Here is a 144,179-nt window from a genome sequence, read left to right as displayed (position 1 = left end):
TAAACTGGGGGTGGTGGTCCACACTTGCAATCCCAGGACTCTGGAGGGGAAGCAGAGGCAGGAGGACTGCTCCAAGTTTGAGTCTAGCCTAGGTTACTGTGAGGTCTAACCTTTGCTGCCAGCTTGACACACGTGGAAAGAGGGAACCTCAACTGAGGAACTGCCCCCGTCAGATTGGCCTATGGGTATGTCTGTACAGCATTTTCCTGATTGCTGATGGATAGGGCAGGGTCTAGCCCACTGTGGGCAGTGCCACCCCTGGGCACATGGTCCAGGGTTGGAGAAGGAAGCTGGCTGAAAGAAGCAGGGAGCAAGCCAGTCAGTAATGCTTCTCCATCTTCTCTACTTCAGTTCCTGCCTTGAGTTCCTTCCATGACGGGCTGCAAAGTGTAAGGTGAAATAAATCCCATCCTCCTCAAGTTCCTTTTGGTCGTGGTGTTTATCACAGCAACAAGAAGCAGACTAAAATGGTTATAGAGTGAGCTCCAGGACAGCCCAGGCTACACAGAGTAAGACCTTGTCTCAGTCTTCCCCCTCACACACACAAAAGATAAAATAGGGGGTGATAATGTGTATCTTGGCATTCTTTTAAGACTTTTGTTTTGTTTTGTTTTGTTTTGTTTTGAGACAGGTTTTATATTGTAGCCGGGCTTAGCTCAAGCTAATACCATAGCCCAGTCAGGCCCCTAACTTGTGACAACCCTCTTGCCTCATTCCCCCAGGTCCTGCCTGAGATTATAGATGTGTACCGCCAATGACCGCGCGCACACACACACACACACACACACACACACACACACGCACACACACACACACGCGCACACACACACACACACTCACGTGGCAGAACAAACAGGGTAGAGGGCAGAAGACACCTTTTGGAAGTTGAGTCTCTGTTTCTCTCCTCCTACCAGGTGGAACCTAGGGACTGAACTCAGGTCTTCAGGCTTGATAGACACTCAGTTATCCGCCGAGTCCTCTGCCTGCTCCCCACATCTTGATGGAATGAGTAAAAAGCTGGCTAGGGGAAGGACATGATCAGTGGGTATTATTGTTGTCCTTGGGAACCCTTAGCCTTGAATCTATGGTTGAGCTCTGGGGTGTCTGTGAACCCCTTGAAGCTGGGTAAGGTTTTTGGAACTAATAAACATTGTCTGTTAGAAGGAACACAAAATAGAGAGCATGTGGTCTGCCTGCTCCTCAGAGAATCTGAGATCCTTAAAAGACTAAGAATCACTAGGTGGGGACTGGAGAGATGGCTCATCAATTAAGTGCACTGACTGCTCTTCCAGAGGACCTGAGTTCAATTCCCAGCAACCACATGGTGGCTCACAGCCACCTGTATTGAGATCTGGTGCCCTCTTCTGGCCTGCAGGCATACATGCAGGCAGAATACTGTACACACAATAAATAAATCTTAAAAAAAAAAAAAAAAAGAATCACTAGGCGGGAGCCAATTGTGGTGGCACATGCCTTTAATTCCAGCATTTGAGAGGTACAAGCAAGTAAATCTTTGTGAGTTCAAGACCAGCCTGGTCTACAGAGCAAGTTCCAGGCTAACCAGAGCAAATAGGGTGATTCTGTCCCCTCCCCACCAAAAAAAGGCCCTGGGTAGGATGATGGCTATACCTCCATTTCCAGTGTTTGAGATGCCTTGATCTGAAGAATGACTTCTCACAAAGGGGCCTCTGAACCTTGTGGCCCAAGACAGCTCAAGTGGAAAACAGGATCATCTGGTCTTCTCCTCTAGCTTTTGAATGGGCTGTCTAAGCTGGAGGAATCCATCCTGGCTGGAGTAGAGCCTGAACTCGAATCTCCCAGCTCAGGAGAAGGCTGTGCTATGTAGAGGGGACTGAGACAGGCTGGGGCCTCACCCCGATGTCCCCTACTTCCCCTACCAGCTGGTCTGGGACCCCAGAGGCAGAGAGCACTATCATGAGCTAAGGCCCATGGCAGGCAGCGGTAATTATGATTTTGTGGAAACACAGAAGGCTCTTACGCAAGTACCTGACACACTTCCTGGCTGTGGCATCTGGGACAGCCAGGTCCCCAGGGGCTGGAGGAGGGCCCCTGCCAGTCCCTGCTGCCACCAGCCTCTGGCACTCAGGATGCTGGCTCAGAACTGCCTTCCTACTGCCTGTGGCACCGTCCCTGACCCGGTGTGAGTGAGCTGTCTGTGGGCCCCGTTCGCCCCAGGCGTCTGACAGGAGCTCCTGTGTACAATCCCTCCCATCCTCCTTCCTGCTGCCCCCACACTCGCTGTAACCCCAGGAGACATGTTCTGTGTGAGGGGACATGGAGGTGGGGATGTTTCCTCCTCAAGGAAGCAACTCCCTCTCTCCCAACTCCTGCTGTTTCTTTTCTCCCGAGGCTGGGGATACAGACTGACGCAGTTGTGTGGGGTCATTGTCCCAGCAGCCCTCCCCTGGCCCTGTGCTAGGGTGCTACCCTGTTCACTGTGCCTCCAAGTGTCTCTCCGTTTCCCCCACCCACCCACAAAGCATCTGTTACCAAGGTAACAGCAATGTCATCAGTCTGGGGGTAGTGAGGGAGCAGAGTCCTGTGCAAGGGAAGAACGAGGGGTTAGAATTTGGGGTGACAAGCACTGTGAGCCCCCTAAATCTTTGAGGATAATCTGGTGCTGAAGCGGGCGTTGGCCCAGACTGGGTTGGGGGCCCTCACTTCAAGTGGACCAAGAGAAAGGAGGGTGATGTGTGGGAGCAGACAGGCTGTGCGTCAGGGGTGAGGGGGTCTCCAGCCAACTGTGGGGGAGAAGCGTGAGCATCATGAAGCTGAGATGTTGAGACAGAGGTGCGGCTTGTCTTCAGCTCCTCCCGCGGGCTGCCTCCGAAGGAAGGGTTCCAGGCATGGCTGGCAGTCTCAGCCCAGCTGAGGCGCCCCAGTGCTGAGGCCCTGGGACTCACCGCACAGTCAAGCAATGCTGGACATCTAAGCTAGGAGGTCCTGCCTACCAAATGGAGAGGCCGTGGGAGTGGGTGATGGATTATATCATAGAGCAAATGGTGCTGAGTGACTGGAGGCCACGGTGGGGTCTCTTTAGTGGAGTAATGTGGGCAGTCTTGTTACGACCTCGGACAAGATGAAGACCTGTTTGTCCTACCTCACTGATTGGTTGAAAATATACAGTGGGTCTGGGCTTCTCCCAAGACTGTATAAGCTGACACTCTCAGGGCTCCCTGCTCCCCATACCCCCTCCCCCAATCCCTCCCCTTCCCACATGCTGCCCCATCCGCCCATCCCCCCATCCTGAGGGAGCTCCCGGGTAAGCGGCAGCCCCATCCAGCCTCTAGGAAAATACGCAAATCTGGCTCCCTGTGTCCTCGTCATCGTCATCATCATCTACCTGGCCACAGCAGCCAGCCACTACACTCTATCCTGCATTACTCACTACTAGGGCTCACAGCCCAGGAGCAAAATGCCAATATTTTACCCCCATTTCGCAGCTGGAGAGGTTGATGCGTGGCGGGTTCCCCAGGGGCTGTCATCATTGGGTCTGGTGGTTCTTTATGAATTTTTGAATGAATGAGTGACTGAGGAAGTGAGTTAAGGGAGTGAGAGTAGATGAGTGAGCGAGTGAATGAGGGAGGGAGGGAGTGATTGAGGGAAGAAGTAAAAGAGTGAATGAGTGAGGGAGTGAATGAATGAGTGAGTGAATGAGTGAGGGAGTGAATGAGTGAGGGAGTGAATGAGTGAGGGAGGGGAGGAGGGAGGAAAGGAGGAAGTGTGAGTGAGCCAGTGAGTGCCTGGGAAGGGCTCTCCTCTCTCTAGCCCTTCAGGTTGGCACATTGCCTGCCTTCGAAGCCCCACTTGTAATTGCCTATCAGAGTCGGGCTTAGGGAAGTGACCAGGAGCAGGGACTGTAATTCAAATCTTGTTTCCTCCTAACTATATGACCTTGAGCTAGCTACTTACTTCCTAGAGCCTCAGTTTCCTCCTCTGTGGAATGGGGCTTTAACTGAATGAGGAAAAATAGCATCTGTCACATGAGACAGAATGTTTGAAAAGTGCTCTGAAGTCCTATGGAATGACCAAGGAGGACTTGCTTATTATCCAGATAGACCCTTGAAGGATGACTGTTAAAGAAACACACACACGAGCTGGAGAGATGGCTCAGCAGTTAAGAGCACTGGTTGCTCTTCCAGAGGACCTGGGTTCAAGTCCCAGCAGCCAATGGCAGCTCACAACTGTCTGTAACTCCAGTTCCAGGGGACCAGACACCCACGACAAAACACCGATGCACATAAAATAAAAATAAATAAATTAAAAAAAAAAATTCTTTGTCGGGCAGTGGTGGCGCACGCCTTTAATCCCAGCACTCGGGAGGCAGAGGCAGGCGGATCTCTGTGATCAGGTCACAGTTCGAGGGCCTGGGCTACCAAGTGAGTTCCTGGAAAGGCACAAAGCTACACAGAGAAACCCTGTCTTGAAAAAAAAAAGAAAGAAAGAAACACACACATTCTTTTTTCTTTTTTTTTTAAATATATTTTTTTAAAGATTTATTTTTTTTTTTATGTATATAGCATGTATGACTGCAGGCCAGAAGAGGGCACCACATCTCATTACAGATAGTTGTAAGCCACCATGTGGTTGCTGGGAATTGAACTCAGGACCTCCGGAAGAGCAGTCAGTGCTCTTAACCTCTGAGCCATCTCTCCAACCCACACACATTCTTGAAAGTAGGTCTTTTTATGTAGTAGAGGCTAGCCTTAAACTGAGAATCCTTCTGCTTCACCTCCTGAGTGTAAGCCTATATATGAACACACACACACACACACACACACACACACACACGTACACACGTACACACGTACACACATGTACACACACACACTTTTATGTGCATTGGTATACATCTGTGTGAGAGTGTCTGATCCTCTGGAACACTTATGGGCTAACACTTATGAACGGCCATGAACCCTCAAACCTATGTTTTTAAGTATTAATAATTCTATGATGGGGCTGGAGAGACAGCCCAGCAGTTAAGAGCACTGATTGCTCTTCCAGAGTACCTGGGTTCAATTCCCAGCACACACATGGAAGCTCACAACGCTCTGTAACTCTAGTTCCAGGGGATCCAACACCCTCACACAGAAACAAATGTAGGCAAACACCAATGCAAATAAATAAGTCATTTTTTAAAATTCTATGATGTACCAGGTTCTGAATACAGTGGATAAAAAGAGAACGCAAAGGTGCAAGGCAGAGATGGGAGATCTCTGTGAGTTCGAGGCCAACCTGGTTTACACAGTGAGTTCCAGGACAGCCAGGACTACACAGTGGTAGTCTATCCCAGAAAAATAAAAACAGCCAGGCAGTGGTGGCGTACGCCTTTAATCCCAGCACTTGGGAGGTAGAGCCAGGCAGATCTCTGTGAGTTCAAGGCCAGCCTGGTCTACAGAGCGAGATCCAGGACAGGCACTAAAAGTACACAGAGAAACCCTGCCTCAAAAAACCAAAAACCAAACCAAACCAAAACAAAAAGCCCACATGGAGGGTTCCCTAATGTTTTTGCTATGGTGCTCAGGAAGGCTAAGATACTCCCCCAAGGATCTGTGCTTGAACCATGGTGTGTCATAGAAAACACAATCTTAGCCCCAACCAACATGCCCCCTCATCCCTCCTTCCTCTCCCCCCCCCCCTTTTTTTAATGTGTGGTGTATGTGTGTATACATCTTCCTGTGTGCAGAAGTATGTGGGGGGGGGCATGTGCATGTGTGTGTGAGTGTGTGTGCAGTTGGAGTCCAGTGTCTCTTCAACTGCTTTCTACCTTATTTTTGGGGACAAGGCCTTTCCATGAACCTGGAGCTCACCCATTAGCTGAAGCAGCTGGCAAGTGAGCTTCTGGAATCTGCCCGTCTCTGCTCCTGTGGCCTAGGTTACAGGGCAACACCATGCCGGGCTTTTCTCTGGTCCTGAGGCTCCAACATCGGCTCTTCATGTCTGCATAGCGATCACTTTCCCTGCTGGGCCAACTCCCTGGCCCCAGAGTGCTCCTCTCTTGCTGGGCATGGTGGTATATACCTAGGATCCCAGAACTTGGAAGGCAGAGGCAGGAGGATCTGGAGTTTGAGGCTGCCCTACACTACATAGTCAGTTTGAAGTCAGCTGGGGACACATGAAACTCTATCTCAAAACACACAGCCTAGGGAGATGGCTCATTTGTCTCAAAGGCTGAGGGGCCTGAGTTCAATCCTTGGGAGTCACTTGGTGGAAAGTGAGAGAACCAACTTCTGAAAGTTGCCCTCTGCCCTTCACATCTGCACACAAGCATATATATGCACAGACACACAACTTTAAAACAACTGAAGGAGCAGGTGGTGGTGGCCCATACCTTTAATCCCAGCACTCGGGAGGCAGCGGTAGGCGGATCTCTGTGAGTTCGAGGCCAGCCTGGTCTACAGAGTGAGTTCCAGGAAAGGCGCAAAGCTACACAGAGAAACCCTGTCTCGAAAAACAAACAAAACAAAACAAAAAGAATGCAGGAAGTATGAAAATACGGGCTTTCACGGAGAAGCACGGCCCCCTCAGTGTGCTCTCTCTCCCTACCTTACATTTACTTATTTATATTTTTCGTGTTTGTGTTATCTGTGTGGGCCTGTGCACATCATGACCTGTTTGTGGAGGTCAGAGGACAACGTGTTGGAGTCTCTTCTCTCCTTCCATGATGCAGGTTCTGGGGAATGAACTCAGTTGTCCGGCTTGGCAGCAAGTACCTTTGGCCCTAACTCCTGAGGGAGTTAAGTTTAAGATAGGGTCTTGCTAAGTTACTCAAGCTGACCTTAAACTTGCCCAAGTAGACCTTGAATTTACATTCCTCCTCTGTTAGCCTCCTGAGTGGCTGGGATTACAGGTCTGTGTCACTGGACCTTCGGAAGCCGCTTTTTAACTTTTTTTGTGGGGGGTGGGGTGGGGGTGGGGGAGACAGGTTCTCACTATGTAGCCCTGAAACTTGCTGTGTAGACCAGGTTGGCCCCAAAGCTGCAGCAGGTCCTCCTGCCTCTGCCTCCTTAGAGCTGGAAAGTGTGTGAGCCATGATGCCTGGCTTACATGAGGGTTCTTGAAGGTGTCTTCTGTCATCCGGGGACTTAAATCTTGGAACCAGATGCAACCTTACAAAATTTCCTATAATCCTCATGGCCCCAAGGAGATGGGGGTGGCCTTGTTTGTTCCACTTCACCCATGAGGCCTCATGTCCTCCCTTCCTCGGGCCCCACAACTTCTCTGGGCTTGAGGATGGGTGCAGAGCCCCAGTGCTGTGCCCAGGCCAGGATGCATGATACAAGGCAGAGGGAGAAGCTGCAACCTGGCCAGCTCCATCTGCCTCAAGCTGAGTTTTTCCACATTCAATGAAGGCCAAAGATGGGAATAAGGCAGCCGTGATGGGGAAGGGGACCAGAGAGCTTGAGACCCTGGTGCTGAGGGGCTGAGGACAGGAAGACAGGATGGTGGCAGTTCTGGAGAGCCAGGCACAGCCCAAGCCTGTAATCCCAGGACTGGGGAGACAAGGAGAATTGTTGCAAGTCGGAAGCCCGCCTGGGCTGCCCAGGGAAACCCTGCCTATAAGCAAACAAGCAAACAGACAAACGTCCCTGGATCCCTGGACTGGGGCTCCCCCTCCCTGCCTGCTCCTGGTGCTCTCCTGGGAGGGTACCCACACCAGCTTCTGCCCTTTCTCTGCCCTCCATACCATAACAAGCCTCTCCATGGGTGCCATCTCCCTGCCTACCCAGGCAAGGACAAAGCCCTGTAGGGACACCTTCCCTTTCTGCCTGTCCCGTAATCCCGCTGGGTTTGCCCTTCGAGGCTCACGGTGTCTCTGGAGTCAGATTTGGGCTGACTTGGGTCTCAGTGGAGACTCCTTCAGGGACCCCTGGCAGAGAGTTCTACTCCCTCGTGACTGCGACCTCTTTCTTCAGCCTTTAGAAGACAGCTGGGCTGTACCAAGGGTCTAGGTACCCAGAGATGGAGATGCCAGCCCCCCGGAGGATGATCCTGTTTCCTCTTCCTGTGATAAGACTTGGTATCTGGGGTCATGTAGAGCAGGCTGTGATTGGAGTGGCGGGGGAGGTGGGCAGAGGCTAGGCTGTCTCTGTACAATGACAACAGGCTGAGTGTGAGAGAAGAGAGCACTTCCGCAGGCAGGCTGTTTGCCAAAAAATCCAGCAGCTCCATGCCCCAGGGCAGGGCAGGGCAGAGGCAAAGAGACCACCCCTGTGGAAGTCCCCTCCCTAGAGTGCCACCCCCTGGGTTGTGTTCTGTAAATTCTAATCCCCAGTCAGTTACCCTCAGTGAAAGGACAGGTGTCCTGCCAGCATCTGGCTTCAGTGTGTGTGTGTGTATGTGTGTGTGTGTGTGTGTGTGTGTGTGTGTGTGTGTGTGTTTCCCACATAGAGAGGATGGGCATTGAAGATCAAAGGTCCTTTGGGGTTCATGTGATTCTGTGTCTGCTTGTTCCGTCTCCTAGAGTGAAGAGGCACTTCCTGTAGGGTCATGGAAGTGCCCCAAGGCCGGGGATGTTCAGAACTCTGTAGGGCCTATGGATTTGGTGCTAAATAAATGTCCCTTACTCCTTGGACCTCTTGGGACCACTAGGGGAGTGGGAGATCATCTCCCCTTACAGTCAATGACGCCCTGGAGACACCAACTTGGGCTACCCCAGTGGGTCCTCCTCTCCAAGAGTCCCGAGTATGTAGCCAACAAGAGGCCATGCTCCACTCTCTTGCGAGGTTGCTGGTGTCTAAAGGCTAGAAGGAGGTACCGTGGGTCCAGCCTAACCCTGTGCTTGAGCTCTCTTTCAAAGATGTTTTGGTATAAAACCTGTGAGCCAGTCTTGGAGGTCTGTGTGGCTCCCCTCAGCCGCCTGCTCAGGTAAAGCTGGCTCTTCAAGGCCTTGTTTTCAAGCTGAGGGAACAGGCTTCCTTCTCTTGGGCTTTTTTTTTTTTTTTTTTTTTGGAAAGTGGTCCAATATTCTTAGAATTTATTAACTCTGGACTATCTCAAAATACCCTGAACTTTTCCCACTCTCCTGGGTCATTGCTGGACGTGGCTGGGCATTAAAAAAGTCTTAGGAGTTACAAAAGCAGGGAATAAAGAGCCGTTGTTGAGTGAGACAACCACAAATTGAGATTAACACTGGAGCTGGAGACCGGCGGAATGGAGGAACCTCTGGCCCTGGTGGCTCCTGGGATGCTGTGATACGAAGCTGCAGGTTCTTTGGGGAAGAAGGCAGAGGAAGACAGAGACCCTCGGAGGATGGGATGGACATGGAGGGAAGAGGTGGTACCCACTCCCTGTCGTGGAGCCCCTGCTCTATTTGAAGCAGGAAGAGCGTCCACAGTTCCTCACGCATGGGGGTTCCAGGGCAGGACACTCAGGGGGTCCGTCTTGTCCACAGTTCCTCATGCAGTCTCCCTGCCCAGTGCACAGTATGTGCTTATGTGCAGTCACCTGGCTCGCCGTGAAGAGACCCTCACCTTCCTGAACCAGGCTAAGCTGTACTGGGGGAGGGGAAGAGGACCTGAATTTGGGAAAGCGGCTCAGGATGTGCAGGAAGGGACCTGCCACTGTGCCTCTCAGCATGGAGCTCAGGATCACTTCATCAGAGTTGGGTGATGCCACTCAGTGCCCCCATCTGCTGTAGGTAGCACCCCCTCCCTAGAGCTGGCAGAGGCTGAGTATGACTGTTCCTCTGGGCAGGAAGCCAATGTCATCACTGTGATGTCATTGTGAAGAAGAACTCTCTGGAGTCCAGTATTTAATTTGACCCTCCCTGTACTCAGAACTGGGTGGGCGGGTGGGGACGGTTAAGGAAACAGGCCCAGGAACGTTGAGGGTTTTCTCAAGGACACAGAGTCAGTCCTGAGATTGGAAATCTGCTGACACAGGGTTATTCTCATGCAGGAGCTCTGCTCAACAGATGACCTAGTTAGTGGCCATTGTGTGTCACACCCATTGTTCTGTGACTGAGGGACTGGGTTGTAAGGAAGTAGGAAGTTAGCCCAGGCGGTGGTGGCGCACACCTTTAATCCCAGCACTCCGGAGGCAGAGCCAGGCGGATCTCTGTGAGTTCGAGGCCAGCCTGGGCTACCAAGTGAGTTCCAGGAAAGGCGCAAAGCTACACAGAGAAACCCTGTCTCAAAAAACCAAAAAAAAAAAAAAAAAAAAAAAAAAAAGAAGAAGAAGTAGGAAGTTCCGTCCTCAGGAGGCCTGCTCTCTATAAAGCTGGATGAATTGGATGCAGGGACAGGAGTGGGCCACGGTGCAAAGAAAGAGACAGGATAATAGTGTCAGAGGATGTCAACACCTCATTTGACAGGGGACAAGGACACTGGGGGGGTCCAGGTTACACCCCCAGTGTCACAGCTCATATCTAAACATGGACATGAAGACTCTTAGTGTCAATATTAGTGACAGGGCCAATGGGCGGTGGGGCGTGGGAATTTGGTCTAACAGACATGGGAAGTGTTCTCAGGCGCCCTGGCACCCGTCCCCCTCAGGCCACTCCCTCCTGCACCCGGAGAACATGGTGCGTGTGGTTCTCCCTGACAGAAGCTTGCCAGCATTGGCTGTGGGTGGAGGTGGTGCTGCTATGCGACCTTACCCTAGATGTCAGTCAAGAGGGCCCATCTTGTTTCCCGGCTTGCAAACCTTTGTGGACAGGGAGGGCTTGGCACACGCCTTTAATCCCAGCATTCACTCGGGAGGCAGAGGCAGGAGGATCTCTGTGAGTTCTAGGCCAGCCTGATCTACAGAGCGAGATCCAGGACAGGCACCAAAACTACACAGAGGAACCCTGTCTTGGGAAAAAAAAAAAAAAAAAAAAAAAGGCTGGGTGGTGTGGTGTGGAAAGCCTGTATTTCTTTTATTTTATTTATTTATATTTGGAGCTGACCAAACCACTGAGCTAAATCCCCAACCCCAAAAGCTTGTACTTCCAGCACTCTGGAGTCAGAGGCAGGGGGATAGCTGCCAGTTTGATGCCAGCTTGGACTACACAGTGAGTTTCATGTCAAACTGGGTTAAATAAGATCCTGTCTCAAAACAAGCAAACAGACAGACAGACAGACAAAAAGGCATGTGCCATCACTGCCTGGCTCAGTGACTCTGTCTTAAAAAAAAATTAAGCTGGGCAGTGGTGGCATACACCTTTAATCCCAGCACTCGGAGGCAGAGGCAGGAGGATCTCTGTGAGTTCGAGGCCAGCCTGGTCTACAGAGGGAGATCCAGGACAGGCACCAAAGCTACACAGAGAAACTGTCTCAAAAAAAAAAAAAAAAAAAAAAAAGAAAAGAAAAGAAACAAACTGTATATATATATAACACCAAGGTGGCATGAGACCTGGGGAATGGCACTGGAAGCTGACCTCTAACCTCTACATACACGCATACACACTCACACGTGCAGGAACACATACAAAAGACTTGGCTCTGAAAGCTGGGAATGGTGGTCCACATCTGTAACTGCTAGTGCTTGGAGGCTAAGGGAGGAAGATTGCATCAGTTTGGGGCCAGGCTAGTGTAGACTGAGATCCTGTCCCCAGATCCCCTCTCCCCAAGTCCTGGAAGCCAGAGGCAGTGGCTTACACCTGTAATCCCAGCGTGTGGGAGGCTGAGTTCAAGGCCTGCTTGGGTTACCTAGTGAGAAAGAGTCTTCTCCAAAAGCTAAGGGTGGGGCTGAAGGGATGGCTCAGTAGTTAGAGCACTTGCTGCTCTTGCAGAGGACCTGGGCTGGGTTCCCAGCACCCACATGGTGGCTCACAAACACCTGTAACTCTAGTTCCAGGGTATCTGATGCTCTCCTCTGACCGCTTCAGGAACCAGGTACTCACATGATACCCCATACATACATGCAGGCAAAATACTCATACACATAAAAGAATAATAAATCTATTAAAAAATAAACCACAATAAGAACAAGAAGCCACCATGGGCTGAGGATGTAGCTCAGTGAGTGCTTGGCTAGAGTTCAGGAGGCCCTGGTCTTGGTTTACTACACAGCGGGGGCTGGGGAGGAGGGAAGAGGTTAATTACAGGGTTTAGCCGGGCAGTGGTGGCGCACGCCTTTAATCCCAGCACTTTGGGAGGCAAAGGCAGGTGGATCTTTGTGAGTTCGAGGCCAGCCTGGTCTACAGAGTGAGTTCCAGGACAGCCACAACTGTTACATGGAGAAACCCTGTCTCCAAAGAAAAATAGGAAAAGAAAAAAGGAAAATTGCAGGGTTAAATGGCAGGTGACAATAAGGTTGGAGAAGAATTCCTCAAATGAGGTGGACCTGGAACTTACCTGCTTTTTCTCTGCCTTAAGTTCACCTTGAAAGGAAGGAGGAGAAAGGAGTTCCGTTTTGCCTCCAGACCGACATTTCAAGGCCAGAGGCCAGGGCCGTCCACTCGAGCGCCTGCGTGCTGCTGCTGCTTTATCGAGACATCTGGGGCACAGGCAACAGTGGGCCACTCTTTCTCCATGCACGCTGTCTCCCTGCCTTGCTGGCTGGGAAGGCTCTAGCCATGCCTCGGTGCAGGCACTGGCCTGCTGCTGCAGGACGCTTGGTCCCGGGGTTTGTCCTGTTTCTTAGTGCCCGTCCAGTAGAGGCCGCTAAGGAGAAGGTGGGCAGGCCCAGCAGGCACCTGTAAAACTTCATCACTCTCTTGGATCCCAAAGGAACTGACTAAACCTGGAGAGGTTTGGGAAACAGCCCCTGCCTGAGAGACAAATATCAGACAGACTCAGTCTTCTTAGAGGTGTCCCCCGTGGGGGAGCAGCCCCCACTTTTATGACCAGGGTACTCACGAGCAGGGAGAAGTGGGAAATATTTAGATCGAAAGAGATACCGAGACAATAAGGGCAAAGACAGAGACACAGGATAACCTCGGGAGGGCCTGGTTCAAAACCCACCAGCCCAGAACTTTATTCAAAAGGGCCTTTTTTTTTTTTTTTTTTTTTTTTTTTTTTTTTGAGACAGGGTTTCTCTGTGTAGTTTTGGTGCCTGTCCTGGATCTCGCTCTGGAAACCAGGCTGGCCTCGAACTCACGGAGATCCACCCCTTGCTAGATACAGCCAGGTGCAGACCCTTTCAAACACCTGGGACCCAGGCCCGTGGCCCAGCCATCCTCTTATGCAGTCCTGCTGGGTAAAGCCACTAGGAAACCTTGGTGGGCTCCAACAGTCCCCACTGCAAGAGCAGGACAAAGGCCCCATCTGACACTGAGGCCCTAAGGACTGGGTCTGCCAGAGGACTCTTCAGTCTTTATGATTCCTCCCACACCACCCTACCCTTCATCCATGGCTGCACTGTTCCTGCAGAGGATAGTCAGGATTCTATTTCCCAAGCTTTCCACCAGCTGAGCCTTCAGGTGGCCACTCCAGCCCTGTGCCCGGCCACTCCAGTCCTGTGCCCGGCCACTCCGGTCCTGTGCCCGGTCACTCCGGTCCTGTGCCCGGCCACCCCGGTCCTGTGCCCGGCCACCCCGGTCCTGTGCCCAGTCACCCAGTCCTGTACCCAGTCACCCAGTCCTGTGCCCGGCCACTCCAGTTCTGTGCCCGGTCACCCAATCCTGTGCCCGGTCACCCACTCTCTGCCTGCTCTCACTTCTCGGTTCCCTCCTTCACCCCTAGACCTGTAACAGGTCGACTTTTCCTGCTGAACTTTGACCTCATCAATGCCTTTCTTCCAAGCAAGGACCTAACCTGGCCCCTTGAGCCCTTAATGGACCCCACTGCCGCCTTGAAGAGCCCAGGCTCTCCCTGCTATTTGCCCCCCACCCCCTTTCTGTGGCTGTAAAGTCCACTGTAGGCTCTGCCTGCCTCTGGGCCCTCTTGCTCTGACTTACAAGCCCCTGGCCCTAGAGAGGTGAGGTGGGATGTACCTGGGTTAGCCCCTGGGGTGTAAGAATGGAGGCTGGCATAGGGGAGGCCTGAGGAGCCAGGGGTGCCTTGGGGACCTGGCTGACCACACTACTCCACAGAACCCCTGAGACTCAGCTCCCTTTCACTGGCTCTGTTCTTCAGAGATTCACTTGGAGCCTTGGGGTGTGTGGTCCAGTTGAACAGAGTCTTTGCTGTTTTCCAGACCCTCACCTAAAGCCTCCGGGCTTCCCATTTTCCAGAACAGGTTGTCTCTGCCCCCTGGTGGCCAAATACGGTACAGCGACAGACTGTACCAAATGGCAAGGGTCCCTGGCAGGATTCAGCATGCCTCTCAGGATCAGTTTCCTGCCCAAAGTCATCATTTATCCCTGGGCTCCTGGGTTACCTCAGTGGTCTTCATGCTTCGGAACCCGGACTCCAGGGACTCCGTTTCAGAGACAAAGCTGTGACTGCCTCAGCGCTGCTTTCCTTAGCTACCGTGGGATGCTGGCCAACTTTACAGGTGCGGCTGGCATCCGGCAGGGACCAGAACTATAAGCAACTGAGTGTCCTTCAGCTAACCTTTCCTGAGGACCAAGAGCTACTTAGCACTACTGTGCCCAGCCTTCTCCGCGTGTGTTTGGGGACAGGACCCAGCAATGCCAACTAACTCGCTCAAGGACATACAGCTAAAAGTGGTGGACCCTGGGTTTGGGTCTCCATCTCACTCCCACGTCTGGCCGTGTTAGGGATGTCTGGGCTAATGGGCTATCTCATGCCTCTGCAACCTCAGGCTCCTTCCCCCCAACCTTGCCCTGTCTGACCCTGCAGGCACTGATCTGTTGAAGGTCCTCACTTGTCAGGACCTTAGCCAGATTTGTGGGAGTGCTGATGGGACCCACCTTTTCGAAAGTGTTAGAGCCAGGAGCTGGGCACTGCCCACCGAGGTCTCCTTCCCCCTGCAGTGGCCATCCATCTAGGTATTTCATAAAATGTTTGAGCCTGAGGTACCTTACTGACCTCTTAAGAGTCATGCCCCTGTCTCCCTGACAGAGTCTCATGTAGCCTAGGCTGACCTCAGATTCACTATGTAGACATGGATGGCTTTGAACTCCCAGTCTTCCTATTTCCCTATCCCGAGTCTTTGGAGTATAGTATTAAAAGCTTTCTGCTTTGTCTTTCTAAAGGAAGAAACTCGGGCCCAAGGCCAGGAGCCAGTCCAAAGCCACAGAGCAAGGCTGGCAGGGATGAGCTGAAAACTTAGCGTGGGACTCTGTATTCCGTTCAAGAGCAAAGTGTATGCTCAGCACATTCTTGAGGCCCAGGGTTTGATCCTCAACACCACAACATAAAAGGATTCTATGACTTCTCCTTTTCTGAAGCCACACCACTGGTATCACTCAAGGATGGGTTTTTATTTTTCCTACATCCCAGGCCCAGTATTCATCAAGTACCGGAGAAACCACTCAGTAAGCTCCTTCCCTGTGATCTGGGAGGCAAGGTCTCTCTTAGGGATGACAACTGAGAAGTGGGCGGAGTCTTTCAGTTTTGAAGGGACGATGGGCTTTTTCTGGCCTACACCTGCCTGAGAATTGCTGGCTTTCTCTGCAGCCTTGGAGGCCCCCCAGCAAGAGAACGGGCTCCAAAGACTCCCAGCCCAGGTGAGCTTTTCATCTCTTTACAGGAGGCAGTCAGGTGAGGCTTCTAGAATCATCTTCTGGGCTGGAAAGAAGCAGATGACCTGCCCTTCCTGACACTAAGTTACCTCCCCTCACCCCCCGGTCCTCATCTCCTTGGTCCTCTGTCCTCCCCAAAGTTTCTTGGGTTCATTCCACTGTGACAGACGTCCCTACTCCCGTCTGCTTAGATGAGAACAGCACAATCTCACTGTGCCAGGGTTTCTGTTACCCGTCATCATTCAGAGGGAAGAGTCCCATCTCTTTAACCTGGGGGCTTGCCATCAAGTGTTCTGTTCTTTTTCTCATTTGTCCCTTCACTTCCCCTTTACTCCATGAGGTGGTCACTGTGACACCCCCTTCCTCCAGGGACAACCGTCCTCTGGCAAACACCTTCCCTGCCTCCTGGGCTGCCCATCCCCCAGGCTTCTATCAACAAGAGGTCTTTCTGGATGAACTCAGTGCTGTAGAACTGATTGGGAAACTGGCCGAGCGCCTGGCCCTCCTAGCCAACCAGAGCTACTGCCTTTTTGACCAGGGCCCTAGGGGCATCCTCGTTCTCAGCCAGCAGGTCAAAGGGCAGGTGGCAGCTACATGTTCCCAAGGAGGTCCTGATCAGACACGGCTTCCGCTCTCCCTCGGACTCCATTTGGCTCCAAAGACAGGTGTGGCTCCTTGCCTCTTCCCTCTTTCAGGTGTTCCCGATCCTCAAAGATGAATCTTACCTGTGGCTGTGGTAAAGGAAGGTGGCCCTTCGACAGGCCTGATTCCAGCGCACACTTGGCTGGACCCTGAGCTCAAGGCCAGCCTGGGTTGCACAGTGAGAGTGTTTTGAAAACGAAATAAATAGATTTTAGAAGGCGAGGCATCTGCCCAGAGAGAGTGACAGCCATGTAGGCCACCTTCTGCCTCTTGGATGACCCAGGGGAGGATGAGGCCGGGTCCCTCCAGCCGCTCTACAGTGCTCATCGCTAGCCCTTGCTGGCAGTGCGGCTGGAAGGCTCTCACCAACCTGACTGTGAAGAGCCCTCCTGCAAGGCCAGCACAGATGAGGGAGGTCAGGCTGATGTAGCTCTGCAAAAACATCTGGTTGCGGAGAGCACCAGGCTCTGTCCCAGGTAGCGTGAGTGTGGACGGTGGAGTGCTATTTTTAGTGTACAATTCAGACGACTAGTACTGGATTCTGACCTAAATCCAGGATTGCTGCCAGCCTGGCTCTGTGTGCCAGAAGCCATGTCCAGCTGACCCCCAGATACCAGGTAAAGAGCACTCCATGCTTTAATCCTAGAGAAGAAACCAAGTGTCTAGTTTCCTTTGCTTTCAGTACAGGTCTGCCGAAGGCTGGACACGGCTCCCTTGCTACTTCCTCCCTCTGGCCGGCCAAGCTGAACAGGCGAGAACCCCCTGAAAATCCAGACGGGGTTTGACATGAGCAGTGTCGGTTGCCCAACACTGTATTAACTAAACATTATACTGACTCCTTCCTTGTAAAAAGTTTTGAATTAAAAACTAACTTTTCACAGCACTCGGGAGGCAGAGGCAGGTGGATCTCTGTGAGTTCAAGGCCAGCCTGGCTACAGAGTGAGTTCCAGGACAGGCTCCAAAGCTACACAGAGAAACCCTCTCAGAAAAACAAAACAAAACAAAAACCCTAACTTTTTAGCTGGATGTGGTGGTGCTCTCCTTTAAATCCCAATTAATAGAGGTAAGAGAATCTCCGAATTCCAGGCCAGCCTGGTCTACATAGTGAGTTCCGGGACAGCTGGAGCTATGTAGCAAAAGCTGTCTCAAAAAACAAACCCATAAGATGAAACTTGAAAAGATTTTTTAAATGTCTGTGCTCCACATGCAGGCCTGTGCCAAAGGAGACCAGATGTCGGATGCCGTGGAATCAGTTGTTGACAATTGTGAGCCACCATGTGGGTGCTGGGAACTGAACCTGGGTCTTCTGAAAGAGCAGCAAGTGCTCGTAATCACCGAGCCATCTCTCCAGTCCAGCAAGGTAACTTTGAAAAGACATTTGTTGTTCAGTTATACTGGCTTTAGAATTTCTAAGTAGAAACACTCTTCAAACTCTGCAGGGAATGGGATGTGGCCCGGCACAAAATAAATCAATCTGGTTGGATTCCGACTCCTCCACCCAGTTGGTTTGGGCAAAAAACAAGTTCTACAGCCTCCAAAAGACTACTACTCAACATTCAGACCTCTTGGAGCGACTTAAAGCTGCCTCTTGAGATCTGAGGACTAACGTGGCCGTCCTCTGGCACTGAGACCGCGAGGCAGTGCCGGGGAGAAAGCCCAGGGCTTTGAACCCGCAACCACTGCACCTGCCTTTGATGAAACTGAAGGTGTTACATTCGGTAAGGGCTTAAGCAATCTTAGTTTCTGTTTGTTTGTTTGTTTGGTTTTGGTTTTGGTTTTTTGAGACAGGGTTTCTCTCTGTAGCTTTAGTGGCTGTCCTGGATCTCACTCTATAGACCAGACTGGCCTCGAACTCACAGAGATCCGCCTGCCTCTGCCTCCCGAGTGCTGGGATTAAAGGCATGCGCCACCACTGCCCCATCAAAAGGTTTTTCTTTTCTTTTTGGTTTTAATCCCGAGTACTGGGATTGAAGGCTTGTCCCACCACTGCCTGGCTTAAGCGATCTTTCTCCACATTAAGGCCATACATTTAGAATAGTTTCCGATGCGTCTTTCTCTCTGTGGTTCTGCAGACTGAATGCAGCTCTACTGAGATGCTCTACCACTGAGCTACACACTTGGCCTTATGCATTTTTTGCAATTAAAAAATTTAAATTACAGTAGGGCAGTGGTGTCACACGCTGTTGATCCCAGCACTCGGGAGGCAGAGGCAGGCGGATCTCTGTGAGTTCCAGGCCAGCCTGGACTACAGAGGGAGATCCAGGACAGGCTCCCAAACTACACAGAGAAACCCTGTCTCAAAAAACAAAAACAAACAAACAATTTAAATTACACTTAGTGGATTGGGTGCACACATGCAAGTGTGGAGGTCAGAGTTGGTCCTCTCCTTCCACCACGGAAGTCAGGTTGGCAGGGCTGGCCCCAGGCGCCTTTACCCTCAGAAATCCCAGTGGCCGTCCTCATCCTCCGAAACATTTCTTCAGGGCTCAAAACGGGTTTCATCATGACATTTTCTTGGCTCAATTCACTCGCTTGTTGAATCTTAAACCTGATGGGCTCTGGTGAGGGCAAGTGAGTGGGCAGACAAGTGGACTGACTGGGTTGACAGAGGGAAGGGAAGCTGGCCTGTCTAGAGAGCCAGGTGGCGTCTCCTTCAGAAAGGTAACAGCGAGGCCGCCACCTCTGCTCACATCCCTCAAAGGGTCTCTGAGGCCCACAGATGACTAATTCAGACATCATCTGCAATTTATACAGCAGGTGTGTATAGGTATCACCCACCACCTGTAATTCCACCAGTCAGCCCGACGAGTCACAAGGACTCCATTTGGACTCTCCTGGGATACATGACAAACCGCCTTTCAAAGTTTGTGTATGTGTGTTGGGGGGTGGCGAGGATGTCAAGTGGGATTTATGATTTCATAGGCTCCAAGGGTTTTTTCATAGTACTGTAGATAACATTGTTTTTTTAAAAAAAATGAGACAGAGTTTCTCTGTGTAGCCCTGGCTGGCCTCACACTGAGAGATCCACCTGCCTCTGCCTCTGCTGGAATTAAGGGTGTGCGTCACCATGCCCAGGGTTTTTTTTTTTTTTTTTAAGTGATGCTGTTTATTGAACCAAATGTATTGCATTTCATGTGTTCGGCAAGTGCTCTGCCTCCTTGGACTTTTTTTCTTTTGGTTTGAAACAGGGTGTCATGTAGCCCAGGTTCACCTCAAATTTGTCACATAGCCAAGGATGACCTGATCCTTCTGCCTCCACTTGAACTTGGTTGTTTTTTTTTCTTTTCTTTTCTTTTTTTTTTTTTTAAGATTTATTATGTATACAATGCTCTGCCTACATGCCCTAAGAGGGCACCAGATCTCATTATACGCTGCTGGGATTGAACTCAGGACCTCTGGAAGAACAGCCAGTGCTCTTAACCTCTAAGCCACCTCTCCAGCCTTTTTTAAATGTTAACTTTTGCCTTTTCTGTGTGAGTCCTTGCATGTATATACTTGTGCACCACGAACCTGCTGTCAGCAGCGGCCATGGGGGCTCTGGGCTGCTGGAGGCGGCGGTGGCTGAAGCTACAGGTGGCTGTGAGCCACTTGATGTGGGTGCCGGGAACCAAACTGGTAGCTTGAAAGAAGGTGGCACTATTGGGAGGTGTGGTCTTGCTGGAGGAAGTGTGTCACCGTGGGGGCGGGCTTTGAGGTCTCTTTTGCTCAAGCTTCCCTCAGTGTGAGTCAGTCAACTTCCTGTTGTCTGCAAGACGTGTAGGAATCTCAGCTCCAGCACCACGTCTGCCTACACCCCACCATGCTCATCATCATGATGATAATGAACGGAACCTCTGAAAATGTACGAAGAGCCACCAATTAAATGTTTCCTTTATAAGAGTTCCTGTGGGGGTTGGGGATTTAGTTCAGTGGTAGAGCACTTGCCTAGCAAGCGCAAGGCCCTGGGTTGATCCTCAGCTCTGGGGGTGGGGGTAGGGGTGGGTGGAGGAGTTTCTGTGGTCATGGTGTCTCTTCCCAGCAATAGTCAACCCTAAGACACAAACCCAGGTCCTCAGCAAGAGCAACAAGTGCTCTTAACCATGGAGTCAGCTCTCCAGCTCCCAGTCCCCTTGTTGTTTAAATCAGGGTCTCACTATACAGCTCAAGCTAGCCTTGGGGTTCAAACTGCCTCCACCTTTCAAGTGTTGGGGATTAGAGGAATGCATCACTGTACCAAGCAATGAAGAAATTTGACTCTTGCTCATTTCTACCAAAGGGACACAAGGACCTGCTATATTTACCTTAGTGTATCCCTTAGATCTTTTTTTAAAAAATAATTTGCATTGGTATTTTGTCTGCATGTATGTCTGTGTGAGGGTGTCAGATGTTGGAGCTACAGTTGTTAGCAGCCATGTGAGTGCAGGGAATTGAACCCTGGTCCTCTGGAAGAGCAGTCAGTGCTCCCCAACCCCAGACAGGGTTTCTCTGTGTAGTTTTGGTGCCTGTCCTGGATCTCACTCCGTAGACCAGGCTGGCCTTGAACTCAGAGATCCACCTGGCTCTGCCTCCCAAGTGCTGGGATTAAAGGTGTGCTCCACCACCGCCCAGTGGCTTCAGGTTTCAATTAGAGATTTAAGGCCCAGGCATGGTGGCACATATCTTTAATTTTGGAACTCAGAGGGCAGAGGTAGGCAAATCTTTTGGGTGAAGGCAGCCTGGCCTGCATATCAAGTTCCAGGCCAGCCAAAGCTACATAGCAAGACTGTGTCAAAAAGAGGGTGGGGTGGGCGGAAAGATGGTTCCGAGGTTAGGAGCACATTTGGCTCACAACAACCCAGAACAAGACATGCACACATGCCTGCAGAGGGCGTCACACCCCCGGAACTGGAGTTAACAGGCAGTTGTGAGCTGCCATGTAGGTGCTGTGAATGAGCCCTGGTCCTTTGCAAGGGTGGCCAGTGCTCTGAACTGCTGAGCCCGTGGGTGAACCTAGTTAAGGCAGCTCTTACACCACGCCCTTCATGTTTCTTAAAGTCTCACGGAATTGGGGTATTAAGCAATAGTTATTAGATATTAGGAGAGTACTGACTAAGGCTGTGAAGTGAATGAAGAGATTTAAATAAAGATGGTAAGGAGTATTTAAAAAGCAATGATGCCACCCCAAAAGTTTATTCATTCAGCCCCAAGAGCCTTTGCAGTCCTAGGGGCCACATTAGGAATCACAGCTCAGAGTCAGCTGTTCCCACAGGAAAATGAAAAGTCTTCACAGCTTATTTCCTTTAATTACATCATAAAACAAAATTAGAACATACAGGAAACAATAATAGTTACATAACAATTTACCTTATATATTTATATATATATATAAAAACATTTCTTTAGTCCAAAGATTTTAAAGCAAAAAGAATTGTCTACTGCCTCCTTGGATTTTATTTATTTGAAACAATCCTCCCCACCCCACATCCTTGGGTGTTGGAAGTATTGTACACAGTCACGTAGCTAATGGAACTGGTAAGTCCCCACTGGGGACTGTGCGGGGCCCAGGGAGTGGCTGAGTGTTGGCGCAGGCCTGGGGAGAAATGAGCAAGCCGCAGCTCCCACACAACAAAGTCCAGGTCAGGCTCAGCAGCTGGGGCATGGGGTGCACAACCATGTGACTGCCCCTCACGAGGCTCCCCCTCAGGGAGTCGGCGGGAGCAGGGGTGCGGGAGCGAAGACGGCAGAGTTCCTCAGACAGCACCAGGTGCCCATCGATCTCTGTCCCTGAGCAGTCTGACAGGAAGGGGCAGTCAGTCCTCACAGTGCTCTGAGCTCTGCACACGCCACCGACCACTCAGGGCTGTGCTCTCAGGGGCACTGGAAGGTGGGTAAGTTGGGCAGAACCACCAGGACATAGTAACTGGAACTAATGCCTGGGAGGAAAACGAAGGCGGCCAGAGTGGGTCAAACAGGAATGGGGGAGAAGGGCAGACACCCTCTGATGTAGTGATCACTGATCCTAGGGGTCAGTGCTGCAGCCACATCATGGGGAGGAGGAGCTGATGAAGCTTCTTGGACATGTGTCAACAGGATCTAGAAGTTAGTGCATTATGGGTGGGTGTGGGAAGGAGGGGCGTCAAAGGTATCAGGCTCCCCTTTTCCTGTGTGCGATAGAAAGTAACAGTCATCCAAAATGGAGAAATGATCCTTTTGTGTACAAGGTGACAAACCTTCTATGTAAACCAGAGAGCAAGCACAGGTCCACTTATCCAAGTCCTATTGCAGGAATGGGGGAGTCACGTGTCTCTCAGGAGAGCAATAAACCAACGGGTCAGACCACTCAGTCAATTTCAAGTAGATTTTCTAAGACCTTAGAAGTCCTCAGACACTGAAAATGAGTGGATGAATGTTTTCAGGGGCTGAGAAATGTTAGGCTGAGGGAGAAACACATACAAGCAGCAACTCAGAGCGGATCTGAGTTAACACAGGTAGTTAGTGGAGCAGAGAGACAATACTTCAAAGATCTTAGATCTCCCGGTTCTGGGGGTTTGGTGGGAGACACCCCTCTCCCACTACCTCCTCCTGGGGTGAAGACTGTTATTCACTGTCCCACACTCCTGTCCTGGCACCAAAGCCGCACCCAGAAGCAGCAGGAAAGCCCTTCTTGCCACCGAAGGGGCATGGAGTTGATGAGATGAAGACACACAGTGACTCACATGGGAAGCAGCAGTCCTGAGCTCAGGACAGACGCTCTTCCTGAGGCAAAGCATCCCAGTTCTAGAATGATCCTCTCCCCTGAGCCCTGCCTATCATTTCTGACTGCCAACTCAAAAGAGAAGATGCTGGAAAACACATACCAGAAAGAGGTCATCAGGTTTCTGCTTGCTCCTGGCTCTAGGCACCACTCTGGCTGAGATGCACCCACACTCAGGTGCAAACTCAACTCCACAAAGTCTTAAGACCAAACCCTCACAGGGCAGAGATCGAGGGTTTGCAGATGAATGTTCTACAGATCACATGTGGGGGGGGATGTTGGTCCCCCCCATGTGATCTGTAGAACAAAAGCATGAATGTTCTACAGATCACACGTGGGGGGGGGATGTTGGTCCCCCCCCATGTGATCTGTAGAACAAAAGCTTTTCCTCCTGAATATTACACGTAACTTTCTTCAACTTCCAAGATTCACTCAGACTAAAGTGAGAGGCTAATGAACTGACTTTCCTAAGAGCCTATGGGATCAAAGCCTCCAGAGATGTAGGAGTCAAAATGGACAACACAGGCAGACTTGGCTTGAACAGGAAGTTGCAGAAGCCTTTCATATATAAAAACTCACCTGCCTCCTGGGATAGTTTCCGGCAGGTTAAAAAAAAACAAAAACAAAACAAAAACAAAAACAAAAAAAAAAAAAAAAAAAGGAGGGTTAAGCAGCCAGTGCTTAAACAGTGTATATTCTCTGCTGGAGAATGAAGATGTGAAGTCGGAACATTTGGATATAGCATTTACAGCCAAATTTTATTCTCAAACCAGCAGGGCTAATCACACCCTATTGACACACGGCTTTCTGCATCTTCCAATGCAAATCTAAGATAAAAATAAAGGTGACGAAGTGAGATTCTTACTCCCCCTCATCCTTCTGATTTAGAATTTTTTGTCCTCAGGTCATTTAAGGGTTTCTGCTTCAAGACCTCGAACCAAACATCCTCTTAGCTCCTCCCATCCAAGGCTGGGTTCATCCCTGGCCTCTCAGCAGGACCCACAGGACAGAAACCCATCCAACAGGGCTCTTTCCTTGTCCACCCTCTCACTGACAACAACTAGATGAGCTGCCCGACTTGAAGAGAAATAAGTCTTATTTTTTTAAGCATTTTATTTATTGCTAGGTGGTGGGGGTGGTGGTGGCGCACACATTTAATCTCAGCACCCAGAAGGCAGAGGCAGGCAGATAAATCTCTGAGTTCAAGGCCAGCCTGGTATACAGAATGAGTTTCAGTACAGTCAGGGCTACACAGAGAAACCCTGTCTCAAAAAGCAAACAAAAAAGCATTTGATTTATTATTACAGCATGTGTGCATATGTGTGTGCACTCCATAGTATCTATCCCCAAGTCAGAGGACAACCTTCAGCAGCCAGTTCTGTCTTTTCACTGTCAGAACTCAGGTGCCAGGCATGTCCAGGACACACACTGACCTGCTGAGCCATCTCAACAAAGATCAATGAAGTCTCAACACTGTCACCTAAGGGGCTGGCCACACAGACAGACAGGAAGTCACTCTCCTCTTTCCAGGGACAACTCTCACCCTTCCTAACCATATCAGGTCAAGGCATGCTCCAAACACAGTTTACAAGATAACTAAAAAACCAACCAAACAACAACAACAACAAAACCCAAATGGAATTCAGTGCCTCACAGCTACAAACAGCCCAGCCTGGACTTCAGTGGCCCAAGCATTCATTCTCAATGAATGAATCACAACAAATGTTTTCAACAGCACAGAACACCCCAAACAGAACATGGGAAGTTATTCACCAAGTTTCCCTTGAAAATGATTAAAATACCGTTTTTGACTTACATCTGCTAAATTAACCTAGTAGACATAGAAATCTGACCAGAAACTACAAAAACTATCTGAGGGATACTTTTACATCCAGAAGAGGTGTAAAGGTCAGAGTAGGAAAAATAAAATGCATTTTTAAAACATTAAGCACACTGTGCTTACATATACCAAATACTAACAGAAGTTAGGTCCCTTTACTCTTTCAAAGCCATCAGTCTGACCTCAAATCTAACTCAAAGCCCAAAATCAAACATCAAGACCATCAAGTAAGAAATGACTTGGACCACTTCCGCTTGACAGGTCCTAGATTCAGTGCTGCCCTTGACAGCCTGCTTTGAACAGGGGAAGGGATCCCAGATGCTAGACTGGACACATCCTGTGATAGAGAGGAGTTCAGACAGAGGCCCAAGGCAGGTGCTGAAGGACTGGGAAGAGACCACCTTAGTAGGGCTGAGAGAGACGCAGCAGTGGTTGGTGGCGGGATACGACAGATGACGTGGGGACGCTGCTCACAAATAAAGATTATCTGTGTAGTCAAGAACTTCCTCCCGACAATTCCTTCTGGCCACTCTGAGGCTTTGGGCAACATCTTTGAGGGTGCCTTAGCATGTTGAAAAAGAATGTCACTATGCAGCTGAGGCTGACCTCAAACTCTGAGATCATGGGTGTCATCTTAATTAGGCCCATTTAATTCTAGATCTTTTTTTTTTCATCATAAAAGGCATATTCTGGGGTGGGTATAAAATTAGACAAATGGACCCACGGGCTTCTTCGTCCTTTCAGAGGCAGTCTCCAGCTATGCATCCCAACCTGGCCTGGCTCTCAGACACACACCATCACACCTGGCTCCCAGAGCTTTTATTTTCTTCCTAATTATGTTTTTATTGTGCGAGTGCAGGCACATGCGTGCCAGCTTGTGTGGAGGTCAAAGGACAACTTCCTGGAGTCACTCCCCTTCCACATCCTCTCAAGGCAAGGTCTCTCTGGTTTCTGCCCGTGCTATGTTCTCCAGGACGGCTGGCCCTCAAGCCTCTGTTACAGGAGTGCTGGAATCATGGATGCACATTACATCCAGCTCTTTTATGTGGGTTCTGAGGTCAAACTCCATTATCAGGATTGCATGGCAAGCACTTTGCCCTTCCGAGTCGTCTTGGCAACCCCCAACAGGCTTTTCCAAAGGGGAATTTCTCATATTAAGTTTTACAGCTCAGTGGTAGAGAACATACATGCAAGGGTCCTGGGTTCCATCCATGGCCCCGAAAAAAACCCCAAACCCAAGCAACCACACCAAAACCCTACTGAACTCTTAGAAGTATTCTGTACATGTAGACAGGAAGCATTTATATTCAGATGTCAGGGCTCTTTCCACCTGATTGAAACACAGAGTCTTAGTGTAATAAGCTGGTGTAGGATTCAAATCAACATTTAAAAAAACATTTCTTTTCCTCCAAGCATGATGGGCTTGATGTTATTTGAGAAAGGAACATGTCTCCTGCCTGGCCATATGCAGCCAGGGCAGCACAGCCATAGGCCTTCTCCTTTTGTTTATGTTCCTGGCCCAGAAAGGTTGGAATCTGCCTTAACAGCAAAGGTCACCAAGACAAATCCGATGAACCTGCATGTGGCTACACTCTGAGAAGAAAAACAGCATTTTCAAGACCTCTGACACACTGGTGAATAGCCGACTCGTTCAACGTGCTTGAAAGGCTTCGCCTCAGGCAATTCAAATGTACGTCTACTAAAGGTTAGTGTTCAGGGTTTACTGTCAACTCATTAGGCACTTAGGGGACAAAAACAAACAACACAGTTTAGGGCTGATAGCTTTGTTTGAGAGACTTAGGGATCTAAATCTAAGTACATTTGGAAGTGTGGATACATCTATGTGTGCACTGAGTCAAACTTTAAAAGTACAATGAGTCTGATATGGTGGCTCTCACCTATAATCTTAGCATTTGGGAGGCTGAGGCAGGAAGATAACCACAAATTCCAGGCCAGCCAGGGTTACAGAGTAAGACTTTGTCTTGGTGGTGGAGGTGTGCAAAATATTCCTGCCAGGTAAAGCAGTGTGAGCCACTGCAGTCCCATTCACTCAGGATGCTGGCTGAGGGGGAGGGGAATTGGAGCCCAGGAGCCAAGCCCAGTTAGTTGGCTTGGCAACACAACAAATGGTCTCAGAGGAAAGAAGAAATTTCTTGCAAGGTAATTTGAACATGAGGGGGAGAAGGAATAAAAAAACACAAGTAATTTTGCTTTCAAAAGAGCATAATAAAATAAGATTTTAAATACATTTAATATGATAAATAAATCTGGTAGTATAGAATTCTAGGACCTTTCCATCTGATTGTTTTCTACATTAATGGAGAAATAAATCAGACTTTATTCTTATATATTCTGGTAGAACCAGTACCTATAGCATTAACACAACCCTTTTAACATCTTGGGATCATATTGGCTTGCACATCCACATCCTAAAAAGCCTTTCCCCCAACACCCTATTAAACATCACACAAGGCCTCTAACACTGGAGTTTAGAAATATGCTTTAGAAACTCACTTAACTTCTCTCATTTTCTGTGAGTCTTTTTTTTTTTTGAAGAGGCTTCTTCTTGACTCTGAGCCATAGGTACTAGGTACTAAACCCCTTTCCTCAGCGTGGGGGGCCAGGTCCCAGGCTTGGTATGGACACTGAGCCCCTCACTCCCTCTCCAGGTTCTCTGGCGGCCCCAATGCCCCTGCCTGGCTGCCTTCATATCCCACTCAGAGGAAGTCTGCAGCGAGCAGGAGGGAGCAGGCTGCACGCTTGGGTCTTCTGAGGCGTCACCGTTCCATACAAGCCTGCTACCCCTGACCCAGGCAGCTGGCTGGTACAGAGCTCTTCCAGTATCCCTGGTGGGATTCAACAGGGGGAGGCTCCAGAAACCAACTGTAACCACCCAGCCCCCACACCGCTGCAAAGCAAGTGACTGAAGTGACTGCAGACAGGCAGAGAGAGACCTCACCATGTCCCTGTCAGCACAGGACAACATCGGCCACTTGTGCTTGAGCTCGGGGAGTGGGCACATCCGGGCTTGCTTTGGGGATTTGCCATCCACTTCACACTAATGGTCACTTCTCCTTTCTTACTAAGCTCACCAAGTTTGGAAGAGGGAAATGTGCGGGACACTGAGAACACCGTGCAAATGAGTGGACAGCAGAAGATACAACAGAAACCAAAAGGCCAGTTTCCTTTCATCCAAACAGTCAACTCTTTCTTTTCCTAACTTTCCTGCTCCCGTTAAGTTTTCCTTCCAGACTGGCAAAGACTCAGGCAGGGTCCCCTAATGGTAAAATTTAGATTAAAAAAATATTTATTGATGTTTCTTTTAAAAATGTTTGGTAACCCCAACTAATCATCCCAAATGCAAACTGTAAACACAACAGCAAAGGAGTAACAACTGAGTGAGCAGCAGACCGTGACCGGAGCAGACCGAGCCCGAGTGCGGCGGTGAGCAGAGCAGGGGGTGCACAGTGACAGGGACAGACCGAGCAGCTAAGGAAAAGGAATCATACTTGGACCCCAGCAATTTCAATACAGCTGCTAAGGAAACCTCTGGGCCAAATACTAAAACACCAGATGAGTGGACGAGCCTTCTTTGTGAGCATGCTCAGCATGTTGGCATGGAAACAGGAAGCGCAGAAGTTTCGTAAGCATCTCCCAATGGATGGCTACCATTTCTAGGATGCAAAGACATTTTCTTTCTGGTCCCTGGATTCATCATATATTGTTTTCCATGCTACCTTTCACCCTGGAAGATTGCAGTTACTGTTTCAAAATCCCCACAGAAACCTTTTAATAAAATAAAGAAACCACAGTAGCAGTAACACTGGGTTTTGCTGGAATGTCCCCTCCCTCTACCATGGCCTAAGATTTCTTCTGGGCACATCCAATAGGAATGGCTAAGTTTTACCAATCCACTTGGTACAGCCAGTACGAACTTCAGTGCCATGGTCACGGACTGCAGCGGACGGGGTGAGGGCATGTGCCTGTGTATGTGTGGCTCTGGGGATCTGGACGCTGCCCTTGCTTTTGTAACCCTTGCCCAGAATCCTGGGTTCGCTTCCACTGGAGAGACTCCATGGCAAGTCTAGAAGTGTCATTAAATACTCAGTCCACCGAGCTGACCACTCCATCGTCATAGGATGATGCAGCACCTGCAGAAGCGCTGTCTGCTGCCCCCTACTGACGGGGGCGGAGTGACAGGTGCGAAGTAGGCGTGGACTTTAATGTTGGGTAAATGGGTCTGAAACAAGACAGAAACATTAACAAGAGAGCGCTTAGACAGGAGCAATGTTGTTTCTCAGAGAAGCCAAGGGGCGGAAGGGCGGGAGCGCAGGGCTGGCTAAGCCCTACTCAGGATGTGAGGAGGCCTAGGTTCTACTCTGTTCTACGGAGGGGATGGGAATGGAAACAATTCTCATTTTTCATCTTGTCCCGAAGGGCTTCACAGTTACTCCCATAGCTGGAGGAAGCTAGACAAATTTAAAATGATTACTTTTCTAATTAAAACATGTTTCTTGGGGTTGGAGATTTAGCAAGGTCCTGGGTTCTATCCTCAGCTCCAAAAAAAAAAAAACATGTTTCTAGTCTTTCTATGTCTGAATACTTACTAGGTTTAAGGCAGTATGCTCCTTATAGAGAGGGAACAAAAGTGGGGAGCCACATCTTCCAGGACCTTACCATCTCTAGACACATCCTCAGCTCAGTAAACAGGAAAACTGCTACATAACTTGAACAAAACAGTCTCCTGAAGAATCAGAGAGGGCGAGTCTCCTGGTGGTCAGGTCCAGGCACCACACAGTATGCTATATCAGAGGCTCTAAGCCACGCTGGGGGTGCATACCTGTAACCTTAACACTTAAGAGGAGGAGGCAGGAAAATTATGAGTCCAAGGTCATCTTTTCTACTACACATTGAATTCGCAGCCATCTGGGCTCCATGACACTGTCTGAAAATACCAGGAAACACTGCTCTAGCTGGCCGGCAACTGTCTGCCTGTGGATGCAAGGTTTCCACTATTCCAGGAGCCCTTTTTCTCTGTTGAGAGAAGCTGTGGTCGCCACAGTGTTTTTCCTGAGGCAAGGGCGGAGACGTACCATCTCCCATATCTATCCCCCCTCTTGCTCCGTACCACCTCTCCCTCTACAGGCTAGGCAAACTCTCTACCCCTCAACTACATTCTCACAGGGTCTCACTAAACAGCCCGTGTGGAGGCTGAGCTCACTCTACAGCCCAGCCCAGCCCTGCACTTAGGATTCTCCTCTCAGCCCTCTGACCACCAGGATACACACCAGGCCCCGCCAGATATTTTCTTGGCCATTCCTCCCTTTCCTTTAGGATCAAATTCTAGCATGGGGTCTTTTTTAGTTGTTAGTTTTTTTCCTCCCTTGCTAAATAGCCAAGGAAACTAAAAGAAAGAAATCATGAGAGTCTCAATCTGGCAAAGAAGAGACAAGAACAGGAGAGATGAGGGCAGGGTGGGGCTGAGGAGTGGTGCGGCTTTACCCTGAGTCTCTTGATTCCAGCCCTCGTGATTTGCTGGCAGTCATAGAGTTCTATTCGCTCAAGGCTGTGACAGCTCTTCAAGTGTTCCAGGGACGCGTCGGTGATGAGCGGGCAGTTGTCCAGCTCAATCACCTCCAGCTGGTCATGGGCACAGGCCCCATTCCCTAGGTGACGAATCCCATCATCTGTGATCAGCTCACAGTGTGAAAGACTCTGCAACCGAGAGCAAAGATGGACAACAAGTATCGTCTGACGTTCCTCCTGCCACAGGCTTAAGTCAAAATCCAACACAGACCCTCTGGTTGGTCCTGGTGACTAGAGTGTCATCTGGAGCCATGCATGATGAAATAAGAATGCAGACCAAAGCTGATGGTCTCTGCTTTCAGCATGTACGACTGCCTTTTTCCTTTTCCCCGTCAGTATAATTCTAAATTTATTTTGTGAATTCATGGAATGACTGTGAACTACTTCACAAAGTAGGACGGCTTTAAAAATTACCCACCCCTACCAGGTATGGTGGTATACCCCCCTTTAATTCCAGCAGAGGCAGGAGGATCTCTGAGTTCAAGGCCAGCTTGGTCTACATAGGAAGTTCCAGGACAGCCAGGGCTACATAGTGAGACCATAGTGTCTCAAAAAAAAAAGTCCACTCCTCAAATTAACACTTCTCTTACCTGTAGGGCAAGACAGGCCTCAAGCTTTTCATACTCAATATTTTAGGAAATCGGAAGGAAATATGGACTATCTCATTCAGGGGAACAAATGAACAACTAGCTGACAATGACTTTTATAGCCATCAGGTGCTAGTATCATACATAATCTGACCAATTTTCCTTAAACTCTAGTTCTGGGAAACTCAGAACACCCAACCCAATTCTGGATAGCACTGGCTCAAATACATGAAGTGTTCTGTATTCTGTTTTGACCTTGTCCTGGAAAGCATTGGTTGATTCTGGGTTTTTGTTATGCAAATGCACATTACAATATAACCCAGGGTGGACTTAAACTCTAGGTTATCCTCCTGCCTCAGCCTCCTGAGTGCTGGGATTATGCGCACACAGCACCACACCTGGTTATCAATGTAACTGATTAGATATAATAACACATAAAACACTCTAAGGTGGGATTGGGGGATGGCTCTGTGGGTAGAAGAATTTGCCTCTAAGCCTGGTGACCCGACCTCGCTTACCAGAAGCCATGTAGAGTTGGCAGGAGGGAATTGACTCCAGAAAGTTTTTCTCTGACCTCCACACGTACATCATGGCATAGGTGCACACACACAATAAGATATTAAAGAGAGCCAGAATTCGGTTCCCAGCACCCACACGATGGCTTACAACCATCTGTAACCCTAGTTCCAGGAGATCCAACAGGAACAAATATAAGTGGTGTGTGCAGGCAAAACACCCAGACACATAAAGTAAATAAATCTAATTTTTAAATAAATAAATAAATTAAATAATTAATAACTAATTAAAAATACAAAACACTGAAAGTCAAACTCACCAATACTTGAAGCCGAGGACAGTGTATAGAAAGCTGGATTAATGTGCTATCTGTGATCTAAAAAAACAAGTAAGTTTGTTGTAGGTAAAATTCTATAACACACACACACATACCACACAACCCCCAAACTCCAAGGGCATTTGATGCTAGCTAGTATGGGGTAGTCTCTTTAGGGTCTACCTCAGACATTCCCCGCCCCCCCCTTATCAAAGGTGTGTGCCACCGCCTCCTGGCCTCAGATATCTCCTTTTTGCTTTTGAAAAAATGATTTCCCTAAGCTTTGCCTAAACTGCCAGATTCCAAGAACCTTTTCTGGGTTTTAAGCCTTCATTATTTAAAACTGTTACTTTTTTTAAAAATTGTGTTAAAATTTAATTAAATTAGCCATCTCTCCATTTTTACTAAATATTTTAAACTAAATAAAAACTTTAGAACATCGGTCCACAGCTCCTCTCCAACCTTTATTTCTCTTAGACACAGCTTTCGAGGCTCTGAGAACTGGCGAGTGTAGAGGGCAGGTTATTGTTCAGAGGGACTGGCATGGTGAAGACAGAGGGCACTCAGGCAGGCAGGGAGGCGAGGGATGGGGTTCATGTCCTAACAAACAGTGGCTGTCATGCACTGTCTGCTCAAACACCACTCCCGTGGGCCTGGAAGATACCCAGGGAGCGGAAAATCAGGGACATGGTCAAGTACTCCAGTGTCCTACCTAAGGGAGAGGTTCAGGCATTCTACAAGACCATACTGTTTCTATCACAATGCTCCGGTGAACAAAGCACATGCTTACCTGAACACATTCTTCTAGGTCCATCTTTTCAAGCTCATGGCAGTTCTATGAAGTACAATGCCATAAAATTCAGTACAAACTTTTAAAACATTGGCAAATTATAAAAGCCAAAAAAAAAACTAGGAGACTATCCTCAAACCCATGCTCCACCTGCCTCAGCTTTCCATGGGCTATGACTAATTATAAATGTATATCATCATCCCTGAATAAATAATAAATTTAAGAAGACTTTGACCACAGTAAAATGTCTCAATTATTTCACACTTAAATACTGAACATTTTTTAAGTTCAAAGGGATAATTTTACCAAAAATTAATACTAGGCTAACAACGAGATTTATTTTTTTCCAAGGCAAGGTTTCTCTGTGTAACAGCCCTGACTATTTTGGAACTCATTCTGTAGATCAGGCTGACCTCGAACTCAGAGATCCACCCATGCCTGCCTCTGCCTCCCGAGTGCTGGGATTAAAGGCGTGCACCACCACCACACCGGGCCAAAGAGATCTTTTTTAAATAAATAAAAAAAAATAGCTCAGCAAATTACATTCCCCTTATTCTTTAATATTGATCGAAGTCAATACAATTTAAAATGTAGTTATTGATTGAGCCACGCAGATCTGGGTTTAAGGCCAGCCTGATTTGCAGAGAGAGTTCCAGGACGGTCAGGGTGTTACACAGGGAAACCCTGTCTCAACAAAGAAACAAACAAACTAACACAACAACACAAAAGGAAATGCTGTAATTCTACAGTGTTTTATATAAACCACTATAAGTACAAATCCCCTGGAAGTACAGAAAAGTTTCTAGTGACTGGTATATTATTAACCAGGCTTGTATCTCCTTGAACGCTCTTCTTGCTCAATCACATACCAAGTCAGAGGTTGGTTGGTTTGCTTAGGTCTTTTTGAGACAGGGTTTCTCTGTGTAGTTTTGGTGCCTGTCCTGGAACTCCCTCTGTAGATCAGGCTGACCTCGAACTCACAGAGATCCGCCTGCCTCTGCCTCCTGAGTGCTGGGATTAAAGGCGTGCGCCACCACCGCCTGGCTGTGAATCAGAGTTTTATAAAGTACCAGAAGCCTCTGCTTAGTTTAATTCACCATCTTAATAAAACTGCAGAGAACTCAAAGTCTCCCCAAACAGAGCTCTCCAACACGTCTGCACTTCCAGAACCGGCTGCCTTTTCTGTGGGCATCAGGTCTATAGCTCTCACAAGAAGGCTCAGACAGCCACAGAGGAGGTCCCCCTGTCTCACACCTACTTCTGCTGCCATGCTAAGTTTCTCTTTTTGCTGCTTCCCTCTGAAATAACACTCTCCCCCAATCCTGAAAACCTATGGAAGCCAACTATAGAACCTGGAGAAACACTTACCCTGGCTAGAGTAGTGAAGCCCACATCTGTTAACTGGGAACATCTGGCCACTTCTAGTATTCTATTAAAAGAACAAAGTGAAAAGAAAGTTAGGTCTTTGTTCATGAAACCTGGTTTTACTAAAACAGCAAGAATTTAAGAAAGCAATCTTTTATTCTCTAACACTTATAATATAGAGTGACTTTAATAACTGAACAAGGTTGTATGCAGATCTTGCTGTTTGTTCTCATGTAGTTATCATAAAGAGGTCCTGTCAATACCACATGTCAGGGGGATGTAATCAAATACAGAGGAATATAACTGAAGCTTGTAGTTAATGACAAATTTCATTAAAAGCCTTCTTGATGACATATTGCTTACCCAAAGAGGGCAGCCTGCTCCTAGAAAACAAAGGAAATGGAGATAAATACTCTGTTTTAGTTCATCTGTCACTGAAGTAAACTATTTTCTGTCTTTCATGTAGGTCTCTGCAGATTTCAACAGCTTTAAAAACTCGATGAGAGGACAGGTCTAGCCCAGGTATGAAGCCCTGGGGCGTGCAGAAGAAAGCCAGGATGGCAGCCACTCTCCTATTCAGCACCTGCTAACCACTGACCTCATACTACCCACAGGACTGCGAGATCAAAAGTTGCTCTTTCCCGTGTAAAGTCTGGTAACATCTGTGCTATGTGATGGCACCAAAGACCATGTCTCCCTAAACACCCTCACAACCAAAGTCAAAAGGTAAAGTCAAAGCACAGTAAATCCTCATCAACTAAAAAGAAATGGGTGCTATAAGGAGAACACAGAGCGGAGCCTTGGTACTCTCACAATGTAACAGACACACAGGAGGGTGGAGCTGAGAGCCCTAGCTCTAAAGTAGAGACGTCTTAATCCCAATTGTTTTCTGGAGGTTTGGTTATTTCTCAGCCCCTGAGAAGAACTCTACTCTAGGCTGAAGGTACTATAAACCAGGAAGAAACCTCGATACTGTCAGCAACTATAGTTAGGCCATCACTAGGCAATCATCAAAAAAGTCTTTAGATTTGTTGCTTTATAATTGTTACTATGTGTAAGAAAGTGCCTTCGTGGGCTCTGGTAACAGAGGCCTGTCTTGGAATCCTTGCTCATGCACTTACTGGCTGTGGACTTTCACAGGTCACTTCACCCCCTGGACTCTGGCTTTCTCTTCTAGGATATGAAGATAGAAACGGTGCTTATGTTAAAAATCAGTATTTGTAAAGCACCTAAAACAGCACCTAACTATCACTGTAAGTCACCGGGGACATCCACACTCAATACAAAGCAGCATTGTGCTCGCTCTTCCAGAATACCACTATGGTTTGATACCATGTGCATCCTAACAGAAAACTCTGGGTAAACACCCAGACATTCCCATATTCAAGCAGAAGACCTACAGAGTAACATAGCTCTTCTAAAAGATGATAAACATGGTCAGGCATGGCGGCACTCGCCTTTGATCCCAGCACTCAGGAAGCAGAGGCAAGTGGATCTCTGAGTTTGAGGCCAGCTTGCTTTACATAGTGAGTCCTAGGATAGCCAGAGCTACATAATAGAGAGACCCTGCCTCAAAATAAATACATACATACATAAAAGAGGATACACACAAAAAGTTCTCCTGCAGAACTAAGTTTAGAACATTTTTCTTCCATGGATTACAACAAAATAAGTAGCCTCAGGATGGGCTTTTAAAAAGCGGAGAAAGGAATCTCTGAGCAAGTTCCAGGAAAGCTAAGGCTACACAGAGAAACCTATCTTGAAAAACCAAAAAAGCAGAGAAAGGAATTTAAAGAAAGTACTGATTTTTTCTATTATGACCAGTTAGACCAATTCCTTATTCACGACATTAACAAAGCCAGTAGGTAGTCAGCTGGAAGGGCAGTGTCAGTGCAGTGCCTTACAGTTGGAAAATTCCAAGGGAAAAACATGGATAAAGGCAGCTTCTTCATCCCGTGATTTTTTTTTTTTTTTTTTTTTTTTTTTTTTTTTAAAGCTAAATAGACCATGTTTACCTAAGCCGAGGGCAGTTCTGACCTAGCGCGTTCAGGATGGCATCTGTGATATTGGAGCACCCAGAAGCACAGAGGGATTGCAGCTTATGACACCCTCTGCATATGGTGATGAGACCTTCGTCTGTGATTTGCTAAGACAAACAGAAAAGTGAGAAAAATCAATATACATTATTTATATAAAAAAAAAAAATAAGGATACTTCTGTGGAAGCAGCAACCCTGAGGAGTCTAGGCGGCCTGGACATCTACCAGATACCCAAACCTAGGGGCAACAGTCGCTCCTAGTTCCTGCCGGCTCTGCAGCTGGGGTCACTCTGTCTCAAGAGAGGGGTTAGACTCTTTTCAACCTAAGGGTACTGGGAACAGCTTGGGGCATATCATGGTGAGGGCTTATTTAAAACGCTATAAAACCTGAGAACAGTTAAAAACATCAGTATTCTTTTTCTTTTATGAAACAGGGTTTCTCTGTGTAGCTCTGGCTGTCCTGGAACTCACTCTGTTGACTTTGTTGGCCTTGAACTCACAGAGATCCACCTGCCTCTGCCTCCCGAGTGCTGGGATTAAAGGTGTGCGCCACTGTGCCGTTAGAATAGCAGTCTTTGAAGAGTATAAACATATTTGCAAGCATAGCTGAAAATTATTAATGAAAAAGTAAATTGTAAGCTGGGCGGTGGTGGCGCACACCTTTAATCCCAGCACTCGGGAGGCAGAGGCAGGTGGATCTCTGTGAGTTTGAGGCCAGCCTGGGCTACAGAGCAAGATCCAGGACAGGCACCAAAACTACAGAGAAACCCCGTCTCGAAAAACAAACAAACAATTATTAAGTAAAATGTCGGAGTTGCGTGTATGAGCAAACACCGATAACCCTAACACTGGAAGGACCGAGGCAGGAGGATAAATTCAAGGCCATCCTGGGCTACATAATCAGACTATGTTCAAAATAAAAAAATACACAAAGGAAAGGGTATATAAACATTTGTGTGGGTCTCACTATGTAACTCAGCTTGCTTTGAGTTCATGGCAATTCTTCTGCTTCAGGCTATCAACTGCTGGGATCACAGGAGTGAGTCACTAAGCCTGATCTGTCTTTGAAACAGGGTTTCACTATGCAGCCTAGTCTGGTCTAGAGCTTGCTACATAACGTATGCCGGCCTTCTACTCATGAGTCTCTTGTCCCAATCTGCTCAGCGCTGGGGTTTCAGTCCAGGGATTATAGGTGTAAGCTACTGTTTTTGATAAAACTTTTGAAATGTTACTAGGAGGAATTACTAACACAGAAGCATTATGGGAAGGGATGCTTACTAAGCAAGTCTGCAGGTTCAAAGTCACCAGCTCAGGACAGTGTGCACCTATGTACTTGAGAGCTTCATCTTCCAGCTAAAAAGATTAAAACATAAGAGATAAATGACGTTGTTTTAAAGGAGAAAGAGACTATACACATTCATCAATACATTCTCAATATAGCTAACCAAGTTGCAAAGGAACAATGAACCACATACACATTTAAAAAAGACCCCAAAAACAAAAAACATGATCATGTCTCAATCCTAGTAGTAATAGTTACCAGGATTTTTTGAAGTCACTTCTTGTCATACCAAATTCTTATTAATATCAAATCCAGAAAAAGGTTAAGGTTCGAATTCTCTCTCTCTCTCTGGACTCCCTATGTAGACCAGGTTGGCCTTGACCTGTATTCCTGTGTCTGCCTCCCAGAGCTGGAATTACAAGCTTGAGTCATCATGTTTGAATATGTATTTTGTTTCTAACAAATTAAATATTCATGGCAAGTTGTGGAAAGATTACAAAGGCAAAATAATTTTCATACTTCTACAACCCATAGAGAGTTTTTATGTCTTTTTAGACAAGCTTTGGGGGAAGGAGCTGAGAATGAAGCCCAGTGTTTATCTGCCACTGAGGAGCAGTGCAAGCTTACAGAGCTGGGGACAGATGGGCGGAATTGATCACAGCGATGCATGCCAATCAATATTTTTCAGGATTCCACAAATCACCAGAAGCTCAAGCTGTTGTTTTAAAGCAATCATATATCCAAAGTTCTGCTTCAGACAAAAGAACTTTCCCATCATGGCAAAACAGTGAGGGCACTTGGAATGGAGTCCATGGTACTGCTTTAGCAGTCCCCAGAAAAATGTCAGGCACATGCAACTCCATTACTCTCCGATCAGTTCTTTCTAATGCTACCTCATCAGATTTGTTTATTTGTTTGTTTTGGTTTTTTTGGAAACAGACTCTTATGATGTAGCTTAGGCTGGCTTTGAACTCACAAGGATCCTCCTGTCTCAGCTTCCCAAATTCTAGGATTGCAGGGATGTACCTCCATGCCTGGGTTTGAGAATTCTTTAATGAAGTGGTATACTTGTGGCATTACTGCAGGAGGTAAAATGAGACCTTTAAAATGCAGTTTCTGTAGACTTGGCACATCCATGAACAATTCCTGCTGGTTATACGAGTATAAATTGCCAGGACTGCCTCTTTTGCCTATTCGTCTCAGAGTAACAAAGGAATAAAGAAACTTTCTTTCTAGTATAGACAAATGACACTACATGAGTGTCTCTCCACCTTGTCCCTTCTCCCCCATTTACACTTTGGTCAGATATTAATCTTCCCATGCTTCAATTCTAAGAGAAACACTAACTTTTGGTAAGCACATGTCTTCACAGTCAGCGGCATCTACAAGTCCCACTTTCTTTAGGACAGACATCTTGGGATCCCTCTAAAGAGCTCACAGCTCCTCACTCTCACGAGCACTCCACGGAGCATACCTGTGTGCAGCCTTTTAAGAACAAGGCCTTGAGACCCCCACAGCCTCTCACTAGTGCTTGAATGCCATCCTTGGTTACTTGGTCACACCAGGAGATGTTCAACTGCTCCAACAGTGGACACCCCTCACTTAGGATAAAACAAAACAGACAAGCATGTCACTACCTCCAGCAGTCCCAAAGCCACCGGTCTCTCTCTGTGATGTTCACGGGGTGGGACTGGGTCACTAGGCAGGGAATTTTAAATCCAGTTTACCAGCAAGCACAGAGCACATACTGTTTTTCAGATACAGGTTGGAAATGGAAATTAAATGGCTAGTATAACTTTACAGAGTAACCAATGACAGTTCAGATTCAAGCTCAGATTCTCCATTAAGGAATTTTACTAGTATCAAAGTTCTAGTGAATTTTTATTTAAAAAAAAAAATCACAAAGGCCCTATGTATTTTTTTATCTGGGACATTTCTAGAGTACTTATTCTGCAGGCCACAGTGAGGCGAGATCATGGTCACCCTTTATCTACATTAGCTTCTCCACTGACTCTGCCTGTTCTGATCAGTGTAGTCCCATGCAGAACACTGAAGGCTCTAAGCCTTCTTGTATCATTGCGAACACTGACTGAATGACTCTAAGTACCCTGCTTATTTATAGGAAAGCCCTTCAAGAAAGCCAGGAGATCTAGGTTTAAGCTCATCTTCAACATAAACAATCTGACTCCAGGCAAGTCACTTTAAGAAGTTTGTCTGAACCTCTCAGTGCAAAGGTTAGCCACATCCGGTCCCAGGTTTGCATGAACTGAGACACCCACTCCTATCACCAGCTAGTGTTGCAACACAATATATGCTTATAAGTCTTTTTCATCTCTAGGCTCCCTGGGACTGATGAGCACATCTTAGACACATTTCATGGCTGCTTCAGTAGTACCCGGAACCTTACAACCTTTTAGATTTTTTAAAAAATCTGTAAATGCTGCATAAAATAAATAAATGAGATCATATGTGTGAAAGTGTCTTATAAATGTTAAGTGTCACCGTACTTATGGCCTTACATGTCAAGCAGTTTTAGACACATTGTGTAGTCACAAGGGAGTTCCAAAAGGAGCCATGTTTTATCTCATTTACACTCTCTCATTCTTCCTCTCTCTGAGATAGGGTCTTGCTATGTAGCCCAGGCTGGCTTAATACTATGTAGCCCAGGCTGGGCTTGAACAGGCAGGAGTTCTCTTGCCTCAGCCTCCTTCACGCTGGGATTATAGGTAAGCAGCACCATAATATACAGAGTTTGGTTAACAGCTAATTTTTTTTTTTTTTTTTGGTTTTTCTACACAGGGTTTCTCTGTGTAGCCCTCAATGTTCTGGAATTCACTCTGTAGACCAGGCTGGCCTCAAACTCACAGATCTGCCTGCCTTTGCCTCCCAAGTGCTAGGATTAAAGGTGGGTAGCACCACTGCCCCTGCCCTAGCTTAATTCTTAATGTGTGTAAGCAGAACCAAACATATAGTACCCTAATTACTTAGGAAAGTCTAGAGTAGATTTCCAAAGGAAATAAGTATTTCACTCTTCTTCTTCTTCCTTTTTTTTTAGTTTTTTTGATACAGGGTTTCTCTGTGTAGCTTTGGAGCCTTTCCTGGATCTCACTCTGTAGCCCAGGCTGACCTCAAACTCCCCAGTGCTGGGATTAAGGCATGCGCCACCACCATGGGAACTGAAGGCAAGAGTTTCAGAAGTTCAAGGCCAGCCTGGAATATGTGACATGCTGTCTTAAATTTTTTTTTCTAAGTCAGGTCTGGTAGCACTCTGTAATCCCAGAGAGTTCAGAGGCTGAGGCAGAAGGATCATAAATTCAAAGCCTTCCTGAACTATAGAGTGAATTCAAGGTCAGTCTGGTCTATATAGTGAGACACCATCTGAAAATTAAAAGGCAAAATCAAACAAAAAAACCTCAAGAGACCTCTGGAGGCAGAGACAGGTTGATCTCTGAGTTCAAGGCCAGCGTGGTCTACATAGTGAGTTAGAGGGATACAAAATGAGACCCTGTCTTCAAACAAACAAACAGAAAACCACAACAAACAAAAATGAAAAAGGGAGGCTGGGCGTTGGCCTTGCTGACAGCACCTGCTTTGCACACGTAAAACCCCGGGTTCGACTGTAAGAAAACAAAAACCTTTCACAACACTGTCGTCCAGCGTCTGTCACTCAGCTGGAGAATGTCTCATTGTGAAGTCCAGACTGGCCTTGAACTAATGATCCTCTTGCCCTAGCCTTCCCAGTACTGGGTAGGATTCTTAGAAACTTAGAAACTGAGAATACTGAAATGATGAACACTTGTTACCACATGCCAGTCAGCTTTTAAAGCACTTTATACATGTCAGGTGGAAGTACATGAAGATCTCTTCTACCCCAAACTATTTAATACAGGCACAATCTTCTACAGTGCAGGCTGATAGTATCTCATGGAATTCTAGGAACAATGCTCCAAGATTACAAGGAGAAGCTCAATGGAGCCATGTTCAGCCAAAGCTGTCAGAGGACAACCTGGCTCCAGACTCCATTTTAACCACTAAGGTGTAACAACGCATGCCATTTTCTCTTCTTTTTATTTTTTATTATTTATTTATTGGTTTTTTTCAAAACAGAGTTTTTCTGTGTAGCTTTGGAGCCTGTCCTGGAACTCACACTGTAGCCCAGGCTGGCCTTGAACTCACAGAGATCTGCCTGCCTCTGCCTCCCAAGTGCTGGGATTAAAGGTGTGCACCACCACCACCTGACTTTTTTTCTTTTTAAAAAAGCAGTCCTCTATGAACATCTACTCACTAATGGATAAGGCACATTGCTCTGTTTCAAAATTCCTAGTTATCTCTGGACACTTCATATTAATGTCCCTGTGATTTGAATGTCAGCAGGAGCAAGAGAAAGGTCTTCTGGGAAGCACAGCACACACCCGTAAAACAATACTGTCCACTTCAACTGTATTATCAGTTATTTTTTCCAAGTATGTATTAACAGGCATACTATTATAGAAATTTACCTCAGAGCTTTGAGAGACATGTTTGTTATTGATGTACAGGAAGCCAAGTCAAGGTGCCTGAGTTTGGAGCAGAATTTGCTAAGGCTAGTACAGGTACTGCAAATAGAGAAAAAGAAAATAATGAATACACACCTAAGATAAGAACATATCTGGGCGGAGATGTCTCAGTGGGTAAAAGTGCTTGCCATGCAATCTGAACAGTTGGGTTCAGAAGACCCTCCCGGAAGTTGTCCTCTGACCTCACAATTGTGTCGCTGCACTCCCAGTCACATAATAATAAACAAAATTTCCAGAAACATCTGAAAGATAGCACCAAAGCTCTATTTCTGTTTTCACTCAATTTTCTATTCAAAAAACTTTCTGCAGTAATGAAAGAACCTGACTTTTTTTTTTGTTTTTGTTTGTTTGTTTGTTTTCAAGACAGGGTTTCTCTGTGTAGCTTTTGGAACCTGTCCTGGAACTCACTCTGTAGACCAGGCTGGCTTTGAACTCACAGACATCCACCTGCCTCTGCCTCGTGAATGCTGTGACTAAAGGCATGTGCCACCACTGCCTGGCCTCTGTCCAATGTTTTATGATTTGTGTGTATGTACAGTGCTGGGGGTCAACCCCTGGATCTTACACATGCTAAACAAGCCCTCCACTACTGGGTCATACCCAATACCCTATATGAATACATTTAATTTAAAGATTTTCACATATATATGATGTCTATGTGTATGTATACATGTATCAAAGCATACCTTACAGCCCTTATGGAGAGGTCAGGGGACAACTTTTAGGAGTTGTTTTTCTGCTTCCACCATGGTTTCTGGGGATCAAACTCCAATCATCAGGCTTGCGCAGCCATGATGAGCCCACAAATACTTAATATATAAGCTTGTAACTAGAGACATGAATCAGCAGTTAAAAGCATTGGTTGTGTGGCTGGAGAGATGGCTCGGTGGACAAGAGCAGTAGCTGCTCTTCTTCCAGAGGACCTGGGTTCAGATCCCTGCATCTAAATGGCAGCTCAATACTGTCTGTAACTCCAGTTCCAGGGGATCTGACACCCTCATACAGTCATATATGCAGGCAAAACACCAATGCACATGAAATAAAAATAAATGTATATATATGTAGTACTGGTTACTCTTCTAGAGGACCTGGGTTTAATGTGGCTCACAACCATCTGTAACCCCAGTTCCAGGGGATCTGATGCCCTCTTCTGGCCTCCACAGGCACCCGCTCCAATGTGGTGCACAGACACACACACAAGCTCATGACTTTGTCTTCATAAAACTGGTGTAGAACTGGGTCCAACGCTTGCCAGATCTCCTGCTGGATTAACATAGGCCTCATACAGCTGCAGCTTTAACTTTTCTGTGGAAACAGGCTTAGTCTGCCCAAGGCAGCTGCTGTTTCTCCCTGGACACACGGAGAATCCTTGTCCTGTGCCTGGGGCCTGCTGTATTTCTTGTAGAAAGGCATGTGGGTCTTAAGAGTATTTCACCGTGTTGGCAGGTGCACTATCAGCACAGAAAGAAAGGTGGGCCAGAAATGGAAACAGAGAAAACTTTTTTTGAGGCAAGGTCTTACACTGTAGTCCAGGTTGGCCTTCAACTAACATACTCCTCCTGTCTCAGCCCACCAAGTGCTGGCATTAGAGGCATGTGCCACATGCCCTCAGAGTACCCAGAAACTAAGTTCTCATCAGTCTCCAATATTCTATTATTATTATTTCCATCTCCCTTTTTGGCCTCAGGCTTTGTTATTTGTTTGCTTTGCATTTTTGAGACAGTGTTTCGAACTGGATGTGCAGAGCTCGAGTCTGCCTCCCTTGCAGGGACCACTGTCATGTTTAGAATGAGACATAACTGGGTAGCTAACTTCTCTGAGGGCTTCACTTAACAGTTTTATATATTGTGTGCCCATAAAAGTTTAAATTAGTTAGTTTTAAAAAAGAAAAGTCAGCCAGGCGTTGGTGGCACAAGCTTTTAATAGCAGCAATCGGGAGGCAGAGGCAGAGGCAGGCAAATCTCTGTGAGTTTAAGGCCAGCCTGGTCTACAGAATGAGTTCCAGGACTAGGACTACACAGAGAAACCAAAACAAAAAAAAAAAAAAAAAAAGAAAAAAGCCTGCTGAGGTTTGGTGGAACTGCATGGACTCTATAAACGAATTCCTCCATTTGAAGTTGTCTTTACTTGCTCTTAGCAAGGTTTGCAAGTTTTCGGTGTAGAGAGCTTGTACATCCTTCACTGCATTTATTTGTAGACACTCATTCCTTTTTAAGAGAAATCTTGGTGAATTTGCCTTTGTGTGTGTGCCCACGCACAGATGTGGTGGCCACAGGACTTTGGGTGCTGTTCTTCAGTCACCTTTCTTGACAAGATTTCTCAGTGGCCAAGAGCTCACCCAGGAGACTAGGCTGGCGGCCACTGAGTCCCAGGAATCTGTCTCTTCTTCCACAAGTGTGTGCCACCACTTCCAGCTTTATAAAGTGGGTTCTAGAGAACTGAACTCAGATATCAGTACTGTTCTGACTGATCCATCTCTCCAAGCTCCAAGCCTTGTTTGTTTTTGCTTAAGACAGCAGGGTCTCAAGTAGCACAGGCTGGCCTCAAACTCACTATGTCACCAAGGATAGTCTTAATTTGCTAATCTCATCTCCAACCTCCTAAATGTCAAGATTACAAGCATGTTTCATACTTCCTAACTTGAAACTTTTTTCTTAAATTTCATTTTTTCATTTTATCACTAATGTATAAAAACAGAATTTTTTGAATATTGTTCTTCTATCTAGAGAATTATTATTATTGTTGTTGTTGTTTGTTTTTTGAGACAGGGTTTCTTTGTATAGGTTTTGTTGCCCTGGAACTGACTCTGTAGACCAGGCTGGCCTCAAACTCATAGAGCTTCTCCTGCCTCTGTCTCCTGAGTGCTGGGACTAAATGCTGAAAATATTATTATTTGCATAATTATTGAGTGTGGGCACAGAGGTGCTTTGGTATGTCTGTGGATGTCACAGGCCAGCTTTGGGCCCCAGGGGTTGAACCCAGGTCCTTAGGTTTGCACAGCAGTGCTGTTGTACCCCAAGTCAAATCACTGGCAATAAGGAGCTTTTCAAACTTGTTCATGAATAGTAGCATTCTTTTGGTGGTTTATGATTTTTAAAATCATTCATTTATTTATTTAGTTTCTTCAAGACAGGTTTCTCTGTGTAGCCCTTGCTGTCTTGAAACTCACTATGTAGACCAGGCTGGCCTCAAATTTAGATATCTATCTGCTTTGACTTCCATGCTGGGGTTAAAGACGTGAATCGCCACGCCCACCCACCACAGTAACTTTAGCATCTCACATACCTGAGGCTAGCCTTGAACTCCTGATATTTTGGTTATAGGTATACACAACCACCTCTGAATTGCCTATGACTGTCTTGAAGTTTAAAAACCGTGTGTGTGTGTGTGTGTGTGTGTGTGTGTGTGTGTGTGTGTGTGTGGCATCGGATCTCCTGGAGTTGAATGTGGTGCTAGACGCAGCGCTGGAACAGCGGCACCCTCTCTTCCCTGCTGAGCCATCTCTCCTGGCCCTAGTTTATGACTTTGCATGAACAGATTTGTAGGATTATTACCCATAAATAAGGTTTTTTTACTTCACTGTTTCTATTTGCTCACTTATTTTCCATCTGCCCAGATGTGTTAAAAAACAAAACCCCTAGCCAGGCATGGTGGCACACGTTTTTAATTGCAGTACTCAGGAGGCAGAGGCAGGTGGATCTCTGAGTTTGAATCCAGCCTGGGCTACAGCAAGAGTTCCAGGACAGCCAGGGCTACACAGAGAAACCCTGTGTACACAAAACCAAAACAAAAAAAAAATACCCCCAAACTCCCTGCACTGGCCAGATGCTCCAGTGCAGTGTGGACTAGAAATAGAGTGGGTTGGGAGTTCCCCCAGTGACAAGGGTGCTTACTGAATGTACTTCAGAACCTGGGTTTAATACCTGTTGTATTCTACCTGTCCTACCCCAGCCCTCGAAGTGGGCTTTGACCTTAGAGGGGAAAAAGTCTTTCACCATTAAGTAAAATGTTACAGCAGGGTGTGGTGGCTCACAGTCACCATCTAGACTTTGGGAAGGCTATGCAGAAGGGTTCAGAAGTTTTTCCATGTCAACTTGTGCATCTCTTGTTGACTGGAAGATTCTCAAAGATGAAGGATTATGTTAACTTTTTTTTTTAAAAAAGGCACAGTCATTTTCTTTTAATGATATTATCTGTTTAGGTCTGTGTTTACAGTTTTAATCTATGTGGCTTTTGATAATTAGCCCTACAGTATCTACATACATTAACTGCAGTTTTAAGTTGTACTTTAAGTATCAAAGATGAGTTCAAAAATAAGCTTCCTATTCCTTCTTTCTTTTTTTTTTGCTTTCTGACAGGGTTTCTCTGTGTAACAGTCCTGGTTGGCTGTTCTGAAAGTTGCTTTGTAACCCAGGCTGGCCTCGAACTCAGAGATCCACCTGCCTCTACCTCCCAAGTGCTGGGATTAAAGGTGTGCGCCATCACCACCCAGCTGCTATTCCACTTCTACTTTCAATCATTTTTTCTTTTTAAAATTCTTCTTCTAGGACTAGAGATGTAGCTCAGTGGCAACACTGCAAGGCCCTGTGGTCATCCTAGCATCATAAGCCCAACAAAAACTTGTTCAAAAATCAAGAAAACTTAATTCAATGTGTTCCCTAGCCTACAGTCACAGCTAGAGTAGGACAGACTATGGACTATGAAATATCCTCCTAAAACTCAATACTTACGCATCTGTTGTCTTTGTACACCCATTTAGATTCAGTACTTCAATATTCCTACAATTTTGTGCAAAAGTCCTGTATGGGGAAAGAAAAGTTAAAGGTTATAAATAAGGTGGACAAAATTCTAGATATAAAAAGGCATTACCACTGGTACTTCTGGTTGTTGGCATCTATGATACCATAATATGCAAAATACATACTTGGTTTTTACTCCTAGTTACTAGGACAGAGATCCTCAGACCCTTGTAATTTCCTGAGTGACAGGTCAGAGGAGCAGCATTTGTTCTCATATTTGGTCTTTATGTCTTTACATAAAACCACTAAGCAATGGGACCAGAGCCTCTGGGTTGGTGTGAGGGGAGGGTGGCAGGCCCCAACTCCACAAGGACAGGCGCCCCTGTGCTCCAGTCCCTTATAAACCCTGCCCTGGACAGCACTTCCTCTAGCTACTCATTTATGCGCTCTATAACGGACTGTCACTAGTACCTAAGGCGCTTTCCTGAACTGCACTGTAGGACTCATTGTAGAAGAGTCACGGTAACACTGATGTGTGCAGATTTGTGGGGCTTGCAACTGGCATCTCAAGTAGAGGCTGACTCCTGGCACTGAGCTGGCAGCCTGCGCACAGCTGGTGTCAGCAGGGAATGGAAACAGCCAGCCAGGATCTGCAAAATCCAAGAACTGGCTGTTGGGTGGAGGAAAAAGAAACCAACTTAGGGATTTGGTGCGTGCGGTACGAATACGAGCTCGACAGGACGAGGCAGCCGGTGGGCGGAAAGAAATCGATTTCCCACCACACGGCTCTTTAAAGCTGTGAACAGTTTCTTCTTCCAGGGTTCTCAGCAGGGTCTTACTGCACAGCCCAGGCTGACCTTGAACTTGCAATCCTTCCGCCTTAACTTCTTAATTTCTGGGGCTAAATGTTGATCTTTGTGTTAATAAAAGCTAAATGATTTTATCTTTGAGTTAACAAAAGCCTAAAAAAAAAGCTTATTCAAGGTCCCCAAAGAACTATTTTAATGTGGAACACTTTTCTATTCTGCCGGCTATGTAGCCCAGACGGACTCAGACTTAGCCTCCTCCTCAAACACGCTAACCTGGGATTATCACAGTATGCCACAACAGCCCGGTCCCCACTTCCTATTAGATATTTTTGTTACAACCAATGTCTGTGCTTACATTTTTAACAGCTTAGGAATTTAAAATCTACTTGAGCCTTTTCTGAGTGATTGGTGCTGTCTGGATTTCAACCTAAGAGGTCAAAGTTACTTTTACACAGATTTATTTTCTCACCTTAATGCATTGTCTCCCACTCCAAGACACCCACGAAGACTTAACTTTCGTAAAAAGCCTCCACATCGTTTTGAAATATTTTCTACTACTCGGCCCTATAAAGAGACAGTTAAGCAAAAAGACGGCCTACGTTACTTCTTTTGACGAGAACACATCCTCGTTGTTTTGTTTTAAATCAATTTATAAACAAAGAGAAAGGCTTCTAAATAAAACCTCTTCCTGTGAAAATGTCAACTTATTCTGAGAAAGTCTTTCTGATTAATCTCTCTACACAGAACACAACTGCGGTCTGTCTTCTTTGGTCAAAGGTAGGACAGCCTGTATTTGAGGACCAGGGCTGTCTAGTTCTGGCAGAGTTTCTATGCACGTAGACGGGTCGCTTGGGTTAAAACCCAGATACGGATACGGAAGGACATAACCTTCCACGTTGACTTCTGTGTCCTTTAAAACACTTACTATAGTATTCTGCAGATAGCAGGAACTCCATGAGCAATTACCATCTCACCAAATGATTCTGTGGGTCATGTTTTTTAAGTATATATATGCATAAGATCAGAGAATTGTGAAGTAAATGCAGCATAACGGTATAACATTAGTGTTTTGGTTGGTTTGTTTGAATGTGTATGGATTCTAGTTGCACGTATGACTGTGCATCACATGTATGCAGTACCTGTGGAAGCCAGAAGAGGGAGCCTGATTCCCTGAACCTGGAGTTAAAGAGGGTTGTTTGTGAGCTGCCTTGTGGATGCTGGGACTCAAACCTACAAGAGCTGCCAGTGCTCTTCTTAACTGCTGAGCCATCTTTTCAGCCTGATTTTCGCTGATTCTGAGACACATCTCCTCTACTCAAGGCTAGTATGGGTACTATGTAGCTGAGGATGAACTTGAACTTTGTGTGGTGCGTGCATATGTGTGCAGGAGCACTTGCCTGTGCAGGTCGGGATGTCTTCTCTAATTGCTTCTTAGTTTTATTTTTTGAAATAAGCTTCCCCTGAACCTGGAGCTTCCACACAGGTAGAGTAGCCGGCCAGCCAGCTCCTCGGATGCATCTGTCTTTGCTTCCACCCCATCAGTCTGGTGTACCTCTACTCCTGACTTGTACACAGATGCTGGAGAGCTGAGCTCAGGTCCTCATATGCTTGGATGGCAAGGACTTTATCAACTGAGCCATCTCTCACCCTGACCTTGAACAACATCTTTCTGAGCTTTGGGGCTCTGTCTCTAAGTGCTGGGATTATAGCATGTGCATGCCTGGATGCTGTTACACTTTTTTATTTAGAGGTAACAAGCTATACTAAAAGTATACTAAAATGGGAAAAAAAAGACCCCCCACACACATGAAAATCATCCCTCATTAGTAAAAACAATTTAATAATTTTAGTTTTACCCACTTTTCATTTTCCATTAAAAAACTATCTCCATTTTTGTTCCTCCAATAACCAAACTACACATCAAGAACAAACACAACTATCATCCAAAACCTCCTGACCATTCAATAAATTAATGTAAAATAACCTGCTTTACATGAGCAAACACAAAACTACAAAACAAACCCTTCCGGTCTCCGTTCAGAAGGGATGTTATTAAAGAACTTAGCATTATTTCAGGGAAATAAGTCCGCTTATCCTCAAAAAACTGAAGGGAATTAGGGGTAAAAAAACAAGCCAGTGGCAGGGTGTGGCCTGTCACACATGAGGCCAGTGGCAAGGTGTGGCCTGTCACACATGAGGCCCTAGGTTCAAGTCCTCGTACTCTCTTCCCCAACCTGAAGAAACACTTTTTGTTGTTGTTTTGTTTTGAGACACAGTCTCACTGTGCAGCCAGGCTGGCCTCCAGCTCATATTGATCTGCCTGACTCTGCTGAAATTAAAGGCCTGTGTCATCACGTCCACCTAAGAAAATCTTCTTGAGAACACTGGGGGCTTCAACAAGTTTAGCTGTATCAAAAATAATTTCTTCAGTGGAAAAGTGAAGATTCCTATGTCTAGGATTAGAGTTGTAACCACTAATGAAAGAAATGGGGTCACACACCACGTAATTATACCTCAATATCCCTCTGGAAATCAAACAGGTCAATTCGCTGCCAGTTACTGCCGTCCAGAGCTAGGACATTCCAAGCCTATTTTGAATAAGAAGAGATAGAATGAGCAGCGGTTAAAATGAAAACAGAAACTAGCAATATTTAAATTCCTAATTCAACTAACAAGTAATTGAGAACGACCCGAACCTTCCTCAGCCCCTCCCAACAGAATCTGCAAGCACCCCACTGGCTGCGCAGCACTGGGGAGGCGGGCAGGGCGCCTGCTCCACGATCTTTCTCTCTAATTGTGTTTTCCTTAGTCAACGACTCACTTAGCTGTGCTTTACAATTAACCAGTATTCTGTCCAACTTGACTCTGTCCAACTAGACTCAGTGACAGCTTTATTTTATTGTTTGTCACGCTGGGATCAAATCCAGGGCCTTGTACATTAGACAAGCACTCTACCACTAAGCTGCAGTTTGAATTGTTGGTTCTCAGGAAGGTCTTATTGTGCAGGCCAGCTCGACCTCCAACCCTTAATCTCCTGCTTCAGCCTCCACAGCCCTAGGATGCCAGGCCCAGGACTTGGTGGTAATTTTAAAGCTGCCAACTTAACACTGTTTAGCTATCTAGTCAATAAACTGGAGGCAGCAAGAAAATTTGTTAGGACTGGGTGAAAAATGACTTCAGTAGGAGATAATTTGTTGTAGATCATTTGGTATTTTAAAGCCTTTAAAGGCTTCCCCTAATTAAATAATAAAAGCCATGTACTGTTCAGAACGATAAATGTACAAACTATTTGTGTGTGTTTGAGACAAAGTCTCACTATATAGCCCAGGGGTATCTTCAAACCCAAGACACTCAAGACAGGATTTTGCTGTGTAGCCCTGCCTGGCTGTCCTGGAACTCACCATGTAGACCAGGCTGGCTTTGAACTCAGAGAAATCTGCCTGTCTCTGCCTCCCTAGTGCTGGGATTAAAGGCGTGCGCTGCCGCCGCCGCCACCACCTAGTATTAGAATATTCTTTATTACAACAAATTTAAGAAGCAATTTAATATAGGTTATACTTATAGCCTTTTCTCTGAATTATATTTAATACTGAGTCTCACTGTGTAGCCCTGAGTGACCTTGAACTCTTAGAGACCCCTCAGCCTCTGCCTCCCCAGTGCTGGGATTAAGGGCTTGGGTCACCATGTCCCACTTTTCTTCAAAATTTCTAAACAAAATTCTAGATATTCTGAGAAGCCCAGGGGTAACGGTCATACGATCAGTAAGAAACATGTCGGCGAGACGGGAAGCAAGAAGCTATTCTAAAACTAGGTCAGGTTCTCACGTGGTCGATGATACTTTTCTCTTTGTGCCTTCAGATTTTTCCAGTGGTTTGTTTGTTTTGTTTTGTTTTGTTCTGTCTTCTAAATAGCTAGCCATAGAAGTAACAAATAAAACTTAAAAACCACATGTTTAGGAGATTCCTGAACTAAATATATCTCTGTGTGGTAGTCCTTGCCAGGTTCTTCAGGGAGAAGGAAGCATGCAGAACTCAGCCTAAAATTAGGAATGACAGGTTCCTCCCTAGAGTCTGCATTAAAAAAACAAAACAAAACAAGAACCCCTCAAAGTGTTGGCAGTGTGGCTCAGTGTTAGGTCTAGCCTGGTGCACGCCGGCACTGCAAGAGCAAACACCTCCCTCCCAACACAACCCTTAATTACCGAGATCAACAGACACCAATGCACCAATGGTCCAGATTTAATGACATTTGGCACGGTTCCCTTCCTTCCTTAAATGAAATCCACAATTAAAGCTCACTTGTGAACAGCCCTGGAAGATGATTTCTGCTCACATGGAGTCAGAGAGGGAAATGTGCTCACTTGTAAGAATTGTACTTAAAGACCGTACAGTTCCTGGGACACTAACTACAAAGAACTCACTACACTGCGGACGGTTTCCAAAATGGCAGATGTGCAGACCTAAGTATAGCTTTTCGGGTGGAGAAATTACCTTAGGATAACCATAAAGGGAGAGTTCCACATTAAGGTTTTGGGGTTCGTATCCAGTAGCAGCAGGAGTGGTACCTGTGTCACCGACACACGAGCGGGACTTCATGGGACCCCCGTGAGTGCTGCTCTACTCCAACTTTCCCTCCTCGACTGCCTTTTTTCCCCCCAGAGACAGGGTTTCTCTGTGTAGTTTTGGTGCCTGTCCTGGATCTCACTCTGTAGACCAGGCTGGCCTCGAACTCACAGAGATCCACCTGCCTCTGCCTCCCGAGTGCTGGGAATAAAGGCGTGCGCCACCACTGCCCAAGAAAGACTATGTGAAGATAACAAGAATTAAACGCTCAAGAGTCTTTAAAACATCCATATGTGTGTCTATGTGCTGGTGTAAAATGAACTACAAAACCAGCAAAATATGATTTTGTTATATAATTTGTTGAGTCAAGCTTAGTTAATTAGCTGAGTCAATGCTTTCAACTAAAGTACCTCTTGTTTATAGTATGTAAATGTTAGGAACAGTACATAAAACAGAATCCATTCCAGAACCATATGGGATGTATGTCGTACTTGGAGTAAAATATCATCTCTCTGTAAAATACAAGTAGCACCTAAAATACCACCTCAGAGCCAGAAAAAGGTCCCTCTAATGTCAACCATCTTACCCTGGAGACCTGAGCACAGCGACACAAGGTAACAACATCCAGGAAAGAAAATATCCTAAGAAGAGAAGAGAGGAACAAACTTGTATCATTTCTCTTATAGTCTGTCTTATACATTTTCTCTCCTGCCCATCCCCATTATGTTGATCAGGATGACCTCCTGTCAAAGCCTCTGGAGTGCTAGGCTTACAGGTATACAAACACCACATCTAGTTTTGTTTTTTTAATTAAAAAGTTGTAGTGTACAAAATAATAGGTTTCCTTGTATTTTATGAATATCATTGTACACTGCTCACAGTCATCCCTCTAGTCCGCTCTTTGTCCCCTTTCCACCCTCAAACAGCTGCTTAAGAAAAGTCTCATGGATTTAACCTACAATAGTGCACACACAATATCATACACACCATGAACACCTCCATCATCCAGAGGCCGAAGCTCTTTCAAACAAATACAGACATACCCTGAGCAAACTGCAAAAATAACTCTGTCCACATTGAATGACATGGCAGTTGAGGGCCAGCCACTAACCTACCTATATAAAGTGTATAGTTCAAGAGCATTAAACATTGGTTCTCATCATGCAATATCTTATCAAACTGTTAACTTTTTATTAGACAATTACTCTCCATTATTTCTCTCTCAGCCTTTGACAACTATCATTCTACTTTCTCTCTGGGCAAAGTACTTGCTATGATTTCATTTGTAAGGTTGAATACTCATTCATTTTATATAAATACTGTATTCTATATATCCATTCACAGTTACTTGTGTTACTTTCTCCAACCGATTATTATGAATTCTGTTCCTATGTATACAAATACCTGTTTGAGTCCCTGATTTCAATTATTTCAGGTACATACTCAGGAGTTGAATTTCTGGACCACTGTTTTGCACAATTGTGATTCTGTTATGTATCAGTTGTACCATTTTAAACACCTATACCAGTGTAAAAATAGTCCAATTAACTGTTTCATCTTGGTTAACATTTATTATTTCTTGTTTTTTAACAGCCACACTAATGGCTATGAAATAAGAACTGGTATCTCTTTGTGCCTTTGTGGTTGGTGTTTTGGGGCAGACTCTCACTCTGTAGACCAGGTTGCCTTCAAACTCAGGACACTTCTGCCTTGGCTTCCCAGGTACTTCATTCAAGTCACAAGCCAAGCTCTGGAATTTCCTGAGGTGTGTGGCCATCTGCACATTTCCTCTGGAAAACCGCCCATTTAAGTCCTGTAGTCATTTTAAAACCAGGTAGTTTGTGGGTTCTGTGGTTGCACCGTGAAGTTCTTTGTGCATTCAAGACTATAGCCCTTCACTCTACACGGTAAGCATTTGCTTCCATTCTTAGGGTTGCCTTATTATTGCTGGAGCGTCTTCCAATGTGCAGAAAAAGTTACATAGTTTTCTTTCACTTCCTGAGTTTGTGGTGTCATATACAAGGAATCATTGTCAGGTACAATGTTATGAAGCCTTCCCCCTTGTTTTATTCTAAAATTTTTATAATTTTATGTCTTATGCTTAGTTTTTTTTTTGGGGGGGGTGTCTATTGGGGTAGACACTGGATATGGTATAAAGTAAGATTCTAACTTCATTTTGTGTGTGTGCTGCTGGGATCAAACACAGGGCCTTGAGCAAGCTTCCCACAAGTCACCATTGAACTACATTTATATTCTCCAGTTCAATTTCATCCTTTTGCATGTGGCTAATGTTTTCCCAAGGCACCTCTGTCAGAAATCATTGGAAGAGAATGTGTCTATGTGTTGGGAAGTCTGTTTCTGATTCCCTTTTTCACTGGACATTGTTTAGGATTTTCCCTTCTGATGCCAACATTGTTTTCGTGTTCTTTCTTCTGCAGGACAAGGTTTCACTATGCAGCTGGGGCTATCCTGACCCTTCCACCTCATCTTAGAATGCAGAATTACAAGTATGCACCATATGGACGGTGGTTTGGATTATTCAGTTAGTTTCACTGTGTCAAGAAGAAAAAAGGAAAACTAACAATAGCACTAAATTGTTACAAGAAATGTCCCTTATGCAAAGGCTCTGCTTCTGTGTTAATCCACAGCCCTATTTACTACTTTCTGAGACAGGGTCTCAGGTTGACCTTCCCCTCACCCTGTATCCCTAGCAGGCTTGAGTTTGTGATTTTCCTACCTCAGCCTTCCAAGTGTGTGATCACACACCTAATTCAGACTCATCTTGGATTTCTGATACATTTGTGTTTGTTCCACATAAGAGGCTGACAACTGAGTTACAAGGACCAGGAACAACAGGGTGAGTAAACATACCGCTCTAGATCCTGCAATGTCAGCAAAATACCTCAACAGAAGCCCAGAAAACAGCGATGATGGGGTAATCCAATGAAAACGGGTGCCACTAGGCCTGGGTGGTAAAGTGATTGTCCTGAATGCTCAGAGACCTGAGTTTGATCCCCACAAACACATACACACCCTTTCCCACTAGCCTCTGAAGAGAGATGAGAATAAAGAAAACAAAGTGTAAGCAGCAACAGCAGGCTGGCCTCAAACTGGTGGGCCACTCTCCTGTCTCTGTCTCCTGATGGGGATTACAGGTGTACACCTGGCTGTCTCATGTATTTGTCGTCATTTTCCTAAGACATGGTCTCACTCTGTAGCCCAGGCTGGCCTCCAACTCACACAGATCTGACTATCTCTGCCATCTAAGTGCTGGGACTGAAAGTGTGTGCCTCTATATACAGCTTACATGTTTTGTTTCATGGTTTATTTTCTGAGTATGATTGTTTTACCTGAATTAATGTATATGTACATCCTATATTGCCTGGTCCCTACAGGCATCAGAAGAAAGCAAGATATCCCCGGGAACTGAAGTAATGGTTCCACAGTATGGGTGCTGGGAATCAAACCTGGATCCACTGCTAAGCCATGTCTCCAGCCCACCTCATGTGTGGTTTTCTATCTTTTTTAGGGGGGAGGGAGGTTGAGACAAGGTCTTTCCAAGTAGCCCTGGTTATCCCAGGACTCTATAGACCAAGATGGTCTTGAAATCACACAGAGACAGGACAGTCTTTGCCTCCTGTGCTGGGATTAAAGGTGCATACCACCATGTCCAGCTTTCTCAAGTTTTTTAAATGATCCTCTTTGTCACATATTAAGAGAGGCCATAGCAGCCACCTGATCTTGTTATTAGATACTTTCAGTACCATTATTTGAACCACAATGATATTCAGGAGATATGTAAAAGCCTTATTTAGTTTACACCTGGTAGCCTCACAGAGTACATTAAATTCTTCAGCGTGCACTGTGTAGTGCAGTGCCCTCGCTGCACTAAATACCTGACGATCATACAGTTCCTTGGCTGTGCTGTTGCTTAGACCATTGGTGAGCTGATGTGTAACATGAGGGGAATATGTGGTGGTGGCCAGGATTCCACCACTGTCCCCTCAAGGGCACACTCCCAATAACCTGATGTCCTGCCAATAGTGCTCTCCCCTCCAACAGAGCCACAGACTAAGGACCAAGGCTTCAATCCACGGGCCTTTGGAAGACACTCAAGATCTAAACGATAGCAACAACTAACAACTTCATTAACTGTATTACAAAGATGAACTGTCTAGAAAGTAGTTCCTTTTTTTTTAAAGATTTATTTATTTATTTATTTATTTATTTATTTATTTATTATGTATACAGTGTTTTGTCTGCACACACCCCTGCAGGCCAGAAGAGGGCACCAGATCTCACTACAGATGGTTGTGAGCCACCATGTGGTTGCTGGGAATTGAACTCAGGACCTTTGGAAGAACAAGCAGTGCTCTTAACCTCTGAGCCATCTCTCCAGCCCTAGAAAGTAGTTCTACTGCTCTAAATTGAAGCAGAAGGGGCTGAGAGATGGCTCAGGGGTTAAGAGTACTTGTTCTTCCAGAGGACTTGGGTTCAACTCCCAGCACCCACATGGTGACTCACAACTATCTTTAACTCCAATTCCAGGGGATCTGCTGAGAACATCAGACATGTACAAGGTGAACATACATACATAAAGGCAAAGCACACATTAAAAAAAAAAACTAAAAAAAAAAAAAAAAGAGCACTGGTTTGATTCTCAGCACCCATGTGACAGCTCACAACCACCTGTGACTCCAGCCCCAGGGGATGCAATGCCCTCTTCTGGCCTCTGTAATCACTGCACACCTGTACACAGACATAAATGCAGACAAAACACCTATACCCCATAAAGTAAAATAATGTGTTGTAGGGTCCTAATGACAAGTCTCTCTGATCGTATTGGGCAATTAGCAATCCCATTTTCTATGCAAAGGCCACCACAACAAAGCTCTGTGGAAAAGGAATGGCAGGAACTGTGGATGTGTTGGGAAGTAACTTTTCTTTTTACACTTACGGGTTCATTATAATGATCACAAAGGACAAAATGAGCAGATCAAAGGCTATAGAACAGGAGAGAAGCAGCGCTCCCATGCCCTTTCGAGGAGCTCTTTCTCAGACTGATCATAGATTCAATTATCAGGAAAGCCCCTGGGATTTTTTTCCCCTTGAGGAAATCCAAAAGTAGGATGTGGTGTTGCACACCTGTAATTTCAGCACTGGGGAGGTGAGTGGGTCTCTGAGTGTGAGGCCAGCTTGGTCTACACACTGAGTTCTGGAAGGGCCACAGCTATACAGTGGGATCATGTCTCAAACAAAACAAAAAAGTAGGATAGTGTTTTACTGAGGTAAAGGCACAGTTATTAGAATTCTTATTTTCCAATAAAAATGATAAATCTATTACTTGTTCACCTGAAAAAAAGAAAATTACCTTTGATCCCCAACTAAAACTAGGACTGTTTTCAGTCCTGGCATCTCAGAGTGTCTAAACCTCCAGTTTGAGGGGATCCCATACCCTCTTCTAGCTTCTGCAGGTACCAGATATGCACATGTACACATATGCATGTAAAAAAAGAAAAACACCCAATACATAAAGTAAAAAATTAGGAGGCAGAGGCAGATGGACTCAAGGACGTTTTGGTTTTGTTTTTGAGACAAGGTCTCTCTACATAGTCCTAGCTGTCCTGATACTCATTCTGTAGACCAGGCTGGCCTCAAACTCACAGAGATCCACCTGCCTCTGCCTCCCAAGTACTGGACTAAAGGCATGCACAACCAACTCTATGAGTTTGAGGCCATCTTGGTCTACATCTTGAGTTCCAGACCAGCCAAGGCTACATAGTGAGATCACATCTCAAAAAACGAAACAAAATGAAACAAGAACAAGTAAACAAAAAACCAAACAAGCAAAAAAAATATTTATACTCTATAACCGCATAAGAAATACAAAGTTTACATCTGTTCTAAAACACACATAGAAATTTAGACTGTAAGCCTGGTATGGCAGTTCATCTTAGCACTCATGAGGCTAAGTCAGAGCCACATTGGTAAAACTCTTTCTCAAAACACCAAACAACAAAAAGTATATAGGTAGTTATTCATGAAGTGGATAGATAGTGCTTTATCAGGAGATAAGGTCCTCATAAAAGAGTGGATGTGCTGGGCACACATGTTTAATCCCAGCACTAGGGAGGCAGAGGCAAGTGGATCTCTGAGTCCGAAGCCAGCCTGATCTACTCAGCGAGTGAGTTTTATGACAGCCAAAGATACACAAGAGAAACCCTGCTTGGAAGAAAAAAAAATGGTTCCCCTTGTCTGTCTGACTGTTACAATGTATTATTGAGAAGGTTATCACCAGCATCCCTTCTGACTGTTACAATGTATTGAGAAGGTCATCACCAGAAGCCCTTCTTCTGATTGTTACAATGTATTGAAAAGGTCATCACCAGCGGCCCTCTTCTGATTGTTACAATGTATTGAGAAGGTCATCACCAGCGGCCCTCTTCTGTCTGATTGTTACAATGTATTGAGAAGGTCATCACCAGCGGCCCTTCTTCTGATTGTTACAATGTATTGAAAAGGTCATCACCAGCGGCCCTCTTCTGTCTGATTGTTACAATGTGTTGAGAAGGTCATCACCAGCGGCCCTTCTTCTGATTGTTACAATGTATTGAGAAGGTCATCACCAGCGGCCCTCTTCTGATTGTTACAATGTATTGAGAAGTTCATCACCAGCGGCCCTCTTCTGTCTGATTGTTACAATGTATTGAGAAGGTCATCACCAGCGGCCCTCTTCTGTCTGATTGTTACAATGTGTTGAGAAGGTCATCACCAGCGGCCCTCTTCTGATTGTTACAATGTATTGAGAAGGTCATCACCAGCGGCCCTTCTTCTGATTGTTACAATGTATTGAGAAGGTCATCACCAGCGGCCCTTCTTCTGATTGTTACAATGTATTGAAAAGGTCAACAACAGTGGCACCTCTTCTGTCTTGATCTTGGACTTCCCAGTCTCCAAAACTCTTGAGAAACAAACCTCTATTCATTATATATTTTGTCTAGGCCCAGATATTGTCATGCCAACACATGTCTTTGTGCCATCCGAAACACATCAAAAGGCTGGTAGAGAGAAATTACACTTAGGAGAACCCTAACTGAAGGAGACTCCTGGCCTGTGGTGGCACTCTGATTCGCCAGCATCCACTTTGTTCTAGTCTGAGTCAGTTATAGTGACTGGTTCAGGATTAGGCTAATTGGGCTAAGATCTGAGAAAAGACTTTACTAGGGATCAATATTAACTACCTCTGTACCCAGAGCGAACAAGGAAAGAGTAATCCGGTATTTGCTGGGAGCCATTATGTAAGGAAAAGCAGCTCTGGAGCCAGAATGAGACTAGTTACCACAGAATATAGGAAGAAATTCACTTAAAACTTTGCAGGTCCCTAAACCAATCAGCCTAATAGCCTGGTTTATTTTTGTATATTACTTTACATGAGATAATCTCAATATTGTTTAGCTCAAGTTAATTATTGGCAGTTGAAAACAGCTTTAGGTCAAATGAACTATCAGAAGCTTGAATGTTTTAGATGCTAGTGTTGTCTTAACTGCTGTATAGGATGCTACAAGGTGTCATAAAAATCTATGATTAAATTTGCTTACAGAACATTATCTGGTAGCTAAGCAAAGCTTTACCTTCAAGCAGTAGTAAAGGCCCTTGCCAATCACTTTGATGACTTGACCTCAATGCCCAGAATTCACATGAAGACTGAAGAAACCAATGCCCAGTTTAGTCCTTAGACTTCCACACACACATTGTGGCACATAGTTATCTGCAGAGCCAAACCTCACTATCTTCTAGACATTCCCAGGTACTACTTCCTCCTCCTCCCAGCCTCAGGAATTACCACTCTGCGTTCTTCCTCCATGGATTTGATTACTCAGGACATTTCCTATTATGGGAATAGAGTAACAAGGTCTTTGTGTCTGACTCCTTTCAATTAGCATATTTTTTTTGTTTTGTTTTGTTTTGGTTTGGTTTTTCGAGACAGGGTTTCTCTGTGTAGCTTTGCGCCTTTCCTGGAGCTCACTTGGTAGCCCAGGCTGGCCTCGAACTCACAGAGATCCGCCTGGCTCTGCCTCCCGAGTGCTGGGATTAAAAGGCGTGCGCCACCAATGCCCGGCCAATTAGCATGTTTTAAAACATACATAGAGGTTATAGATCATATCCATAATTCATCCTTTAAGGTAAAGTAATAATCCAGTGTATGGACATACTGCATTGTTTACTCTTCAGTTTATAAACAATTGAGTTATTTATACTTTTTGACTATTATTAGTAATGCTGCTATAACCATTTCAATTACTTTATTATATTTATGTATTTATTTGGGGGGTCAGGGGGTCCCAGGGATCAAATACAGGTCTTCAGGCTTGGTGGCAAATGCCTTTACTCACTGAACCATCCTACCAGCTCTCATTCCAATTATTATTATTATTCTAACTATAAAAGTGGGAATGCTAATTATATGATATTTCTAAATTTAGCTTTTTGAGAACTGCCAAGCTTTTTTTTTCCATAATTGCTGTACCAGTTTTACATCCCTACCATCAATTTATAAGGGTCAATTTTTCCTCCTTTCCTACATGTTCATAAAACCAGTTTTTTGTTTGTTTGCTTATCTGTAAATAGGTTCTCTATATTTAGTTTAGGTTGGCCTCAAACTCATGATCTCAGGGTTTCAAACTCCTGGATGCTGGGATTACAGGAGGGTGAAGGCATCACCATGTCCAGCAAAAAGGATGAGCTTGGGTTCCATACTGTAATTTTTCTGTAAGTTTGAAAGTAATCAAGAATATTTATCTTATTCATTTTTTTTTTCAGACAGAGTATTACTATGTAGCTCTGGCTGTCCTTGAACTCAGAATTGCCGGCTTTTCCTTCCTAAGTGCTGGGATTACAGGTGTGTACCACCACACTCTGCCTAACCTGTTCATCCCAATGACTCCTGCCTAGGATGATACTCTAATGAAATAATTCTTCGTTAGAAGACTTTAAAGAAAAAAAAAAATCACTTAGCTGTGTTACTATAGCAAATGGGGAAAAACTAAAACCTGACAGCCAGGAACTGATTGTAAAAAAAACTGTAGTACAGTCACAAAAAAGACAAAGTAGGCTGGGCCGCCGCATGCACACCTTTAATCCCAGCACTCAGGCGGATCTCTGAGTTCAAGGCCAGCCTGGGTTATACAGAGAGTTCTAGGACAGGCTCCAAAACTACACAGAGAAACCCTGTCTCGAAAAACAAAACAAAACAAAACAAAAAGACAAAGTAAAAATCCTATTTATTTCTCTACCTATAGGTTCATGATATATTAAATGAACAATGTTCTAGATTAATAGGTTAACATGCAGACCTGTTAATACTTCTTTTTATTCCATTAAAAAGATACTGCCTTTATAAAGTCAGAAACAAGACAGGAATCACCTTCATTCACCATGACTTGAACATTCTACCTAAAATAATAACAAAGCTAGAGATGGTGGCATAAATTCGGAGGCAGAGGCAGGCAGATCTCTGTGAATTCGAAGTCAGCCTGATCCACAAAGTGAGTTTCAGGATGCCAGAGCTGTTACACAGAGAAACCTTGTTTTGAAAAAACAAGATGATGATGATGATGTAAAATTACAAATGACAGATATTTTTTCATAGGTAACATAACAATGTATATATGAAACAACTCAAGTTATCCAGATTTATGATAAGCTAAGTATGGTGGCTTAGCCTATAATCTCAGCACTTGGGAGACTGAAGCAAGGTTGTGCCAGTCTATGCTAAAGGGTCAGATCTTGTTATCACAAAAACAAAACCAGGCTGGCATAGGCCTATAACCCCAGCACATGGGAGGTGGAAGTATAGAGGGAAAGCCTGCACAGTGAGACCCTTTTTCAAAACCAGCAAAAACCAACCAGAGAAACACAGAAAAAAAACCACTTCCTGTGATAAAAGATACATAAAAAGCAATAGTAAAAAAAAAACAAACTCACTTCAAAATTAGAGCAGTAGGGTATGGTAATGCTTGCCTTTTATCTCAGTACTTGGGAGGCAGAGGCAGTTGGATCTGTGACTTTTGAGGATAGCCTGGTCTACATAGTGTATTCCAGGACAGCCAGGGCTACACAGAGACCCTGTCTCAAAACCAACAAACAAAAAGCACCAGAAGCAAATCAGCTCCCTAACGATACACTAGAGACCACTGAACTGGGGCCGTAGCTCACTGTGGAGTGCTTGTCTAAGCATGGTTAAAGCCTCAGGTTTGATTCTTAGTACTGAGCAAGAGGAGCAAAGGACAGCAGAGATTTGTATCTTGTTTGTTTGTGCAGCGCTGGCTGGCCTGGAATTTGCTAGGGCCATGCCTGCCCGCAACTGAGGCATCTGTTGAGGTGGATCCACACTTTCTCATCCTACTTGTCAGTCCTGACAAGTATCTTCACTCCTTCCTTTCTTCATGGAGACTGAGACAGAAGCAAAAGATAAGTGATATGCTGAGCTCACAACACGGGTGACCATCTCTGGCCTTAAATCTTCTGCACAAAAATATTAGTTTTAGAAGCCTTTTTAAATCTTTTATTTATTGTGAGTGTGGTGGTGGTGGGGGCTGCTGATGTGTGTTTGTGCAGAGGTCAGAGAACAACTTGGTAATCCATTCTCTCTTTCTACTTTCCAAGGGTTCTGGAGATCAAACTCAGGTCATTAGGGTATTGTAGTAAGTGCTGAGCTATTGATCTAAGTATGAGAAGCTTTTAAACAGTTCATTATGAGGATCATGCTTGCCAAATGTGGTGGCTCATGCCTTTCTAATTCCGGGCCTGTGGGGCAGAGTTTCAGGTCAGTCAGGATTATGACCCTGATTCACAAAAAAAAAAAAAAAAAAAAAAGCCTTTCATGCTCTGACTGATATTGTTCATTCTAAAATAAGAAAATGGGGGTTGGAGATTTAGCTCAGTGGTAGAGCGTTTGCCTATCAAGCACAAGGCCCTGGGTTCGGTCCTCAACCCCCCACCCCAAGACAAAAATAATAAAACAAGAAAATGTTCAACCTCAGATTTTAATTTCATGTTTTGAGAAAGAGTCTTTGGCCCAGGCTGTTCTTGAATTTACTATGTAGCCAAGAATAGCCTTTAATTCCTGATCCTTCCGCCTCTGCCTCCCAGCTGTCATCAGCTCACCTAGACTGATGTTGTTGATTTAGACAAGATCTCTATATAGCTCTGGTTATCCTGGAACTCGCTCTGAAGACCAGGCTGGCCTTGAACTCAGAGATCTGCCTGCCTCTGCCTTTCAGCGATGGGATTAAAGGCGTGTGCCACTAGCACCACCACCACCACCACCACCACCACCACCACCACCACCACCACCACCACCACCACCACCACCACCACCCTGGCTCTAGGTAATTCTTAAGTCAGACATCTCTAAATTGGAGGCTGAATTTTGTGTCACAGATAGTGCTACAATGTAGTTTCTACAAGATTTAAAAAAAAGTACTGTAAAATCCCAATCCTAATGTGGTCTAAGGAAGAGAAGAATTGTGTTTACTTTTAAAACAAGGGGCCAGGCCTAGTGGTGCTCGCTTTACACCCCGCAGTTAAGCAGCGGAGGTGAGAGATCTCTGACTTCCAGGCCAGCCTGCTCTATATAGCAAGATTCCAAGCCAGCGTGGACTACAGGGTGAGACCCTGTCTCAAAGGGGAAATAAAAAAAAAGTAGCCGGGGCGGTGGTGGTGGTGGTGGTGGTGGTGGTGGTGGTGGTGGTGGTGCACCATGCCTTTAATCCCAGCACTAGGAAGGCAGAGGCAGGTGGATCTCTGAGATCAAGGCCAGTCTTGGTCTACAGAGCAAGTTCCAGGACAGCCAGGGCTACAGAGAAAACCCTGTCTCTCAAGGGGTAGAGATGTGGTGGTGGGGTATAAGTCTGTTCCACAGAGGGTATACAAAGATGCTTTTTAAATAAGGAGCAATGTTCTTCATACAGGTAACATTTTAATACAAACATAAAAGAGAAGGGATATGGTATGGCCTAGACTGTCTCTTCAAAGGACTGAAAAATTTCTACCTATCTTACAATAAGGTAAAGGCAAAGGCAAGTTACAAAATCATATGCAAGTCTAATGAGACACTGTTAACTTTTTAAAATTGTTACAATAAATTTAAAATTCCAGATAAGATAGACCTGTGAGCTGGCCTCATGCATGATCCCGTGAAGGCTATGAATGCAGCCTAACATCTGTAGATGACAATTTCAAAAAGCTGGTCTCTCTTGACAAACACTGGTAACAGAAAACTAGCAACAAGTTTATACTTCACATACAAATACGATGTATACCACCAACTGAAATAGAATTAGGGCTCAGACTTACCTTAGTAGGAGTTCTTTGGGAAGTTTTTTATTGATTACAGCTTCATCACTGTTTGAGAACATCTGTAAAAAAAAAAAATCCATTAACATTTTATCATGTTCATAGTTAGGAGGCAATACCCTCAGGAGAAAGGTTAAAAGAAAAAAAATATTGGGGAGCCAGCAAAATGGTTTAGGAGGGAAATGCTTCAATGCCTGATGATCTGAGTTCAAATCCTGGGAACCACAGGTAGGATTACTGATGCTGAAAGCTGTCCTCTTACCTTCTTTACAAGGGGGAACCACAGCCAGATGTGTCAGGTACAAGGTATGGTGGGGCAACACATCAGCTTTCTAAATTACCACAGCCTTATATCCAATCTAGTGCCTACACTAATCTACTAATCTCTAATCATAGAAGCCTCTCTTGTCCAGTCTGTAAAAGGGACTTTCTGTGTTCTGAGTTCCTATTGGAGCGCCTGTCAGAGATCCACCTGCCTGTCTCCCAGTGCCGGGATTCAGGGCATGCACCACCACCGCCCGGCCACAGGGGCTTTTTGTTTTGTTTTGTTTTGTTTTTGTTTTTGTTTTTTTTTGGTTTTTCAAGACAGTGTTTCTCTGTGTAGTTTTGATGCCTTCCTGGAGCTTGCTCTGTAGACCAGGATGGCCTTGAACTCACAGAGATCTGCTTTACTCTGCCTCCAGAGTGCTGGGATTAAAGGCGTGTACCACCACCACCACCACCACCACCACCACCACCACCACCACCACCACCACCACCACCTAGCCCTTTTCTTAATGGTATTTTGTTGTTAGATTCATGACTTTGGTGTGCTACACAAGAATCATAAAGATTTCCTCCTATACTTTATTCTATGAGCCTTATAGTTTCAGCTCTTACCTTTAGGTCTATGATTTAATTTTTGTATACAAGAGGTGAGAACTCACTCATGTACTTGGATATCTACACCTACACACTAGCAGTTCGCTGTCAGCTATTTGATTTTTCTTTTCCCAGTGAGTCGCCTTGGCACCTTTATTGCAATCACTTGAACCAAAGTGTAGAACAGTTTCTGGATTCTCAATACTGTTCCTTTCAATATATGTAATTTTATATCAATTGCTTATTATTTTGATTATTGTAGCTATATAGTTACATTTTGAAATTAAGATCTGTAAGGGTCTCTGTACATTTTCAAAATAATTTGAGCAATTCTAGACCTTGAATTTCTCTATGAATTTGGGATTAACTTGTCAGTTTCTGCAAAACTCATTGCTGAAAACTGACTTGTGAGTGCACCATACACACAGAATTGGAGGACACTGCTGTTCTAAACTTAGTAGTTTTTCAAACTAGAATCATGGATTATATCTCCATTTATTTAGAATTACCTTGAATTCTCCCAATAATTTTGAAATTTTGTCCTGGAACTCCCTCTATAGACCAGGCTGTTCTGGAACTCAGAAATCTGCCTGCCTCTGCCTTCAGAGTGCTGGGATTAAAGTCGTGTGCCACTATTGCTTGGCTTTAATTCCTTCATTTAAAAAAATATTTTTTTAAATTATTTTCCCAATGGTTGCTCTCGCAATTCCAGTATGCACCTTAACTAGCCACAATATACCTCAGATTGCTCATCTCCTATAAAATACAGAAACTATACTACAAGAGAACTCTCCTTTTTCCCCTTTTCTTTTTTGTGATTATATGTCAATCTGATAAACCCCAAACTATAGTTATTATGCAACTGTCTTTCAATTCAGCTAAGATAATAAAAGAACAATTTATTTATAGTTTTATATATTTACCTCTGTAACTAACATTCATAGTGTTTTTTTTCTTCAAGTTACCATCTGGTACCATATCCTTTAAGCTTGAACAACCTTTAATAGTTCATGTAAGGCAGATCTGCAAACAACAAATGTCTTGGTGCTTGCTTACTGAGGATTTAAAAAAAATTTCCTCCAATATTCTGTGTTTTGGTTTGAGGTTTTAAAACAGGGTCTTGATCTATAGCCCAAGTTAGCCTTAAACTCATATGTTGTTATTTCTGAATAACAGTGTGTGTGTGTTCTCTGGAGAAACAATATCAGTAGAAGATCTGTGTATCTCTGAATATATCAAGAGATTAATGTTAGAGATTTTTAGCATGTTGAGATGATGTCCAAAAGCCCAGAAGCTCTCATGTCCAAGGGTAGAAAACAGATATCTTAGTTTAAGGGAGAGTGGGAAATATCAGAAAAATACTTTATTTCTTATCTATGTATCCCTAAAGTTGACACACAAAATTATTGGCATAATTTATTGACCAGTAAAAATTAAACATAGGGCCTTGAATATGCTAAACAAGCACTCTACATTCCAGCCCTTTGAAAACTTGTCTCAGTTACACAACACTTACTTATGTTCATGTGTGCACTGGGAGATGGACATCACAGCACACAGAGAGGTCAGAAGACAGCTTGCAGAACTTGCTTCCTGACTTCTATGTGGGTCCCAGGGAGGGAACTCAAGGCCCCAATTTGGTGGAAGGCCCCTTAACGGCTAAGACATCTTGCTGGTCCTTACTTTTATTTCTGAGGTCTCGTTGAGTTACTCAACTTAGCTTCTTGATTCAGGCTTCCGAATCAAGATTGTAGGCAATGTTCCAGACTGCAGGCAATGTGTCATCACTCACTCAGTGTTTCTCACACAAACTTTTGGTTGTTTTTTTTGAGACAGGGTTTCTCTGTGTAGCCCTGGCTGTCCTGGAACTCACTCTGTAGCCCAGGCTGGCCTCAAACTCACAGAGATCCGCCTGCCTCTGCCTCCAAAGCACTGGAATTAAAGGCATGTACAACCACCAACCAGCCAATAAAGCTTTTATAAAAAGAGAAATTCATGTAACATTGTTTTGAAGTGTGCATTTTAGTGGGATCTTAGTGCATCTTAATGTACTTAAAACTGCTGTGCTATTACCATCTTTCTAGTTCCAGAATGTCCTTATCCCCACACAACACTCTGTATCCATTAAGCAATCACTTGGGAACATATTTTTCTTCAGTCTATGAATTTTTCTATGCCTGGTCACTTCATATAAAGGAAATCGAAACGTGACATGTTATGCATCACTGATCTCTTTTTATAACGGTTCTGAGATTTATTTACATTGTACTGGTATCAGTACTTCATTTCTCTTCAGATCCTTTGACTATACTACATTTTTGTTCATTCATTTATGTTGGTGGTCACCCAGGTTGTTAACAGGCCTTTGGATATTGTGACTACTGCTGCTATCAGCATTCCCCCGCCCCCCCAGGGTTTCTCTGTGTAGCTATGGAGCCTGTCCTAGAACTCACTCTGTAGATAGACCAGGCTGGCCTCAAACTCACAGAGATCCGTGTCTCCTGAGCGCTGAGATCAATTGCGTGCACCCCCCCCCCCCAGCTGTGGTTTTTGAGGCAGAGTCTATGTTGCTAGGGCTGCTTTCTAACACATGAACTCAAAGTGATCTTACTGCCTCAGCTTCCTCAGTTATGACTTCTGGCATATGACACCCAAGCCTAGCTAGAATTCTTTCTACTTTCTTTCTAGTGTTGCTGGGGACTGGCCCCAGAGCCTGACTCACACTGCTAACAGCTCCACTGGAAGCAACACCCAACCCCACAAGTCTTGATCATCTTTTGTCTAAAACACTGAATATCATCCAACTGCTTTCTGGCTCTTCACTCTTCCTTTTGCTTGCCTTAGGCTACAGATCCTACCACAGACTCCCAAAGGCTTGGTTACGGGTACGTATCACCACATCTGAATGGCTAGTATTTCTGATGAAAGTCAGTTGTTAACCACAGTGCTGTTCCTTTGTATATGAACAATTTTTTTTTCTTGTTTTCCAGATTGTCTTAAAACAGTCTGAGCCGGGCGGTGGTGGCGCATGCCTTTAATCCCAGCACTCGGGAGGCAGAGGCAGGCGGATCTCTGTGAGTTCGAGGCCAGCCTGGGCTACCAAGTGAGTCCCAGGAAAGGCGCAAAGCTACACAGAGAAACCCTGTCTCGAAAAACCAAAAAAAAAAAAAAAAAAAAAACAAAAAAAAAACCCACCAGTCTGATAACAATTTAGCCAGGTGCAGATATCTTTGTATTTACTCTACTTTTAAGGTCACTAAGAAACTAACCTGTACAGATCAGCATTTTCATCCAGCAGGGCATGGTGGCACATGCCTTTAATCCCAGTACTAACTCAGGAAGCAGAAACAGGCAAATCTGTTAGTTTTTAAGTAGCCTGGTTCTACACACTGACGTCTAAGTCAGCCAGGGCTACATAGAAAGACCCTGTCTCAAAATAATAAATACATGTATTTTCATCCAATTTTTGGACACAGGCTGAGCATTATTCCCAGTAGCCCAAAGACAGATGTAAGTTAAGTGTCCATCTACAAATGAATGTGTTAGCTGGGTGGTGGTGGTGGTGGTGGTGGTGGTGGTGGTGGTGGTGGTGGTGGTGGTGGTGCAGCACACCTTTAATCCCAGCACTCAAGAAGCAGAGGCAGGTGGAGCTCTGTGAGTTCAAGGCCAGCCTGGTCTGCAGAGAGAGATCCAGGACAGGCACCAAAACTACAACAGAGAAACCCTGTCTCCAAAAAATAAAAAATAAAACAAAATGTGTTAGATACATGTAAGTGGGAAGTTTAAGAGAAAAAGAAGCCTCCGGGCTCCCAACTTTCCTTACAAAGGAAGTATGCTGAGGAGTTACTTGGGGTTGAAAGGTAGCTCTCAGCTGGCTACGGGTGTCCATGCCTGTAACACCAATGCTTGGGAGACAAATGCAGGAGGATCATGAGTTTGAAGCTAGCCTGGGCTAAATACTGAGACCATTTCTACAAAAACAAAACTAAAAACAACAACAACAACAACAACAACAAAAAAAAAGACAAGGCTGAGGAGACTCTTCAGGGGGAAAGACTCTTGCTACCTAGCATGAGAACCTGAGTTCAAATCCCCAGAATCCAAAGGAAGCCAGGTGGGCCGTGTACCGGTAATCCCAGCCCTTCAAGGGAGACACACAGAGAATCCCTGGGGCTGACAGAGCAGCTAGTCTGGTGGATAACGTGGCAAACAACGTAGATGGGTGACAAGTAGGTTGTCCCCTGACATTTCCAAGCCCACCATGGTACGTGCACATTACACTCACACACATGAACATGGCAGTGAGCACGCACACCACACTTGCACATACCAACACATTAAGGTCAAAAAAGAAAACACAACACTGGGCAGGGGTTTCAAGGCCTGGCCCTAAGAAGCACCGTCTTGAATCACTCCTGCTAACACATCAGAAAGTCTAGGCTGGACTTCAGAACAACAAAGGACCATGTGGGAAACAGAACCGGCTGCCAGCAACACCAGAGCCTCACACTCTAATAAAGGCCTATTACATTCGCCAGAAACAGTCAAGCTGCTGGAGGACCGCGTCCTGCCGAGTGGCCTTTTCAAGAGACGCAGAACTGCCAAGGTGAACTAATTATTCTCAGCTACTCAATGCTACTGGAGGTTAGCGGGTACTGGACAGCAACTACTACAAAAAAAAAAAAAAAAGAAATGGTTCTTCATTGAAAAAAAAGTTATGACTAGTGGTCTCAGGTCTCATTTTCATAGATCTGAACAAACTTTGTAACATCCAATAGTATCCTGGTATACATCAAATCTTACAGTAGTAGGAACACTTTGGGGAAAGATTAAGACAAAATTCATAAAGAAATGCATAGTTAAAGCTGGACAAGTTTCGTTTTGTTTTGGTTTTTTGAAGACAGGGTTTCTCTGTGTAGCTCTGGCTATCCTGGAACTCACTCTGTAGACCAGCCTGCCTCTGCCTCCCTAGTGCTGGGATTAAAGGCGTGAGCCACCACCACCACCACCACCACCACCACCACCACCACCACCACCACCACCACCACCACCACCACCACCCAGCTGAGAAGTTTTTTAAAAATACTTTTCTTATACGTAGTTTTTACAAGGTTATGCCCTTCCCTCACTCAACTAACACCAGATGTTTTTCCAACTGGCTGGGTTTTTTGCCAGAATCCAAAAGGAAAAACATTTTTGTATGCTAAATAAATCTGAAAGAAAATAAGGTTATAATTTCCCCACCCAAAGTTTTTCCTTAGTAGAAAATGTAATTGCTTTTTAGAAACAAACTATGGCCAGTATATTACCACACCATGACTAAACCTCTCCTAACAAAGACATGTCGAGATAAAAACACCAAGGAAGGAATACATGGAAAAACACACTCAGTACTTAAGAGTCAAGCTGTCTGCATTGGATGTCTTTTAACATCTGACTCAACAGCATACATCTCTTTTATGTTGATTTCTATCTTGTTTACTTAGCCTACATCCACTACCAATTATTGTCTTGCACTTCAGATTAAAGTGGCCATATGCACGCATGAGACAGAGGAGGATGGCGGGTGTCCTTACTCCCTCGAGACAGGGTCTCTCACTCACCTGGAGGTGTCTTCCAGATGGGCTAAGCCAGGCAGCAAACCCTAGCGACGTTTCTCTTTGTCCCTCGTGCCCAGTGCTGGAGTTAAAGGCATGTGCAAGACCACATGCAGCACTTACATGGGTGCTAGGAATCTGAACATGGGTCAGCAGTATTATGTTATACATGCACTGAGCCATTTCCTGTGCCCTCTTTACACTTCATTCAGTTTTTCTGTTTTTGTTTTTTTCTTTTTTCTTTTGTCCCCTTACTTGTATTTATGATCCAGAGCAACATTTTAAGTCCCTGAGAACTCCTGAGTTCAATTTCCAGGACTCATATTATGGGAGGAAAAAAACATGTCTACAAGTTGTCTTCTGACCTCCACAGGTCACTGTGACATGTGCTAAATAAAAATAGTATTCAAATAACACAAATGGTACCATTCCTGCCTTCTGGAGACATAATCACATAAAACACCATTTGAGACTATTATAAGAGGTTAAAGGAGACAGCAATTATCCAGTGATTGTAGCAGAGATGGTGAGAAACAGTTGGATTCTAGCCATGGAGTTCAGGAATCCCTTTTCTTGCAGGGGGTGGTGGCACATGTCTTTAATCACTCAAGAGTACTGTTTGTTTCTTTTTGTTTTTTGAGCAAGGTCTCGCTATTATGTAGCTCTGGCTGTTCTGGAACTCACTGTGCAGACCTGGCTGGCCTCAAACTCACAGATTCACTTGTCTCTACCTCATCAAGATTAAAGGTATGAACTATGACTGATACAAATCGTATAGCTTTTAATGACAGCAAATCCTATCATCTCTACTTTTACAATATAGGATATGCTTAATGCAAAAACATGAAATGCTCCAAACCCAAACTTTTTGAGTGCCACAATTAGAAAATCTTCACCTGACCTCATATGTTAAAACAGAAATATAAATAAGTATAAATTTACTTCAGTCTACAAGTATATATAAAGGAAACACAGATCAGGGCTGGAGAGATGGCTAGGACCTGGGTTCAATTCCCAGCATCCACATGCGGCTCACAGTCTTAACTCCAGTTACAGGGGATCTAACACCCTCACACAGACATACATACAGGCAAAAACACCAATGCACATAAAATAAAAATAAATAAATCATAGTGTGTGGGGGAGTGCACACTTTTAATCCCAGCACTTGGGAGGCAGAAGCAGTTGACACTCAAGTTGAGGCCAGCCTGGTCTACAGAGCAAGTTCCAGGACTGCCAGGGCTGCACAGTGAAACAGTCTCAAATAATTTTGTATAATAGTCTCAAATAATGTTTTCAAAAAATTACGTCTTTAAATGTCTACAAGGCCATCCATCATCATCTCCTGCCCCATCCACACCATTCCTACTGATAAGTCTTTGTCCTTTATTCCAGTCATAGCAATTATTAGTATTTTATATATTACATATTATCTTTTATAACTTATCAGTCTCCCCTAACTAGATTGTAAATTCCACCAGGACAGGACTTTGTCTGTTTGTTCCCTTTTACATCTCCTGGTATTCCTAAGACCAGGCACATATGAGGTCCTCTCAACTTTGAGATGGGGCTACAAGGGCCATCTTCAAATTGTAACTCTGGCTAGGTATGAGCCTGTCTGTAACGCAAATCTTAAAAAGTCTTATTAATGAAAACAAAACCCGATGTCAGGTATTGGGGTAAACTGGAAGATCAGAGAAGCAGAATAGCCACAGCTAACCTCACCTTGCCAACTTCTCAGTCGATCCTGTTTCCTCAGACTGGAAACCTTGGAGTCCTCATCCGGAATGAATGTCAGCTGAACTGCTGCTAAAAGCCTAAAAGCTTAACCAGGCTCTAGTTTCTAGTCCTAACACTTTTTATATCTTTCTGCTTCCTGCCATCACTTCCTAGGATTAAAGGTGTGGCACCATGCCTGGCTGTTTCCAGTGTGGCTTTGAACTCACGGAGACCCAGACGGATCTCTGCCTTTAGAATGAGAGGATTTTTTTTTTCTTTTTTTTTTTTTTGAGACAAGGTTTCTCTGTGTAGTTTTGATACCTGTCCTGGATCTCACTCAGTAGCCCAGGCTGGCCTTGAACTCACAGAGATCCACCTGCCTCTGGCTCCCAAGTGCTGAGATTAAAGGCGTGGGCCACCACCGCCCGGCTGGAATGCTAGGATTAAAGGTGTGTGTGTGTGTGTGTGTGTGTGTGTGTGTGTGTGTGTGTGTGTGTGTGCGTGTGCGCGCGCGCGCGCGCGCGCGCGCGCGCGCAAACATTTTCCCAACACTTAATAGGTAGAGGCAAGAGGCTCAAATTCAGCCTCAGCTACACTGTGACTGTGTGGCCAACCTAGGCTACATGAAACCTTGTCTTAAAAACACTGGGGAAGCAGACTTCTGAAGCACCTGTTTTCTAATCTATAAAAGTAACGAAACTAGGGGCTGCAGAGATGGCTCAGAGATTCTGAGCACCCAGTGTTCTTGCAGAGGACCCGGGTTCAATTCTCAGCACCTACATGGCAGCTCACAACTGCCTGTTACTCCAGTTCTAGGAGACCCAATATACTCTTCTGGCCTCTGGGGGTACCAGGCACACATGTGGTGCATAGACATACATGCAGGTAAAATATTCATACACAGAAAATAAAAACAAATTTTAAAGAAGTATTCTCTAAGAGATTTTTAAATAACTAAATTCAAATTAAAGCATAAACACGAACATACTATTTAATATGTAAGCAATCATACACATAAAATAATGATCTATACTCTAAACCAGACAGTGGTAGCACATGCCTTTAATCCCAGCACTCCAAAGGCAGAGGCAGGCACATTTCTGAGTTGGAGGTCTGATGGGTTTTTAGCAGTGCTCTTACCCTTAAGGAAAAGTCATGAAACAGGACAGAATCCACTAACAAGAGTTTTATCAAGATAAGGAGAAAGGGATAGATGTGATCAGGCCTGTGGACTCATGTGAGAAAGAGGGCGGGGTGGGTGGTGGGGTGGGGTCTGGGGCCAATCTTTTGAAGACCAGGCCGCACCTGGTCTACAAAGAGGCTACACGGAGAAACCCTGTTTCAAAAAATCAAATACAGACAAGAACTATTCTCTAAGTTTTTAAAAACTAAGTTTAGCAGGGTGGCAGTGGTGCATGCCTTTAATCTCAGCACTCAGGAGGCAGAACCAGGCAGATTTCTGTGAGTTTGAGGCCAGTCTGGTCTACAGAGTGAGATCCAGGACAGGTATCAAAACTACACAGAGAAACCCTGTCTCGGAAAAAAAAAAAAACAAAACTAAGTTTAAATTAAATCACAAATATGAACATGCTGTTTAATGTATTGAACACTATTAATTTATTATTCTAGGGCTGGAGTAGGTCAGTAGTAAAAGGTGTGTGGGAGCGGCTCGGACTGATCACATATCTTTAACCCCAGCACTCGGGGAAGGAGCTGAGACAAGAATGAGACCAAACATTCTGCCCGAGGCTGACCCATGGCCCAGCTGCCGATCCTGAGAAGACCAACAACTTGGAGCATTGGTGAGATTGCCCTACTGATCAACCTGCTCAATTGAGATCCATTCTGGTGAGACTGCCCTACTGATCAACCTGTTAGCTGAGATCCATTCGGGAGAAGTTCCAGAAGCCCACAGCCTGCAGTCTGAGGAAACAAGATCAGCTGAGAAGTTGGCAAGCAAGTAAAACATGACCCGAGAACACAAGAGAAGGAGCCGTCCAGCTGCCGAACCAGATCACCAGCCTCATAAGCCCACCCTACACTGACTGGGAACAGGTAAGGCCCCATCTCTGGACCAGCAGACTAGATCTCTAGCCCCTAGGCCTCAGCCATTGGAGACCCAGGGACCAGGCAGCTACATTTCCTGGCTCCCTCGCAAAAAAAAAAAAAAAAAACCCAGCCCCTTCGAACCCAACAACCACCAGAGTCATAAACCCACCCTGCACCGACTGGGAACAGCCATTGGAGCTCCAGGGACCAGACAGTGGCCTCTTTTCCTGCCCCCTCATCAAGAAAACCATCCCATGTGACACCAACCACTGGAGGCATAAAAGCCCACCCTGCACCGATTGGGAACAGCTGCTCCCTGAGACAGAACCCACTACCACTGACTGGACTAAGCAGCCACCGGAGAAAGAGCCTAACAGCACCGATTTAACCAAGAACTCCCAGTGGACCAAGACTATCAATTGGAACAAGAGAGGCACCCTCAGACACAGACACCACCTGCACCGAGTGGAGGAAGAGATGAGTAGACGCCAGTGCAAAAATACAGGCAACAACATAAAGACCTATATGGCTACATCAGAACCGAGTGATTCTACACCTGCAAGACTTGAACACACCAAGAAGAAAGAAGAAACACACGCAGAAGAAATCAAATCTAAAAGTGACTTTAAGAAGATGATAGATGAGGGATTCAAGATGGCGGAGACAAGCAGACAAAGGTAGGCCTGTGGCAGCGGCCTGCGGAGGTGGACGAGTGACTTTGGTGAACCTTCATAATTTCATTTGTAGATCTTTCCATTTCTAATTTATAAATACATTTGGGGTTATAAATTATAAATGTACTGCCTCCTGTCAACATTGTATACTTCTATTTGATTATTTCTGTGTCAAACATTATATGGAAATGTTTCCAAGTATTTTCTGTATTAACTGTGAATGAATAGAACAAAATAAATTGCCTGTGATGGAAAAATAAATAAATAAAATCCCCCCCCCCAAAAAAAAGAAGATGATAGATGCTCTTAAAGAGGAAATAAAAAAAAAATCCCTTAAAGAAATGGAAGAAAAAAACAAACAAAAATTGGAAGAAATTAAGGAAAGCCAAGTAAAAGGTATGTGTGTGTGTGTGTGTGTGTGTGTGTGTGTGTGTTGGTGCTTACAATGCTTGAAGCGCTGTGTCCTAATTGCCAAGCCAACAACAACAACAACAAAAGTTAAAATATTGTTACTTGAGGTAATTGTTTAAAATAGCTGACTTTCTGAAGGAGGATCTGCAAAATGTCCTATATATGAGGTTCATCGTTATGAAGAATAATTCATAAATTGTTTTTTTGTTTGTTTTTTGAAATGGGGTTTCTTTGTGTAGCCCTGGCTGGAACTCAGAGATCCGACTGCCTCTTCCTCCTGAGTGCTAGGAGTAAACCTAAATTGTTTAGTAAAACATTCGTTATCTTTGAGGAGAAGACAGTTCAGTGGTAGGGCACTTGTCCAGGACGCCTGAGGTCCTGGGTGCTTTCCTCAGCATAGGGAAAAGCCCGCTTTGTAAATAATTCCATGCTACATAATAAATGCCTAGAATGACGAGTGAGTGAAAGCCGCCTCTTGGCTACTCTTTTCTAACCTTATTTCTTTTCTATTTAAGTCTCTGGTGACTGTTCAGCTTCAGAGAAGCAGCAACTTTAATTAGCATTCTCATTAGAAGTACTGTTTTGAGCATTGGTGGGCAGATCTCTGCGTTCAAGGCCAGCCTGGTCTACACAGTGCAGTAGCTCTCAACCTTCCTAATGCTTCCCCCCTTTCATACAGTTCCTCATGTTGTGGTGACCCCCAACTGTAAAATTATTTTCATTGCTACTTCATAACTGTCATTTTGCTAGTTATGAATCGTAATGTACATACCTGATGTGCAGGATATCTGCTATGTGGCCCCTGTGAAAGGGTCGTTCAGTCCCCAAAGGAGTCATGACCCACAGGCTGAGAACCGCTGCCATAGGTAGTCCTTATTCTAGATGCTTCAGATTTGCAAAATGAGTGATTTTATTGGGGGAGGGAAAAAACAAAAAGAAAGACTGCTAGATTAGGGAAGGTAGAAAATGTACTAGTTCTTTTTTTGTTTTTGTTTTTGTTTTTGTTTTTCAAGACAGGGTTTCTCTGTCTTGCCCTGGCTGTCGTGGAACTCACTCCATAGCTCAGGCTGGCCTCGAACTCACAGAGATCCGCCTGCCTCTGCTCCCGTGTGCTAGGTGGGATTAAAGGGGTGTGCCACCAGGCCCAGCTTGAAATGTACTAGTTCTCACACCTACATGACACTTTGTTGGTGGACACAACAGAAGTTTTTACCAACGCAATAGACCCTGACTTCACGTGACTAAAAAGCTACTTTGTTTTCTTCATCCTTTATACACAGGTAAAAAGAGGCTGGGGAAATCAGTCAACTGTTAGGAATACTGGCTGCTATTCCAGAGGACCAGGGTTCCACTCCCAACACCCACATGTAACTCCAGTTCCAGGGGATCCAATGCCCTCTTCTGACCTTCAGGCACATAAGTAACACAAAATCATACAATGTATAAAAGTTACTGAGGAAAAGAAAAAAGAAAAGATTTACAGTACCTGCTAATGAACAATTAAAATGCCAAGTCAAGGGTTTGCAGATCTGTGCTGGTCTAGGAGTATGCTGCTACAGGATTCAAGGTGGGGGCTTACGCAGACAGTCCCTTGAGAATGAAGCTGGGCATGGTGAGTCAAGTCTGTAAACCCCCTACCTATGGAGGCTGAGGCAGTACAATCATCTCATTTTCTAGGGTAACCTGGGCTACTCCAATAAGACCCCATTTCAAAAATCAAAACAAAAAAGTTTTCAATTTATCCTGTCTTTTGAACCAATTCATCTATATCTTTTAATATTTGAATACTGAAATTAATTTCAATAACAAAATGAAAATGTTAAGGTATTACGCTGACTTTTATAAAGAGAAGTGATTTATTTGTGAACTATTAAAATGTACTTTGCTAGGTGTGCTGGCACACAGGCCTGTGACCCACACAAGGAAGCAGGAGGGTTCTATAGACCAGCTGGGCCACAGAGCTAGACTCTGTCTCAGGGAATAAAATAACAAAATAATTACCGGGTCTGAATAGTCTACCTGCTTTTGAAACAGGTTTAAAAATACTGGAGATATAGGTTTCCCCTGTGTTGTCAGAATTCTTGGGCTAAAGCCATTCATTTTCCTGCCTCAGCCTCCCAAGTAAGCAGGGCTTCAGTGTGTCACTACACTGAGCCTTATAAAGCGTTCACGTGTGGGGCCTGGTGAGATGGTTCAGTGGCTAAGAGCACTGCTGTTCCAGTGAACCTACATTCAGTTCTAAAACCCATATGCAGGGGCTCACAACCACCTGTAACCCAGTTCCTCTGGGCTGCTTGGGGGCACTGCACTCATGTACACACACACACACACACACACACACACACACACACACACACACACGACATTCATAATTAAAATAAAAATGGAATTTTAAAAAAGAAGTATACTTGTGGGTTTCTTTGTATATATCATAATTCTCAAGTGAAATACTAGTATTACTTATATCACTACTTTGAGTAAGTTCCCTTTACAGACTTCCATTGTCTAAACTCTAAAGTTTCTTTTACTGTGTTCTCTGCAAAGAGATGAGATGGTTAATTCATTGCCAATGTCTTAAATATCTTTATAAATCCTACTAAAGAAAAGCAAATCAGCCTTTCTGCCCTGACTTCTGATAAAAACAGACTTTTGAAGGGTGAGGTTGGGGTGGGAGTCTACTGCATTATGACCAAGCAAATGCTTTTGCTAAGAAATGGGTATAATGATTGTATGGCATCCTGGAATTTGGCATGCTGTGGTTCTTACCTCTTAGTGACTGTGGGATTTATTTATATTTACAGGGCCTATTTACTAACATTAGCTTTGAAGCTGGCGTTTGAACTATGGCTTTGCTACTTACGATCTATGTGACCTTAGAGAAGGTTTTTTCAGATTAAACTGTTTGTGTCTCTGATTTTCAGTCTCTATAATGGCTATAATACCTCCACTGTGAGGTGTAAATTCCAACCTTGTGCAGCATTAGCAAGCTGCCTGCCATACAATGAAGGCACAAGTAATTAATGCTTACAGCAGTTACTTTGTAGCATACAAGTGTTTGTAAATAGGCTTTTTGTAACTTAATGTTTTAAACACTTTAAAATACCTCACTGTTTATTTTGTGTGTTTTGCTGTTGCTGTATTTTGAGACAGTGTCTCATTATGTAGCCCTGGCTTGCCTTCAACTCAGAGTTCTCCCTGCCTCTGCATCCCAAAAACTGCACTACACCCAGCTACTTTTGATCTTTGAGAACAAAGTATCATGGAGTTGTCAACGACCTCAAATTTTTACTCCTCTTGCTTTCACCTCCAAAGTGCTGGGATTTTAGGTGTACAACCCCTCCACTCTCCAAGAATTTATTATTTAGAGGAAAAGGCCTTTTACAAAGTGGGAACTATAAACTAGTCATCTCCTAATTTGATCCAGTTTTCTGTGCTGGGTTGATTAAACTGGAGGACCTCTGAATTTTGGTCTGACTAAAATGTAATAATTCAGCATTTTATTACAGCCATTACTATACTCATTGTTAGGCAGCTGTGAGAAATGTCTACACTGGCATTGACTTGTAAGCTGACATTTAAAACACTGGATCCGTCAGCTCTTACCTCGGAAACTGGCCCTTCTTCCCCCTCTAATCCCAGAAAAGAAAGCTATGATGGAACTGAACACAGGCAGGCGATGCTTTCATGTGTGCAGGAGGAGCACTGTGGTGCTGATACCAACACTCACCCTTATCAGCTGTTGACAATGGCTGCATGCGCTGAATGTACAGAAGTTTATGCAGAAAAAAATCCTACTGCAACTTATTTCTGCAATCTACTTATAGAAAACTGGTATTTTGAACGCTGGGCGGTGGTGGCGCACGCCTTTAATCCCAGCACTCGCGAGGCAGAGGCAGGCGGATCTCTGTGAGTTCGAGGCCAGCCTGGGCTACCAAGTGAGTTCCAGGAAAGGCGCAAAGCTACACAGAGAAACCCTGTCTCGAAAAACCAAAAAAAAAAAAAAAAAAAAAAGAAAAAAAGAAAACTGGTATTTTGAAATGTCCTTTGAATAAATTAGAATATGTGCTTAATGTGTAACTTCCTAGTACATTATCACGAACTGTAACTGTAAAAGATAAGAGGCTTCATTAATATTCAGTGTTCTTAGTCACAACTGACCCCTGGGTTATATAAATGCCTCAGAAATGTAAACCTGCCTTTAAAAAGTACAACCAAAAGTACAGCTTTGCTAAGGTCAACACATTCCTTAAGATGGAAGAGAGGAGGTGGGAACGAGGCTCAGTTGAGTGAGTGCTCGTCCAGCACGCACAAAGCCCTAGGCATGAATCCTAGTACCAGATAAACATGGGCCACAGAGGCAGGAGGATCAGAAGTGCAGAAGGACGTTCTGAGCTGCACAGAAAGTTTGGGGTCAGCACGGATACTCAAGACCCTGTCTCACAAATGGGACAAACAACAGAATGGTCAACACTGGGGGAGGGGGCAGATAGACATGTTGTAATTTTAAGACCAACCAGGGCTATACAGTGAATTCAAGGCTAGCCTATGCTACTTAAGCAAGACTTTATATCAAAACCACCCAAGAACTGTATTTATTGTGGTTGTTTTCTTTATTTTTACAGTGCTGGAGATCTAATCCAGGGCCTAACCATGACCTGCCACTGAGGTTCAACACTCACCCCACCAGTGCAAAATAATTCTCTTTACACAGACCCTGTATTTCTCAAGTGGTGGATTATGGGCACTAACTGACACAAACTGCATGAGTTTATCAGTCTCTTATCCAGACAAAAAGCTTTGGTGTAAATACAGGAATCAAGATCTCAGGGGACCTAACCTTGGCATTGCTGTGAACTAACATTGAGCCCTGAGGAAAACTGCTGTACTTTGTCTTTATGGCTTTAAAATAAGATTGCCAATATCCATTTTTTTAGTCATAACATGAGCTGAACTGATGTTTAGAAATTAAACACCCGCCGGGCAGTGGAGCACACCTTTAATCCCAGCACTCGGGAGGCAGAGGCAGGTGGATCTCTGTGAGTTCAAGGCCAGCCTGGTCTACAGAGCTAGTCCAGGACAGGCTCCAAAGCTACAGAGAAACCCTGTCTCGAAGCCCCCACCCCCCACCCCTGCAAAAAAAGAAATTAAACACCAAACTCTTGCTGTTTAATAGTGCTTTTTGAGTTATAAGATTATTAAGGAAAAACAGCTTTTTTTTTTCCTTTTTTTTTTTTTACTGTAACCCTCCCACTTTTCAAAAATAAATGGGTAACCTGTGTGGCCTTGAAATTTGACACTTAAATTTTTACATACTACTCATCTCTTAAAACAGTAGTTCTCAACCTGTGGGTTTAAAGGGCCTTTTCACAGGGGTTGCCTAAGACCACCAGAAAACACAGATATTTACATTACGATTGATAACAGCAAAATTACAGTTAGAGTACCAACAAAAATAATTTTATGGAAAGGTTGTGATCTTAGGAAGGCTGTGAGTGACTTATGGTGTCTTGTTACTGTGCATTTTAAGTAATCCTTCTTAGACCTGCATCCTTCTTAGTCTGCATCCTTCAGTGAATCGTAAGTCACATCAACAGGAGCCAGGCAAAGGAGCTCAGCATGCAGCCCTGACAGCCCAAGTGCCATCCTAGGACCCACACGGTGCGGGAGAACTGACTTCTTCAGAACCTCCAACCCCATAAATTCAATTTAAAAAATCTTTTTAAAGCTTACATCTTTTTAAAGTTACACCAACAGACACCATAGTTCTGTAACTGGTATATTTGATTACACTTTATTGAACAGATTTGTATACTGCCAAAGTTCATGTCCATTTGTAATTTCTGCCTTACCACCGAGGTATGACCAAGATCAATTTACTACTCATTTTTACAGTGTTTCACTTTCCTTTCTCAGTGTGACTACAAATACCTGAGGCTGAGGAGTAGACAGAAGAAACTGCCAATATGGTTCCTGCTTCACCAAACCCTGTCTACTATACTGTAATACAATAATGGGTGACTTTAACCTTACAGAAATGTAAAGGACTAAGCAAATGGATTCACGATGTTCCTGACTGCAACTGTCAGCTATGGCCTGAGTAAGGCCAAGACAACATCTTAATACCATTTGTAGAAATATTTTGGTAAGAAGATGTTACTCACTGGACATGAGATTATCCACCTATCCCTATAATTTACATGTGTGCCAGTTATTTCATATATGGGGGGGGGAGGTATTCTAAAGTGATTCTGTTCATTCAAAGTCTTCAAAAGCTAAAGCAAGGGGATGGAATGCAGCTCGATGGGAAGAGTGTTTGTTTAGCATGTGTGTAGAAATCTTTGTTTTTAAAATCACATAATTAAGAAAAATGAATCAAGCAAAAATGATATCCCACAATCCAATATAACCATCTATTGTTAGCTGGGACTACTTTAGAATCAAGTAGACTGCAATGCATTAAGAAAGAACACTATGGGGACTGGAGAGATGGCTCAGAGGTTAAGAGCACTGGCTGCTCCTCCAGAGGTCCTGAGTTCAATTCCCAGCAACCACATGGTGGCTCACAACCATCTGTAATGAGATCTGGTGTCCTCTTCTGGCCTGCAGGCAGACATACTGTATACATAATAAATAAATAAATCTTAAAAAAAAAAAAAAAGAACACTATAAAATTACAGTTGGATGTCTGTTTCTTCTGAGTTAGTATCTGGCTGAGGACCTAACTAAAAGTCCACTGAGCCCAGAGGATCAGGGAGGAAAAGAGCACAGTGATTACTACCATGCAAGCACTTACATTTGGTCGGTGTAAGAGCACTCATTCTCCCTCTCTCTTAGATGTCCTAGGTATCTCAGAATATTTTACTTTAAATACCTAAAATTGCTATTCTAGAACCACAGCACTAGACTAGTTAAGAGTACTAGAATTTTCAATTCAGTTTCCAACTTGTCACAAGTTAAGGGATGGGAATAGATCTTTAGCCAATAACAAAGTACTCATTAATTTGCAAGGAAAAACGAGGCCAAGGTTTGAAATGAAATAACTTTGGAGATTAAAATTTATTTTACCTTTTTTTTTCATTTTTACACAGTAGGTATTGAACCTGTGGCTTCACTCATGCGAGGCAAGTGTCCATCACTAAACTATTTCCCCAGCTCAGAATCCAAGGACTCTGAAGAGAGCTTGCTGCTCTTTATTTATTTTTTTTTAATTTTTATTTATTTATTTATTTATTTTATTTTTTTTGGTTTTTTTTCGAGACAGGGTTTCTCTGTGTAGCTTTGTGCCTTTTCCTGGAACTCACTTGGTAGTCCAGGCTGGCCTCGAACTCACAGAGTTCTGCCTCCCAAGTGCTGGGATTAAAGGCGTGCACCACCACCACCACCACCACCACCACCACCACCACCACCACCACCACCACCACCACCACTTGCTGCTCTTCTGGAGGCCCTGGGCTCAGAGTAGAGTAGTAGTAGGCTCACACCCTTTGTAATTCCAGCTCCAAAGGATTTTATAATCTCATCAAGCCTCAGTGGTGCATGCCTTGGATCCCAGCTGTCCAGAAGCAGAAACAGGAAGATCTCTGTGAATTCCAGGCCAGCCTTGTCTACATAGTGAGTTCCAGGCCAGCCAGGACTACTCTGTAAGATCTTGTACCAAAAAAAATAAAAGCAGACTCAAAGCATAGATTGCCCGGCCTGGTGGTGCAGGTCTATAATCCCAGTTTCTGACTAGTACATGAGGATCCACAGTTAAAGGATACTGAGCAGACTCAAGGTCAGCCTGGACAACTTAGTGAGACCCTATCTCAAAAAAAAAAAAAAAAGAGGGCTTGGTTGTATCGTATTAGGAAAGCACTTGTCCAGTGTGGGGGAAAACATTTTTAGCAGCATCACTAATCTTAACAGCATATTGACAAATGACCTAAAATAGAAGGATACTTGATGAGTTAGTTGGATATGACAGCCCACACCCGTACCCCAGCATTTGGTAGGCTGAAAAAGTTGTAGCTTGCCTGGGCTATACAGTGAGTTCCGTGGCAATCTAAGTTATGAAACAGGAGTCTATCTCAAAAAAGTCCAATTAGGAAACAAAAGGAAAAATACTTTATGCCAGGTGCTAGTGGCCCATGCTTTTAATCCCAGCACTTGGGAGGCAGAGGCAGGCGCAGGAGGATCTGTGAGTTCAAGGCCAGCCTGGTCTTCAGATTGAGTTCTAGAACAGCCAGGGCTGTTATACAGAGAAATTCTATCTTGAAAAAAACAAACAAAAATACACTTGGTGGAGTTTTTGTCCAGTGAAAATTGTCAGATAGTTGGGAGAATGCAGCTCAGAGGAAGAGGGCCTGATTAGCACACATGAGGTCCAGGTGCAACCCCGAGACAGAAGAAGAAAGAATGGAGACAGACTGTCAGATAATTGCTTTTAAAATCAATCCCTACAATGTTCAAACTAAATTCTTGCCATGAGTTGGCACACACCTTCAATCCCTGTACTCTCTAATCAGAGGTAGGCAGATCTCTGTTGAGCCTGAGACCAGCCTGATCTACATATGGAGTTCCAGGGCTGCAGCATGGGAGACCCTGTCTCAAAACAATAGAGAAAACAACACAAAACTAATAACAAAGTCAGGCATGGCAGTTCAGCCTGTAATCCCAGGCCTTGGGAGGATGAGGCAGGAGGAGCCAGAGAGGTCAAGGCCACCTTTGGCTACACGGTAATTTTGAGACCAGCCTGAACTACACAACACCATGTCTCAAAAACATAAAATGGAGGGCTAGAGAGATGGTTCAGCGGTTAAGAGCACTGGTGGCTCTTCTAGAGGACCTGGGTTCAGTTCCCAGCAACCACATGGTGGCTCACAACTGTCTGAAACTCCAATTTCAGGGGATCCAACACCCTCACACAGGCAGACATATATGCAGGCAAAATACCAATGTATGAAGATAATAAATAAATCATTAAAAAACAAAACAAAACAAAACAAACAACAACAAAACCCCACTTAACCACGACTGGCAATGGCTAAACAAGCAAAAGTGCCTGTCTACTCAAGCATCACAACCCAAGTTCGACCCTCAGAACCCACAGCAGGAAGAACAAAGTGATTCTAAAGTGGTCCTCTGACCTCTACACAGTGGTACCTGTATTCACAAAAATACATCACACACACACACACACACACACACACACACACAATTTCAAAAACAAACAGAGACCCTGTCTAAAACAACAGAAATGAGAGGAAGCTCAGAAGTTAAAAGCACTGGCTGCTCTTGCAGAGACCCAGGCTCAGTTCCCAGCACCCACACAGTGACTCACAACATCTGTAAACTCCAGATCCAAGGGATCTGATGCCCTCAGAGGACACTGACACACATTTGGTGCATATACATACATGCAGGCAAAATGCTCATACACATAAAATAAAAAGGTTTTTTTTTAAATTGGTAAATATGGGTAATATGCAGAATGTTCTTCAGAGGATATAAAACCTTAAGGAAATAAAAATGGTGTTTTAATGTTTTGTTTGGGGTTTTGTGTTTTGTTTTTAAATCTACATCATAGCAGTATTGTGAGACTGAGGCTGCAAACTGTTTTTGTTTTGTTTTGAGGCTGGGTTTATGTTGTCCAGGCTGATTTCCAGCTCACAGGCTCCACTGGTCCTCTTTCTTCAGCATCCCAAGTGTCTGCAACAACAGGCGTATACCACCATTCCAGCTTGAAACAGCATATGAGAGTGTTGCAGAAGAAATGATCACGGACATCTGGCTCTGTACATTTTTCTTTTGTTAAGTCACAGATTCATAGGTTACTGAACCAAAAGGTACTTAAAGAATTGCTTTTAACTCCCTTGTTCAGTGAAAAAAAAAAAAAAAAAAAAAAAAAAAAAAAGGAAAATCACCAGACCAGACAAATTAAGTGATAATAGTTATTAGTTCATGGCAAAACCTGGATTAATAGCTAGGTCTCCAAGCTGTACAGTATGCTCTTCCATCATGCCATACTATGACTTTTGTTACTTTGGATAAAATGAGTTGACAAAGTAACACAAGCAGGCCAAACAAAGACAACACCCCGTGTCCCTGCTGTCCACAGTATTACATATTTATAAGAAAGTCAGTGAAGTATAATGAAGAATAATGAATACAGATTCAATATGTCCAAAATAGTGTCTTTCACTTCCTAACTTATGGTCTTAACATCTCCAGGCATTGATTATAAAATATTTTAATGTCAGCTAATGGCAACACTATGGCTTTTTAAAAATGCTAATTAAGATTTAAAAAAAATACATTCAAGTAAGAATTTTCCCACTATTATGGTATTTTCATTCCAGATCTATTAAAAACATGACAAAGTAGAAACTGAACTGGAAAAAATATCAATTTGAAGCTAATGGCAAGACTATATATTTAAATGTCCCTTGTTAATCTTGCTAAGTGTTAAGGTAAAGTTGGTTAACACAATTAAAATGAAAAACACATCATTAATTTGACAGCATATACAAAATAAAATATATTCAATGGATTTTAGGAAAAGCACTTTTCCACACATTTAATGGGCTTTATGATGAGTTACACTAAAAAACAGAATCTGAAAATGTTAAGTGTAAAAAGTAGAGATTGGGGAGCTGGAGAGATGGCTCACTAGTTAATATCATTTAACTGTTCTTGAAGGGACACAAGCTCAGTTCCCAACACCACATCTGTGAGCCCACAGCCGCCTAGAACTCTAGATTCAGGGGGATCCTGGTTCTCTAACTTCCACCGCACCTGGACTCCCATGCACGCACATGTACATGCACACACGTATTCATTCACAAAATAAATCTCTGAAAACAAAACAAAACAAAAAAACCCCGAAGATTAGAATCTTGGTCCTCTACTGTTAAGCTGCCCAACTTTAACACCATAACCTCTTGGGTCCTCACTTTCCTTGAATGTAAGACAGAATTATAAGAATCAAGATTTAGACAGGACATGGGGTGAAGCCTGAGATAAGAAGGCTGTTGAAGTTTCTGGCCATCCTGGCTATGGTGTGAAACCCTGACTCACAAACAATGTGGGACTGTAGAAATTGTTGGTAGTTAAGAGCACTTGTAGCTCTTGGAAAGAACCTGGGTTCAGTTTCTAGTACCAATATGGTGGCTCACAATTATCGGTAACTCCAGTTCCAGAGGATCTGATGCTACCTTCTGACCTCTGTGGGCACCACGCAGGCAAAACAATCATACACATAAAATAAGATGTATCTTTTAATTTTTTTAATTAAACAAAAAACACAAAGTAACAGAACAAGGAACAAGAAGTTTTTCATCTCTAGATCTCTTTCACTCTCTAAAGTCACCTGCTTTGGCTTTACATAGATGCTGCATATTTGGCTTATATAACCAGTGACCTCTCTTGGTTTTAACTTTAAATTTTTCCTTTGGGGACAGTATTGGAGGGCACAAGGTTTGAACAGGGTCTCACTCTATAACTCAGGCTGGCTTGGAACTCAGCATATAAACCGGACTGATTGGAATTGGGGGTGGGGGCGGGGGAGTAGGTAAATCCTGCTTCAGTCTCCCAAGTGCTAGGATTACAGTTTCCAGCCACTAGGCTCAGTTTAATATAAAAGCTTTTTTCTATATCTGGCTCTCAGAATAAGACATAAAGCATGTGGCCTCTGATCACAACATTCAAAAGTATACAAAAGAAAACATTCCCAAACTGGACTCTGTGGTACATGCCTGGAATCTCAGAACTCAAGAGACAGCGCTAAGGGGACCACTGAGCGTTCCCGGCCAATTTGGGCTACACACTGAGAATTTGTCTCAAAAAAACAAAGGCTGGACGAGTTAGCTCTTGCAGGGTCTTGTGTTGGGTCTCCACTATCACAAAGACCAAACAAAGAAACACATACACACACACACACACACACACACACACACACACACACACAAAGAGAACATTAGAACTCTCCATTAAAAGGTTATACTGAATCCGGTATGCAAGGATAAGTCTCATCTTGGGGTGAGGCAAGAGTCTCTCACTTGTATTACTCATGATCACAATTTGAAATTAGCTATTATTTTCTGTATAGATTTCCTCAACTCACAAAAATTCTCATTCTGAAATAACCCACTTAGAAATAATCAGCCCCTTATAAAGGATTCTGAGCTCTGAGGGTTTTTATTTTGTTTTTATTTTGAGACAGGATTTCTTTGTGTCCCTGGGTGTTCTGGAACTCTCTATGTATACCAGCCTGGCCTTGAATAAGCAGAGATCTGCCTGTCTCTGCCTCTTGAGTGCTGGGGTAAAGGTATGCAAACCACAGCCTGGCAATTTTGAGTGTATAAAAGTTCATGAAGCAGGGCATGGTGGCTCCTATCTGTGATCAAAGCACTTGGGAGGTGGAGGATCACCTCAAGGTCACGGACTACATGGGACCCTATTTCAAGAAAAACAAAACAAATATTTGAAAGTAAGAAACAGAATGTAGTTTTAAAGCACAAATGACAATAAGTCTTTCCCAATAAATAGTCCACAACCTAAAAGGGAACAGCAAATTGGTAAAGAACTCACTGCAATTCAAAAGGCCATACCTCACTCAGTCTTCAGCATTTTGGACTCTTCTGAGTACCCCTAAACTGCCAAATGTCTAGTTAGTAATTTCAATGGTTTTACAGTAGTACTGACTTTGAAACCACCATAAATTAACCTTACTGGACTCCCTACTTTAGAGCAATACAACGTCCTACATAGGTAATTTTTATTATGCTCCTCCACACACCCCATTCCTGTTGTTAAATTACACATAAAACTCTAATGTAACCAATGACTTTGATTTTCTCCACTCATCACTTCAACTTCATACTCTAACTCTTAGTTTAAATTTCCCTCACAGCTGCCCTACCTTAATCTTTAGTTGTAACTTCAAATATTTTTTTTCTCATGCTCTTAAAAATACAAAGACTAAACAGAGATAAGACTTTCACCCCAAGCCCATAAATTCCTGCCTCGTTTCCAACTTTCAAGAGAGCTAAAGTAAAACACTGAGTGTTAAAAACACAATGAGAGAGGGGAGAGAGCGAAACACAAGCGAGGTGTACACTAGCCTGGAGTGACCCCAGGTCAGCCTGAGTCTCTGCCAGCAAAGGCCAGGTAACGTTTACTCTTGTCTAACTTTCTTTGTCTCTCGGCCTACCAATGAATCCTCCTGCACATTATTATACTATTGTATTTCATCAGTAGTTACAATACTTCCCAAAGGAATCTCTTTCTCAGTCCGTGAATTCTCTTTAAAGAGCTTTCTGACCATCTACTGTTGAATTCCAAGACTACAAACCTCCCAATCCAGGGGACAAACGTAAGGCAAAAACAGAAATGAATTCTCCGAAGGCTCTCAGACCTTCCTCACATTCTCAGAACAGATATCTAAGTTACCAGTAACAATGACCCCAGAAGTACAGACTGAACGGGGAAGAGGAAGTGTTAGAACAATATCCAAACAGTACCCAAAACCCAACAGTCGCCTCTATCATCCTAGTTTACCACCCCCACTTCCTACTTGCAGCGAGGACTCATCGGATTCCCGCTCGGGAGGTGGCAAACGATCCACGAAGGAAGGCAGCAGGCGCTGGCCACTCGGGGACGGGTGTTTCACTGCGTGGTGGAAGGAGGCTAGCCAAGGGCTGGGCAAAGAATGGGAAGCTGGAGTGGTATGGGGGGAGGGGGGATTTAGGGCGCCAGGGCTAATCCGGCCCGGGGCCCGCGGCTGGAAGGGGCAGCAGGCGAGCCTCCAGGAAGGCAGGGCAAGCCGGTGCGCAGGGCTTTCGGGTCGCGGGCAGAGGAGGACGCTGGCTGCCCCGCCGGGGGCGGGTGGCGGGCCGCACAAGGGAGGCGGCTCCGGGAGGGCGACTGTTTGGGGTGTGAGAGCTGGCCTTCCTCGCCGCCCGTGACCCCTCCGAGCTCACACCTCAAACCTGCTCTTGGTCACTCCGTTCACGTCCCTCCTCATGGGGCCAGCGGGTGCGGCCCGGACAGGGCGCTGCGGCGTGCGGGGTGCAAAGACAGGGGCCAGGGCAGGCCCCGGGAGTTCCGGGAGCGGGAGGCGGAGACGGGAACGCGAGGCCCGCCCGGCCGACGCGGAGGACAGACCGCTCGAGTCCCGCGGGGCCTCCACCACCGCCCGCGGCGTCCGCGGCCGCGACGACTGCCAGTCGCTAGCTCGGTTCTCTCCAAAGCCTCAACTTCAACCCAAAACAAAAACACTCCCCACCTGCCAGCAACGCCGCTCCTCATTGGGCAGAGCCGCCCGGGCCTCGGAACGCCGGGGGAGGGGAGGAGCGCTCCGCGGCGGCGGCGGCGGCGGCGGCGGCGCGAGCCCACCCCTCCCCCACCGGGCGCAGCCCCGGACCGTGAGCCCGCGAGCAGCCGGAGCGTGGGGCGGCCGGGCGCCAGCCCACCGGGACAAGGAGAGGCAGGGAAGTGCCCGAGTGTGCGTGCGTGCGTGTGTGGAGGGGGGTGGCGGGGGGGGGGGGGCCGCGGGGCGGGGGCGAGTGCGCGCGTGCCCGCGGGCCGGCGAGGAGAGCCAAGCGGGGACGGCACATCGCACCGGAACCCTCCCCGCCGCTGCGAAGACTCACCAGCACGCACCGACCCACGCGGAACCTGAGCTTCCAGCTTAAGTGTCCCCAGCCCTGGTCTAGTCACTTCACCGGCGGCCTGAGCTGGCACCCACATCGTCCCGGCCACCCAACTCCCGTCCTCTTGTCACTCACTGTCGCCTTGAACCCAAAGTGCAGCAGGCGGTCCCTGCTCGGAGCCATTTTCCTCCTTTTTCTAGGCGTCTCTGGGCTGGGGCAGTGCTGCCGCCGCCGCCGGCGTGGGAGCTGCCGCCGCCGCCGCCTCCCCCGTCCCGGTGAATTGCATTACGGGGTGCTGCGGGGAGGCCTGGGGGGCCGCTGCGGGGCGGCTGCCTCTCTGGGCCGGGCTCCAGAAAGCAGGAGCTGGCGGCGCTAAGAGGCGGACCTAACGCTCGGCTCTGCACAGGGACTGGTAGTGAGGCTTCACCTCGGGGTCAGGGGGTGCGATGCCCCAGCCGGGCACCCATTCTTGGGCCGGGGGAGGGGCGCGCGTCGGTGGGGTGGGGGCTGGCAAGGCACAAGGGCCTTTGGCATCCCCGCCCCTCCGGCCGGTGGCGCCCAATGGGCTGTAGTGGCTGCCCACCCTCCAATCAGGGCGCCGGTTGGTGAGAGCCTGAACCTGACGCCATTTCGGCGGGAGAAACAAGCATGTAGGAGAGAGTAGGCGGGGGCGTTTGACCACAGAAAGCGATGACTTTCATTGGGCTAGGCTCCTAGTATGGAAGCTAGTCCGTGTCATCTTACTATTAATGTAAACTCCAGCCTTCAAGACTCCTAAATCTATGACCTATTGTCCATGAATTATGAAACCATCTAGAGTGAGTTGTCCCTTCAAAGAGAAACAAATTACACAATGTACCTATCTGAAATATTAAAAACTATCATAAATAGTGCCCGTGCTAGATGAGGCCCCAATGCTGCTTTTAATTGTATACTTAAAGCAGGTATGAGTTTGCCTCACACCCTTTTAGTTTTAATTAGAATCCGATCAAGATGGACATGTAAGAGCAACAAGTGTCGAGAACCTTTATAAAAAAACTTATTTTAGCTTACTTACTGACTTCAAGCACTTTACTAATAAACTTTTTTTTGAAACATAGTTTATATAGCACTGGCTGTCCTTGAACACTGGCTGTCCTCGAATTCGAGAGACCCACCTGCCTCTGACTCCCCAGTTATGGCATTAAACACGTCATGACCCCTGGCCAAACTTTCTTTTTCCCCATAAAGAGGCCTTCCTACACTCACTTCAAAAAAGTCAGTTCTTGACCACAAAAACCTGGGTTCATGTTACATTCTCTCTCAGTCCTACATGCTTTTAAGCATTTACTTTACTTCTGCCAGTGGAAAAACCAGCAACGTTTAGTAGCATCCCAGAAGTTACTGATGAATTTTATACCAACTACAAGTCAGGAAAGAAAACCTGGCACACAAAAACAAATCAGATATAAACAAAATCTGTCCCTTGAGTCAACCAACTATGCATTCCTGTGAGTCCATTTAGAAAACTCAGAGAAGCCATTGGTTTTTAACTAGTTTGGATTTTTCAGGTGCTTATCAAATGAAAATATTCAAAGGATAAGATTTTATGGTGTTGACTCATACCTGTAATCCCAATGTTCCAGAGGTCGAGACATAAGGACTGCTTGAGTTCTGAATCATAGTGTGCTACAAAGCAAGTTCTTGGACGACTGGGCTAGCTAGACAGTGTCTCAAAGAGACAAATCACAAAACAAACAAAGGCCCAGCCCCTCAACTCTTGGGAAGAGAAGGGCAAGAGGATAAAGTGTTCAAGGTCTGGCTGGGCTACATAAAACCCAGTCTCAAAAAACAAGAGGCCAGCCTGATCTACACAGTTCCAAACCAGCCAGGGCTGCCTAGTATCCCTTTTGAAAAAACAACAAAAACTTCAGAGGCTTATTACTTTTTATCAAAGAAATTTATTTGTATGTAAAGAAACAGTTTTTCTTTTCTTTTTATTTTTTTGTAATGTTTTAAAGGGGGAAAAAATCCCACAGATTTTTTCCAATTTCAAAAAATGAAAAAAAAAAAAACCCAAAATATTTACATAACAGCCATACACACAGAAAATCAAATGAGAAATACTTTAAGACCCTTCCCACTGCTCCTGATGTACATGTTTTAACTCAAAATGTAAAGCTCAGCTCTATCATTGAGCATGTTTCCCGACCTAGTCTCTAAGATAATACTTCCTGTCCCTCCAAAAGTTAATTCCAAGTCAAATAATTGGGGGGCAGGGCTAAAGATAAAAATAAAATAGAAAATGAGATTACCCAGGGATTTCGAATATTCTCTATACTGACATCTGCTGTGACTCAACTGTGGATACTATGGGACTCACTGGCTCTTCTGAAAATTCATGATATTGCTGTTCTAGATTCTCAGACCTTGGCCTGACAAAAATAAAATCCAATTCAAGAGTTATCAACCTCAAGCTGGCTTTGGCAATTATATCAGGTCCCCCTTGCTCACCATGGAAACACTTGTTTTAAGATACACTGAATTTGAATCTGAAATATTCGTGTACATCAGAGCAGATTTTGTCCAAAGGCCCTTAACATGAAGCCAAAAGACCAAAGAATCAGGTCAAACTGAAAATACAGAACGTCCAACAGCAGCCATCAGGTGGAAGTTGACTTCGTGTTCTTGCCGTCTTTTGAAACAGGAGAATGAGCACACCTGGATGGGAGGGAGGTGTTCCAGGCTTGGTTTACTCTGCTTCTTCTCCTCCACCCTGTGGAGAAATGCAGTGCTCCCTGGTTCCCAGGCAGGGTGAAGCAGTTTAGCCCCGGCTCCCTGTTAAGCAAGTTCAGATGCTGGGCCATTGTGTGGGGTGTGCCCATCGACAATTCAGGGGCTTATCCTTCATCCAGATCCTAACTCGGGATTCTTTGATCTGGGATGAAGACAGAAAGAGAGAAAAAGCTTCCCAGTTTACTCATTTTGGTATTTGCTGGCGCTGCTTGGGGGGACTGAGCCCCTTATACTATGCAGTACATTTCCCCATGAGATCATCCCCACCCAGAACAAACTGAAACACCATATAACTTTAACTTTCCTGCAGAAACTAAGAGGGTAAGATTCAGAACCAGGTGGCAAACTTCTGAGAAATCCAACCTGGTTGTATATCTGAGACACTGCCACTGCATCAGCACCACAAGATAAAGCACTCCGGCCGGTGTCACCTTGCCCATGTCCTCGTTCGTGTCACCCAAGACAGTGGACTCTGATAGGGTAACAGGGAACTTTTCTTGCTCCACTTTACAGTTTTGTTTCCTATTTATTGCCTTGGGACACAGAAACGGCGGAGTTGTTGAGAACTGATGACCAGCAAAGGGAGAACACCAAAGGAAATGAGAAACAGTCAGGAAAGAAAGCCACAGTAGATTTCCCAAGTCTATGCTAACTCCAACCTGCAGACAGTTGGATATAGAAATCGTCCGTATCTGATGAAGTCACTCCACTTGTAACATACACAGACATGAATCACCTGGCTCTTTTTTTTTTTTTTTTGTTTTGTTTTGTTTTGTTTTGTGATCCAGAAGAGTTGTGCTGGGGATTATGCCCCATCCCGCTGATCCAGATCCTGAACGGAACCATCAGGAACGGCACAGTGCAGGTGGCAAAATCAAAGTAAGGCCGCGGGTTTTTGTGAGGACCTCCAAATACTGAGAACTTCTGTTGCACTCAAAGTGGTCTCCTGGATTTCTCTATTTATGAGAAGGGCTTCATTTGATGTCCCTCAGAATCCAGACTCAGACCTGTTTCTCCAAAAAGGTCCAATTGTATGCTACACAGTAGCAAGGTTTATCTTCATGCTCACTTAGCATTCCAGGCCCCTGTTACTTCAAGTGAGCTTGAAATTGTTTTAAGTGAACTATGGCTGCATTTTTTAAAACTGTTTATCTCGGGGAGCACACAGTAGAGTGACTTAAGTCTGAACTCCTCCTCCTTGTGATGAAGAGAAACAAAGAGTCCAGCTCTTAGGAATGGCATCAGCTCTCCTGCAAACAAAATGCTGGGATGTAGACTTTTGGCACATTGTGGAACTAGGAGAACTACTAATTCTGAAATGGTTTTCATACCATAGGGTATAGAATCTGAAAACATATTCATACCCCCCCAAAACCACCCTTCCTTTTTAACGAAAAAAAGATAAATCTTTTAACTGCATAGGGAGGTAACTCCTATTATTCCTATGATGTCTGAACCCTGTGAAAAACCTCCAGAGATAATAGTTTTGGTTTTTCTATTTCACTTCAAAGACAGGCTCTGATTAACCTGTGCGGGCTTTGACGCTGCAGCATCAGCAAAAACTGCGAGCTCCCCACCACCGAACAAATTTCGCCCTTCCTGCCTATCATTGTGAACCATAACCTTCATAGATTTAAGAACAAACATTGCATAAAAACAAACATTAAGGATTAAAATATTACAAATAAATAGCTAAAATAATTTTCCCTCCCCCAGTCACTCCTAAGAAACAGACACCAAACATTGCTTGAAGTGTCCAAAACTGCCAGAGTCCTTCCCTTGCCCATGCTTCCAATGGACAACTACCAAAGGTGAACAACCTTCATGCAAACGCATCAAGGAATGTATTGCTTTTTTCATTTTCTGCCCAGCCCTTCAAATACATGCACTAAAATGAGTTTAACGCATGTCCTGAAAATGGAAAAAGGGAGAAAAATATATATGAATATTTCCCACAACAGTTTTCCCACCCTTCCCTCTCTATACCCTTTCCCACCCCCTCCCTTTCTTAAGCAAGTATTTTTTAGCATTTCTTTCTGGCAAAGAAATATGACTTGTTGAACAACCAACCCCATGGTCCCTTTAGTAGGGTTTAGATATACTTTTATAAATGTACCCAGCTTGGTGTAGAGGCCATGCCCGTTAGGAATCTTAAGCACAGATCAGGCCTGTCTGACTCACCCCTTGTGTTGGTTTACATGTAAATGTATCATTAGTTTCTTCTCTGGACATATGTTTAGAAAATAAGGTTCTTAATTAATTGCCAATCAGGGCCACATCCATAAGATCATCATCTTCCTCCCCAATCATAAAGTCAGGGCTAAGCCTTGAAGGCCGGTCTGCGGATAAGATTGGGTTATTTGTCATAGACAACGTCTGATCTGAAGAAATGGGAGATTTAGACCAATTCTCTGGCTTGATGTTGTGAGATTTTTTCTTGTCTCTGTCTTTGTCTCTGTCCCGGTCTCTGTCTTTGACTTTCTTCTTTTCCTTTTTGTGCTTCTTATGCTTCTCTGTGCTGTATTCTGGAAGTGGTCGGATACCATCATCTGAGCTGGGACTGTTCTGGTAAGATTTCTCTGCTATAGAGGAGCCTGACTCACTTTCACTGTCCACATTCTGGGGTGTATATGCTGGCGACTTACTATGGCTGGGAGAACCACGTTCATGCTTTGGAGTGGAACCACTGATCAATGGAGAACCATAGTTTTTTGAAGAGGCCATCTGTGGCCTGAGCCCTTCTCCACTGCTTTCTCCTGGTTTCTGTAGAGTCACTTTGGCTTTAATGCTAGGGGAGCCTCCATCATGTTTGCTGATAATAATTTTTGCCACACCCGTGCTCCCCACATTTTTTGACTCTGAGGTCTTCTTAGAAGAATCCACTGAGCCTCCAGAAGTAGAAACCTTTGATTTGTCTTTATCGCTTTTCTCACGCTTGCTCTGGAACTCCCCTCCTGACATGTTATGTTTGGAGGACATGGGATGGTTAGAAGAATTTGTGCTTACTCCCATCTGACTGTCCACTGGATCCTCACCCCCAGGCCCACTGGTAACAACCCCGTGCTTCAGTTTATCTATGACAGCTGTCAAGGAAGGCTTCTTATTCCTACTAGGAGATTTCCCTTTGGAACTTCCATGCTGATTCTGAGAGGATGACATGGAAGAACCACTTGAGGAAAATGAGGAGGAAGATGGTGTACAAGAATTAGATGCCGGGGGAGTTTTCTGAGACAATGAGCCTGAGGACCCTGACCCTGAAGATGACTTCATGCCAGAGCTTGAACTAGTTCCTGACATATGAGAGCCACCAGAACCTGAACTGATAGGGGACTTGGCTTTAGAGGATGGGGGGGTCCCAGGAACAGGCTTCATTGGAGAGGCAAGCTTCTCTGAGCCTCCAGGAGGCCTTGAATGAGAAGGGGATATGTTTGGTTTACTTATGGAAGGATTCATAAGTGAGGATGGCTTGCCTTGAGGTTTCACCTTAGTACTGCTAGATCCACTGCTCAGTCCATGTTTGGTAATGGGAGAGGAGCCTGGCTTTCCCCCCGTCTGAGAGGAATTTTTGGACTGGCTGGATCCAGAGGACCCTTGGTTAGAATACATACTGCCACTTAGCTTGGAACTTGACGAGCCTTCCGATTTACTGCTTTTCATCTTGCCTGAGGTGGAAGCAGAAGACGAGGAAGAGGAGGAAGAATGACTATGGTGGCTTTTGCTGCCAGAGGAAGACACAGAACCACTGCTGGTGTACTGACTGTGAGAGGAAGGCTTACCCACCATCACTGTGCCCTTGGGAATCTGAATAGTGATTTTGGGAATGGGCGGGGTAGCAACACCTGGGGGAGTCTGAGACCTTCCTGAACTGCCTGGAGATTTGGACCCGCCTGTGCTGGTGGGTGGGGTGAAAGGTCTATTAGAAGAACTGTGAGATGGAGACTTCCCCTCAGTGTCTGCCTTCTTCCGCTTCGGAGGCTTATCTTTGCTCTTCCCATCATTGGAAGGAGTTCGGCTGCGCTTGCCTGGTTTGCTATCTAACCCAGGGCCTGGCACACTGCTAGCACCAGTGCCGTTACCTTCCTTTACCCTCTTCTGAGTTTTGTCTTTCCCCAATTCTCCAGTGGTCATTAAAGGACTCTGACTACCACTGTGGTGCTCCATAAGATCTGCAGGACCCAAAGCCTTACCAGCTACTGATATAATACTGAAGTCAACTGTGTCAGCTTGGCTACTGCTCTTAAATTTTGTCTCCCCGTTATCACCTCCAAGTATTGGCATCCCCAAAGTATTTAAAGCCTGAGATGCAAATCCTTTGAAATCATCATTATCCCCACTTTGACTACTTTCATCAAAATATTCTTCTCCAAAACCACTTTGGCTTTGGCTGTTCAACAAATCAGGATTAAAATCTACTCCATCAGGGAAAAAATGATTGGTAGGAGAATCACTACTGGGGCTTCCAGCAGCATCAGCAATAAGGTCAGCTGGATCAGTGTAAGGATTTTCATTATTATTAGTTTGAAAGACATCAGAGTCAAAGAGGGCACTCTGAGAGTGCCCAGAACTTGAAGGATCTCGAACAGGGGTGCCAATGGGTGGGCAATCATCACTAGTGCTGGGAAGCTTTGAGGCTTCTTCTGCAATGTCTGAAAGGATATCAGTTACATCTGGGCCAATGCTGTCTGAACTGGATAGTCGAACCATCCTTTGAATACTAGGTTGGGGGTGAGGTACTGGTTGTGGGTAAGTTGTTGGGGGAGTACTACACTGGCTTGGAGCTGGAGTGATATGAGGTGTATCCAGCGCGTCAGCTGTCATGCTGACATCAAACATAGGGTTCTGTGAGTCGACATCCATTGAAAAGAGCTCTCTCTGAAAATCGTCTTCAGTCTGGTGCTTGGATTTGTCAGGTGGTACTCTTGATGACTTCTTCTTCTTGGTCTTGTTGCTCCCCGAGCATATTTCCATCCGGGGTGATCCGGAAGAGGAGTTCTGCCTTTCTAAAGGGCTGCTTCCATAAAGGGTTGAGAAATCCTGGGCAGGGTTATCTTTAAGAAGGTTCATGAGCATCGGGTGGTTCTTGGTGTTGCCGGCCATCGAAGAGACAGGTGGCGGCGTGTGATGAGGAGGGGTCGGACTCGAGCCAATGGTAGACCCCCCGTTCCCTGTGATTTGCAACAAACTGGTAAGAATTGGGTTCTGAGAAACCTTGCTGAAGTCCTCCCCATGGCCCACCGACTCATGCCGATCTCTGATGCTCATGCTCATGTTAAACAAGGTGGTAATGGGACCCCCCGGAAAGGTGTTGGTTGGTGTGGTGGTACCACTCATTGGGTTGTTGCCTGTGGCCATGCCATACCCTGGGCTGCTAGCCGGGGGCAGGTTCTTTTTCACCATGTCTTCAACTGTCTCTGCAATGAGGGACAGTGCTGGGGTGTCAGCCTGTATGGTTTCAGCCTTCCTCCGAATAGCTCTCATCGTCACAGGGATGGACATACATCTGTAAGATAGGAGGGGGAAAGTTAGCACTCTATTCATTAGCTGATGAATAAAACCTAACATTTATTTGGAACAAAGGGCTCTACTTTTGCCTGAGATTTAGATAAGCCTCACAAGTTTGTAGTTAGCAATTTTCAGATAAAGTAATCTATAAGACAAGAGTAATTTTATCAAATTACAAAGTTTTGGGTATACTGATTCTAAAAAGAATTGTAATCCAACACTTATGGAACACACACTAAAACCAAACCAGAGTCCAAAACCAGTTTACACTGAAATAAAAGGCAGCTAGTCCTCAGGCATGGGTGGGACAAGAATTGTGACTTCAAAGTCCGTTTGAACTACAACAGCCAGACCCTGTCTCAAAAATGAAAAATAGGAGAAATAAGGGAAGGGATTATAATGATAATGGAATCCAGTAATAAAATACCTTTTGGGGGTACAGGTGATACATATGAAACCACTAAAGAGGCCATTGACAATACCAAAAATACTTGTTGAAAGTACTAATGCTAGTGATGCAGTACTGCTTAGCTTAACAAAACACTTCTAACTTCCAGGTAAATTTAGACTATAAACATACTTTGGAAAACATTTTGCTTTAGTATGTGTATTAGCAAATTTTGTCCTATGCTAAACAATCATATTTTGGGCATTGTAAACTGTAAGTGTTCTGTCTTAAAGACTCTGATATTTTTGCTTGAAAGAAAAAATTTAATGGGAATCTATTAAAATGTACTTTTGAGGCTTGGGGGTGTGGCTCAATTGCTACAGTGCTTGCCTTCCATGAACTCAACCCTGGGCTTTCTGCCCGGCACCAAATAAAGCAGGTAGGGTGGCAAAAAACTCAATGAAAGCACCCAGGAAGTGGAGGCAGAATGACAGGGAGTTCAAGGTCATCCTGTTACATTATCAAGGCCAGCTTGGAAGACTGAGGCCCTGTCTCAAAACTTAAATGAACAACATCTATTTTTAAATAGACTGTCAGCCCACGACTTTAGAAAGAAATACTTCAAAATTACATATTAATGTTTCCAGGAAGCTGACTGGTTTAAATATTAACTTCCCACACATTGCCATTTAACATGGTCTATCCCTTAAAATATGAAAAAAGGTAAGTTCAAGGCTGGGATGGTGTTGCCTGCCCTTTCATCTCAAAACTCACAAGGCAAACAAAGGGAGGCCATTTTCTGAACTCAAGGACCACCTGTCCTAAATAGCAAGTTCTATGTCAGCAATAATGAGAACCTGTCTTTTAAAAAAAAAAAAAAGAAAAGAAAAGAAAAGAAAAAAAGAGCTGGGTGGGGGCGGCACATGCCTTTAATCCCAGCAGAGCCAGTGGCCAGCCTGGTTTACAGAGTGAGATCCAGGACAGGCACCAAAACTACACAGAGAAACCCTGTCTCAAAAAACAAAAACAAAGGAAGGAAGGAAGGAAGAAGGAAGGAAAGAAGGAAGAAAAAGTGCATCTTTTTCCAGCTCTCTCTCACCTTAAAAGTATCTTAATAACAAGGCTTGAAAATTACCAGCCTTACCCCTATTGTTTTCATAGTGATATTTAAGTAACAAACAAAATTCATATTTTTTTAACCCAAAGCATAGTGAATTCAAATAAATGGCAATGACTCTCTTTTAATTCAGGTAAAAATAAAAGCATGCAGCATGGTGATGCACATCTTTAATCCCAGCACTCTGGAGGCAGAGGCAGGAGGATCTCTGAGTTCCAGGCCAGCCTGGTCTACAGAGTGAGTTCCAGGACAGTCAGGACTACACAGGGAAAGCCAAACCCTGTCTTGAAAAACAACATAAATAAATAAGAGCAAACACACTTTGTACAAATCTCAGTGGAATTCTTATGGAAAAAGGGCCACCACTACCTTTGAACAACTTTGGCAATGAAGTCATCTGTACAGATGAGTGCATCTGACAGCCCCTTGTAGAGTTTACAGCTCACATGTGTTGAGTCCTGCACATCCATTACCACTGAAAGACAAAATGTACAGATACTTGTGATACATCCAGCTACTCACCTTGTAAGAAAAGATACTTTAATCCCAGCACTATGGAGGCAGAGCCAGGTGGATGGATCTCTGTGAGTTTGAGGCTGACACAGAGAAACCCTGTCTCAGAAAAAAACACAAAGATACATCCCAAGAAAGATGTTTCCACCCAAACAACTTACCACACACAAGGGAGTCATTTACAGGGTGCTGAAAAGATACACTGAAGCCAGACTCTGAGAGTGGACACACTTCAAACTGGAGGAGCCCAGGAGAGTCTAAAAAAAACAAGGAAAAAGAGCATAACCATACTTAAGACATGAGACAAATAATTGTCTTTTATATAGACAGTGAAATAGCCAGTTGACCATCAGACTCACATGGTACACATACATACAAGACAAGCAAAACATTCATGCATATAAAATAAAATATAAAAAATTTTTTAAACAAAAATATTTTAGTAAACATACTATCTTGTTTCATTTTATAATGTATGACATGGTCTTGTGTAGCCCAGGCTACTCTTGAATCCATATTCCTCCTGTCCTTGCCGCTCTTTAAAGGTATTCGCCGTCATGCCCAGCTCTCAGTGTTTCACTCTATTTGACTAGCCACCTAGTCCTATTACCATAAAACCCACTGGTTTTGGTTGGTTGTTCTTTTGCTTTTCAGACAGGATTTCACCATGCAGCCCAAGAACTCTATGTACAGATCCACCTGCCTTTGCCTGCCAGTGTTGAGATCACAATCTGCACCACCATAGCCAGAATAAAACCTACTTTCTATCAAGGTAATTATCTGTCAACTATGCAGCATATAATCTGGTAAACAGAGAGGTAAGGGTCGTAATCTAAAATGATGTATTTAGTTGGGCATGGTGGCACACAGCTTTAATTTCAGCACTTGGAGGCAGAGTAGGTAGAGATCTCTGTGAGGGTGATTGAGACCCGTCTAGTCTACATACCAAGTTCCAGTCCAGCCAGGAAAACAGTGATACCCTGTGTCAAACTAAAGACACACATACACACACTTACACCAGATACATATGTAAGCCTTCATTATAGGTTTGTTTGGTTATTGTTTTTAGACTTTTTTTTGGGGGGGGGGTGTAGGGCTAACAAATTGAACCCATGGCCTCACCAGTGGTAGACAACAACTGTACCTAAAGCCACAACTTACTTTAGCCTGGTTCTTTTTTTTTTTTTTTTTTTTTTTTTTAAAAAACAGGGTTTCTTAGTGTAGCTCAGAGATTCACTTGTGTCTGCCTCTCAAAGGCTGGAATTAAAGGAATGGACCACTATGCCAGGCAATCTGGTTCTTCAGCCAAACACTAGTGGCCTAGGCCCAAATACTCATACATACACATACTTTTCCCCCTAATTCTCATTTTTACATGGGAATGGTAGTACATACCCATAATCCCAGCACTTGAGACTTGGAGGTAGAAGAATCAGAAATTTAAGAGTAGCTTCCACTGCATACTTAGTTCAAGCTTATCTGGGGAACCTGAGACCCTATCTCAAAACAAAATTTCTGAAGTAGTTCTCTAGATTTACAGTCCTTGGTTCTTGTTGCCTACGACTTCCATAGATACATATCTAACACTAGGTAACTATCATTAGAATGATATTTGACCAAGGTAAAAATTAACTGATTAACTAGAGTAGCCAAAATTTGCATCAAAGCTTCAAGTAGTCAACTGTGTTTAAAAAAAAAAAAAAAAAAAAAAAAAAAAAAAGCCTTTTAGAATCCAGAAAGAAAAAGGACAGGTCATAGATCTGTCATATAGCTAGACACTCCAAAGAACAGGGTAGGGTGATATTTTAAGGACTAGATTTAGCACTCAGAACAACATAACCTTTAGTACTGAGAAACCATTTAACAAAGTGCAGCAAGACAGCCAAGTAAAGACACAAGGCCTAGCTATGCTACCATTTAGAAAAAGGGGACAGGAAGAATGGTACAGACCTTAATCTTAACATAGGAGGCTGAAGCAGAAGGATCACTTCAATTTCAAGGCTATCCTGGGGGAAGATAGTAAGTTCAAGGCCAGCCTGGACTACAAAATGAGCCCATCTCAAAAATAAAGCAAAAGAAAACAGAAAATGTTAAGTCTCTCTCTCTCTCTCTCTCTCTCTCTCTCTCTCTCTCTCTCTCTCTCTCTCTCTCTCTCTGGCTCCTCCTGCAAGATGTGTTCTCTCTCTCTCTCTCTCTCTCTCACACACACACACACACACACACACACCTTTTATTACACACACACACACCTTTTATTATAAATGCCAAGAATAACAAATTAGTCCCATCAAAATAATTTGTGGTGATTAAATTCCTAATTGTTTATATTGACATTCACTTTTTGGGGGGTGTGGAGGGGAGATGAGGCAGGGCTTCTCTGCGTAGCCCTGGCTGTCCTGGAACTCACTCTGTAGACCAGGCAGTTCTCAAACTCAGAGATCTGCCTGCCTCTGCCTCCCGAGTGCTGGGATTAAAGTCATGCACCACCACACCAGCCACACTGACATTCTACTTCTGTTGATCGGGGTGAGGAAATCAAACATCTGTAGTCTTTAAAGCTCTATGGATATTTGAATGAGCTACCAAATTCAAGCGCCATTGGAGAAGTCAGCACCACTCTCCCTAAGTATATCAAAAGGAAGGAGAGTACCTTCTTGTAAAACAGTTCTTTTGACACAGCTTCCAATTAGGGTGTTATAAGCCACTTGGTGTCTGATCATATTCAAGATAAGAGGAACTCGGCCAGGATGCTGAAAGGTGATTTTGCTAACCAGTGTTCCCTGCAGGCTTTGGCCATCTGGAAGAGGAGCATCCTTATTGAGAAAATAGCAGTGCTGCTGACCTGGAAGAGCCTAGGCAAAAAGAAGATGGTAAATCAATGACATTTACTTCCTTACTGTACCTAATCACAAGCTATCCTGGACCGGGCAGGAGGAATACAAAGGGGAGCAGGGAAAGGGCACACCAAAAGCATGGGAAGTAATACACTTCACATCTACACACAGATCTCTTTCAATAACTGATATTATGAATGGTAACTAGTTTTCTGTTTAGCTAAAAGATATCTGTCTATTAATGTACTATTAAATAATGAGGACGATTGGTAACATAAAAATCACCTTAGAATTTGCATTAGCAATTCCTAAAGAATTACAAAACTCACCAGGCAGTGGCGGCGCACGCCTTTAATCCCAGCACCCGGGAGGCAGAGGCAGGAGGATCTCTGTGAGTTCAAGGCCAACCTGGTCAAAAGTCAGAGATCCAGGACAGGCACCTAAACTACACAGAGAAACCCTGTCTCAAAAAACCAAGAAAGAATTACAAAACTGTATTGTAAATAAAACAACCTATATAATTATAATGTAGCTAGAATTGGGGAGCTTCTATGTTATATAAATTAAACTCTAAACATTCCTACGAATTCAAACCCAGATGAGGTTTTGGGGCCTTTCATAATTTATACATGTCAGCATCTTGTTCTCCATTCACACTTAAAGATCTTTCTTATTCTAAATCCACAGCACTTAAATGGGTTGGGCTGAAGAGACGGCTCAGCAGTGAACAGCACTTGCTGCTCTTTCAGAGAACTGGGATTTGGGTTCAGTTCCCAGCAACCATCCACATGGTAGCTCACAACAGTCCAACTCCAATTGCAGGGGAATCTGACACCCTCTTCTGGCCTTTGTGGGTGCACAAATGTAGCATACTTATATAAATGCAGGCAAAACAGTCACAGACATAAAATAAAAATAGTAAATTAAGAGGAAAAATTTTTTTCCTTTTTGAGATAAGATCTCACTGTCTCACACTTGGTCCAAGAAATTAATTCTTTTGTTTCTTTTTTTGAGACATGGTTTCTCTTTGTGGCCCTGGCTGTCCTGGAACTAACTAGGCTGACCTGAAACTCACAGAGATCTGCCTGCCTCTGCCTTCCAAATGCTGTGATTAAAGGTGTGTGCCACTATGCTCTCAAGAAACAACTCTTAACATCTTTAACCTTCTAAAAGGTCAAGATAGCATTGTAAGATTTTCAATTCTGATAAAAAATTTTTTTGAGAAATTTTGAGAAAAGGTCTTGCTACATAACTCAAGTACTCCTCTGAGTCAAGGCAATCCTTAAGCCTCTGCCTCCCAAATGCCCTGGCTTTCCTTGTAGATAGTTCTCAGTGTGCCTTTAGTCACAGCAGTCTAGAGGATTGGCTTAAGATCATCCTCTGCTAAGTTCAACGCCAGCCTGGATTACGTGAGACCCTATTTAGAAAAAAAAAAGGGGGACAGCAAAGAATGCTCCTCGGGTAATAGCCACTGGCTGCTCTTCCAGAGGACCCAGGTTTGGTTCACAGCACCTACATGGCAGCTCTCATTGCCTGTAACTTCAGTTCAGGCCCCAGGCACACATGTGGTGCATGTACATACATGAAGGCAAAACGCCAACACACATAAATAAATAAATTAAATAAATAAATATATATAATATATATTCACAGAGAGAGACAAAGAGAAACATGGTTGTTTCTTTAACTCAAAAGTTCATTCCCTTTTGCTTTAGTATGTTTTAGATGACTTTTTTTGCCCCTATCAGACAGTATCAGACCTCACTAATACTACAAAGAACCAACAATGTTCCAAATCCACGGGGCCTACTTACAGCATAAAACCGCATGTTGTGATTCAAGGGCAGGGGATCTGGATCCTTTGACAGCTCAAATTGAGTGATGAGCTCATAGAGTGGCATGTAAGTTGGCGGAGTCTCAAACAATGGGATTCCTGGAAATACAAGGACTGATTATAAAGATCACATTAAGATCAAATTATTGACAGCTCCATTTTCCTTTTATGATTTTCCTATTTATCCACCTATATATTCCAAAAGTACTTACAAAGCATTTACTAGTTTGAAACACCTAACATCTGTACTCATCAGTACTTCTTTGAGGCCTAGAGGACTGCAAGTTGTTTAATCTCAAGTTCCCCATTCACATTCATGAAAAGTAGGTTTTATCTTAATAAGTAGCTACCTTTATTACAGTTTGGAAAACATTAAAAAAAAAAAAAAAAAAAAAAAGAACATACCTGTGCAGTTCTGCAGTTTCTGAACAAACGCTTTAGATACTGGGATTGGCTGAGGAAATTTCAAGAAGAAACAGGCAGGAAGATCAACACTGTTGGCACTAGTGACTGAGGAGAAAGAAGGGGTCCTTCAAAAAAGAAGAGGGGGAAATTTCCGTTTTGAAAAATCTGAACACTTTTTCTTAGACGTGTATATATTACACAGACCCATAACATCTATCAAAAGCTCACTTTTCGGGGGCTGGAGAAATGGCTTAGAGGTTAAGAGCACTGACTGCTCTTCCAGAGGTCCTGAGTTCAATTCCCAGCAACCACATGGTGGCTCACAACCATCTGTAATAAGGTCTGGTGTATACATAATAAATAAATAAACCTTTAAAAAAAAAAAAAAAAAAAAAAAGCTCACTTTTCTACTTTCCTTCCCATAATTTAAAATTGAATTATCTTGCTAAGTAGAAAGTATTTAATAAAGCATTTATGATGGGGCTCAAGGTCTAGCTCAGTTTGACGGTATGTGCTTCTCATTTGCAGCTCTGGGTTCAACCCCAGTACCAAAACCAGAAACAAAATCTGATTAATTTATTCAGGACAAAGAATACAGTATACAGGACATGTTGACATAGCTCAATGGTTACGAACACTATCTGGTTCAATTCCCAGCACCCACATGGCAGCTTAGACCATCTATAACTCTAGCCCCAGGAGATCTGATGTCCTCTTCTAGCCTTCAAGGGCACCAGGAACACAGATGGGTTGCAGACACACATGCAGGTAAAACACACATATAAAATTTTTTTTAATTAATTATAAACAAATTTGTAAATGTATGTATTTTGTGAGTAGATATCAAATAGTAACATTCAAATAAATAACAATAGAGGAATTAGTGGATGGAAAGAGCAACATCTAGAAATTCAAGGAAGTCCTGAAAATGGACTTCACTACTTTAAATCCTATTTAACTTACCATTTGTTGTCAACTGGATGGGACCCCATAATTAATGGGGCAATTGGGAGTTTGTACATAGCAGATGTTCCTTCAATTGTCACTGATGCATTCATGCCCAAAGATCGAGGAACTGGGAATAGAAAAAGAAAAAAAGGTTTTCCTCCTCCTAACATAGATTACAAGGATCAGAACACTAAAAGACGGGCTGGAGAGATGGCTCAGGGGTTAAGAGCACTGGCTGTTCTTCCAAAGGTCCTGAGTTCAATTCCCAGCCACCACATGGTGGCTCACAAACATCTGTAATAAGATCTGGTGCCCTCATCTGGTCTGCAGGGATACATGCAGGCAGAACACTGTATGCGTAATAAATAAATCTTTAAAAAAAAACACTAAAAGACATAAAAATAACAGATAGAAGGATGGTCCTGACTCTGTAAGCCCAGCACTCTGGAGAACAAGGAAGGAAAATGCTGAGTTAGAAGCCTGCCTGAGTTACAAGGTTAGACCTACTCTCAAACAGAATGAAGCACAAAAACAAGACAAAAAAGCAGACATCATTAGGGGTACAGAGTGAGTGTGAGGTCAGCTTGAGGAGTAAGACCTTATGTTTCAAGAGAAACAAAAAAACAACTAAAATGCAAACAATCAAACAACCCTGCACTATCAGTCATAATTAATCGGATACTCTAATTGACACAAAATTTAAAAATCCTACAAGCTACCTTTCCACAGCCACTCAGTATTTCTTTCTGCTAATGAGTATAACACCATATAGCCCAAGAGGGGAAAAACCTTAAAGAGCTCATTATGAATACTTTTACAACTTCACAACATATAAATAGGCTTATACAGGAAATAATCAATGATTGAAGTTATACTGAGGTCAAATAAAGTACTGGACTATTTCTTCTACTCTTCTGCTACATTAGTCCAAACGCAAGCCAGGTGTGGTGGTGTACATCCAGGAGCCAAGAGGACTGAAGTCCCAAGTTCATCATCAGTTACATGACAAGTATGACGCCAGCTGACCCCCATGCCACTCCCAGCTATGACTAAATGACATTCTGCCTCAAAATACCAAAACGGAAAAGTTAAAACACAAAGTGCTATTCAATACTGCAGGTTTAGTCACATTTGTTTATTTTTTCATTATTTATTCGATGACTCCATAGATTAGGTTGGCCTTCAACTCAGGTTCACCTGACTGATCCTCATCAGTGCTGGCATTTTGGCATGTCCCAAACCCAGCTGCCTTCTCCTTTAAAGTAGTAAGGAAAGCTGGTTACTTTACGTCGGCAATTTGTATTTCATCATTAACTTATTTATGCATTAAGCTACTATTTTTATACATATGTATGTATGTATATATATGTTTAGGTACATATAAATATACCAATATAAAATACACACACATATGTTTATGTGAGGTGTATATATGATGTCTGTTTGTGTTATATCCATACATATTATGTGTAATTTTGGTGCCTGTCCTGTAGCTTGCTCTATAGACCAAGCTGGCCTTGAACTCACTCAAGATCTGCCTGCCTCTGCCTCCCAAGTGCTGGGATTAAAGGCGTGCGCCAACACCGCCCGGCAAAATTTACAAATATTTTTAACACACTGGAGAAAGCTGATCATAGTGTATGCCTAAAACCCCAGCACATAAGAGGTAAAGGTAGTCTTGAAGTATATAGCCAGTTGAGATCACCCTGTCTCAAAACACATTCAGCTCAGTTCTTGGAAGGCTAAAGTGATATGTATGATTACTGTAAGTTTGAGAGCTAGCCTGTATTACACAGTAAGTTCCAGAACAGCCTAGGTTGCATAAAGAGATCTGTCTCAAAGTACAAGAAAAACACTTACCATTCTTTTCATGCAAAATGATGGGAGATGCAGTCTTATCATCCAGCAGATCAGAAGGAGAGGCATAGTATTTCATGTTCATTAAATGACCTATCACCAATGGAACTTATTAATTATGGCATCCTTATTAATTATTATTAATACCTTTAATAAAGCATCCATATGGTGGTGCTGACCTATAATCTAGGCACTTGCAATAGAGAACAAGAAGCTCATGAGTCTTGGCTGTATAAACCCTTATCTCAAACTAACTAGAAAAGGCTGGGGACAGCTCAATGTTAGCTAGAGCGCTTACCTACAATAGGAAGGCCCTGGGTTCAATTAAACCTTTAATACTTCTCCCAAAACTGCTATCTACACACATAACTGCTGAGTGTGGTAGCTCACACTGGCCTGCGATTACAGGAGGAATGCAACAAATTCAAGGCCGGCCTATGCTTTATCGTGACTTCAAGAACCACTTGGAAGACAGTGAGACCCTAATTCAACCTAAAAAGGGGAAAAAAAAAATGGAAGCTGGGTAGAAATGTAGTTCAGTTGTAGAGTATGTGCCTAGCACACCCAAGGGTTTGAGCCCCAGCACTGCATAGAACTCAGAATCTAGGGAGAGATGTCTCAACAGTTAGGAGCACTGGCTGTTCTCCCAGAGGACACAGGTTCAACTTCCAGCATCCATATGGTAGATCACAACCATCTGCAATTTGAGTTGCAGGGGACCCAAGTCCTCTTCTGTCTGCCCTCTCTGAGCATGGCATACACAGACATCTATCTGTATAAGCAAATTACCCATGTGCATTAAAAAAAAAAAAAAAAAAAAAAAAAAACAGGTAGAGTGGGGTGGTGGTGGTGCACGCCTTTAGTCCCAGCACTTGGGAGGCTGAGATAGGTGGCTAGCCTGGTCTACAGAGTGAGTTCCAGAACAGCCAGGAATATGCAGGAAACCCTGTCTTGCAACCCCCTACCCCTACCTAAAAAAAGACAGAATGGTAAATATTCTGAGGCAAGAGAATCAGAAGTCCAACACCATATGCACATAATGAGATCAAGACCAGCCTCAACTACAAGAGACTTTGTCTTTATCTTTAAAAAAGGGGGAAAAATTGCCAGGCATAGTGGTCCACACTTTTAATCCCAGCACTCAGGAGGCAGAGGCAGGTAGATCTCTATAAATTCAAGGCCAGCCTGGTCTACAGAGCAATTTCCAGCATAGCTAATGCTACACAATGAAACCCTGTCTCAAAAACAGACAAAAAACACATTTCTATAAGACTATATGCAAAAAAAACTATTCCATAGGGCCAATAAGATAGCTTAGCAGGTAAGGACATTAGCCACAAAGTCTGACAACTGAGTTCCCAGGGACCTACATGGCAAAAGAACAGAACTGACTCCCATTAATTGTCCTCTGATCTCCACATACTTAATAGAACACACACACACACACACACATACACACACACACATGGGGGTGGGTGTGTGGAGTGTATGTAATAAAATAAAAGAGGTGCAAAAATAATTCTGGGAACAATATATTTGACACAATAAAAAAACAAAGTCAAGTATTAACATCTTAGAAGTCATCACAAATTACTGGTATTTGTCTCCTTTAACAAGCTCAATTTAAATGAAAAGTATCTCCTCAGGGCTGAGCAGGTAGCTCAGTGGTGGAATACCTGGCCTACCATGCACAAAGCTTGGTTTTGATTCCCAGCACTGCAAAAGAACAACAAAATAAGGGTGCTGGAGAGAGGGCTCAGTGGGAAAGAGTGCGTACCATGCTAGCATGAGCCCCTGATTAGGGATCTCAGCACTCATGTGAAAAGCCCAGCATGGCAACAAGCACATGTACAATGCCAGCACTGGTGCTCACTGACTGTAGTCTGGGTCCAGGACCCCTGAGAAACCCTGTCTCAAGAGAATAAGCCCAAGTGGTAGAGTAGGACCTGTCCTCCTCTGGCCTCCTCACACAAACATGCACACCACACTCACATACATATTAACACAAAATAATGACCTTTAAACTAATACTAGACATTTCCAAAATGATCAAGATAGGATAACGTACCCCCACTCCGTGGAGTGAGATAGCCAACACTTCCATGAAGGATCTTATCCAACGGAGTAGCATTAGTTGCCTTCCTACGAGACAAATGATCTATGATGACTGAATTTGGTACCTCATAATTATAGTACTTATCAAAATGACTCTATCTTATATCAGCACATATAAGAAGTGTGTTTCACCTTCAATAAAAGGGGCTATTTTTCAGTAGACATCAACAAGTAACACATTAAAAAGTAAAACTAAATCAGGTTTACATAGTCCCATAACTCTGTAAGTTGAGAGGCTAACACTGGTGCATCCCATATCAGGTAACCTGGACATCCTAGTGACACTCCCTCTCAAACTAATGACTAAAAAACTACAACTGGGGCTGGAGAGATGGCTCAGAGGTTAAGAGCACTGACTACTACTCTTCCAGAGGTCCTGAGTTCAATTCCCAGCAACCACATGGTGGCTGACAACCCCCTATAATGAGATCTGTTGCCAACTTCTGGCCTGCAGGGACACATGCAAGCAGAACACTGTATACATAATAAATAAATAAATCATTGGAAAAAAAAAAAACTACAACTGAACTAATTTTCATCAGATAATGTAACCAAGTTTGAAAATATTTAAGATAATGTCTATGGAATAACCGCCAACAATGAAATGATAGTTACTCAAAACATGGAATGCAATAATCATTGGGGAAGCAACAGCAAAAGACAAGTATGTACAATACAGACATATGCTACATAGTTATATGCAAAGATATGTAATCGAATATACCTAGAGTATACCCATGTAAAAATTAAGACCTTAGAGAAACTAAGTCATGTAGAACAGCCTCATCAGCCAGTCTTACCAGTACATAATTGCCATTTTAGAAAGGTCTTGTTCTAAGGATTGGAGAGCCAAATACATTTTAGTCTTCAGTTTGCTGGAGAGTAAATGAGGAGAAAATAGTTAAACACTTGAAAAATAAACACATACAAGTACTGACACAGGCCAGGCGGATCTCTCTAAGGACAGGCTAGCCTGGTCTACAAGACAAGTTCTAGTCCAGCCAAAATTATACAGTGAGACCCTGTCTCAAAACAATAAAACCAAAAAGTACCAACACAGAAACTCTCAAAGGTTGGAGCCATCTAGCATGTTTTACTCTTAAAAATGGTTAAAAGACACAAAGCTAGGTATGGTTTGTATACCTTTAATCCCTGCACTCAGGAGGCAGAGGCAGGCAAATCTCTGTGAGTTTGAGGCCAGCCTGGTCTACACGGTGAGTTTCAAGACATCTAGAGCAATACAGTAAGACCCTGTTTCAATAAGCAAAACCAATAAATAAATTAAATACAAATAAACTAACAAAGCTGGACACTGGAGCACATGCCTACTACAATCTTGGCACTTGCAATGGAGAAAGAGGAACCTAAGGAATTTAAGGGCATCCTCAACAACATATTGAGGTCAAGCCTGGGCTACTATTTTTTTTCCAATACAACCAAAACAAAGTTTATTTTTAGAACTATCAGAGCTTATGTTTATTTCCCTTTAAAATATGCAGTTTAATAGAATCCCAATTAGGCTAAAATAAAGAGAGGAGAAGCTGGGAGATGGCTCAGAGATTAAAGAGCACTATCTGCTCTTCCAAAGGTCCTGAGTTCAATTCCCAGCAACCACATGGTAGCTCACAACCATCTGTAATGAGATCTGTGCCCTCTTCTGGCCTGCAGGCATACATGCAAGCAGAACACTGTATACATAATAAATAAATAAATCTTTAAAAAAAATAAATAAAGAGGGGAGGCCAGTTCCATATCCTGGAAATCAATACACGAAGGCAAAAAACAGAAGCATGCACACGCACGCACACATATATATTTAAAAATTAAAAACAAATACATGTCAGAAGCTGAACTATAGATTATAAATATGAATAGAAACCGGGATAAATATACAGCAGAAGAGTAAGAAAATATGTAACCCAACTGGCTTACAGATTTATACTCATTTTCCCAAAATGAAAAACTTATATAAATGAATAAATGAAATGAAATTACTTACTTGTCTCCTGGAAGGTTATACAGGTTAACAAGACCCTTAAGGTGCTTAGAAAACTCATCAAAATTCTTTTCCCTATAGGTAATTCAGGAAGGTGGGAAAAGAGAATACAACAAGAAATTACAATTTTATTCTAAAAAAAAAAAAAAAAAAAGCTCCAAAACATGGCTATCTAAAAGTCATTTTAATAAACTGCTCACATCATTATCCCAAAGTGAGCTTTTTGCTTGTTTGTTTGTGTTTTTGGTTTTCAAGACAGTGTTTCTGTAGCTCTGGCTGTCCTAGAACTCGCTCTATAGATCAAGCTGGCCTTAAAATCAGAGATCCTCTGCCTCCTGACTGCTAGGATTAAAGACAAGCACCACTACCTCTAGAGTCCCAAAGAGTTTTACAATCAATCAAGAATGGGGGGGGGGATTGCGGGCTGGAAAGAAGGCTCAACATTTAAGAGCGCTGGCTGCTGTTCCAGAGGTCCTGCTTTCAATTCTTAGCACCCATGAGGTTTTTAATGTCTCTAACTCCAGTTTTAAGGCATCTGATGCCCTCTTTTGGCCTCCAGAAGCACTGCATCCATATGGTGCAGATAAAACATTCACACCCATAAAATGAAAAAACTGAAAACACTCAGTTTCAGTTCACTTCCTGCTGCCTTGAATCAAAATGTAGAATTCCCCAGCACCATGTCTACCTGCACACCGCAGTCCTCCCGCCCCATGTCCCACCATTGTGATAATGGACTTGTGAAACTATATGCAAGCTGAGGAAGCTGTGCCAAAAGAAACACACGATCTTGTCACAAAATTTGTTTCTATGGTGGGTTATATTTATTATATTAAGTTGAACTACTTCTGAAACACTAGGATGAAGCCCATTTGATCGTGATGATCTTTTTTATGTGTTTTTGGATTCCGTTTGCAAGTATTTTATTGAGAAATTTTGCATCTATGTCCATAAGGGAAACTGATCTGTAATTCTCTTTTTTTGTTGAATCTTTATGTAGTTTGGATGTGGGGATAACTGTGGCCTCATAAAATTAATTTGGCAATGTTAAAAAAAAAAAAACCCTGAAAACAAAAGGGCTGGAGAGATGCATCCGCATTTAAGAGCACTGGCAGCTCTTCCAGAGGACCTGAGTTCAATTCCCAGCACCCACCTAGCATCTATAATAGGATCTGATAACCTCTCCTGGCATGCAGGCAGACATGCAGACATCACTCATAGATATAAATAAATAAATATTTTTTTTTAAATTTAAGTCAAAAGGTAGAGGGGCTTAGTGGTGTATTCCTACTAGCACTCGAGAATCTGAGGCAGGAGGATTGTGAGAGACTAACCTGGGATACAGAGCAAGACTTAATCTCAAAGAAGAAGTTGAGGAGAGAAGAAAAAAAAAAAAGAATAGGTCTAGAGCCACAGAATAAAGATTATACTAGTATAATGGTTGATTTTTTTTTATCCCAATATTCAGGCTTAAAATTTTATTTAAAAAAAAAAAAAAAAAAAAAAAAAAAAAAGGACTAGCCGGGCATTGGTGGCGCACACCTTTAATCCCAGCACTCAGGAACCAGAGCCCATTAGATCTCTGTGAGTTTGAGGCCAGCCTGGTCTACAGAGCGAGATCCAGGACAGGCACCAAAACTACACAGAGAAACCCTGTCTCTAGATAGATAGATAGATAGATAGATAGATAGATAGATAGATAGATAGATAAAAGTTGGAGTCTGGTATATTTGACCATAAACACAATAAACTACTACTATGGAAACCTGGGTATAAACCTACTCCCCGAAGTTACAGCTCTCTCTAAGCCACCCATGGATATCTGAGCGTTCATTCCCTTACGTTCACAACAAAACTAAACTACCTCCAATTACCAGAAAGTCTCCTTAAGTCTGGGTTTAAATTTAAACATGGGAATCCCACTCAATTCAAAGGGAAAAATCAAGTCAGTAGGAAAAGCCACCAACAGATAAAAGACTGTCGTCAAACTTACTACTTTTATTGTGACAGATTATAATACAGCTTTCTCTCCGGGCAGTGGTGGCGCACGCCTTTAATCCCAGCACTCGGGAGGCAGAGGCAGGCGGATCTCTATGAGTTCGAGGCCAGCCTGGTCTACAGAGTGAGTTCCAGGAAAGGCGCAAAGCTACCACAGAGAAACCCTGTCTCGAAAAACCAAAAAAAAAAAAAAAAAAAAAAAAAAAAAAACAGCTTTCTTTCACTTCTCTCTGAAGTGAAAAGGTTGTTTTCAAGGTGATATTTATGATTCTCAAGTATTTTCAGATTCAATGGTAGGGCTCTGGGATGCATAATCTTAAATGTTAATTTGATGGGGTTTAGAATCACCAAGGAAACAAGACTCTGGGCATATCTGTAAGGAATTATCTAGGTTAGGTAAATTGAAGTGGCAAGACCCATCCTAAGATGTGGGTAGCACCATCCCATGAGCTGAGGTCTCAAAATGATGAAGCAAGCATAAGTAAATGAATGAATGAATGAATGAATAAATAAGGAAGAAAGAAGGAAAAGACAAGACAAACAGACAGGCATGTTGGCAAACACCTTTAATCCCAGCACAGGAGTGGGGAACTGGGGGGACGGGGGAGAGCGTTGAAACAGGGTTTCTCTGTGTAGCCTTGGCTGTCCTCAGAACTCCTTGCTCTGTAAATCAGGCTGGTCTTAGACTGAAAGATCTGTCTGCCTCCCTAGTGCTGGGATTAAAGGCGTGTGCCACCATGCCTACCATTCTATTCATTTCTATCCACAAAGAATTTCTACTATTCCATTAGTACTTCTTACCCAGCTTTTGTCCTGTGGAACATTTGACAATGTGTGTATGTATGAGTGTGTGTGCATGCGTGCATGCGTATATGTATACACAAAATATACAAGAATACATATATACACATATACAAAAGTGTGTGTAGATACATAGTTTGGTTTAATTTTTGTGGTGCTGAAAGAAATTGAACCCCTAAGGTCTTATAAACTAGATAAATGCCCCACCACTAAGCTACATCTTCAGCTCATACAAATAATTTTGATTATCATAATTGAGTGAGTATCATTGGTAGCTAAAAGGAGAGAGGCCAGGGATGCTGTTAAATGCACTATAATGTACCAAGTAATTCACTTGAGCAAAGAAATATCAGTAAAGCTGGGCAGGTAGTGCATACCTGTGATCTCAGTGCTTAGAAGGAAGAGGTATGAGATCAACAGTTCAAGATTACCCTAGCTAGCCAGGCGGTGGTGGCTCACGCCTTAATCCCAGCACTTGGGAGGCAGAGGCAGGTGGATCTCGGTGAGTTTCAGGTCAGCCTGGTTTACAGAGTGAGATCCAGGACAGGCAGGGCTGTTACACAGAGAAACCCTGTCTCGAAAACAAAGAAACAAACAAACAAACAAACAAACAAACAGATTAACCTAGCTACATAGTGAATGTGAGCCCAGCAGGGACTATCTAAGACAATGTCTCAAAAAAAACAAACACACAGTCAGGCCTACTGGTACGTGCCTTTAATCAAAGCGCTCCAAAGACAGAGGCAGGTAGATCTCTGTGAGTCTGAGGCCAACCTGGTCTACAAAGAGAATTCTAGGCCAGGGAGGGCTATGATACCCTGCCTCAAAAAAAGAAAGAAAAAAGGCACAAAATTATCTATAATGATGAGGTTGAGAAACTCTGAACACAGGGATAAAAATCATCCTGACTCAAGGCTAGGTGCAAGGGAGTGTGCTTATGATCTGAGCATCTAGAAACTGAGACAGGAAAGTTCAGGAGGATCAGAAGTTCAAAGCTTTAGATGGGAAGGTAATTCAGTGGTAAAGTGTTTGTCCAAGACCTTGAATTCAATACCTAGCACACAAAAAATGTAAATAAAGGCCAGGTGTAGTGGTGTAGTGCACACTTTTAATTCCAGCACTTAGGAGGCAGAAACAGGCAGATCCCTGTGAGTTTGAAGTCAGTCAGATCTACAGAGTGAGTTGCATGACAGCCAGAGCTACACCTGAAACCCTGTCTCAAAGAAAACCAAATAAACAAACAACACTAATAATAATGTTAAAAAAAAATTAAAGTTCAAGGCCAGCCTGGACTATACAGTAAATTTAAGGCCAGTCTCAGCTACATGGTGAGACCCTACCTTAAAAAGAACTGGGAGCAGTGGGACATGAAAAAACAAAACGAGAGGTGGAGGCAGCAGCAGAAGGATCAGGAGCTGCAGACCATCCATCTCCCTCCAAAAAAAGAACAAGATTATCTATCAGTGCAAAAAAAAAAAAAAAAAATAGACCAATATTATCTGCTTACCTTAACTGCTGTACAAGCTCTGGACAGCTCTGAAATCAAAGAAATTATGTTATAGCATTAAACTAAATTAACGGGATTGAAAAAAGTTCTCTATTAATAACATATGCTTTAAAACAAAAACATTAAAACTACAGAAAGCCCTTACATCAAGATATCAAAAGCTCTGTGTGTGTGTGTGTGTGTGTGTGTGTGTGTGTGTGTGTGTGTGTGTGTGTGTGAGAGAGAGAGAGAGAGAGAGAGAGAGAGAGAGAGAGAGAGAGAGAGAGAGAGATCCGTTGTCATCCTCTATCACTCTCCTTCACATGTTTTGAGAGAAGGTCTCTTGCAGATTTGGAGCTTCCCCTGGAACATGATGTTTCTATGAGGCTAGCTGGCCAGCAAGCCTCCAGGACCTGCCTGTCTCAATCCCAGAAGCCCCAGCACTGGGGTGATATCTACACACTTCACTGGGTGCTCATGCTTATGCACTTTACTCACTGCCATCAAAAAGTCTTTTCTTTCTACACGTGCACCATGAATTTGGGGTGGGATATGAAAAGTCAAATATATGGAATCATTTATAAAGGAGTTATTTTTAAAGTAGTTTGTTTAAAACATTAAGATCTCTCTTCACATCATCCCTGGAATCAAATTAAAACTGCTTAATTATACACATTTTACGTCCACTTTTATTGCAGGATTTTTCATATTATCTATCTTGATTATAATCACTTTTAAAAGGAATTGAAAGGCTGTTTCTGTGTCTTGAGCAATTATTGCTCATTCACCCCAAGCTCTAGTTTGGTATTTGAAATGAAAAGGGTCCCTATTTCCACTCATCAACCCTTGGGTGATGGCAGAGGACCCAATACTCTAAACTTTATGCTAAAACTACCAATGTAGCCCATCACATCATCTCTACAATAGCTCACAAAAACAAAACAAAACAAAAACCTAAAAGCCAAGCTATACAGACCCCCAAGAATTCATTTTTACTTATGTTCCTAAGTAAACCCCATAGGTTCCAGTGAAATATCGACACATACCACAGGATTCTCCCCATGGTGAGCCACTTTTACATCACAAAGCTGTCCTGTAGGATCTAACTGCACTTCCACATAGAACATATCTGACGTGATGTAACATTCAGTGCCACTGGCACTGAGATGAGAGCCCAGTCTAGCAGGAACAAATCAAAACAAAAATTAATAGAAGACACATAATAATGCTACCCAAAATTAGCACTGCGTTGAACATTTCTGCCCACAGATTAGGTTACATACCCATTCTGTCTGGCTATTGATTCCAAACGATCAGTCATTGCTGGCAAAGATGTTACTATGAAAAGACGGGGAGAGGAGAAAAGGAATTCATAAAGAATATTCCAAATCAACAAGTATTTCCATCCTTCCAAACCCTTAAACATTATTCAATAGTTCAGACGTTCAGATGTGTGTAATCTGCACCATGTTTAGCTGTGACCTAGTAATCAGGTAACATTAATACGGTGACAAGGTAAATAAGTGATAAGAGCACAGTGATTGGGGCTGGAGAGATGGCTCAGAGGTTAAGAGCACTGACTGCTCTTCCAGAGGTCCTGAGTTCAATTCCCAGCAACGACATGGCGGCTCACAACCATCTGTAATAAGGTCTGGTACCCACTTCTGGCCTGCAGCCATACATGCTGTATACAGAATAAATAAATCTTTAAAAAAAAATTAAAAAAAAAAAAAAAGAGCACAGTGATTATGATGCTTATTCTTCATTGTCAACTAGACTGGATGTAGAAGTCCAAAGAGACATACTGCTATCCATTGGGTTTTGTTTGGTTTTGGAGACAGGGTTTCTCTGTGTAGCCCTGGCTGTACTGGCACTCACTCTGTAGACCAGGCTGGCCTTGAACTCAAAGATCCATTTGCCTCTGCCTCCTCAGTGATGGGATTAAAGGGGTGTGCCACCACCATCTGGTTCTGTGTGTTTTTGAGGATGTTTCTTTTTTTTTTTTTTTTATTTTATATATATAGGTAGCCACAGAGTCCAGAAGAGGGCATCAGATCCCCTGGTACTGGAATTAAAAATGGTTTTGAGCTACTATGTGGGTGCTGGGAATCCAACTCAGATTTTCTAGAACAATCAATGCTCTTAACCACTGAGCCATCTCTGCAGCTCAGAGTTGTTTCTGAAGAAGTTTAACTGAGGAGCTAAGAGCCACTCTGATTACAGGTGGCACAGTCCTATTGTTAGGAGTCCTAGACTGAACAGGACAAAGGGAAAAGTGAGCTGAACACCAGCACTCACTGCATGATTGTAGAGGCACTGTGACCGGCTGCCTGACGTGGGCTGCCAGGCCTTCCCCACCATGATTGACTACATTACCCTTAAACTCTAAGGAAAAATAAGAAATTCAAACCTTCCTTCCTTAAATTGCTTTTCTTAAGTATTTTTAAACACAAATATGGAAAGTAACAAATATTAAGATCTACTTAATCCGGGTGGTAGTGGCTCATGGCTTTAATCCCAGCACTCAGGAGGCCAGCCTGGTTTACAGCCAAAGAGACACAGAGAAACCCTGTCTTAAAAAAACAAAACCAAAAAAAAGAATGAAAGAAAAATCATGAGAGCAAATATAACTAACACTTGGGGAACAAGAGGGAGGAGGATCAGGATCAGGATCAAGGCCAGCTTTAGCTATATAGTGAAACCCTGTCTCAAAACACAAAATAGACAAACATGAACACCAGGCATGAAGACACACATCTGTTATCCCATCCCTGCGCTGCATTATATAAGTTCCAAGTCAGACTGGTCTATCAGACTCTGCCTTAACAACAACAACTACCACAAACTCAACCCAGATTTGCTACTCATCTTTGTCCTTTTTTTTTTTGTTTTTGTTTTTTGTTTTGTTTTTCAAGACAGAGTTTATCTGTATAGCCATTGAACTTGCTTTGTAGACCAGGCTGGCCTCGAACTCATAGAGATCCTCCTGCCTCTGCCTCCCGAGTTCTGGGATTAAAGGCTTGCTCAATCACTGCCCAGCATCCTCCTTCTTTATTACTCCTTATTTGGGTCAAGGTATCTTTAACTTATAGAAACCATATGAAAGTAATACAAAGCCAGGCATCATGGGGTACCTCTACTCCTAGCAATACTCATGAAGCTAGGCTATCTATTAATGCTAGAATAAGGAAGATAATAAATATGAAAACCAATATAAAGAGAATCAAGGATGTTTCTTAGTGGTAGAACACACAGCATTCATGTCTTAGATTCTACTTCTATCACCAAAACCCCAAATGGTTGGCTCAGGACACACTGTACTTGCAGACAGCTTACTTGCATACATATACTCTGAACTCCCCTTAGTTCAAATGGTAGCTCCCCCAAACAACAGAGAAATAATTCTCACAGCATTATTCGTAAAAATCAATGATGGAGAGCTAGAGGCTGTAGCTCAGTACGAATGCATGCTTAGCATATGTGAGGTCCCAGTTTTAACTTCCAGCAGAAACAAAATAAATAAAGATGAAATCAATCCAAGTGTCTATAAACAGATGAATGAATAATCAAAGGTGCAATGGAGGTCAGGCATTATGGTACAAGCCTATATTGTCAACACTTAGGAGGTAGAAGCAAAGGTGATCAGGAGTTCAAGGTCATCTTTGGCTACATAAAGACTTTCCAACCTGCCTGGATTACATGCGACCATGTCTAAAAAGGGAGTGAGGAGTGGCTGGAGAGATGACTCAGCAGTTAAAAGCACTTGTTGCTCTTGCAGAAGACCCAGGTTCAGTTCCCAGCACCCACATGATGGTTCTCAACCATCTGGAATACCAGTTCCTGGGATTCTGATGCCCCCTTCTGACCAATTGGCACTGTAGTCACATGGTATATAAATACAAAAGGATAAAACATTCACACATACAATAAATAAATCTAAACAAATTAAAAAGTAAAACAAAAAGGCAGCATGGATATATTATTATTTATCCCTGGCCCCTGTACAGATGGCTTTGTATATACCAGCCAATCATTAATGTTTAATGTTAAAAATAGAGTTAAGTCCAGGCAGTGGTGGCGCACGCCTTTAATCCCAGTATTCAGGAGGCAGAGCCGGGTGGATCTCTGTGAGTTCGAGGCCAGCCTGGTCTAGAGTGAGATCCAGGACAGGTGCAAAGCTACACAGAGAAACCCTGTATCCAAAAAAAAAAAAAAAATTCAGAAACAAGCTCATTTCAACTCCATAAATGAAAATAAAAGCAACATTCAATATAGAAAAATAATTTATATTTTTATTTAAGTTTGGAAGTTAGCCATCTCCTCAAATCCGCCTCTATGTGAGTTTTAGTAAAATCAACATATTTCAAAGGTGTGTACAAACCTTTGAGAGCCTTCTGCAATGTCTCCAAACAGCTGACCAAATGCTGATGCCCTCCAGAACTCATTACGACCCTCTTCTCCTGTATCAAATCACAAAATGATTAAAGCAAAAACATCAACCAAACCAACCTTTCAGTTAAACACAGTTATCCTAATAGGAACGTTACAAACTGAAAATAGACTACAGAGTCTTTCTTTTCTTTTGAGACAAAGTATCTAGCCCCAGGCAGGCTTTGCTTACTATGTAGCAAAGAATGACCTTGAACTTCTGATCCTCCAGCTTCCACTTCTGAGAACTCTTTGGAGGGGAGTATTTTCTTTTCTTTTTTTTGGTAGTTTTTCGAGACAAGGTTTCTCTGTATACCCTTGGTGGTCCTGGAACTCAATCTGTTGACCAGGCTGGCCTCAAACTCAGAGATCCACCTGCCTCTGACTTCCTGGGGTTAAAGTGCTGGGATTAAAGGTGTGGGCCACCACTGCCCAGCACTGGGGATGTATTTTCAAACATTAATTTATCTGTGTGTATGAGACAAACAGTTGTGTGGACACACGTGGAGGTCAGAGTACAATGTCCAGGAGTTGGTTCTGCCCTTCCACCATGTGGGTTCTGGGTACCAAACTCAGGCCATCACTCCTGGCAGCAAGCCCCTTCACCGGCTGGGCCATCACAACCCAACGAATTGTAGGGTCTAGAACTCCTCCTATAGCCCAGAATGGCCATTGCACTGAGATTAGAGGTGTACACCATCAACCTGCTATCCTGTCCACCTATCCAAAGAAAGAAATGTTCATATAGATGAATATATCCATACTCATATGTAATAGTAAAAAAAAAATGTATTCTAGTATCTAATATAGGCTAAGCTTTCAGGGAAAAAATTGTTAAGAACCTAAAGGTTATTAGTGAGATCTACCTCCTACAAAGTGACATCATCACTAGGTGTGGTGACAAATGCCTTTAATCCCAAGAGGATCTCTATGAATTTAAGGCCAGATGGGTCTACACAGGAGGTTTCCAAGACTGTCTGGGCCATATACTAAGACCCTGTGTCAAAAAACAAAACAAGGGGCTGGAGAGATGGCTTAGCAGTTAAGAACACTAGCTGCTCTTTGAGAGGACCCAGGTTCAATTCCTAGCTCCCATATGACAGCTCACAGCTATCTGTAACTCTAGTTCCAGAGGATCTGATTCCGGCATACCTACTAACAAACAAAACACCACTGTATATAATAAAATAAAAATAAATAAGCTTTGGGGGGGGGGGGCTAGAGAGATGGTTCAGTGATTAAAAGCACTTGCTGTACTTGCAAATGGACCAAGACCAGGGTTCAGTTCCTAGCACCCATGTGGTGGCTCATAACCTGTAACTGGTACGTACCAGTATTCCCAACACTCTCTTCTAAGCCTCCACAGGGACTGCATTCACATGGTGTACTTACATACACACAGGCAAACACTCAGAAATGAAAATAAAAATAAATCTATAAGGCATGGTGGCACATACCTTAATCCCAGCATTAGGGAGGCAGAGGCAAGCAAGTCATTTTGATTTCAAGGCCTGCCAGGTCTACATAGCAAGTTCCAGGCCACTGAGAGCAAGCAACATAGACCCTGTCTGAAAAAAGGCTGGAGGGGCTGGAGAGATGACTCGGCAAATAAGAATACTTGTTGCTTTTGCAGAGGGCCCAAGTTTGATTCTGGTCACCCTCAAGGCCACTCACAACCATCTGGTTACTCCAGTTCCATGGGATCCAACACATGCCCTCTTCTGAACTCTGTGGCCACCAGATACAGACATGGTGCACATATATACAAAGACAAAACACTCATACATATAAAATAAAATAAGTAAATCTAAAAAATAAAAATAAACTCCCCAACTCGTTTTTTTTTTAAATGAAGGGGGTAAGCTGGAGAATGGCTCAGTATTTACCAGTACTTGCGGTCCCTCTAGAAGACCTGGTTTAGTTCCCAAAACCCACATCAGGCTATAGTAAAACTCTGTCTTAAAGATTAATAAATGTTTGTTTTTTAATTTAATGGAACAGTGATGCATGGTTGTAATGCCAACACTCAGGAGGCAGAGGAAGGAAGATTATATGGTTGAGACCAGTTTGGAATATATGAGACAAAGAGCAAATTGTGGAACAACAAAAAGAAAAAAGCAAGAAATAAAAAATATTTTTTGGCTCGGTGGTGGTGGCCCACGCCTTTAATCCCAGCACTAGAGAGGTAGAGGCAGGTGGATCTCTAAAGTTTGAGGCCAATCAGGTCTAAAGAGTGAGTTTCAGGGGCTGGAGAGATGGCTCAGCGGTTAAGGGCACTGGCTGTCCTTCCAGAGGTCATGAGTTCAATTCCCAGCACCTACATGATGGCTCACAACCATCTATAATGAGATCTGGCGCCCTTTTCTGGCCTGCAGGGATACATGCAGGCAGAACACTGTATACATAATAAATAAATACCAGTGAGTTCCAGGATAGCCAGAGCTATAGAGAAATCCTGGCTCAAAACCATACTAAGAACTTTTACCCATTGATATCACTGTTGCATTTTAATCTGGTTCTTTGGTTCCAGAAGCCATGAACTTCTAAGCATTACTGAAATTTTGTTTATGAGGATTTATCGATACACGGAGGCAAAGGCAGGTGGATCTTTGTGAGTTTAAGGCCAATCTAGTGTACAAAGGGAGTTCCAAAATAACCAGGGCTGTTACACAGAGAAACCCTGTCTCAAAAATAAAAAGGACTTTTTTTGTATGCAAACTAAATGAGGATGCACATGCATTCATTTATAAAATTCAGTTTCAAAAACCTTTTTACCAGGATGGAGATATAGCTTAGCCGGGAGAGCAATGGCCCAGCATGCACAAAGCCCTGGCTTCAATCTCCAGCAAGACAGTAACTGCTTCTGAACTAGAAAAAATATTTCTCTATACAGACAATGAACACCACAGCACAACAAATATTTACATGTTATTTGTACTGTTTTAACTATTGTAAGTAATATAGAGATTTGCTTAAAGTGTTAAGGAGAATATTTATAGTGTGCAAGGAAAATGTCTTTTTTTTTTTTTTTTTTTTTAGTTTTTTGTCTTTTTTTGGTTTATTAAGACAGGGTTTCTCTGTGAGCCCTGGCTGTCCTGGAACTCACTCTGTTAACCAGGCTGGCCTCAAACTCATAGACATTTGCCTACTTCTGCAACCAGGTGCTGAGATAAAAAAATGTGCCACCATGCCTGGCTGACAATGCCTTTTAAAACAAGGAATTTAAGGACTCATGGATTTAAGATCTGTGAGGAGTCCTAGAATGAATCCCTTGTAGATATGGGAATTCAAGCCACTCCCTTCCTAACTGGCCCCTGAAATCAATACCCACCATGGATTCAGCTGTTCTATGATGAGTAAGTGAGGATACAGCATTGTAACTAGTAACAACTAGACACAAAAAGGCTAGTTTATTAAACAATTCTCTTAGTATTTTATCCATTTAGTCACAATTCTCACCATGACTTGACGAACAAGCTTAATGGTTTCACTCCAAGGTCTATTTTGGTTAAATTTTGCATGGAGCCGTTCCAAGAGGGAACTCATCTTACTCAGCTTTTCCGACTCTATAATGTAAAGCAGAAAACATCATTAGACACTCTGATATCAAGACCTTCCACCATTTCTCTTACAAAGAAGCCTTGTACTTCACTTAGGAACTGCCAAAGTATTTTTAATATCATTTACTCCAAAACATAAAGAAAGCTAGATGGTTGCCAGCACTGGAGAGACTGAGGGAGGAGGTTTGTGAATTCAAGGCCAGCCTGAGCTACAGAGGAAGACCCTGTCTCCAATGTACTCATACACACACACACACACACACACACACACACACACACACACACACACACACAGTTTTCTAACTTATTTTCCTAAGAGACTGGGTCTTACTATGTTATCCATTCTGTTGGCCTTGAAGACTTAGGCCCCAACAATCCTCCTGTCCTAGCCTCCTGGATAGCTGTGACTAGTTATATACTATGTCCAGCTCAGAAAATAGCTTTCAATTTCTATGCCAGGCATAGTGACGTACACTTTCTATCCTAGCACTCAGGAGGCAGAAGCAGTCACATCTTTGCAATGTCAAGAACAGCCTAGCCTACATAGTAGGACCCTGTCTTAAACAATAAAAACCAAGGAGCTAGAAAAATGGCTCAGTGGTTAAGAGCACGAGTTGCTCTTCCAAGGACCTGGTTAGATTCCTAGCATCCATAGAGCAGCTCACAAACATCTCTAACTCCAGTTGCAAAGGATCTGACACCCTCCTCTGGTCTCCACAGGCACCAGGCACACATGCTGTGCATAGACATACATGCAAGCAAAACACTCACATACATAAAACAAACATTTAAAATACTGCTAGTAACAAAAAGTTTTTTTATTATTTGTGTCTGGATGTCTGCAAATGTCATATAAATGTGAGTACAGGTATGAACCTACCACAGTGCCTGTGAAGGTCAGAGAACAACTTGCTCCAGGCTGTCCTTGCCTTTCTTTTATCATGAGGCCAAGGGATCTTCCCAGCCCAGATAGAACTGTTTTGTTGTTTTGTTTGGTTTTAGACAGGGTTTAAACAGTCTGGCTTTGAACACGTAGAGATCCACCTGCCTCTGTCTCTTGAGTACTGAGATCAAAGCAGTGTTCCACAATGCCCAACCTATCCTTTTAAGAGCACTAGCTGCTCTTTCAGAGGATCTGGGTTCAAATCTGGGCACCCACATGGCAGCTCACTATCATTTGTAACTCCAGTCCCAGAGGATATGATGTCCTCTTCTGGCCTCCAAGGGCACCAGGTATGCACTTGGTACCCAGAAATACATTACGACAAAACAACCATATACATGAAATACATTTTTTTTTTTAAAAATTGCTTATGTTATGTGTGATTTTTTTGCATTCATGTGTACCATGTCGTTCATTACTCAGGAGGCCAGAAAATGGCACCAGGACCCGTAGAACTAGGGTATGTGGGTTCTGGGAACAGAAGCCTGGACCTGTCAAGAGCAGTGAGGGCTCTTGATCACTCAGCCATTATCTTCAACACCTCTCGCCCCTCTTTTCCTTTTTGAGATAGTGTCTCATGGCCCATGCTGACCTCCAGGTCTATCTAGCTGAGAATGACCTTGAGGGCTGGCAAGATGGCTCAGTGTGAGTTAACACACCTGTTGACAAACAAGACAACCTGAGTTCAATCCCCAGAATCCACAGTGGATGGATAATTGACTCCTGCAAGTTGTCCTCTGATCCCCACATTCACCCTGTGGCAGACAACCTCACCCCCAAATAAATAAATGTGGGGGATGACCTTGAACTTCTGAAGCTCCCACATCTATCTCCAAAGTGCTGGATTATAAACATGAGCTACTCCCAAGCTTGAGTTTTGGCCCAGACTATCCTCCTCCTGTCTCCTTTCCTTCAGCACCTCCTCTATAATCAGACACGATTTTGGGGGGGAAGAGGGTCTCTCTCCCTGGGACCTGGAGCTCACTGATTACTAGGCTCATCCTCCCCAGTATTGCAGCTCAAACTCAGGTCTCTTTTGCACAAGAAGCACTTTGCCATCTGACTAAATTCTCTCGCCAGCCTTCCCCCCGAGGAGGTCTCATACAGCCTAGTTAGCCTTGGACCTGATGAGCAGCAGAGGACAGTCTTCAAGTCCTGCTCTTGCTGCCTCTACCTTCTCGTAAGTGAGATTACAGGCATGCTGGGCCCAGGTTCTGTTCAAATGTTGAAATGGAACTAAAACTTCTAATAACATAGATACACATGCAATACCTGGAATAATGTTTTGAGCACAATTTGAAAAAAAACAAAAAACATAGTTTTCAGTATGAAAACATGGACTCCATTAATTATTGGGCATACTTATTGTTGCTTCCCCTTTTTCTCCTTTTATTTTGGTGAAGGGGATTGAACCCAGGAAAAACACTCTTGCTATAACCACTGATCTACATCCCCAGTTCCTAAGTCATTTTTAAGTTAGCATACAAAGAAATGGGGATCATTTTGGCATTCATATTCATATAGGACATCACCCTTTGTCTAATTCTTCTTCCTCTCTGACTCCATCAATGCCCCAACCTCCCAACAGCCCTGCCTTCCACTTTCATGTCATATTCCATTAACCTTTCTTCCCTTAAGAGCTCCTCCTCATGCTGGGCAGTGGTGGCACACGCCTTTAATCCCAGCACTCGGGAGAGAGAGGTAGGTGGATCTCTGTGAGTTTGAGACCAGCCTGGTCTACAGAACAGTTCCAAGACAGCCAGGGCTACATGGAGAAGCCCTGTCTTGATATAAAATAAAATAAAATCTCCTCACATGGTTCTGGATTTTCACACTCAACACACACAAACACATACTTAAATCTAGACTCCTCACAAGAGAGAAAATGTGGTATTTGTCTAATATGGTTTATTTTGCTTCTCTATTTTCCTACAAATGTCATTACTTCACTTTGGATAAACCAGCTGAGTTAAGGTGGTGAAGAAAGGATCTAAACCAAAATTCGAACTCTTAGCTGACCTGGCCGGGCGGTGGTAGAGCACACCTTTAATCCCAGCACTCAGGAAGCAGAGGCAACTAGATCTCTGAGTTCGAAGCCAGCCTGGTCTACAGATCGAGTTCCAGGACAGCCAGAGCTACAGAGAGAAACTCTTGAGTCAAAAAACAAAAGTAAACAAAAACCCAAAACAAACAAAACTCTTAGCTGACCGTGATGGTATAGGTTTGTAAGCCGGTACTTGGGAGGTTGAGGCAGAAAGACTGTCCTGAGTTGAAGGCTAACCTGGGCTACACGGGAAGACCTTGTCTCAAAACAAAAAAGATTCAATCGCTTCCCTTATCTGCCCTCTTCTGGGAAATTGGTTTGGGAATTGTTCCTGCCAGTTTATAGTTCTGAACAAATTCTTCCAATCTCTCTTTAGGGCCACTATTCAAACCAGACAGTGGTGGTGCACGCCTTTAATTCCAGCACCCTGGAGGCAGAGGCAGGTGGATCTCTGTGAGTTCGAGGCCAGCCTAGTCTAAGTTCCAGGACAGCGAGGACTATTACACAGAGAAACCCAGTCTCCAACAAAACAACAAAAAGCCACCATTATTAAAAGAGCAGTTTTTAAATACACAACACGGGACTTGAACACTGACATTCCAAGGAACTAACTGCGAGCTTTTATTCTCATAAAGACCTAACCGTGTCACTCACGCTAAGCCATCCTCCTCCATTCCTCTGACACACTGCTCTGTATCACTGTCTCTAATGTCATATTCAGATATCGTCCCTGGAACAAAGAGTAAACAAGTTTCCGCTTCACTCTCCTGGTGTCCCACCAGGTTACGCTACCCCGCGGCTCAACTACTGGTCCCTGGCCGTGCAGAAAGCCCTGCACAGAAGGGGGAGGGGAGGCCCCTCGGAGGCGGCGCTCCACCACCTCCAAGGCACAGTCAGAATCTAAAATGCACAGGCCACCTGGATCCAGTTCCGTGCAAAGTGGCCCTGGAGGGGCGTGGGTCCGCACCTCCTCTCAGAGATTGGCTCCCCTCAGTTGCGTCCCGCCTCCTCCTGTCCCCCTCCCCCCGTCACTCACCCTCGATTTCCCCCTGAGCCTTCATGCTGACAGCGGCGAGGTCCTGGGGCGGCCACAGGAGGGGAAGCCTTTCCCCAGCTCTCAGAGGGGAACCAAGTAGGCCTGTGCTCCGGGGAAGCGGCGCACCGGCGGCCCCTACTCTTCCGGGGAAGGCTCAGTCTGAAGTCCCCGGCGGCAAGAAGAGAAGGGTGCTCGCGGCCGCCGCCATCTTCCCCAACGGAACTTCCCAAAGATCGCGAGATTAATCGTGTTCCTGCGAGATAGAGGAAGAAGGGGGGAAGGGGGGGGGAAAAGTACCAAAATCTCGCGAAAATTGGCCGAGGCGTCCTTCCCGCGGGATTTCTAACAGGCCCGTCACGGATTGGCTCAGTTCTCACACCTTTGCGTCCTCAGGTGTGTGCCCACCGAGCTGGCGTCTTTTCGGAACTTCATGTTTTCGTTTTGATAGATAAACAGTTTGTAAATTAAAAGCTTTAGTTCTTTGGCTGGGCGGGGGTGGCGCGGGCCTTTAATCCTAGCACTCGGGAAGCAGAAGCAGGTGGATCGCTGAGTTCGAGGACAGCCTGGGCTACAGAGCTAGTACAGGATAGTCAGGGCTACATAGCGAAACCCTATCTCAAAAAAACCAAAGAAAAAAAGAATATTTAAAAAAGGAATAACCTCTTTACTGAAAGATATTCAAGTGTTTTTCTTTTTAAGATTTCTTTATTATGTATACAGTGTTCTATCTACATGCATGCCTGCAGGCCAGAAGAGGGCACCAGATCTCTTTATTGATGGTTTTCAGCCACCATGTGGTTGCTGGAAATTGAACTCAGGTGAGAACTTGCTCCTGGAAGTTTTCCTCTGACAGTCATTCATATGCCATGGCACAGGAACCCAAAATAAATAAATAAGATGGAATTTTAAAAATTTCAAGACCAATCTGGAATTTTTGATACCTTATCTCAAAAAAAAAAAAAAAAAAAAAGAGGTTGCTGGAGAGATGGCTCACTGCTTAAGAGCTCTTGCTCTTGAAAAGGACCTCGGCTCAATTTCCCACACCCACAAGGCAACACACAGTCAACCATAACTCCAGTTCCAGGGAATCCAACACCCTCTTCTGACCTGTGTAGGCACCTCCGTGATGCACAGGCATACAGGCAAGCAAAACTCACATACATATAAAATAAATACATTTTAAAAAATTCTTTACAGGAAGAAAAAGGATACTGGTGCTGTATCACACAGGTTTTGTGTGTGTGTGTGTATGTTGTGTTTATTTTGTTTTGTTTTACTATTTACACTTTCTCCCTTCTAGACTGAATTCTTAAGGCTAGCACTCTATCTTTTGCAGCTTTATATTGCTGTGCCTGCCATAGTGCTTGATAAACACTCCATGCTTAAATGATTATTTCAGTGAGCTGGAGAGGGGCCAGTGGTTAAGAATACTGGCTGCTCTTCCAGAGAGATCAAAAGATCTATTCTCAGCACCCACATGGTGATTCACAACCATCCACAACTCCATTTTCAGCGATCCAACCTTCTGAACTCCCAGGGTACCAGGGTGCATATGGTGTACCTACATGCATGCAGGCAAAAGACTCACACACATAAAATAAAATAAATAAATAAATAAAAATTATTTTCAAAAGAATGATTTCACACACACAAAGAGATGGCTTTATAAAACAGTATCCTAGTTTACCTTGTTGAGCTTGGCATTGTACAGAAATGAACAGTCATATTGATCTAAGAATGCTAAGCTTAATTTCCCCCCATTTGTACAGAGGTCAGGCATTATTTATAATAAATAAGTAAGGACCTACCTATATCAAGCACAGAAACCATTAAAGTATTATCTAACATTCTTTAAAAGATTATACCAGTGTCAGGCAGGGGTGGCGCTCCCCTTTAATCCCAGCACTAGGAAGGCAGAGCCAGGTAGATCACTGTGAGTTCGAGGCCAGCCTGGTCTACAAAGCAAGCTCCAGGACAGGCACCAAGACTACACAGAGAAACCCTGTCTCGAAAAAACAAACAAACAACGACAGTGATATCAATAGGTGAAAATTCTTAGTATAGTTTTGTTGTTTTGTTTCATGTTTTGTTTTTTTTTTGAGACAGTTTCTCTCTGTAACAGCCCAGGGTGTCCAGAACTCACTCTGTAGACCACGCTGGCCTCAAACTCTGAAATCCACCTGCCTCTACATCCCTAGTACTGGGATTAAATTTGTGTGCTACCACCACTGACCAAGTTCTTGTGTGTGTGTGTGTGTGTGTGTGTGTGTGTGTGTGTGTGTGCTTTTACTATTCTTGAGAATAACTGCTCCATAAAGGGTAGATTTTCCACCCTAGCTTGCTGAATTTTGATCAAAACCCAGGTGTATTGCCAAACACGTTTTTTTCCTTTGAGATTTTATTTATTTTTTTTTTTAAAAAGATTTATTCATTTATTATGTATACAGCATGTATACTGCAGGCCAGAAGAGGGCACCAGATCTGATTTACAGATGGTTGTAAGCCACCATATGGTTGCTGGGAATTGAACACAGGACCTCTGGAAGAGCAGTCAGTGCTCTTAACCTCTGAGCCATCTCTCCAGCCCGAGATTTTATTATTTTTATTTTTTATTTATTTATTTATTTATTTTTTTTTTGGTTTTTCGAGACAGGGTTTCTCCGTGTAGCTTTGCACCTTTCCTGGATCTCACTCTCTGTAAAGCAGGCTGGCCTCGAACTCACAAAGATCCGCCTGCCTCTGCCTCTCAAGTGCTGGGATTAAAGGCGTGTGCGCCACCCCACCACTGCCCGGCTATTATTTTTATTTCATGTGTATGAATGTTTGCCTGAATGTGTACCTGTGTACCACGTGAATACAGTGTCATTGGAGGGCAAAACGGCATCAGATTCCCTGAAACTGGAGTTACAGGTGGTTGTGAGCCACCATGTGGGTGGGTATTGAATACCAGTTTTCTGGAAGAGTAGCAAGTACTCTTAGATGCTGAGCCATCTCTCCAGCCCCAAACACATTCAATCTTATCACTCTGTAGAAGGATTGTGAGTTCCAGGTCAGCCTGGGCTACATTCAAATCTGTCCTTGAAAAACAAACATCAACAAAAACAGCCACCAATGCATGGTAAGGCATTCTATTTCAGTATTCAAACATCCTAACAGATAATGTGGTTCAGATGAGCTGGAGTAGCAGTATACATCTAATAAGAAGAAATCTTTGCTAATATCTGCAAACATTCTTAGTGTGTATAATTATATATTTGTGATGTGTATCTGGATGCTATTGTGTGACAATGCTTTTCCTGGGCAAATGCAGCACACACATGTACTCCCACCTAGATAGGTAGCTCACTACAGGATAGGGCCACATTCCAACGTGGTAAACCAATGAGTTTCGTCCGGGTTACTTACAGGAGTATGCCCACGGGGTTACTTACAGGAACAGAAATGATTCCAAGCCCACCCAGGCATGGGTGACAGCCCACAAAAGCTGGGAACCTGGAGCACTGCAGGCATCTCCAAAGGTTGAACAGTGTCCTTTCCAGGTGACTCAGTTGGTCTAAGCCTCTTCAAGGCAGCTAAGCTGGTTTCTGCTTCTTCCAGGCAGCAGACCTGGTCTCAGAATCTTTGCAGCTTACCTTTCCTCAAAGTATACTTTGCAGCTGGCTCCTTTACTCTTGGGAGGAAGGGGCCTGGTGACTCTGGTCAGTTTCAGGGACTTCTTGAGGCTATTTTGAATTGTCCTAGAACTCACTATATAACCCAGGCGTGCCTCTAACTCACAGGATCCTCCAGAGGAAAACCATGTACTCATGATTGTGCAGCCAACACTTGGCCAATTGAACCATTCTCTAGCTTTATTTCAAGCCTGTTAGTAGGACTTGGCAATCAAAACTGTGGGCTCGTGGTCAATGCCTGTCCTTGCTAGGAGGTGCTGCACTGGGTCTCCCTGTTGGACTGCTGTCCCCAGTGTCTCCCCAGTGCTAGCACAGCTCCCAGGAGTGTGGGGGAGTCACCAGAGAAGACTATTAGCCAGCATCATCAGAGGAGGTGACAGTGGCTTGAAAGGTCTTGTCCCAATCAGTTTTTTGTTGTTAAACATTTTTTAAAGCTACCTCCAGCAACTGAGACCTGCCTATACTTTGAAATTCTTTTACTTTTTCTGTTTGTTTGTTTTTGTTTTTCGAGGCAGGGTTTCTCTGTGTATCCCTGGCTCTCCTGGAACTCACTGTGTAGACCAGGCTTGTCCTGGAACTCACAGATAGCCACCTGCCTCTGCCTCCCAAGTACCATCCAGCTAGAAATTTTTAACTTTTATAACTTTTTTCTAATATCTGGGGCCAACTGGGTGACAAAGGAAATCTTTTTAGCAGCTTTTTTTTATTCATTCAATAATTATATTTATGATATTCATTAATTGTTTTGATTTATTACATTCATGATATTATGTCCTTAGCAGCTGTCTTTAACCCTTTAAAAGGAACCTAGTGAAAGCTGTTGAAAGTCCCCTTGGTCAGTACTGGGCAGAAGGGAAAAACCTCTTCCATCCAGGCTGTGTTGTCTGTCAGGCAGTAACCACCCGCTCAGTTCAGGGGCAGTTTTTCTTCTCTTTTTCAGAGGATGGTGGACTTTGAGTTTTTCAATGATGTAGATTACTGGTTAATAAAGAGACATAAGTCGTGAAAGAGAAAGAAGTGGAACATTTCCCCCTTCCCAGGAACAGGCACAGAGCTCACCTGGGCTCTTTCTTTTTTTGTATGCCTCATGATTCTTTTTTTTTTATTATTATATTTATTTGTATTTTATGTACATTGGTGTTTTGCCTGCATGTATATCTGTGTGATGGTATTGCATCCCCTGGAACAGGAGATAGACATTTGTGAGCGGCCATGTGGGTTCTGGGAATTGAACCTCGGTCCTCTGGTTCTCTGGACGAGCAGCCAGTGCTCTTAACTGCTGAGTCATCTCTCCAGCGCCTCCTTCCTCCTTTTTTTCCAAATGGAGTTTCTCTGTGTAGCCCTGGCTGTCCTGGAACTCACTCTGTAGACCCGGCTGACCTTGAACTCCTGGCTCTCCAGCTCTTCCCACCCTGGTCCCTACCCTAAACTCTGTAGTGGCTGGGTTTTCCTTTCCCAATCTCTGATTCCTATATAACCTAGCTATTTTGGCTACACCAGTCTCTTGGTCTCCTTCCTGGCTTGCTCCTCTCCTTTTAGCCCCTAGTTTCTCTCTCTCTCTCTCTCTCTCTCTCTCTCTCTCTCTCTCTCTCTCTCTCTCTCTCCCCCCTCCTCTCCTGGCCCAATTCACTCTGGACTTTTTTAGATGCCTCTGCCTCTACCTCTTCTTTATATCTACAATAAAAACCTCAGCCCCTTAGGAGCAGTCGCGTCCTCCTTTTATTTCTTTTTTTCATTCATCTGGTGCTGAAATCTGGGAGGAGGACATGACTGCTCCTGAAGGGCTGAGGTTCTTGCTATAGGGGAGAGCACAGGCAGAGGCAGAGACACCTGGAGAGTCGAGTGAACGTGACCAGCAGGACCAGCAGACTGAACCCCGCCATGTGAGGAGAGGGGGGCGGGGCAGAAGCCAAGAGGGCAAGAGAGTGGGAACCAAGAGCCGGTGGCCAGGAAATAAAAAGGACTGCTTAACCAAAAGCCTGGGTTGTACCTAGGAAGTAGCAGCCGGAGGAAAGGCAGTAAAGCTCAGGGGCTGGGGCGGCTGAGGTGGGGGTGTGTGTGAGAAGTACTGAGGAGCCAGAACTTTCTAATGAGTAGGAACTGAGGGAGAGGCCAAAGTCCCCTTTGCTATGTTAAATAGGCACCTCTGTTGACTGTTTGTCCTGGGGTCTGAGACCTAACACTTTCTCATGGAAACTTTCTATACAAATAAACACTAGTGTCTTTACTAAGTGTAGCTAGGAAAATGTAAAGTTTACAAAGCTTATAAATCTCTTCTGTTTGAGGCCAGCTTGAGTAATATGAGACTTAGTCTAAAAATTAAAAAAAAAAAATAATTAGCTGGTTGTGGTGGCACAAACCTTTAATTTCAGCTCTTGGGAGGCAGAGACAGACAGACACATTTCTGTAAGTTCTAGGCCAAGACCTCCCCTTCCCCCGAGTCTCAAAAAAAAAAAAACCAACAACTACAAAAAAAAAAAAAAAAAAAAAAAAAACCCACATTCTACACAGTCTACAAAGAGACTACAAAAAAACACAGTCTACAAAGAAAGACAAATGTTTAACATCACTGGAAAAGTAATCAAGGTATACACGAAGAATCTCTCGGCCTGGATTTGGTGGTGCACATTGTGGATGAAAGCAAGAATCAGGAGCCAGACCCTGCTGCTTATGGCTGTGAGGCCACCTGAGATGCTGTCTCAAACCCACAACAAAATAAGGCCCAGAGTGGAGGTGCATGTCTCTGATTCCAGGACTGGGGAGGCAGAGGCAGTCTGATCTCTGAGTTCCTGCACCATGCCATCAGACCCAGAACTCTTTAAACCTAAAACCTAAATTAATAATTTAGAGACGTGGTGCCTCAAACCTGTAATCCCAGTTACTGTGAAGACTGAGGAGGAGTGCAGGAGTCTGCAGCCAGCCTCAGCTACCAAATGAGTTCCGGGTCAGCCTGAGCTACAGCAGGAGATCCCATCTCAGAAATAGCACCCTACCACCAAGAATCTAAATTATTAAATTCATTTGTGTGTGGAGGTAGTTCTTGTAACTTTAAATAAATTTCCTATCTGTATAATGTAGTTTTGAAATTTTTATGATCTATTTTTTATTTTATGTGCATTGGTGCTTTTGCCTAGATGTACATCTCTGTAAGGTGTCAGTTCCCCTGGAGCTGGAATTACAGACAGTTGTGAGCTGCCGTGTGGGTGCTGGGCATTGAACCCGGGTCCTCTGGAAGAGCAGCAGTGCTCTCAGATGCTGAGCTGTTTTTCCAGCCACATAATTTCCTGTGTATAATGAAAATAGAAACTCTCTGACCTGCTTTGGGGGAGTTGTAGGCAAGGGACTGTCCCCACAGAGTCCTACCACCCTACCTCTGGAGGATGTGCAAATAAAGCCCTGAAGCACTCATTGAATCATCGAGTTCAAAGTTTTTCTGCAAAGGGAAACAGTCCGTATTTTTCATTTATTTTTGAGAGCAATCTTTATTTTCACAAAAGCACTCTTCTCACTGGTTATTGTGAGAATTCATGGAGTTTACATTTTCCCCCCTCTGTGTTTGTCTAACAGCTCTGGCTGTCCTGGAACTTGCTCTGCAGACCAGGAATTTATGAATTTTTGTATTTAAAAAAATCTGAGAGGCCCACATGGCAATACATGCCTATAACTCCAGGGTTTTGACACTTGAGCAGATGAATGTGAGTGCCAGGCTAGCCTGGAGAACTTCTCTAAGACAGTGGGAGAAGTGAGGGGATGAGGAGAGAAAAGGAGAAGAGAAAACAAAAGGGGGTAGGGAAAGACAAAAGAAATTTTGGACACAAGATTTCCTAGGATAGAATTTTATCCACCAGACAAGTGTAGTGCAAAAGAAACGACCCTCCCCAAGGGGACCTGTGCCTAGTGCAAGTATGCTTAGATCAAGTCTTTTTTTTTCAAGAGAGGGTTTATTTATTTATTCATTTAGTTATGTATACAGTGTTCTGCCTGCATGTGTCCCTGCAGGCCAGAAGAGGGCACCAGATCTCATTACAGATGGTTATGAGCCTCCATGTGGGTGGTGGGAATTGAACTCAGGACTTCTGGAAGAGCAATCAGTGCGCTTAACCTCTGAGGCATCTCTCCAGCCCAAGACAGGGTTTCTCTGTGTAGTTTTGGTGCCTGTCCTGAATCTCGCTCTGTAGACCAGGCTAGCCTCAAACTCACACAGAGATCCACCTGGCTCTGCCTCCCCAGAGTTGGGATTAAAGGTGTGCGCTGCCGCCAGGCTAGACCCAGTCGTTCTGAGTCTCATTTTCTTCTTTTTCTGTAGAAATTTGGCTTTTGTGATGGCAAAACCTCAATCTTTTCTAAAAATTCACTTTTATTCTATGTTCATTTGGTGTTTTGACTGCACGTGTGTATGTGTGAGGGTGTCAGAAGTCCTGGAACTGGAGTTACAGGCAGTTGTCAGCTGCCATGTGGGTGCTGGGAATTGAACCCAGGTCCCCTGGAAACTCCTAACCACTCAACCGTCTCTCCAGTCCAACAAAACATCAATCTTATGTGTAGTTTATCCCAGAGTTTTCATTTTTCATCCAGCTGCCCTCCACCTTTTCAAGATAAAGAGTCTATCCTTGTATGAAACTGGCACAGTGCATTCAGTCAAGCCAATTCTTTCTTTCAAATTTTTTTTATTATGTATACAGTATTCTACACTCACGTATACCTGTATGCCAGAAGAGGGCAACAGATCTCATTGCCGATGGTTGTGAGCCACCATGTGGTTGCTAGGAATTGAACTCAGGACCCCTGGAAGAGCAGTCAGTGCTCTTAACTTCTGAATCATTTCTCCAGGGCCCCTCCCTCCCTTTTTTTTTTAAAGTCAGGGTCTCATTATGCAACTCTGGCTGGCCTGGAATTCATACAGATCTTCTGCCTAAGCCTCCAGAGTGCTGAGTTTAAAGGTGTGTGCTCCACCACACCAGGCTTCAAACTGACTTTTGTTTCTTCTGTTCGGTGTAATGGAGCCTTGGCTGTCCGGGACTCAATTTGAAGACCAGGCTATCCTCGAAGTTACAGAGTTCTGTCTGTCTCTGCCTCCTCACTGAAAGGTGTGCCCGGTTCAAACTGACTTTTAATACCTTTCTTTCAGTCGGGTGATAGTGGCCCACGCCTTTAATCCCAGCACTCAGGAGGCAGAGGCAGGCTGATATCTGTGAGTTCGAGGCCAGCCTGGTCTCCAAAGCAAGTTCCAGGAAAGGCGCAAAGCTACACAGAGAAACCCTGTCTCCAAAAAACAAAACCAAAAACCTTTCTTTCTTTCTTTTTTTTTTTTTGGCAGAGGCAGGCGGGTCTCTGTGATTTCGAGGCCAGCCTGGTCTACAAAGCGAATTCCAGGAAAGGCACAAAGCTACACAGAGAAACCGGTTTCGAAGGAAAAAAAAAAAAAACCAAACATACAAAAAACAAACAAACAAAAAAACCAAAACACTACTTAAAAGGTCTTCAGAATCTGGATTAAGATGACTGAATTCCATTTCCAACCATAATTAGCTTCATATATCCTTTTTGTCTATTTCTCTTGTTCAATTGACATTTAAAATTATTTAAAACAATGTAAAAGTGGGGTGTAGTGGCTCAGGCAGAGGCGTTTCAATCTTTGTGAGTTCCAGGCCAGTCAGGTTTTCCCTCTGGCACTCTGCACTAACTTTTCTGTCCCTAAACAACTTCTCTGAATCTGGAATTCTTCACCTGTAAAATCGCAATTAAGACAGTGTCCTGTGACTAGGTTTTTTGTTGTTGTTTTGGAGACAGGGTTTCTCTGTAGCCCTGGCTGTCCTGGAACTCACTCTGTAGACCAGGCTGGCCTCGAACTCACAGAGATCCACCTGCCTCTGCCTCCCAAATACTGGGATAAAGGTGTGTGCCACCACCGCCGGGCCCCGGGGGCTAGATGAGAGGGCAGAGAAAATGAACGCAAAATGCCTGGCACTTCATAGCAAGCTTTGTTTAAACACGCAGACTTCAGTTGTAATGTCCCCGACGTCCAATTGCCCCTTGTTTAAAAAGATTCTGAAAATCAAACGACGTCTTACAAGCCTGCTAAGATGCAGCTCCAGCAGAACTTAGGCGTATTTACCCAAAGAATTATCAGTTAGGGTTCAAGTTTTAAAGGTAATCGGGGCAACTTCCGCTTCCCCAAAGCTCCGCTCCAAAGGCGAGTTGTATATCTATCGCGAGAGCCTAACGGGACGCGTTTGCGGCTTGGCTCCTGCTCTCGCGTTGACTGGCTGAAGGCATGGGTCGCGGTGAAAAGGGAAGCGCGAAGTATCGCGGGAGGCCGGTGGAATCTCGCGATGCTTTCGGCGCTCGCCCCTCCCCCTCCGCCAAGTGCCGTTTCGGTTTAATCTAGTGTGTGCCTGAGTCTGTGTGAGGGAGCGAGATGTGTATGTGAGGTGTCGGGGGTGAGGCGGAGGCTAGGAAAGGGGCTCCCTCGGGGACGAGGGACAAAGGGGAAGGTGAGGCAACCTCGGCCGCGGAGCCCGGGCGACGGGAAGCCGCCCCGAGCCGGGCTACCGGATAGGGCAAGGGCCCGCGCAGTCCTCCCAGGGCGCCAGAGCCGGCGTCGGCCCCTCAGGCTCGGGCGGTCGGCTTCCTACTTCCTTGCGCTCCCGGCTCGCGGGCCCGAAGATTGGCTGCGCGGGTGGGCGGCGGTGAGGAGCAGACGCGAGTCGCCCCGGGTGTCTGGCGATTCCCCCGCTGAGGAACTCTCATTTCTTCCCTCGCTCCTTCCCCCCCCCCCCCACCTCATGTAGGAGGGCGCTGAGGAGGCGAGAGGGAGGAGGAGCCTGGCCTAAGGTCCCTTCCCTCCCCACCCCCGGCTAGGGCTTCTTCGGTGGGCGTGGAGTTGGGGTTGGGGGGGAGGGTGGGGCTTCCTGGAGTGCCGGGGAACTTTTCCCCCTTCTTCAGGCTCGGGGAAAGGGAATGCCCAATTCAGAGAGACATGGGGGCAAGAAGGACGGGAGCGGAGGCGCTTCTGGAACTTCGCAGCCGTCCGCGGGAGGTGGCAGCTCCAACAGCAGGGAGCGTCACCGCTTGGTGTCGAAGCACAAGCGGCATAAGTCCAAGCACTCCAAAGATGCGGGGCTGCTAACCCCCGAAGCGGCATCTTTGGGTACAGTGATCAAACCTTTGGTGGAGTATGATGACATCAGCTCTGATTCAGACACCTTCTCGGATGACATGGCCTTCAAAGTAGACCGCAGGGAGAACGACGAACGTCGCGGAACGGATCGGAGTGACCGCCTGCACAGACATCGTCACCACCAGCACCGGCGGACCCGAGACTTGCTAAAAACCAAACAGACTGAAAAGGAGAAAAACCAGGAAGTCTCCAAATCTGGATCTCTGAAGGACCGGCTATCAGGAAGTTCAAAGCGTTCAATGGACGGGAATGATGACTACGGGAAGGCACAGGTATCCAAAAGCAGCAGCAAGGAATCCAGGTCATCCAAACTCCACAAGGAGAAGACCCGGAAAGAGCGTGAGTTAAAGTCTGGACACAAGGACCGGAGTAAGAGTCATCGGAAAAGGGAAACACCCAAAAGTTACAAAACAGTGGATAGCCCAAAACGGAGATCCAGGAGTCCCCATAGGAAATGGTCTGACAGTTCCAAGCAAGATGACAGCCCTTCAGGAGCTTCTTATGGCCAAGACTATGACCTTAGCCCCCCAAGGTCTCACACTTCTAGCAATTATGACTCCTACAAGAAGAGTCCAGGGAGTACCTCAAGAAGGCAGTCAATCAGCCCACCTTACAAAGAGCCTTCTGCTTACCAGTCCAGCACTCGGTCACCCAGTCCCTACAGTAGACGACAGAGGTCGGTGAGCCCCTATAGCCGGAGACGGTCATCTAGCTATGAAAGGAGTGGCTCTTACAGCGGGAGATCACCCAGCCCCTATGGTCGAAGGCGATCTAGCAGCCCTTTCTTGAGCAAGAGGTCTCTGAGTCGGAGTCCAATCCCCAGGTGAGCTATGACCTGTCTTTCCTAAGGTAGGGTGGGTTGGGAGGGATTGACAATTAGTCTTTATAACATTTCGTTAAAGCTTGCAGTGTTCGTCCTTCACTAGGTTGGCTAGTCATTTAGGTAAGTCTGACTTTCCCTTAACCCAGAATTGAGAAGTAAAGATTTCACATGCCTCCAACTGCACAAACAAGGTAGGTATGTACTTTTCAATAATGGGGAAACTTTAGTTGTAAGAAATCACGCCTCTGCCTAGGGAGTGCATGGTCTCCAAAACTTATTTAGATACTTGTTGCTTTGTCTTAAAACTTTGTAAGTCATATTGGTACCAGTGCTTAAACTTTATTGGAACTCACGAGAGAATTGAGAAATTATAAATTTTTATTTCTACTATTTTGAGTCCATTTGTCTGTTATCCTACCAATTTTATCTACTGTGTCCCCAAATCTATGATTTGGGGTTATGTCTTGTAACTGTTTAGTGAAAATTGAGCGAATGAGAGTGTTTTCTTTTTGACAAAAAGTGGTTCCAAATAGTTCATTGAATTTTTTTTTGTTTGGTTTTGGTTTTGGTTTTTTTAAGACAGGGTTTCTCTGTGTGGTTTTGGTGCCTGTCCTGGAGCTCGCTCTGTAGATCTGGCCTGCCTCGAACTCACAGAGATCTGCCTGTCTCTGCCGGTCTCTGCCTCCCGGCTGGAATTAAAGGCATGCACCACCACCGCCTGGCAACAGTTCATTGAATTTTTATTTATTTATTTTTAACAGCACCACTGTTCACTTACCTAACACTGGCAATTTTTAAAATCTTCCTTGAAATATGTAGTAATAATACCTTCAGCTTGATTTTTTTTTTTGCAGCACCACTGTTCACTTACTAGCAGTTTTTAAAATCTGCCTTGAAATATATAGTAATAATGCCTTCAGCTTGACTTTTTTTTTTTTAAGAAAAGATGTGTTGATTTGAATTTGTCTATGGAAAATTGTGTTTTTGTCTCATGTGTGGACCCATATCTGTCTACAAAAACAACAGGAGCTTAAGTTTTATCTGAGTGGAATCTTAATATTTCTTTGTAACCTTTGGCAAATGATTTAATTTGTCCACACCTGAGTTTCTTCATGTGGAAAATAGGAATAAAAACCACCTACTTCACGGCTGTTGTGAGATTAATAAATATGAAGCATGTTACTGTGTCTTGTACATAGTATGACTCAGTACATTTTATCAGTGAAGACCACTGGTAAAGATTAATTCATAGCCGGGCAGCAGTGGTGGCGCATGCCTTTAATCCCAGCACTTGGGAGGCAGAGGCAGGCAGATCTCTGTGAGTTCGAGGCCAGCCTGGACTACCAACTGAGTTCCAGGAAAGGCGCAAAGCTACACAGAGAAACCCTGTCTCGAAAAATTAAAAAAAAAAAAAAAAGATTAATTCATGCATATGTTTTTTAAGTCAGTGTATATTTCACTGTCTTAAACAACTAAAGTGTATTTGCCTAACTACAGTGCATAAGTATTCTTAGTATTTTCTTATTCTGGTATTAAAAAAAATTCAAACAGGTTGAAAGAATTATAATAAACATGCATGTATCTAACACCTAAATTCTGCAATTAATGCATTTTGTCACATCTGTTTATCTCCATTAGTCCATCTTTTGTTTTATCTCAAAGTTGTAGCAAACAGCATACTTTTGTAAACATTTAGCATGAATATAATTTCTTAGAGTGCATAATTTTTTTTGGAGAGATATGATTTATTTATAGTGGAATACATATGTCAAAAATGTACCATTTATAATATTGCATCCTTTTGAAAGGAAATCTAAGAAATGTTTTCAGAATGTTTTTTAGACAGGGTTTCACGCTGTAACCTAGGGTGGCCTGAAATTTACTATGTAGCCTATGTTGGTCTCAACCTGGCCTGAAATTTCCAACAATCCTGCCTTAACCTCTTGATTTTGGGAGTACAGACATGAGCTATCATATTAGCCAGAATATTTGTTTTCTTGAGAGTATTAACATTAAAGTAATTTAAAAAATTTTTTGTTTAGAAATATAAAAGGCTTTTATATTTTATATCTCACCCAGGATTTTGGGTGAGAGCTTTTATTTTGAAATAATTCCTTTTAGATTCTTAGAGAAAATAGCAGATATCAAGTTCTCTTAAGTGAATTGAGAAAGTTGTGTTCCTTAATTGAAATTAATGTAGTGGTGGCAGATATAAACCTATGAGGAAATGGAGACAGTATGGTAGTAGGGGATGCAAATATAAACATAAAATATTGGGAACATGCACTTTTTTTGTTGGCTTGTAGAGAGCATTATTTGTATTCACACATTACATAATTTTATTTATTGGAATTCTCAACAGTAAATTGCAAGAAATATCCAAGTGTGGAACCTGAGCAGCCTGGCACACATCCATAAGTTCAGTGTTTTCAGAAACTGTAGCAAGTGAATTTTGATCTTGAGGCCAGCCTGGGCTATTTGAATTCCTGTATCAAAAAGACTAAACAATAGGCTGACAGGATGGCTAAATAGCTGAGTTCGATCCTCAGAACCTCATATGCGGTGGAAACAGAGAAGAACTGACTTCACAGAGTTATCCTTCAACCTCCACAGATCACATACATGCACAATGGTAATAAAAATCTATTTTTTTAAATAATTTATTTTTTATGTGCATTGGTGTGAAGGTGTCAGATCTTCTGGAATTGGAGTTACAGATAGTTATGAGCTGCCATGTGGGTGCTGGGAATTGAACCCAGGTCCTCTGGAAGAGCAGCCAGTACTCCTAACCCCTGAGCCATCTTCTCTCCAGCCCATCTCTTCTTTTTCAAGATACAGTTTCTCTGTGTAGTCCTGGCTGTCCAGAAACTGGCTCTGTAGACCAGGCTGGGCCTCTGCTTCCCCAGTACTGGGATTAAAGGTGTGTGCCAACACTACCTCACAAAATTTATTTTTGACTTAAGGTCTTAATATGTAGCCATGGCCAGCCTACAATTTTTTTTTTTTTTAATACAGACTAGGCTGGCCTAGAACTCAGATCCTCCTGCCTCTTGCCTCCATAGTGCTGGGATTAAAGGCAGTGCCACCATGTTGGCATAATAAGAATTGAAAAGGTGCCTTCCCCTCCAAAAAGAAAGCTGGTGATATAATTTAATTTACATAGTATTCTTAAGGCCCTGTATTCAATCACCCCCACCCCCCACCCTTCACCCCCCCACCCTCTGGCTTTTCAAGACAGAATTTCTCTGTGAATCCCTGGCTATCCTGGCACTCTGGTAGACTCTTCATTTGGGGAAAAAAAACTGGGAACAAGCACCATTTTGGTTGTGGGTCAGGGTCAGCGCTTGTGAATGAACCCAGGGATTTTTGCATGTTAAGCAAGTGTTCAACATGTAGACCAGGGCTGACCTGGAACTCAGAGTCACCTGCCTCTGCTTCCCTGATGCTGAAATTGAAGGCATGGACCACTACACCCAGTTTTATTCTTGATAGGGTCGTGATAGGGTTGCCCTAGAATTCCATATGCAAACCAGGCTGTCCTTGAACTCACCTTCCTCTGTCTCTCTTGTGTTGTAATTAAAGGTGTTTGCTACAACACCCAGGTCCTTTTTTTTTTTTTGAGACAGGGTCTTATACAGCCCTGTCTGGCCAGAAACTTACGTAGACCCGGCTGCCTTAAATCAGGGAGATCTGCTTTCCTCCTCTTCCCAACTGCTGGGACTAAAGGCATGGACTATCATGCTTGGCTC

At 44.1% G+C, this 144,179-nt stretch overlaps 3 protein-coding genes across 20 annotated transcripts in view; 1 reads left to right on the top strand and 2 right to left on the bottom strand.

Annotated features, from left to right (window-relative positions):
- Window positions 1–25,361: 25,361 nt before the first annotated feature.
- Fbxl20 (F-box and leucine rich repeat protein 20) lies at window positions 25,362–90,469 on the bottom strand. 3 transcript variants are annotated; one of them, XM_028889511.2, is made up of 15 exons: window positions 90,312–90,469; window positions 64,236–64,297; window positions 52,465–52,519; window positions 49,830–49,904; window positions 47,786–47,880; window positions 46,499–46,567; window positions 41,712–41,807; window positions 38,687–38,813; window positions 37,209–37,283; window positions 35,908–36,038; window positions 33,896–33,956; window positions 32,528–32,572; window positions 31,741–31,797; window positions 30,235–30,447; window positions 25,362–28,972 (listed from the first exon to the last, which is right to left on the bottom strand). In XM_028889511.2, exons 1-15 carry the CDS (start codon window positions 90,357–90,359, stop codon window positions 28,865–28,867), a joined length of 1,317 nt encoding a protein of 438 aa, XP_028745344.1. In that variant the 5' UTR covers window positions 90,360–90,469; the 3' UTR covers window positions 25,362–28,864. The 3 variants fall into 3 exon arrangements, with proteins under 3 accessions (XP_028745344.1, XP_028745346.1, XP_028745345.1); XM_028889513.2 differs by lacking the exon at window positions 90,312–90,469 and adding an exon at window positions 89,810–90,027; XM_028889512.2 differs by lacking the exon at window positions 90,312–90,469 and adding an exon at window positions 89,507–89,801.
- A 1,630-nt stretch (window positions 90,470–92,099) lies between these two features.
- Med1 (mediator complex subunit 1) lies at window positions 92,100–129,002 on the bottom strand. Of its 4 annotated transcripts, none has more exons than XM_028889510.2 (18): window positions 128,757–129,002; window positions 124,633–124,739; window positions 121,127–121,205; window positions 118,029–118,083; window positions 117,792–117,924; window positions 116,767–116,795; window positions 112,464–112,535; window positions 111,265–111,339; window positions 110,418–110,491; window positions 108,353–108,442; window positions 106,508–106,619; window positions 105,545–105,669; window positions 105,120–105,238; window positions 103,122–103,323; window positions 100,633–100,728; window positions 100,328–100,433; window positions 98,311–98,451; window positions 92,100–93,093 (listed from the first exon to the last, which is right to left on the bottom strand). In XM_028889510.2, exons 1-18 carry the CDS (start codon window positions 128,779–128,781, stop codon window positions 93,063–93,065), a joined length of 1,671 nt encoding a protein of 556 aa, XP_028745343.1. In that variant the 5' UTR covers window positions 128,782–129,002; the 3' UTR covers window positions 92,100–93,062. The 4 variants fall into 4 exon arrangements, with proteins under 4 accessions (XP_028745343.1, XP_028745340.1, XP_037056643.1 ...); XM_028889508.2 differs by lacking the exon at window positions 92,100–93,093 and adding an exon at window positions 97,441–98,116; XM_028889507.2 differs by lacking the exon at window positions 92,100–93,093 and having other exon boundaries at window positions 93,695–98,451.
- Window positions 129,003–138,772: 9,770 nt separating this feature from the next.
- Window positions 138,773–144,179, top strand: part of Cdk12 (cyclin dependent kinase 12) — a 112,802-nt gene continuing 107,395 nt past the window's right edge. For 11 of the 13 annotated variants that reach the window (XM_037200875.1, XM_037200874.1, XM_037200873.1 and 8 more), the window contains exon 1: window positions 138,774–140,430. In XM_037200875.1, the coding sequence (XP_037056770.1) occupies window positions 139,388–140,430 (1,043 nt within the window). In that variant the 5' untranslated portion in view covers window positions 138,774–139,387. Of the gene's footprint in view, window positions 140,431–144,179 lie in introns of all 13 variants that reach the window. The other 2 variants (XM_028889529.2, XM_028889530.2) reach the window with 1 other exon arrangement.

The sequence above is a fragment of the Peromyscus leucopus genome, chromosome 8b, assembly GCF_004664715.2.
Source record: "Peromyscus leucopus breed LL Stock chromosome 8b, UCI_PerLeu_2.1, whole genome shotgun sequence".
NCBI lineage: Eukaryota > Metazoa > Chordata > Mammalia > Rodentia > Cricetidae > Peromyscus > Peromyscus leucopus.
Note: the sequence above shows the minus strand (reverse complement) of the source record. Positions and strands in the feature narration are given on the sequence as shown.

Bases quoted from the DNA above. Each gene is read 5' to 3' on its own strand.
- Fbxl20 (XM_028889511.2), bottom strand. From the start codon at position 90,359: ATGGCTCCGAGCAGGGACCGCCTGCTGCACTTTGGGTTCAAGGCGACA. The intron at 64,298-90,311 runs GTGAGTGACAAG...TTTTTTTTACAG, and splicing joins ACTTTGGGTTCAAGGCGACA to ATGTTCTCAAACAGTGATGA. The intron at 37,284-38,686 runs GTATGCTCCGTG...TAATCTTTTTAG, and splicing joins TCTTAAAAGGCTGCACACAG to CTGGAAGATGAAGCTCTCAA.
- Med1 (XM_028889507.2), bottom strand. From the start codon at position 128,781: ATGAAGGCTCAGGGGGAAATCGAGG. The intron at 116,796-117,791 runs GTATGTGTCGAT...CTTTGATTTCAG, and splicing joins ACCATGGGGAGAATCCTGTG to AGCTGTCCAGAGCTTGTACA. The intron at 103,324-105,119 runs GTAAGTAGGCCC...CTTTTTGCCTAG, and splicing joins ACAACATGCGGTTTTATGCT to GCTCTTCCAGGTCAGCAGCA.